The sequence below is a fragment of the Taudactylus pleione genome, unplaced genomic scaffold (assembly GCF_031769625.1).
Source record: "Taudactylus pleione unplaced genomic scaffold, aTauple2 ptg000276l, whole genome shotgun sequence".
NCBI classification, from domain to species: domain Eukaryota; kingdom Metazoa; phylum Chordata; class Amphibia; order Anura; family Myobatrachidae; genus Taudactylus; species Taudactylus pleione.
In genome coordinates, this window is record NW_028284678.1 from 318,516 (window position 1) to 447,703 (window position 129,188).

Below are 129,188 nucleotides of genomic sequence, written 5' to 3' on the forward strand. Positions count from 1 at the left end.
ACGACGGAGGGAGCTCCGTCGTGCGCATGCGCCAGACACGACGAGCGAAGGACTTTCCTTCGCTCGTTGTGTCCGATCAAAGGGGGCGTGCTGTCAATGTTGATTGACAGCACGCCCCCTTTGGTGGGCGTGCCGGGGGCGTGCCTCCCTGACGGGGGCGTTCCAACGGGAACGCCTCCCGTCAGAAGCCGGCCCACTGACATCACTAGTGATGTCAGTGGGAGTGATTTTGGCTCTGATAGAGCCAAAATCACTCCGGAGCTTGCGGTTGAAAACCTCAACCGCAGGCTCCGGCTCGCAATTTCGATGGTCGCGATGGTCACGACCATCGCGGCCATCAAAATGCACGCTCGTATAGCCTGTGGGTGGTGACCCACAGCTATACGAGCGTCCAGGAGGACGCTCCATGAAAATGGAGCCCGGCCCTCATGCAGAGCGTGCGCTCTGCTCAGAGCGTACGGCTCTGAATGAGGGCCCTTGTTCACATAGTCGTGTAACGGATAGCCGGCATGGACCAGCGATGCGCGGGCACGCTGGGTCCTTGCAGATCCCGACTATCTACTTAACATGCCCGTCAACCTGACGGCGCTCGTCAGGTTCGGCATGTTCAAAGATAGCAGTTTGGACTCCTGCACTGAATGACGTTCAGTGAATACCGTTCAGTGCGGGCACCGCACCTCGGCGACCTGAAGGTCTGAACGCTAGATGTTCAGTCTTTTGGGTCGCCTAGTGGATAGGCCTCTTTAGACTGGATAGGTGTGCTCTCTCGATTACAATAACAATACGCATTATATTTTCTACTCACACACATACGTTATACTGATGAATAAAGTAATTGAATTCAGGTTACCATATGGCTGCCAATGAGTATTTTGAGATTGTTAATTATTTGGAAAACACATGGGGCACATATAAGATCCCTACCAAAAGTGCTAAATAATACAACATAGCAATAAAAATTTATAATAATCATATAGAGTAGGATGCAAGATTTGCTTGTTGTAACTTTGCATATTCCATAACATGAGTTATTTATTACCAGTTATTTATATAGCGCACACCTATTCCGCAGCACTTTACAGAGAATATTTGGACATTCACAATCTATATTTTCTTCTTCATGTACACACACATACACACACATATGCACCAGGGTTGATTTATTTTATTGTCAGAAGCCAATTAACCTACCAGTATGTTTTTGGAGTGTGGGAGGAAACCAGAGTACCCGAAGGAAACCTACGCAAGCTCAGTGAGAACATACAAACACCACACAGTTAGGGCCTTGGTGGGTGCCGTAAGGCAGTAAAGCTAACCATTAAACCAATAATTCTGCCATGGATTGCACCACATGTGTAAGTTGTAACAGTTCTTTGAGCTACACGTATCTAACATTTGCAAACTTTTAATTGCAACATATTCAACATTCAAACCCACAATACAATGTTCCATCTATATGTCACATAAAATAATGCACCCTATTATCATAAAAATAAATAATGTAGCTATTATGTTCATAATAAATGAGTGACCCTGGATTAATTGCAATTAATTTACTGCCCTCCAAGATAAATAATTTCCCTTTATTGATGTCACTTCCCCTAAACGTTGCTAACTATCAGAAGCCTCGCTACAAAAGCCCTGCTGTGCAATACTGCTACTGTGCAACTGAGCAGCAGTGGGCGGGGCCAGAATGACAAGACTCACTGCGAAATGTGAATCGCATCATCTATAGATTGTAAGCTTGCGAGCAGGGCCTTCCTACCTATATATCTGTCTGTTATTACCCAGTTTTGTTCTATTAATGTTTACAATTGTAAAGCGCAACGGCATATGCTGCGCTATATAAGAAACTGTTAATAAATAAATAAAATCATCAAGAAGAAGGTGGACAAATGTTTTTTTTCTTTTTCTGTTGTAGTTCGTGGTTGTGTCTGTTAACGTTTGTGCTGTGAGTGGTGAAATGCGCTGATTGACCACCGGTCGGTCTCGCTTTGTGCATGTCCTAACACGCAGATCAGCTACAGACTGGTTCATTTCAGCACCCACCAACACCAAAGTAACTTACATATACATAATACTGGTAAAGAGGAAAACAAATAAAATTGTCATTTACATTCTAGTTATCTAGGTCTATAAAGTAATTTCCTGGTGTGCATGACACATTGTGAATTGTAAGCAATTAGTATGGTCACTGAGGTGTAAATCCCTTCCTGTTGCTAAGGTTTTATCTGTGGGAGGGAGACATGATTTGAGACATTGATAACAGACCCAGGCTCAGACTGAAATTAATGGCACGTTGGTTGGGTCAGCAAAGTAATTGCTGTAACATTTGCTCATAAACCTTAAACACAGCAAATAACTGGATACAAATCTCAGCTTTTGTACCTTTTTTTTTCCACGTCAAATGTTACAGTGTAATATATTTTACTCTTCATGGGAACCTGTGATCATCTGAGCTGCATCTGTTTTCCAATTAGATAGGTCTTATCCAATTATGGGACATTATCATGACAGACAGGAGTGGAGACTTTAGCTGTTCTCTAACAAGGGAGCATTATTTCCCATTACAAAGATCCGGCTGACTCAGGGGTTTGGAGTAACAAAGCTTTGCTATTAGCGCCTAATCCATTGCAGCTCATCGTTTTGTAGGCTAAACCCCCCCCAATAAATAAATAACATTACTATGCGATCTGTCACAAAAATACACGTTAATGTCAAAAAGATAATTAAAAAAAATATGTTTTCTGTTCATTTATTTCAGTTTAAAGAATTATGAGAACTCTTTAGAAAATAACGTCAGCAGTGACCTGTGTCTGAAATACATTTGTTAGAAAGCAGAACTCTTTCCCTGGCTCTGATTGTATCTGAAGGTTGATAATTAATCAAACTAAATCAAGGAAAATAATTCAAATTCAAAATTACAGTATTAAAATACAAGTTTAAACATGAAACCATAAAGGAAGAAAAATTTGAATTCCAATTTAAATAGTCGAAATAGGTGTGTGCGAATAAATCACAATGGACCTCACATCATGTCACCCGCTTTTCAAAACATGAGACCTTCCCAATTAGAGTCCCGTATACAGGGGCGACGAGAGGGTGGGGAACGGGTACTAATTACCTGGGCTTGTTAGAGTGGCCCGGCGCAGCCCCCCCCCCCCCTCTTGTCTCAAAGCAGCTGGGTGCTGGGCTGCAGTGGGAGACAGCTCGCGGCTGCTGAGCAGCAATCATAGCAGTCTCCTATCTATGGCTGTGGGGGATTGCGCCCCCTCCTGGCTTTGCGCCGGGCTGAGGGGCCCACAGCGCCCCCTCTGCATCGCTGTAAAGGTGTTTTTGTTTTTATCTTAAAGGGGCGTGACCACTCCTCCCGCGAGTAGGCCTTGCCCCTTTCACCCAGGACCGCAGCTGTCAGCGTTCCTGCCCGTATACCTGTATTTCTCACCTGAGCAAAAAGTGGGCCTGATTCTGCATTGCACATAATGCAGTCGCAAGTCCGGCAGCTTTCTCAGATCAGAGGCTCCATACGAAGAGTTGATAAGAGAACCCTACGCCCGAAGGAAGCATCCTGAGAGGCAAATGTATCAAAGGTGTAAAACTTAGGAAAGGTGTGGACAGAAGACCAGGTGGCCGCCTTGCATTAGCTGTTCAGCTGAGGCGTCATACCGGGTTGCCCACAAGGGACCCACAGAGCGAATAGCATGAGCAGAGACTGTAGTCGGCACAGGAAGGCCCATCTGCGTGTAAGCCCATAGTCATACGAATCCATCTGGACAGAGACTGTTTGTTAGCTGGCCATCCCTTTTTATGGAATCCATATAAGATTAAGAGGGAGTCTGATTTCCAGATGGAAGCAGTACGGTCCACGTAGATCTTTAGCGCACGGAACACATTCAGAGAGGCCTCACCGGCCGAGAGTCTGGTGAATTAAAGGGCGGAACCACAATTTCCTCATTCAGGTGGAAGCAAGAAACCACATTGGTGACGTAGCCTGGGTGTGTTCAAAGAACAGCTCTGTCCTGATGAAATATCAAAAAGAGGGAGTGACTTGAAAGCCCCCTTAAATCCAATACCCTACAGGCAGATGCTATAGCCAGAAAAAAACAGAGGGCCTGATTCAGAGCAGCTCGCTCTGAATCAGGGCGGCCGCTTTTTCTTTTAAAACCGGCCTCCTGGCCGCTCGCATAGCTGTGGGTGACCACCCACAGCTTTTGCGAGCGGCCAGGTGATGGTCGCGATGTACGCAACCATCGGACTTGCGACGAGACCCTTGTGGTAGGGTCTCGTTCCCGCAAGCCCCAGTGAGCTTCCTGCTCTAATAGAGCAGGAAGCTCAACTACTGACATCACTAGTGATGTCAGTTGGGCCGCCCTCAAACGGCAGGAGTTCCTTCGGGAATGCCTCCGTTTGGTCAGCCACCCCCCTCCCCGCCTACAAAATGGGGCGAGCTGTCGATCAACATCGACAGCCGCCCCGTTTTGTTTTTGCGAGCCCCGGAGTGAGTGATTTCTCGCTCGCTCCGGGGCTTGCTCGTGCGCACTGCCCGGCCATCGACACCCGCTTGCGAGCAGGTCTGAATCAGGCCCAGAGTCTTCACAGTGAGCATTTGACATCCATTGATTCCAGGGGTTCGAATGGAGGTTCCTGAAGTACTTGGAGCACCACTGACAAATCCCATGGAGCCACAGGAGGGACAAAGGGATGTTGAAGGTGTGAACATCCGGTATAGGAGCAATTTTGTACTGAAACCAGATAGACGAAGCAGATGCCTGCACTTTCAGAGATGCTAGACGGAGGCCTAGATCCAATCCAGCTTGAAGAAAGGGAAGAATTCCAGAAACCTTAAAGACCTGAGGGCCTGATTCAGAGCCGCTCGTAAGCGGTCGCTCGTTCGTTCCGAGCGATGTTTGCCCAACTGCGCATGCGTACGGATCTTAATACGCATGCGCGAACCAGTCAGTGCGGGCGAAAATCGTTTGTTCGCTAAATAGCGAATGCCTGCTAATATGAGTGACAGGAGGAGGCGTATGTGGGTGGTAACAGGGGAAGGAGCTTGAAAACGGGGAGTGGAGATTCGAACGCAGGCGTGCTTAAAGGTCAAAACTGGTGATTTATGGGTGTGCATAATTAATACAGCAGCGTCACTGACCACGTCACTGGGTTATTTTATAGTCAGAACTGCTCGCAAGATTGTGGTAGGAAAAACCAACCCCAAGAATAGCGAGCAGTTCATACGCTGGTCGATGTACTCGATTAATCTAATAAATAGCTGACATGACGTAGGATGCGAGCGGCCAGGGGGCGTAGTTATCCAAAAAAACTACCGCAAGTTTTGTTCGCTCGTTCATATAGGCGTGAACAGACCGCAAAGAGCGAACGGTTCATTTGAATAGCCACCCCTTTTTTCTGAACGAACGACCGCAAATAGCATCTGGCTCTGAATCAGGCCCTGAGTGTCTTGGAGCACACCATTGGAAATATGTATGATATATTCTGTGGTAAATCCTGGCCGATTTACGTGCTTTTGGACCACAGAGCTGGAAAAACCCTTAGCCATTAGGAGGGATGTCTCAAGAGCCAAGCCGTTAAAGACAGACGGGCTAGGTCCGGATGGAGACATGGACCCTGAGACAACAGATCTACTCGTAGAGGGAGTTGAAGAGGAGATCGGAGTACCAGTGATGTCTGGGTCAGGCCGGAGCTATTAACATGACTGTGCCTCCCTCCCATCAAGGAAGCAGGGATATTGGACAGTAGAGGTATGCTAAATGGAAGTACCATTTCACCGACAATGCGTCTATTAAGGCCGTTTCGGGGTCCTTTGTTCTGGCTCCATAAATTGGAAGTTTGTTGTTGTGTCTGGAGGCCATGAGATCCACCTCAGGAAGACCCCATTTGTCCACTAGAAGCTGAAAGACTTTTGGATGTAGAGACCATTCTCCTGCATGCACATCATGACGGCTGAGTAAATCCGCCTCCCAATTGAGAATGAACACTGCAGAATGGATGAGAGATTGCATTCGGCCCAGGTGAGAATGCGAGACACTTCTGTCATTGCTGACTGACTTTGAGTGCCTCCTTGGTGATTGAGGTAGGCCACAGTCGTGACGTTGTCGGACAGTACTTGTACTGGCCTGTTTTTCAGAATATTCTGAACCAGAGTGAGAGCTCTGTAGATAGCTTGAAGTTCCAGGATGTTGATTGGCCACACTGCCTTGACTGGAGACCATCGGCCCTGAAGGAGGGCTGGCCGGTTACTGTGTCCCACCCTCGAAGGCTTGCATCTGTGGTGAGGAGAGCCCAGTCCGGTATTCAAAAGGGATGACTGTGGTTCAAATGGAAAGTCTGTAGCCTCCAGGCTAGGGACAGGCAAACCTCTGGGGGGAGGCTCATCGTCTGGGATTTGAGCAGATGGGGTAGCCCGTTCCACCAGGAGAGGGTCAGGTGTTGGAGGGGCCTGGAATGAAACTGGGCAAACTCCACCATGTCAAAGGTGGATACCAGTGATCCCAAGGCCTGCATTGCAGAGTGAATCGACACTCTGCGATTGTGAAGCAGTCTGCGTAGTCTGTGCTGTAGTGCTGAAATCTTGTCCGCTGTTAGGAAGATTCTCTGAACTCGAGAGTCCAGGAGGGCTCCCAAATGTACCATCCTTTGAGAGGGTGTCAGGGAATACTTTTTCCAGTTGATCAGCCAACCGTGCATTTGTAGAAAGGCAGTGGTTACCTGCAGATGGCTGTGAAGAGTCTCTGGGGAGCTTGCCAACAGCAAGAGATCATCCAAGTACGGGAGCTGATCCCTTGATGATGAAGAGAGACCGGCATAACTGCCATGATCTTGGTAAAGACCCGAGGTGCTATTGAGAGGCCAAATGGCAGAGCCTGGAATTGGTAATGTTGCTGCAGTGTAGCAAACCGGATGTTGATGAGAAGGCACTATAGGTACATGTAGGTAAGCGTCCTGAATGTCTAAGGATGCCATAAAATCTCCAGGCTCCATAGCTAGGATAACAGAATGGATGGTTTCCATACGAAATCTAGGCACCCTGATAAAATTGTTCAGAGACTTGAGGTTGAGGATAGGCCCATGAGACCCATTGGGCTTCTGAACTAAGAAAAGGGTAGAATAATTGTCCTTGCCCCATTGTGAGGAGGGAACCCGAATTATTACTCCTGAATTCAGTAAGGATTTAATGGCTTTTTGGAGCAGCTGGGCCTTGGATTGAGTCCGATGGAGGTCCTGTGCAAAAATAAGAGTTATGGTAGACTTATATAGAATGCAATAAACAGCGCTCTTATGAAGATAGAAGAATATACACAAAAACAATCAGATTAAGTGAATTGTAAAAAATAGCAGCATTTAATCTCTAATAAAACACATGTAAAATATTATACTGAATAAAACAATATGACATTATGCTAATTAATAAGCACCTATCTCTGGAGTACAAGTGCAGTATATAGTGTCCCATTCCTATGTGACTCCCTGGGAATTAATAAAGAATATTTTGAAAGTTTAGTGGTATGGTCCTCTGAAGACTATATTACTGACTCACGATAATGAGGGTCCTTGTTAATTGGCAGAACAGCAATCTCGCTCTGATGGTAGGTCCCTTGGAGTGGTAAGGTAAATTTCCTAAGGCTTGTATATTCTCCGTCTGGCCAAAGTCCACTTTAAAAATGAAAAGGTTCACTGCATACTCCAAAATAATCCAAGAGAGTTTGGGTGCTAAACAACTAACGCATTTTGCTGGGTAACCCCCAGCTTTATCAAAGCTTTATTATGGTAAACTTACCTAGATAACTCCTTTTCTTTGAGGTCCATAGGGTCCACAGGGATACCATGGGGGAATATTATGGTTGGAGACCAGGCACCAAACAGTTAAAGCTTCAGTTCCCAGGATGCCTTGGGTCCTCCTCCATATATACCCCGCCCCTAGCCATAGAACTTCAGTTTAGTTAACAAGCCTCAAGGCAGGAGAAGGAAAGAGGAGAAGGAACAGCAATCGTACATCAGAAACAAACATCCTACACAAAATGAGGGAATCTGTGCCCAAAGGAAAAAAATTACAAATGCAGTCAGGGTGGGTGCCTTGTGGACCCTATGGACCTTGAAGAAAAGGAGTTATCTAGGTAAGTCTACCATAACTCTTATTTTCTTCTTCAGGGTCTATAGGGATCCACAGGGAAACCATGGGGATGTCCTAAAGCAGTTCCCCTAGGGTGGGGGACGCTCCTGAGCAGAAAGGAGAACTCATCGCCCAAAGGAAGCAACCTGAGAGGCGAAAGTATCAAAGGCATAGAACCTAAGAAAAGTGTGGACAGAAGACCATGTGGCTGCCTTGCACAATTGTTCAGCAGAGGCACCACGACTACATGCACACGATGGCCCTACAAACCGAGTAGAATGTGCTGTCACCGTGCTTGGGACAGGGAGATCAGCCTGTGTGTACACCTGAGAGATAGTCATGCGTAACCATCTGACAAGAATCTGCTTATTAGCTGGCCATCATTGTTTGTGAAAACCATATAATACAAAAAGACCACTCTCCACATAGATACAGAGAGCACGAACTACATCCAGGGAGGCTTCACCTACAGAAAGATCATGGGCCTGAAAAGCTGGAAGATAATTTCTTCATTCACATGAAAATGGGACACTACCTTAGGAAGGTAATCCTCCCTAGTACGAAAAACAGCTTTATGCTGGCGAAAAATCAAAAATGAGGAGTGACAAGAAAGCGCTGCCAAATCAGAGACTCTGCGTGCAGAAGAGATAGCGAGGAGAAAAGTGTCTTTGCTGTCAAGCATTTCAAATCGACAGAGTCCAAGGGTTCAAATGGGGGAGCTTGTAGCCCCGGTGGAACAAAAGGAGGCTGAACTCGCAGAACTCCCTGAAAATAAATTCTAATATCTGATAATGAGGCAATCTTCCTCTGGAGACCACGGTCTAAACCTGCCTGAAGAAAAGCTAGGATCCTGGAAATCCTGAACATCTTAGGATGGGCACACCACTGACCAGAAGAATGCCAAACCCTGCAATAGATGAGGGAAGAAGCAGGCTTTCGTGCCCTAAGCATTGTCTGAATTGCAGAACTGGAAAAACTTTTTGCTCTTAAGATGGAAGATTTAAGAGCCACACCATTAAAGCCTAGATGAGGTCAGTCTGGATGCCAGCAGGGACCCTGCGTTAGCAGATCCTGCCACAGAGTTAGAGGATAAGGACTGTCTATTGACAGATTCTGTATGTCAGTGAACCAATGATGTCTGGGCCAAGCCGGAGCTACCAGTATTACTGTTCCGCCTTCCTGCTTGAATTTCCTGAGAACTCTTGGGAGCAGAGAGATACGCCAGCTTGAAGTCCCATCTTACTGCCACTATGTTCACAAAGGCTGCTGATTGGTCTCTGGACCTGGACCCATACCTGGGGACCTTGTGGTTGTGACATGACGCCATGAGATCTATTTCTGGCAGACCCCATTTGTTTACCAGAAGCTGAAACACTCTCAAATGGAGAGACCACACTCCAGCGTGTATGTCCTGGCAACTTAGGAAGTCTGCTTCCCAATTGAGTACCTCCAGTATGAATATAGCCGAGATGGCCAGAAGATGACGTTCTGCCCAAATCAGAACCCTTGTCAGCTCTTTAATGGCTTGCGTAACTTCTTGTGCATCCCTGATGATTGAGGTAGGCCACTGTTGTTGGACTGGATCTGGACCGGCTTGCCCTGAAGCAGGTCCTGTACCCTGATAAGTGCTTAGTATACTACTCACAGTTCTAGAATGTTTATTGGCAGATGCCTTTCCTGATTTGTCCATCTTCCCTGAAAGGTGTGATGACCTGTCACTGCTCCCTATCCACGAAGTCTGGCATCTGTGGTGAGTAGTACCCAATCTGGAAACCAGAATGGGCGCTCTTTGTTCAGATGATCCTTTCTCAGCCACCACAGGAGGGAGTGACGAACCTCTGGAGTAAGACGGATCCTCTGGAACTTTATTTGATGATAATCTCTGTTCCACTTGGAAAGAAACAATCTTTGCAGAGGCCTGGAATGGAACTGAGCATACCCCACCATGTCGAATGTGGATACCATTGACCCAGGACCTGCATTGCTAGCAGAATGGATACCCTTTGCTTCCGAAGCAGTTTGCATATTTGCAACGATAGGGCCACAATCTTGTCCTCTGGCAAAAACACCATCTGTGCCTGAAAATCCAGAAGAGCTCCCAGATGTACCATCTGCTGTGTTGGGGAAAGTGATGAATTCTTCCTATTGATGACCCAGCCGTGCTTTTGTAAGCAGGTTATGGTCACTTGAAGATGGTTTAGTAAAACAACCGGAATCTGTGCCATTATCAGAAGGTCGTCCAGATATGGCAAAATTCTGACTCCCTGACACTTGAGATAGGCCATCATGAATGCCATTATTTTGGTAAATACCTGGGGAGCCGTAGATAGGCCAAAGGGTAGAGCCTGAAATTGGTAATGCTGCTGAAGGACAGTAAACCGTAATACTTGCTGGTGGGATGGAGTAATAGGAGCATGCAGATATGCATCATGAATGTCCAGGGAAACCATGTAATCCCCCGGTTCCATTGCCAAAATAATTGATCGGAGAGTTTCCATACGAAACTTGGGTACATGAATAAACCTGTTGAGGGTTTTCAGATTTAGTATAGGACGATAAGCCCCATTCGGTTTCTGAACCAGAAATAGATGGAATAATAACCCCTTATCTGTTGCGACGCAGGAACCAGGACTATTACCTATGCCTGCAGCAGGGAGTGAATGGCTTCCTGAAAAGCCAAGGCCTTGACCACATCTGATGGGAGATCTGTGCAAAAAAACTTCTGAGGAGGATGCATACCCGAGACACCACTTCTTGGACCCAGGCATCTGTTGTTGTTTGATGCCAACAATCCGTAAACTGAATAAGTCGGCCTCCCACCCTGGGATCCCCCAGGAGGAGGCCCGCCCCATCAGGCAGAGGGTTTGTTATCCGGCTTAGAAGCTGGACGTTTTGCCAGCCCAGACCTCTTAGTTTGCCACCTTGATATTTTGCGAAAACCAGAAGTCTTAGAGGAAGGCTGTTCCCTTGCTCGTCCCTGAGAACCGAAAATAAACCTGTCTAGACTTTATAGTTGCCGTAGATGGCAGACTTTGAAGCCGCCAGAGTAGCTATTATTTTATCCAACACTGCTCCAAAAAGTACTTTTCCATAGAAAGGTAAAACCTCTAGTGCCCTCTTTGATCCTGTATCAGTTTTCCAGGATCTTAACCAAAGGGCCCTGCGTGCCACTATTGAAGCTGCTGATGCTTTAGAAGCTAAAATTCTAGGATCTACAGCAGCTTCTTCCAGATAGGAAGCCGCTTCCCGTATATGAGAGATATACATCATCTGTTCTCTGGTAGCATTTGGTAAAGAATTTTCCAATGCTCCCATCCATTCCTCAACCGCTTTGGCTACCCAGGTTCCAGCCATAGCTGGACGAGTAACAGCTCCAGATGATGAAAAAAATCATTGTACGACACGCCTCAATCTTTTTATCCAGGGAATGCTTCAGGAAAGATGCAGACGGAATAGGCAATGTAGCATTTTTATTAAATGCGTTACATGAGCATTCACAGTAGGAGGTACCTCTCGCTTAGCACATACAGAAGCCAGGAAATGATATGATGTTATTCTTTTATTCACATAAAACTGTGCTTATGGATCAGGCATGAGGTAACCCTGACAAACAGTGAGCTGTTCAGATTCAGGGAACTCTGTTTTGACCACTTTCTGATGGTGTTTAAACACTGGAGCCTTCTTACTATGAGCTGGTTCATCATCCTGAATGTCTAGGATTGATTTAACCGCTCTCACCAAAGAAGGAACATCCACTGTGGACATATGGTCGTCCTCCTCCGAGCTAGAGAGGAACCTTGCGCATCATCTTAATCCTCTGATGATGCGTCTGAATCCATATGTTGAGCAGACTGATAAAAAGATAACTTGCGCTTAGGTGCTTTAGTAACTACTGGTCTGCTATCAACATTAGACGTGCCATACTCTGACTAGAATGGCCATAAACAACCTTCCAGGAAGGATGCATAGGAGGTGCAAACATAGCATGCTGTGGACACCCCATCCAAGGAGGCATAGTGGGAACAGCCATATGATGTACAAATTGCTTTATTACCTGGGACAAAGAGGATACCCAAGAAGGCTCTTGTCCAGGGTCAGGCAAACTGGACTGTTGCGGTGGCTCTTTACGACAGACAACACACAAAAAATACCATCCTTTATGTCCTGAGGGGACAAATAAGCTGTAAATGATTTACATGAAACCAGCACAGAGGGCTCCCCCTCCTGTATACCTTTATCTTTTGACATGTTCAAAATAAATGCAATAATCGCAATGTTATGTGACAGCCTTCACAAAATCTTAATGAATGTAAAATACTCAGAAAACGACCTCCACCCCAAAAGGATGGAGAGAAAAAACAGTGATAGTTATAATTGCCAGACAGAAATAAAAGACATTGTCAATACAGCAGCTAGCAAACAGTCACATACAATGCATATGTAATAAAATTACAATCGACTCTAAATCAACTACACAAAGGAATGGTAGGATTATAGAGCACTCTATACCTTAACCAAGGGAGAGGTATACAGGGAGACTGACCCAAACCCTCCTGAGACCAACAGCTACAGGGTGCACTGAGCGTGGATCGTGAGCATCTCATATACACGTGGAGGGTAGGTGGAGCAACCCAGACGTGCAAAACCCTTCGTAGGGACTGCATCTGGGTGGGAGCTGCCAGGGGAGCGCCTGCCTCCCCTAGGCTGCGTTAACCAGCCGGGTATGCTGGCCTCATGGCAGAAGTGTCTGCTACCGATCCCCGGCATCAGATGATAAGGCACCGGTGGTGTAGTTAGGATGCTGACAATCCCGGGCCCTAACAGCAGCAGCTTCTGGTGCGTCTCTGACACCAGAAGCAAGGACTGCCGCGCGTGATTTCCCATAAGCGGGGAATCGCCTTACCTGACATCTTCATACAACTGATTGCAGTCCAGGTTGCAGCATAGCGGTTGGCAAGCTTAGCCGCGACCCACCGAAATCACCAGCCCAGTTACGTGTCTTGTGGCCCGGCAGAGGTAGATGGAGTCGCAGTATATGCGTCTTAATTAAGACGCTTAGTACTACCAACCTGAAAAAATAAAACATAAATTAAAAGCTTAGGACTGCCAGAGCAGTCCCGTTACATAGGTGAGTCTAAACGAACAACTGAAGTCCTATGGCTAGGGGCGGGGTATTTATAGAGGGGGACCCAAGGCATCCTGGGAGCTGAAGCTTTAACGGTTTGGTGCCTGGTCTCCAACCATATTTCCCTGTGGATCCCTATGGACCCTGAAGAAAGAACTGTTGGAGGGGTCGCCTCAGGAAGGAGAGGGCGTATCCGTGGGAGACCACTTCTCTTACCCAGGCATCTGACATAGGGCCTCATTCAGACCCACTCGCAAGCGGCTGTCCGCTCGCAAGTGGGTCGATGGTGTGCACTGCGCATGCGCACGACGGAGGGAGCTCCGTCGTGCGCATGCGCCAGACGCGACGAGCGAAGGACCTTCCTTTCCTAATGTGAGATATGTAGGACAGCTGTTCCCTTGAAGCATCAGGGGGGAAAGTCTCTTCTAGGGCCTCTGCCCAACTTTCAATGGCTTTTGCCACCTAGTCCGTAGCCCTAGCAGTACAAGTAATAGCTCCTATAAGAGAGTATATAGATGTATGACAAGCTTCTATACGTCTATCTGTAGTCTCCTTCAAGGAGGATGCAGTATGACAGGGCAAGGTGGCATTTTTAACCAGACGTGCTACATGAGAATCCACCATTGAGGGAACTTCCCATTTAGTAGCTGGAAGCGAGTAAGAGGAACTGAACCGTTTTGGAATATGAAACCTTTTACCGGGCACATTCCAAGCTTTACTCATGTGAACAGATAGCTGGGCCGAGTGAGGAAACTCTGGTAATACAACCTTTGATGCTTAAAAAGTGCGTGTTTTTTCCAAGGAACGGGCTCACCCTCTTCTATTTGTAGAATAGTATTAAACAGCTCTCACAAAAGCAGGTATATTTAGTTAAGAGGGTGGCTCCTCCTCCTGAGATGGAGTCAGAGTGATAGAGATCTGCGTCTTCTGCCTCCCCAGATGATATCTCAGAATCAGATAACTGTGTGGATTGGGAAGATATCATAGTACGTTTAGTAGGCTTTAGTAGGTAAAGGTTCCTCTTTGCAGTATTTGCTGAAAAAACGTAGAGGTATTAGCCAAACTCTGTACTGAGGTAGACAATACGTCTAACCATGGGGAAGGCAAAGGATTTGCAAGGGGTACTTGCTGTGGTTATCCCATAAAGGAAGCTACCACAGAGCATGCTACTTGGTCCGCAAGTTTTGTCAGCATTTGTGAAAAAGCAGCCCAGGGTGGGTGCTGAGGGAGAGCCACTGAGGCTGATCGACCTGGGGCTGTGTAACAATTAATACAGAGACCACCCTGAATGAGGCCCTCTGTGGCTAAGCCCACAGACCAGGACTTACAAGACACCAGAGTAGGAGGAGCAGCATCGGGTTGCTTGGTATTCTTTTCTCTGCCAGCCATAGCCCCAAGAACAATAGAATACGCAGTATGATACAGTGCAATAAACACCTTGCAGTATGTGTAATATGGCACAGTGTAAAGTGCAACTGCGCTATATATGGCACAGTGTAGTGTGCAACCGCGGTATGTGATAGTCCTCACACTTATATAGCAGATGTGATGTACAACGAACCCCCAAAACCTTAGTATGTCAGGGTATAGTAGGAAAAAAGGGACAGATATAAACTGACAGTATAGAAAGTAAAGATTAGCGCTAGCACAAGTCACATACAGGCGCAGAAAAACACCATTACATGTCTGCAATTGGTACTAAAATCAACTACACAGACCACAGTGTCTTGTAGGATATAGCGCTGTATAACCTGGCCCGTGGGAGAGGTATACAGAGAGACTGGACCCAGCGTTTCCTGGAGATCTGCTTGCCTAAAATTGCTTCTGTGCGTCTCTGAGGGGGCAGAGGGTGGGGGAGGGGCTGCAGAGAGAGCGCCTTATGCCCTGGCTGACATTAACCACCGGGTCCCCTAGCCTTTATACTATAACTCTGCACTAGTACCATTATGCCCCAGTGGTCTAGTGGAGTAGTGAGCAAGCCAGTGTCCACATCAGCGCCTCTGGTCTGTCTCCTGAGACCGGAGGCAAGACTGCACCAAGACGCGGGTCCCTGCGAACGGGGTTCCGCCTTACCTGTCCCCTGGATTCCGGGCTGCAGTCTGGGGTCCGGGAAGCCTGCTTGTTAGTCCCCGTTGGAGCCCCACCGGGAGTACCTAGCACAGGCTTGGTGTCAAGGCGCCGCGAAGGGTGATGGGGCGGCAGCACAGACGTCCGGAGGACAGTCTGATGCTGCTCGCCCGTTTGCTAAAAAATAAAAAGTAAATTAAATCATCAAATTAAAACTTGGGCTGCTTAATGTTATATTGGTGGTCCAGCTCCTGCCGGATACCAACGAAACTGAAGTGCCCTCAGGCTGTGGGCGGGGTATAGGGGGAAGGACCGGAGCATCCTGGGATTGAAAAGCTTTGCTGTTTTGCTGTTGGTGTCCAGTCGTCCATGTCCCACCTACACCCCAATGTCTCTCTGTGGAGCCCTATGGACCCTGAAGAATAAATATGGATTTTTGGGGCATGAGCAGGGCATTTGCAAAGTGATAGCACGTAACCACCCTGACTTGTGGGAGTGTCGCGGTGTGTACCAAATGCTCAGAGCGATTCATGCTTATGGGGTAGGACAGATCTCTTACACCTAGCCTGCGGCTGGTGCAAGACTGTTGCAGGGGCTGGCATAAGGTCAATGGTTGACACCGGTTCCCGCTTGCACACGCTCGAACCCTAGCAAAAGTAGTAAATCAGGCTTCTGCAGCTGCCCAAAGCTACAGCCACTTTGCATGCGACTGAGAATCAGCCCCACTTATGAGGGTTGGGCCTCTGTTGGCTTCAATATTCATATGCTCACATATGGTGGTCTTATCCCAAACTAGTAAAGTTTTGGGCTGAGACCAGAAAAATCTAACAAATACCCTCACTGATATTAGCATTTCTTTCTTCTTCCACTACTGATTGCAGGGGTTCATAATATCCTTATTAATTGTCACACATAGCAAACCTTCAACCCCCTTTCTTACAGCTATGCAAGAGTTTCTTATAGCTACATAATGGAACACAATTGCATTATGAATAAGTCATGTACAATGTTTGATCAGACAAGGTTTTCCTGGTTACAACACTACAATACTGATAACAAGTTTAAATGAACTATTTTTAGAACAGCAAGTCAGCTATCCCATGGTGTCAAGGATGTGTAATATTTATAATTTCATTCTAGAATACTTATCTCTAGTTTTCTTTCTGGTACAAATAATGAGTGTCTGCAGGCAACAGTGAAGCACGGTGGAGGTTCTTTGCAAGTTTGGGGCTGCATTTCAGGAAATGGAGTTGGGGATTTGGTCAGGAATAATGGTGTCCTCAATGCTGAGAAATACAGGCAGGTACTTATCCATCATGCAATACCATCAGGAAGGCATCTAATTGCCTCAAAATTTATTCTGCAGCAGGACAATGACCCCAAACATACAGCCAATGTCATTAAGAACTATCTTCAGCATAAAGAAGAACAAGGAGTCCTGGATATGGCCCCCAGAGAGCCCTGATCTTAACATCATTGAGTCTGTCTGGGATTACCCTAAAACGTTTGCACAGCACTATATATACAGTCAGGTGCATAAATATTGGGACATTGACAGAATTTTCATATTTTGGCCTCTATTCACCACCACAATGCCTTTGAAAAGAAACAAAGAAGATTTAATTTGAGGGTAATTACATCCAAATCAGGTGAACAGTGTAGGAATTACAACGGTTTCTATATGTGCCTCCCACTTTTTAAGGGGCCAAAAGTAATGGGACTATCAACTCAAAAGCTATTTCATGGACAGGTGTGGCCTATTCCCTCGTTATTTCATTATCAATTAAGCAGGTAAAAGGTCTGGAGTTGATTCTAGGTGTGACATTTGCATTTGGAATCAGTTGCTGTTGACACTCAATATGAGATCCAAAGAGCTGTCACTATCAGTGAAGCAAGCCATCATTAGACTGAAAAATCAAAACAAACCCATCACAGAGATATCAAAAACATTAGGTGTGGCCAAATCAACTGTTTGGAACATTCTTAAAAAGAAAGAATTCACCGGAGAGCTCAGCAACACCAAAAGACCCGGAAGACCACGGAAAACAACTGTGGTGGATGACAGAAGAATTATTTCCCTGGTGAAGAAAAACCCCTTCACAACAGTTGGCCAAATCAAGAACACTCTCCAGGAGGTAGGTGTATATGTGTCAAAGTCAACAATCAAGAGAAGACTTCACAAGAGTGAATATAAAGGTTTCACCACAAGATGTAAACCATTGGTGAGCCTCAAAAACAGGAAGACCAGATTACAGTTTGCCAAACAACATCTAAAAAAGCCATTACAGTTCTGGAACAACATCCTATGGACAGATGAGACAAAGTTCAACTTGTACCAGAGTGATGGGAAGAGAAGAGTATGGAGAAGGAAAGGAACTGCTCATGATCCAAAACATACCACCTCATCAGTGAAGCATGGTGGTGGTAGTGTCATGGCGTGGGCATGTACGGCTGCCAATGGAACTGGTTCCCTTGTATTTATTGATGATGTATTTATTGAATGATTCTGAAGTGTTTCGGGCAATGTTATATGCTCATATTCAGTCAAATGCTTCAGAACTCATTGGACATCGCTTCACAGTGCAGATGGACAATGACCCGAAGCATACTGCAAAAGCAACCAAAGAGTTTTTTAAGGATAAAAAGTGGAATGTTGCCAAGTCAATCCCCTGACCTGAATCCGATTGAGCATGCATTTCACTTGATGAAGACAAAACTGAAGGGAAAATGCCCCAAGAACAAGCAGGAACTGAAGACATTTGCAGTAGAGGCCTGGCAGAGCATCACCAGGGATGAAACCCAGCGTCTGGTGATGTCTTTGCGTTCCAGACTTCAGGCTGTTATTGCCTGCAAAGAATTTGCAACAAAGTATTAAAAAGTGAAAGTTAGATTTAGGATTCTTTAGTTTGTCCCATTACTTTTGGCCCCTTAAAAAGTGGGAGGCACATATAGAAACCATTGTAATTCCTACACCGGTCACCTGATTTGGATGTAATTACCCTCAAATTAAATCTGAAAGTCTGCAGTTAAAGCACATCTTGTTTATTTCATTTCAAAGCCATTGTGGTGGTGAATAGAGGCCAAAATATGAAAATTCTGTCAATGTCCCAATATTTATGCACCTGACTGTATATATATATATATATATATGTACTGTTTATATATAGCTACACAATCCAATGATCCTGGCTCTCAGGAACTCCCGTGGGGTACTTCGCTCTGGTGCCTTCCTTTAGGGGGCCTAGGCCTCCAAATAAAACAACCAAAAAAAAGGCGTCACTTTCTTAAATTTTTAGTGATGCAAATACATAATCAACGTTTTGGGGTCCGTAACCCCGTCGTCAGGATACAAAACAATAACAAACAATGTGAAACAACCACTCTTAAATAGGCTTACCTTTCTTGATGAGCTGCCACGACACCTCTGACAAACCTTCCGGCGCAGACCTCCATGCTCCGAAACTTCCAGACGCACTGGAAGTGACGCCTTCCAGATTCGGCTGGTTGCCATGGCAGCGCTAAACATAAACAAAGTAAATGGACGTAGTGACTATCAAACGATTAAAAAGACAATAAACTGCATTAAAACATAAGTGTCATCTCTGTCTCAACTAGTGACAACACTAGTCCCCCCTAGTATGCGGGGTGGTAACAGACCCAAAAATCTATTACAACTAGAGTCCAAATGGATTCACCGTTTAGGGACTTTACACCCTAGGGATTTAAATGACTCGTTGGGTTTGCGTAATTTTTTGTGAAGGCTCCAGGGTTGATCTTTTCTGGGTTAGTGGATCAAATAGAATAACCATGTGGCTTTGGTATTTCTAGTTCTGATGGTTCAAGTATTACATGGAGACATAAATTAAGTGGATTAAGGTCTTGTTATTGAATTTTAGGTATTAATGAGTTTTCTGCATGAGCTCTAGAATATAAATGAGTTTGTAGCTCTTCTCGACAGAATATCTCTGGGAATGTACATGTATTTTTATAAAAAGTGCTCCATAATGTAGTGCTTTAGAATGTAGGTTACACTGATTGATTTCTTGCATAACAGTTTTTGTAAATAATATTTTGATTGACACAAGCTAGTTTTAATAGATTTAGTATGTTTCCATACACAGTTATATACATATGTGGTAGTTTTAGAAGCACGGTATCAATTTTTTTTTACATATAAGGTATGTTTTGTTATATTTTTGAAGTTTGTTTAGATATTTTTTTTTAAACATATATAATATACAGTATGTTTGTTGCAGATTAGTGTAGGAGTAATTTTTCGATATATCCTCACCATATATGGAGCATTGAGAATTTTTCACAGTATATATATAGGGTTTTTAGTATAAGTTTTTTGTAATATAAGGTTGTTTCACAGGGTTTGCAATCGGGAAGCTGACTGCCTAAATACCGGCAGCCGGCTTCCCGACTGTCATATCCCGGCAAGGGTGAAATGCCGGGCGTCTAGATGTAGACGCCCGGCATTTCCCCGACGCTGGGAGACCGGCGCCCGGCATCCCGATCGTAGTGATGCCGGGCGCCGCGAGCGGACAGCCGCGCGGGGGGGGGGGTTAGGTTTAGGGCTCCCAGGGGGGACTTAGGGTTAGGCACCTCCCCGGGAGGGTTAGGCTAGGGGGAGGGAGGGTTAGGCACCCCGGGGGGGGACTTAGGGTTAGGCACCCCCCCGGGGGACTTAGGTTTAGGCAGTGGGGAAGGGGGTGGTTAGGGTTAGGCACTTAGAGGGGGGATTAGGGTTAGGCACTTGGGGGGGAGGTTAGGGTTAGGCACCCCTAAAGAGGGTTAGGTTAGACAATACTTACCTATCCACGATCGGGATTTCCAGCGCTGTTGGACTTCCGCTGCCGGGATCTCTGCTGATGTCGGGCTGCCGCTGCTGGGAATCGAACCGCCGGCCATGCGGAGGGCGGTATTTCATACCAATTCCGTTTCACAGTATGCCCCCCTCAGGGCATATATTAACTTGATATGAAGTGTTGTCACTAGTTGCGACAGAGATGACACTTATGTTTCAATGCAGTTCGTCTTTTTAAGCGTTTGATAGTCACTACGTCCATATACTTTGTTTATGTTTAGCGCTGCCATGGCAACCAGCCGAATCCGGAAGGCGTCACTTCCGGTGCAACCGGAAGTTTCGGAGCACGGAGGTCTGTGCCGGAAGGTTTGGCAGAGGTGTTGTGGCAGCTCATCAAGAAAGGTAAGCCTATTTAAGAGTGGTTGTTTCACATTGTTTGTGATTGTTTTCTATCCTGACGACGGGGTTATGGACTCCGAAACGTTGATTATGTATTTGCATCACCTAAAGTTTAAGAAAGAAAGTCTCTGAGTGACGCCTTTTTTGTGGTTGCTATATATATAGTGGCAATATCAAGCTAGGTGGCGACAGTGGGGTCACTATCCGGGTATCACCTTCGGAGGGGGTGACACTAAAATGCGTCTCCTCACTGACAAGAGCCAGGTGCTGCAGTGTGACATTATCCTGCAGCACTCAACTTCTGTCACAGAAAAGGGGCCAACAGTGCAACTGGTCTCCGGGGCAGCCCAGCATCTCCGGGGATGCTGGGCACACCCCCAGAGTGATGCAATCAGCATTTCCCAATAGGCCATGTCCCCCTATGTTAGACCATGCCCCTTTTCAAGCGTGCGCGGCTTTGATGCATGAGAGGGGTTAAGGAGTGTCATCACCAGACCCCGTGACGCCTTTGGATGGCGATAATGAGCCATGGATTCTGTGTGGGGCTGGAGGGATATGCCCACACAGGGAAGAAGAAGGAGGTGTGACCACACCAAATTGCTGCCCAGTGGATTCAGTCGAAGGTAGGACTGAGGTAGACAAGTGTGCACACAGGCCAGATGGGGTTGTGAAAGCCAGTAAGGTTGCATGTGGAGTCAGCCCAAGGAGCACTGAGGCAGCTAAAGAGCCCAGTATGCCAAGCCAGGCCAGTGGGAGGCCGTGTCCAGATCTACGAGGCAGGAAGGGCCACAAATTTCGGACTGTACTGTGAAATTGTGGCTAAAGAGACAGGACTATAAAGATTGAGACTATATTAGGTTTGCAGACTAGCTGCCCATTATAGAGAGAAGCCAAGCAGTGAGGTAGTGCCCTGAATGGGGGCTAGACTTTTGTTATTTTATTCCTGTATGCTGACAGTAAACATAATTTATTTTAATTTTAACCTGCAAAGCTGCGTGTGTAACCTTATTGTGCACATAGACAATTGCACCATCTACCGAGCTAAATCACCCCAGATATATATATATATATATAAATGGATATCTATCAGGGCCGGATCCAGAGGTCGGAGCACCCTGTGCCGGCTCTCTCTTGTGCACCCCTACATGGGGCGTGGCCTAATTACCATAGGCCATGCCTCCTATGTGACGTTATTTGGAGGTGTGCCCGCATGGCACGCCTCCAAACAACGTCAGGCTGGGGGGTAGACTCACTAGCTGGGCTTCGCCCAGCCCTCTCCCGTCACTGATTGCGCGCAGCATCCATTCAGACTCCGGGGTCCGGCAACGCCGCACAGTTGCGGCGGTGGGGGTCCCCAACCTCCTGATTTGACCACCGACGGGCCACTTTGGCCCACGGGTGGACAGAAGGACAGTACTGTCCCGATGAAATCGGGATGTTGGGGAGGGGTGCACCCTCTATGGGTGGCGCCCCTATTCAACAACACTGTTCACTTCGAACACCCCTAGAGCCGGCCCTGATATCTATATATATCTATATATATCTATATATATATATATATATATATATAGAGTTCAGAGAGCTATAAAGATATAATTAATATGCGCATTAATACATTTTAAAGTGGCAATAGTAGTAGAAGTGTTGTGAGTAGCCAGGAGAGATAGGGGCCCACTCAAAGCTTGGTATGGGTCCCAGTTCTTCCAGCACTTTTGTAAATTGCTTTAAAACAATAAACTTTCACAAATGACCAATGAAACACAGATGGGAGTGTATTTAATGGAAGCAAGTTACTCAACTGAGCACATTTGGAGAATGTCCTGCATCCCCTCAACAGTGTATTGGGGACCATACTGTATATCTGATTGGAAGAGCCATGTACACTAGGCAACTATTGCCATCTATTTCAATTAAACCTACTCTACCTGTCAAATGAACAAGTTTTATTATTATTTTTCTCACCTGAAAATATTAAATATATGAGATCTGCAGACAAGCATCAGGAAAAGTATTTTCCAGATATAACAGATGGATTCAGGAACACATATATGACAGGCATAGTATGTACTGAAACCAATAATCTCACACATTGTAATTGCAGTTTATATCTGAAGCTGACTGTATCCCCATACCATACCTGTTGCTGGATGAAAGTAGAATAATCCAGAGAAGGATAATTACATGGTGGAATTTGTGTTTGCTTGCTTTTAGCTGCTTGAATGTTATACTGAGACATACAGTAATAATAACAAAAAGCCTCAGGCTATTGAAATAATGATATAAACATTGGTGTATCAGTAACCTCTCCTTACAAATCCTTGCTCTGGAGTGTGGTTCTCCAAACACCCACGTCTTGTTAGGTGAAGTGGGCAGCAGCTCAGCCTCATGTGATAATGATTCATTTCCAAGATACAACTCAAAATAAACTCTGTAAAGATAACATGTCAGCCAGTGTGGGGTCAGTAACAGGCTACACACTAACGGCCTGATTCAGAGACGGACGCTATTTGTGGACGGTCGTTCCAAAAAAGGGGCCGCCTATTTAAATTGAGCGCTCGCTCTTTGCGGTTTGTTGATGCCTCTATGTCTGAGCGAGCGAAAAATACTCTCGCTATTTTGTAAAGCCGCCCCTTTGCCGTTCGCATCACACGTCATCTCGGGTATTTATTTGATTAATCGGGTACATCGAAAGGCATCTGAACTGCTCGCAGTGCTTGTGGTAGGTTTTTCTTACCGCTATCACTGCGAGCAGTTCAGGATAAAAGACAACCAAGTGACGTGGTCGATGACGCTCCTTTACTAATTATGCACTCCCATTAAACGCCCTTTTGACCGTTAGGCACGCCTGCGTTCGGATCTCCACTCCCCCGTTTTCAAGCACCTTCCCCTGTTACCACCCACAAACGGTACATTCTGTCAATCAAATTAGCAGCCCCTCGCTGTTTTGCGAGCGCACGGTTTCCGACCGCAATGACTGTTTCTACTTCAGGGTCCATAGGTTATCCACAGGATACCTTGGGGTATAGGTGATGACGTCAGTCTTCAGGCACCACAGAGTTAAAGTTTTCAGCCTCCCAGGATGCATCTGGGTCCCTCTCCTATACCCCGCCCCCGGGCCAAGGCATCCCAGTTTCGTCGGTGCCTGGCCGGAGTCGGAGGCACTGTGCAGAGGGGGGCTATGAAGAGCCCCTGAAGTTTCTATTAAAGGCAGCGCTGGCTGCACATCTGGGAGTACAGCATGGACAGTCAGTACTGACGTCCATGCTGTCTCCCCTACACCCCGCCGGTACCAGAACGCCGGTACCGATCCGGGGATGCTGGTAAACATCTGGGGTCACGGCTAGCGGTGCCCCCAGATGTTTTGGAACATGGCCGGATCCAAGGGGATGCAGGTAAGCAGCGGGGTCCCGCGGTGGGTCCCCGCTGGTCACATGGTCCTGAGTCCCCAGGCAGAGGGCTCCCTGGGGACTGGCTGCTGCGTGGAGCCAGGCGACCAACCTGCGCTTCCACAACCCTCTGGGACAGCGGGCCGCTGCTGAGCGGCATGCGCTGCGGCGTCCCAGGGGTTAAATGCATGCCAGGGGAGCACGCTTTCCCTGTCTCACAGCCGGCGCCTCCCCTGCTGCACACAGCCTCTCTGCTTAGGCTGATTGGCCATAGTGTGTCAGCGCTCCTCCCCCAGGCCGGCCTCCTTCATCCTCTGCTCCTCGGTGGCCATCTTTAAAGCATGGTGAACGCTGCTGGAGGCCAAAAGAGCGGTGGCATTGCGGTCTGGGTCCCCCAGTATACCTCTCCTCCATTTGCCAGAGGTCAGTGTATGCAGCGCTGAGTCCTACCAGCCTGTGGGTCTGAGTAGTTGAAGATCAGCGCTGATAGTGCAGGGATTTGTTTCTTCTGCATTGTATGTGACTCAACTGCTAGCCCTGCTGTCTGTACTTTCACTTTCTACAGTCAGCCATATAACTGTCCCTGATCTTGCTCTGCTCAAAGCCCTTGCGGTGCGTGGAGTGCAGGGCGTTTTTTTACACTATATCAATAGTATAGGTGTGTCACATGCTTTACCATCATGTCTGAGACTGATTTTCCTCTCCAGCTCATGTGTACTAAATGTAATGTACCGAAAGCGGAGGTAGAGGGTAACGCGGAGGGGCTGTGTCGCCAGTGCCTGGCACTGTCACGGCCAATTATGGTCACAGCTCCGGTACAGGAACCTCCCTGGGCTTGTTTCGCTAAGGCGCTTACAACCCTTGTGGGTCAGCTAGCTCCGCCACCTCTGTTTACCCAGACGGGTCTGTCCCAGCAGTCAGTGGTGTCATCACCCATGCAGGGTTTCCCGAGACAACTGATGGTACCCCACAGTCTCCCCAATTCCCCTCACCAGGTTCCTCAGGTGTCTGCGTGGGTTAATACCCTGCATACATCGGTTCAGCATTTGACCGATGTTTTACAAGGGGAGTCTGCGTTGCGGCCTCATAAGCGGCCGGTGGCGTCTCTGTCAGCTCCTTATGAGGATGACGACGTGACGTCTGATTATGGGGAGATTCTGGATCTATCTGACCAAGAACCTCTCCGTACCAAAGAGCCGGGCGCTAAGTCCAAGGTGTATATCCCTGGTCTTATTCAGGCAGTCCGCACGGCTTTAGTTATTGAGGATGAGGATCCTCCGGTGGCCAAATCCAAATATGCCTTTTTTAAGGATATTAAGGGCGAGGCTACGGTGTTCCCTCTTTCTGATCAAAGTGGATCATTTAGAGAAGGCGTGGAAAAATCCAGGAAAATGGTATCAGCCCCAGAGGTGCTTAGCCGTGGCTTATCCGTTTGCGGACAATTATTTTTCTAAGTGGGAATCCCCTCCGCAGGTGGATTCACGTCATACGCCTAGTCAGAAGTCCCACGTTGCCTATGCCTTCGCTGTCATCCTTGAAGGATGTCACAGACCGCAGGGTGGAGATCTGCCTCAAATCAGGGGGAGCATCCAGACCGGCTATGGCCGTGTGTTGGGTAGCCAGAGCTATGGAGTGCTGGGCAGATAGTTTGGAGGCGTCTTTGGACTCTGACTGTTCGGCTGAACAGGCCGAGTTGGTGGGCATTCTCCGAGACTCGGCCACTTGCATCAATGAAGCAGCCTTAGATATTTGTATGCTCACCTCTAGGATTTCCTCTGCAGCTGTGGCTGCTTGTCGCACCTTATGGTTGCGTTCTTGGAAGGCGGGTGCTGATTCCAAAAAAGGGATTAGAAGGTCTGCCTTTCAATGGAGAGGTCCTATTTTGTCCAGATCTGGACAAAATAGTAGCTACGTTGGCAGCAGCAAAATCTGCATGTCTCCCGTCTGCTACGATGCATTCAAGTGCTGGTATGTCGTCCTTTCGGCCTCACAGGGTCCAAGGTAGGCCTAAAGCACAGTCGTTTCCACGACAGGCTGGGACCAAGAAATCGTCCAAGCCCAGGAAACAGGCCTAGAGTACCAGACGTCCGGCCCCTAGGTCAGATGACAAACCTACGGCCTGACAGTCCAGGCCCCCCTTTGGGGGACCCCATAGGGGGGGGCCGCCTGCTTCAGTTTGCCCAGTGCTGGTCGAGAGTTACGACGGACACTTGGGTTCAGAAGGTGGTCTCTCACGGGTATGCCCTCTCCTTTCGGCACAGGCCTCCATTCCGTTTTTTTTACCACAAGCCTTCCGCTAGACTGGAGCAAAGCTTCGGAACTGAGGAAGGTTTTGCACACTATGCTCCAGGCCGGAGTTATAGTGCATGTTCCAATTTCCCAGAGGGGCCAGGGTTTCTATTCCAATCTATTTTTGGTGCAGAAACCCAATGGGTCTTACCATCCAATGCTCAACCTAAAAGGCCCTCAACAAGTCATTGAAGGGGCCTTGGTTTCGGATGGAGACCCTGCGGTCCATTATTCTGGCACTGGACCCTGGGGACTACATGGTGTCATTGGACATCCAGGTTGCTTACCTGCATGTGCCTATTTTTTTTGCGCCATCAGCAGTTCCTCAGATTTGCATTAAGCACGGAAGCTGCCTTTGGCTTGGCGACTGCTCCACGGGTATTCGCCAAGGTCGTGGTGGTCATGGCGGCTCTCCTGCGGACGCAGGGAGTCCGACTGTTGCCTCATCTGGACGACCTCCTATTGATAGCAGGGTCTCCAGAGGTTCTTTTACACCATCTGGATCTGACGATTGCGGTACTGCAACGTCACGGCTGGTTGATAAACTGGCAGAAGTCCACTCTCACCCCGTCTCAGAGGATCCTGCACCTCGGGGCCTTCTTGGACTCCAGGCAGCAGCGGATCTTTGTGACGGAGGAAAAGATCCTGGCTCTGCAGTTGAAGGTACGCAGTTGTCTGCAGTGTCGTCGAGTGTCGATTCACTCGGCAATGAGGTTATTGGGCTCAATGGTGTCGGTATTCGACATGGTAGAGTATGCCCAATTTTACTCCAGACCTCTGCAGCTATTGATCCTGTCCAGGTGGAATGGATTGCATCAGTGTCTCAGGTGCCAGACGATAGTGCTCACTCCGGAGGTTCGCCTGTCTCTAACCTGGTGGTTGCAGACGACCCACCTCAACAAGGGTCGTCCGTTCTGGCTGGCGAACTGGGTCCTGTTAACAACGGATGCCAGTCTCCGGGGCTGGGGAGCTGTCACGGGTCCACACTTGTTTCAGGGCAGGTGGACTCGGGCAGAAGCGGAACTTCCACTAAACATCTTGGAACTCCGTGCGGTGTGCAGAGCTCGCCAGCTGGCGCAGCCGGTTCTCCAGGGTCACCCTGTGCAGGTCCAGTCAGACAACGCCACCACAGTGGCCTATTTAAACACACAAGGAGGAACCCGCAGTCGGGCAGCACTCGCAGAAGTGTCCCGCATTCTGGTCTGGGCGGAGCGCAATCTCCCGGCAATATCAGCAGTGTTCATCCCGGGAGTCCTCAACTGGGAAGCGGATTTTCTCAGCAGGCAGGACGTGCATCCGGGAGAGTGGTCTTTGCACCAGGATGTCTTTCAGATTCTGGTGGGCAAGTGGGGTCTTCCAGAGATAGACCTCATGGCGTCCCGACACAACAACAAGTTGCCGGTGTACGGGTCTCGAACAAGAGACGAAAAGGCGTCTCTGGTGGATGCTCTGTCCGTCCAGTGGACGTTCCAGTTTGCCTACCTTTTCCCTCCGTTTTCCCTTCTTCCGCGGGTAATACGGAAATTCAAACGAGAAGGAGGTGCGCTACTGTTGATAGCTCCCGAGTGGCCCAGACGGCACTGGTTTTCCGACCCCCAGAGTCTGTCAGTAGACGTTCCTCTGAGGTTACCATTTCGACCGGATCTGCTCTCACGGGGTCCTTGTCTTCACCCGGACCTGACTCGGCTGTCTTTGCCGGCGTGGCTGTTCAAACGGTCATGCTAAAGTCCAGAGGGTTTTCTGGCTCTGTGGTGCAAACCATGCTAAGAGCTCGTAAACCTTCCTCGGCAAGAATCTACCATCGTGTGTGGCATACTTTCTTCCGGTGGTGTAGACCTAGAGGGTATTCCCCTAGGGAGTTCCGCCTGTCTAGGGTGTTGGCTTTCCTACAGGCTGGACTGGATCATGGGCTTTGCCTGGCTTCTCAGAAAGTGCAGGTGTCTGCCCTGTCAGTCTGGTTTCATCATAGGATTGCTGCGCTCTCTGATGTGCGCACCTTTATGCAAGGTGTTCTTCGCATTCAGCCACCTTTTGTTCCACCAGTGGCGCCTTAGGATTTGGCTGTGGTCCTCAGAGTTCTCCAGGGACCGCCATTTGAAACACTGGGCTCAGTGGACTTCAAATGGCTTACAGCTAAAACCATATTCCTTCGGGCCATTGCCTCGGCCAAAAGGGTTTCGGATTTAGGGGCTCTCTATTGTAGACCCCCTTTGCTGATTTTTCAGAGGAATAGGGTGGGGCTTCGCACTCGTCCGGGATTCCTTCCCAAAGTGGTATCCAGTGTTCACATCAATGAAGAAATTGTTGTGCCGGCTTTCAATTCACCTGGACTTTCAGTGGGTGACGCCACTTGGGATGTTGTGCGGCCATTGAGAATTTGTTGACCGCACTTATCTTTTAGGAAGTCGGACGCCTTGTTTGTCCTCTATGGCTTCCGTAAAAAGGGTTGGCCTGCTTCAAAGTACACTTTGGCAGGCTGGATTCGTATCTCAATTTCAGAAGCTTATCTTCATGAAGGTCTTCCAGTTCCCTCCTTGGTGAGGGCTCATTCCACTAGGTCTGTGGGTCCTTCGTGGGCAGCTAGACGTGGTGCCTCTGCAGTTCAGATCTGCAAGGCTGCTACGTAGTCTTCTGTCCATACCTTTGTGAGGTATTACGCTTTTGACACCTTTGCCTCTCAGGATGCTTCCTTCGGGCGACGGATTCTCCTCTCAGCACAGGAGCGTCCCCACCCTTAAAGGATACTGCTTTGGGACATCCCCAAGGTATCCTGTGGATACCCTATGGACCCTGAAGTAGAAAATATGAGATATGGTAAGAACTTACCCTTGTTATCTCTATTTCTACGAAGTCCATAGGGTTCCACAGGACTCCCGCCCTGTCGCACCTGTACTGCAGATGGGCTTTATTCTGGTCACCGGTTTTTCCGTCTCTCTATGGTGAGAATGTGATTCTTGTGAGTGTCCAGATTTTTTTCTTCTCTCTCTTTCTTCTCCTCCTCCGGCCTATGGCTTGTGACGTAACTGAGATGCCTTGGCCCGGGGCCGGGGTATAGGGGAGGGACCCAGATGCATCCTGGGAGGCTGAAAACTTTAACTCTGTGGTGCCTGAAGACTGACGTCATCACCTATACCCCAAGGTATCCTGTGGAACCCTATGGACTTCGTAGAAATAGAGATAACAAGGGTAAGTTCTTACCATATCTCATATTTTTGCGCATTACGACCCATATGCATGCGCAGTTGTGCGAACATCGCTCAGAGCAAACGAGCGGCTGCTTACGAGCAGCTCTGAATCAGGCCCTAAGTTCCCTACACTACTGCATAGCTTTTATTACAAAGACCGTACAATACTGGGGGTAAAAACAATATCCTGTATTGTAATGTACTATACTGGGAGATAGTTATAATGGGATGTAGTCATAATGCCGGTGCCAGAATACCAACACCAGTCAGAATCCTGGTGACGGCATCCCGATGGTAAGTAGCGGGGTAAGGGTGAGGGGGTCGGCACTAGGGGGGGAGGGTTAGGTTTAGGAGTAGGGGAAAGTATAAGATACTTACCGACAGGTGTCGGTATCTTAACCCTGTTGGGATGCCGGCATCGGTATTCTGACCGGCGGCATCCCGTACACAACCCGTTACAAATAATAACCTGTATTGTAATGTGTAATACTGTGGGGTAACTATAATAACATGTATTGTAATACTGAGGGGTAAGTATAATAATCTGTACTGTAATGCACAATAATGGGGGGTAACTATAGTAACCTGTATTGCAGTGTACAATGCTGAGGAGTAACTATAGTAACCTGTATTGCAGTGTATAATGCTGTGGGGTAACTATAATAACCTGAATTGTAATGTACAATGCTGAAGGGGTAACTATAATAATAACGGTATGCAGTCGGGAAGCCGAAGGACCTAATCCCGACAGCCGGCTTCCCGATTGCTTAATCCCGGCGAGGGTTAAATGACAGGCGTCTGTATATTGTAGTGTATAATGCATTGCAGTGGGGTAACTATAATAACCTGAATTGTAATATACAGTGCTAGAGGGGTAACTATAATAATAACAACCTGTATTGCAGTGTATAATGCTGAGGGTAACTATAATATCTGTGTTGTAGTGTACAATGCTGAGGGGTAACTATCATAACCTGTATTGCAGTATACAATGCTAGGTGGTAACTATAATAACCAGAATTGTAATGTACAATGATGGAGGGGTAACTATAATAATAACAACAACCTGTATTGTAGTGTACAATGCATTGCAGTGGGGTAACAATAATAACCTGCAATTTAGTGTATTATGCGAAGGATAACTATAATAACCTGTATTGCAGTGTATAATGCTGAGGGGTAACTATAATAACCTGTATTGTAATGTACAATGCTAGGGAGTAACTATAATACCTGTATTGCAGTGTATAATGCTGGGGGGTAATTATAATAACCTGAGTTGTAATGTACAATGCTAGGGAGTAACTATAATAACCTGTATTGTAGTGTACAATGCTAGGGAGTAACTATAATAACCTGTATTGCAGTGTATAATGCTGAGGGGTAACTATAATAACCTGTATTGTAGTGTACAATGCTAGGGAGTAACTATAATAACCTGTATTGTAGTGTACAATGCTAGGGAGTAACTATAATAACCTGTATAGCAGCGTATAATGCTGAGGAGTAATTATAATAACCTGAATTGTAATGTACAATGCTAGGGAGTAACTATAATAACCTGTATTGCAGTGTATAATGCTGAGGGGTAATTATAATAACCTGAATTGTAATGTACAATGATAGGGAGTAACTATAATAACCTGTATTGTAGTGTACAATGCTGAGGGGTAATTATAATAACCTGAATTGTAATGTACAATGCTAGGGAGTAACTATAATAACCTGTATTGCAGTGTACAATGCTGAGGGGTAATTATAATAATCTGAATTGTAATGTACAATGCTAGGGAGTAACTATAATAACCTGTATTGTAGAGTACAATGCTAGGGAGTAACTATAATAACCTGTATTGCAGTGTATAATGCTAGGGAGTAACTATAACATGTATTGCAGTGTATAACGCTGAGGGGTAATTATAATAACCTGAATTGTAATGTACAATGCTTAGGGGTAATTATAATAACCTGTATTGTAATGTACAATGCTAGGGAGTAACTATAATAACCTGTATTGCAGTGTACAATGCTTAGGGGTAATTATAATAACCTGTATTGTAATGTACAATGCTAGGGAGTAACTATAATAACCTGTATTGTAGAGTACAATGCTAGGGAGTAACTATAATAACCTGTATTGCAGTGTATAATGCTGAGGGGTAATTATAATAACCTGAATTGTAATGTACAATGATAGGGAGTAACTATAATAACCTGTATTGTAGTATACAATGCTAGGGAGTAACTATAACATGTATTGCAGTGTATAATGCTGAGGGGTAATTATAATAACCTGAATTGTAATGTACAATGATAGGGAGTAACTATAATAACCTGTATTGTAGTATACAATGCTAGGGAGTAACTATAACATGTATTGCAGTGTATAACGCTGAGGGGTAATTATAATAACCTGTATTGTAGTGTACAATGCATTGCAGTGGGGTAACTATAATAACCTGTGTAGCAGGTATATCCAGGACCCGCATTTGTTCAACTATAACTCCCAGCATGCGGTTGGCAGGGCATGCTGGGACCTATAGTCCCCCTCACAGGAGCAGCCCGTGTCGTGTAGTGTGGAAGTGGGGTACAGGTGCAGCCGATCCTAGTCACCGAGGGGGGGTGAGGCCGGAAGTGACATCACCATTCACCTGCTGCTCGGTGGGCAGAGCTGGGAGGTGGCGGCCGCAGCAGCATCGGAACGGGAGAGATAGAGATAGCGGCGGCAGCAGAGAGGGAGAGCAGCATCTGGACGGGAGATATAGAGATAGCGGCATCTGGACGGGAGATACAGAGATAGCAGCAGCAGGACAGGAGAGAGGGATAGCGCCAGCAGACGCCGGGTAGCTCCGACTCCGCATCACCCAGCACAGTGACAGAAGTAGTAGTAGTTGCTGCCTCCGGGCACCGGGCGGAGGAGATACATCAGCTGTACCCACCTTGCACAGGGCTCCCTGGGATGGCGCTGCGGGTCCTCCTGATCTGCCTCTGCTGGGGTAAGTCACACCCTGATGGGTCCTGTACCCGCTCTCACCCGCATTTGCCCGACAACCGCATGGATGGAACCGGGTGACACCCCATCTGTACCTAACACCCGCACTGTTATAATATACACTAATATAATGTGCTCCGTACACCGTGATCTGCCCGTCTCACTGTTATATTGTGCTGTGACAGTCTCCCCCTGGGGAGTGTGCTGTGTTATCCTTCACCTGGTAAATATATATAATTTAATATGTTGTTTTTATATGTCTTGATGTACTGTTATAGGTCCTTGCCTTTTGGGTCACTCCATGCTGAGCTGTATAACTTTTGCTATAATGTGTAGTGTATGGATACTATATAATGCATGGTGTGGATACTGTGTAGTGTATGGTATGGGTCACCTTACACCTACTAGCTCTGTGTGCTACATCACATTTGTATGTAATGGGCTTTAGTCCCCTAATGTCACTTATACTGCGCATAGTTGGGCTGTGCTTATGTCTGTTATCCTATATATAGCCACTAGTAAGTGATTATCGTTGTTAGAAGGTAACTGTTTTATATACTGGGGTGTACCGATATGACGGCGTCTCTGGGGTGATCTGCGCTCCTATATACAGCGTTGTCCCGTAACCTATATAGATCTTTACATTCCATGATGGTCTTTTTCTTGTCTGTAGCCACCTCATACATTCCCATTTCCTAAGACCACCACTCAGGCTGATTGCAAAGTAGAATATATAACTTTTTAGAGAGACTGGTTAAATTCTGCTGCATGATACAGAGAGAGTTCTCTTGAGGAAGTTGAGTTGTATATTTTTGAATGTAAAGACTATTATACAGTTTGTCGCACACCTCTAGGTATACATTTGGTACCCTGTGTGACAGACAGACCTGAAGCCATCATGGACCTGGTGTCTATAATAGGGGCACCATGTTCCTGGGTCTGTTTTCTTAGCTGAGAGTTACCAGCCCTCCCCTAACCTCCCATGTTCATTCTCTCTATCTACTTCTCATTACTTAGAGATGTTGGCTGGGGGGTTGTAATGGGGGGGAGGGTGGCTGAGACCTGATCCTATTAAACAATAAAAGTTGAGGGTCTTCACATGGGGGGGTGACGGGGGGGCCAGCATGCTTTTATTCTCTCACTGGAGCTGGCAGATTCTCTGGTCATTACAATGTGTCAGCGGTGTAAACCTTTAACTGGATTTAATTGAGAAGTAAAAAATGGTTTCGGTTGTGGATTGCCCCGGGTTTGGGTGGATTAAAGGGAATTTATGTGCGAAAAATGTAGGTGATTCCACATTGTAAGCAAAACGACTCTGTTTATGTTTAATTCAAGAGAAGATTTTACATTACAATGAAGGGTTACTTTGAATATTTAGGTAGAAAAACAGTTCATGTAAGCTGTATACAGGGAAATAAACATTAATATGTTTGTGTATAGATGCACGACCTACGCAGACCTTTATGGAAGGGATAGTCCAAGCTGGCACAGTGAATTATTTATTCAGCTCTAGTTTACCTTATCCTTCCAAGTTCTCATGTTTAATCCTTCCCACTAGTGCTTCTTAAGAATTCTGTAGACCAGAGCTAGGCAATGTGTGGCACTCCAGCTGCTGTGGAACTATACACCTCAGCAAGCCCTGCTACAGCTTTAGCATGCAGTAATAGCAAAACTGTGGCATAACATGCAGGGATGTGCAGTGCCACACATTGCCTGCCCCTGTACTCACTGAAGCATGATCTGTCATTATTGGCAAACATGTTCTGCACAAAGGAATTATTCGTAAGGAGCGTGATCACTTTTAATTCCCAGTCAGCCGTTCAGTGCAACCTCTTTTGAAAATACAATAAAAAAAAAAGCTGAGTAGTTGGGCACTGCCCAAGTTATATTATATTCTGTAAATATTAGTGCAAAAAATGCAAACTCCAGTAGACAAACATTTACAGCTGTAGCAATGACACTGTCACCATGATCTATAAAGCTGGCAATATTCAAATATGAACAGGTAATGTGTGGCTGTCTGGTGTGCACAGTGTCGGCACCTTTGTGCTACTGTTTGTTTGTTTTTTAATTTATTTTAAAAAAAACAAAAAAAAAAACCTTTTTTTTTTTTTTTTTTAAATCCACCCTTGTAGTTTGTGTTTTGTGACTCTAATGTGATCTTGAAATGACAGCACATGGCTGTTTTTTGTTTGCATTGATTGATGTTGTCTTGCTGCCTGTCACTGCATAGTAAAATAGTTTCAGCAGGAACATCTTACATTTGGGTAATTGAGTCTGTTATCTGGTTTGCTTTGAACATTGTGAATTCAGACTTTTTTTGGGGGGGACAGATTTTTTTTTTTTTTTATGTATAGAATTTTCTGTTGCGCAAAGGTAGTAGCCTAAATCCATTTGAGCAAGTTCGAATGCAGGCCGTGATGTTTGTGTGTTGTGGAATGAGTTATGGAGGAGTTCAGCGCACTCCCTCTATGGTGGAGTAGGGAGCGCCCTTTGTACTCAGGGAGCTACACTTTATCTTTCTTTCAGGGGGGAGGGTGAGTATCTGTTGTATCTACAGCAACATAGTTTTATGTGCTGCTCTCTGGATGTCGGTTATCTCTATGATGTCATCTATAAAATGAATGTGCTGCCTGTAAATTGTAAATGACACATATTCCCCCTTGATATTGCTTGCCAAGAATCTAAAGCACTGCTTTTTATCGAGCAAAGTCTGTGCAGAAACTTTTATTATTACCAGTATAGCGCACATATATTCCACAGCGCTTTGCAGAGAATATTTTATCCATTCACATCAGTCCCTGCCCCACATGTATACATCTATATTTTATGTTCCCCAACACATGCACACTAGGGTTAATTTTTATTGGGAGCCAATTAACCTACCAGTGTATTTTTGGAGTGTGGGAGGAAACCGGAGTACTCGGAGGAAACCCACGCAAGCACAGGGAGAATATACAAACTTCACACAGTTAGGGCTGTGGTGGGAATCGAACCCACAACCTTGGTGCTGTGAGGCAGTAATGCTAACCATTACACCAACCATTCTGCCACTGAGTTGGACCACATGTGTAAAGGCACACATCCACTAGACGATTAAATGGAGCGATTGAACGATAACTATATCGTTATCGTTCAACAATCGATCGCATATCGTTTGAAAATCGTTAAGAAAAATGTCTTAAACGACCAGCGATGTGCGCTCCCGCTGGTCGTTTAGACATCTATCATCATACAAATATCAGTGTTCTCCCCAGGCTGTTTTCTGTGGGCACATCGCCTGGCAGAAACAACCTGCCGCCCGGCACTTTCCCCGCTGTCCCCCACTGTGGAACGCTGGCCTCTGAAGTGACCGGAGGCTAAAGAAGCCTCTGATCACTTCAGAGGCCAGCGTTCCCAGTGATGCACTGCACGGGTGACATCATGACGTCACCCGCGAAGTGAGGAGCCTGCCCCGCGCGCCTGCTGGATCTAGTTAGATTCAGTCAGCGCGAGGCAGCGGAGAGCGGGAGAGTGGCCGGCAAGTAAAGGTAAGTGCTGGGGGCACTGCATAAAGGGGCCAGCCTGGGGGCACTGCATAAAGGGGCCAGCCTGGGGGCACTGCATAAAGGGGCCAGCCTGGGGGCACTGCATAAAGGGGCCAGCCTGGGGGCACTATTTAAGCCTGGGGGCACTCCATAAAGGGGCCAGCCTGGGGGCACTATTAAAGGCTGGGGGCACTGCATAAAGGGGCCAGCCTGGGGGCACTACATTGGGGCACTACTTCAGCCAGGGGGCACTACAAACTACAGGGGGAATGCATAAAGGGGAAAACTACAGGGGGCACTGTATAAAGGGCACAAATATGGGAGGCAATCGGGAAGCCGACTGCCTAAATACCGGCGGCCAGCTTCCCGACTGTCTTATCCCGGCAAGGGTGAAATGCCGGGCGTCTATATGTAGACGCCTGCATTTCCCCGACGCCGGGAGACCGGCGCCTGGCATCACGATTGTAGTGATGCCGGGCACCGCGAGCGGACAGCCGTGGGGGGGGAGGGTTAGGTTTAGGGCTCCCGGGGGGAACTTAGGGGGAACTTAGGTTTAGGCAGCGGGGAAGGGGGTGGTTAGGGTTAGGCACTTAGAGGGGGGATTAGGTTTAGGCACTTGGGGGGGAAGTTAGGGTTAGGCACCCCTAAGGAGGGTTAGGGGGGTTAGGTTAGTGGATACTTACCTATCCACGATCAGGATTTCCAGCGCTGTCGGGCTTCCGCTGCGTCGCACTCTGCTCCTGTCGGGCTGCTGCTGACGGGAATCGAACCATGCGACCGGTGGTATTTCATACCAATTCCCACAGATATAGGGGGCACTGCATAATGGGCACTTTTGACTGAGAGCCAGTGGGGGAGCAGCCTGAGACATGTCGGGCTGGATTGGCCTGGGAGATACCCCTTTTCCCGGCGCGCGCATAATTGCGAAGGCCCCCACCCGGCTACTTTTGAATGCCACCCGGCTGGAAATTTTTTGGGGGGAGAACACTGAATATGTTGTACAACCTGGCGATATCATCAGGTTCAACATGTTTGCAGATGATTGATGTGCCTACACTGAATGACTGCTCGTTCAGTGTACTGTAGGCACATCACAGACTGACAAACGACTGCACGATTGCAATGTCGTAATCTTTCAGTCTTTTGCCTGTCGTCTACTGGATGTGTGCCTTAACTTGCATCAGTTCTTTGAGCTACACATATCTACAATTTGCAAACTTAATTGCAACTCTACATATACAACATCCAAACCCAAAATACAATGTTCCACCCATAAATCACATAAAATAATGCACCCTATTATCGTAAAAATAATATAGCTATTACACCGTCTGTGCTGCCCAAATACATATATGTCCTACAAACTCAGCAGATGTAGCCATTATCCAGTTTTACACCCATCTCTGCTGATCAATAGAAATAATCTGTTTCTGCCGCTCTGACTTTACACTGTGGAACTACAACTCTGTGTGTAGCCTACTTAATGCGATTCCCTTAACAATAAGTGTTTAACGAGGCATTATTACCTTTGACTGGTTAGTATCCGTGAGCAGTGGCTATTGGAGCTCTGTAACTGACGCCTTTGTCAAACTAACTTTGAGCCCTAAAATTCAATTACAAGAGAAAGTGATTTCAATAGCTGAAAAAGATTTGCTCATACTACTAGGGTCAGTAATACAGTTCAACCATTTGATGTTTATTGTGGCTCTTTTAGGCATTGTATGCACAACTAAATGCTCAGAAAAAACGCTTGTCATTGGTAAAACCAGTATATGCTAAATTTATTTTATATATATATATATATATATATATATATATATATATATATTTTTTTTTTTTTAAATTTAGGCTGGAAACTCTAAATAGGACTTAGGTCAGGCGAAACATGACTACCACACTGAGATTCTCTGGGGGTAGGCTCTCACCGTACTGGCTCCTCTACTGCGTTACAATTATCACTGCAAAGAAATAAAGTGGCTGTACTCCCACCATTGTTGGGAACAGCTCCAGAAATTCCAGCTGGCTCTTTAACGCCAGAGTGAGTTAAGCTGCTTTTTTTGGTTACTTTATTAATTTATGCAAGCAAAACTATTTTTAAAAGACAAAATGCCAAGTGTTCCACATTTCTAGTATAAATCTTTCGCTTGTGTTCGATTAAAGAGTCATTCAAAATAGATCTGAGTTCTTGTTTTAAAATGTACCTGTCCTCTAGAGCCAGTGGAGACAGGTGTTTTGTCTGCTAACCCCAACGTTAAAGGAAATGCAGCCGGTCAACCTGCTATGAACTGGCGAGACCACAGGGAGCGATTCTATTCAACGCGAAGTGAATAGCGCCGGGAATCAGCTCCCCGGAGCTATTCAATTCATATGCGCTGCTAAGCCCGACTAGGATTTCTTCTAGCATCCCTCAGGGAATGCGAGCAGAAATCCGACAAAAGTCCTGGCGTGATGCTGTTTTCTGCCTTTAGCATCGGGAAGTTAGGTCGGGAAAGCTCGTTCTCGCACCTTAAACAAGGTGTTTAGGAGGGAGAATGAGCCTTCCCCGACCTAACTTCTCGCAGAATTGAATAGCTCCGGGAGCTCATTCCCAGCGCTATTCACTTCACGTTTAATTGAATCGTGCCCATAGATATCCCGTTCCTAGTGAACTGATTAGCTCTGTTATTTACCTCAGGTTGCAAAATGGCTGCATCCACTGCATTTAGTGTTCATGCTACTTTAAAGCCGTGTATGTCATTTCTGTTAGCTGTCTGTACATACATTTAAACTTTGTATTTTGTAATCATTTATTTTGTGGTTTCCCTTTCATAAATTTCGATCTATTAATCTAGGCATTGTCCTTGTTACACATTTTTAATTAGGTTGCAGCGAAGGGAATAATTGAGCCTTTGTTGATCTACTATAGTTGCTGTAACAACAGAAGCGATTAGATCCGTGTCAGGGGAGAATCTTGTTGTGACTTCCTGCTATGAGTCTTCCCGGTTTGTCACCTTGTATAGTGTTCACTCTAGCTCCGGCGGCAGGCAGGGTGCCGGAGCTAGAGAGGGCAACTTTGTGCGAGCGGGCGAAAAGGGGGCGTGGCCATAAAAGGGGGCGTGTCTATAAGACGCGTCCCCTTTTTCATCATACTTGGGGGCGTGCCCGGCACTTACGGACATGCCGGGCAGCCCCCAAGCGCTGCAAACGGAGAATAGATGCCGGGCGCATGCGCCCGGCGTCTATTCTCCGGCGGTGACCGGATCACCGCACATTTCTCCACCCGCGGGACACTGCGTCCCGCGGGTGAAGACTGCACCCGCAGCCTGTGAGGGCAGGGTGCTTTTTGCCCTCCTTCTGGAGGGCAGGGTGCTTTTTGCCCTCCAGAAGGAGGGCAGGGTGCCGCACCCTGCTAAAACAGCCTAGCGGGAACGCTATTGTACCTGGAGATGCAAAACTTTAAAAAGCAAAAAACAAAAATGGTTCTTGAAATGTGTTTTTTTTGTTGTTGAAACAATAGAAATTCTGCAAGAGATGTGCCATTGAGGTTGACCGAGGACAGGCCTGCTGCAATAGTCTCTGTAGTAATCGGCCAATTGTACCGAGAGCAAGCTCATTGTTTTTTCGAAGTGTACGAATGACAGGGAGTTTCGCAGTAGTTTGAATTATTCGACACACGAAACACATGACTGCTGCGGGTAATTACTGTTCCGCTTCTGGGTAAGTGATGGTTTCCTTGGACTTGTGTCACGTTCAGTAAAGATACTATTAGACAAATTGGTGGTGTCCACAATTTTCAGGCTGTTGAGTAATACAAAGTCCTATAAATATTTAACTGTTCAGGTCTTGGCATCTGTCCTGTCCGTCTAGCAGAGACACAGTAATGAATGTAAATCTCCTTTTATGTATGTATATGCACCATGTTTTTTTATAAGGTTTTTTTCTTTTATTTAAATTCCACTCATATATCTCGTAGTGTCGCCCCCTTCCCTATCTCAGAATGAATAGTATTATATTCTTGAGTGTGAATGTTTTGGTCAGTCTGGTTACATGGGGTATAATATGTCAGTTCATAAGGTTAGTTGACACCTGTATTTTATTGGGGAAATGTTCATCATCGGCTGCCTGTTTGGACAGTCAGCAGGCTCCTCTTCCGGATTTCTATTGTGTCCTGTGAAATGTTAGATCATCCAGCAATGCCACATGTTTAACACTGTAGTGTATAGATGTATCTACATACTCCTGCTCTCAAATAGCACCATGAAAACTGCTGCTCCATGTGTCGTCGTTTAATATTTTACTCAATTTGTGTCTATTTCACACTGATAATGTGATAAAAGCACACAGTATGCTTACCCTGTACCCCACTAGTGGTGCTAATGCCGTGTGAAAAAGACGCTAAGCTGAGAAAATAGGCAAGAGACTGGCGACCGATTTGACTGAGCTGCGCCACGCATTGTGCGAATTTACACTCTCACGATTGTGAGAAAAGTGCAAATGCTAAGCCCTTCGTACACTACAAACCTGTTCATGTGTGGCTGCGATGTTAAAAAGATGCTAAAACGAGGTACGAAACTAGCTGTCCGTGGTGCGGTGTATATGTCACGCCAAGAGTCTTGCACCATTTAGCGCAACGCTATAAAGACACATATGTAACTTTAATGAGCAGAATTACATACTGGTTGTTTTAATAATCTGGGTATTTGTATACGCTATTTGTTTATGCCATTGTATGCTGATAAAACTATACACTATCTACTAATGCATACATGCAGAATGTAGTGTGTGTGTATGATAGAAGTGTTGGTGTACTTGATTATTATGAGTCTGAAACAATGTTTTAAATGGGATGCGGTTAATACCCCTACGATCGGGATACGACTGTCGGAATCCTGATCACAGACAACACCAGCGCCGGAATCCCGACAGCCGGCATCCCATTCTTAAGGAGAGCGGGGCAAGGTAAGTATCAGCCGCGGGGGTGAGGGGAGGGGGACAGGTTAGATTTAGCCACCCCAGAGGGACTTGGGGTTAGGCTGTGGAAGGGGGTAGGTTAGGGTTAGGCTGTGGGAGGGGGTAGGTTACAGTTTGGCTCCAGACAGGGGGGGTTAGGTTTAGGCACTTACCGGGAGGGTTAGTATGAGGGTACAAAAAAGAGTGTTAGGGGGTAAATAGGAAAGGGGAACAGTATTTGATGTGCCGCTTTGGTTTGGATTACTGCAGATTTTATATTATGTCTGGATTACAAGGACAGTGTTTAATGAACTCATTACTTAGTTCATTTAATATAATATATTGCTAGGTGTATTGCGTTACAGGGTTAACTACAGCACTGTCTGACCTTTTTGTCTGGGTTGTTAGAACAGACCTGTTTAATTTGAAAATAATTCATTTTATCATGTTGCTTAACTGTTATCTTTCACGTCAGTCTGAAGTCAGTGACTAATGTATGTGTATGCATGTATGTATATATGCGTATTCACATCTATATTTCTGCTGTTTAATGTCAATCTATATTAATAATTTTGAAATGTAGCGAGAGACAGACAGTGTTAAAGCAAACAAACGCTTCCCCTAAATACATGTCTGACTTCATCACTATATAAACTTCCAGATTGATCTCTTCTCATTCCCTTCTCCCACGCTGCTCCCCACCTATGGAACTCCCTGCCTCGCCTGACTCTCCACCAATTCTGCAAACTTTCACTTTCTCCCTTAAGCCAACCCTTTCACTGCTGCTTATTCTTTCCCCTCCTAGGCCACTAGTTATTTGTACCACTGCATCGTTCACCTGTGTTCATTGCTCCTACAGTCTCCACATGTTGAGAGCTATGTCTGCAGGTTGTAAGCTCTCACAAGCAGGGCCCTCAATACCCCCTCTCTGCCTATCTCAATTGCGCCTATTTTATGCTGCAATTTTATTTAAGCCAGTGTTATTGCAGCATGTTCAGTTTGCATGTATAGAAATCTTGTTTTGTGCTACTTGTCATTGCATGTATGCAGATTGTATTTGTGCCACGTCTTGTTGTTCTGCTTAATTTGCACTTGTGTATTCGCATATTAACTGTCCAGTGCCATATGAATAAACAACGATAATGAAAAGGGAACAAGAATTGTATTACACGTTTATTCAATCTCTACACAGTTTCTCTAACCAGATTATTATTATTTATATGGTGCCACAGGGTGACTGCAGCACCTTCAGAGTACAAAAACAGAAACAATATGAAGAAAAAGTGACACACAGTACATAACATTACAGAATATGGACATGGCTTCTAAACATTGCTGCTGTTAGCCATAATACCCAAATGAGCAGTGGGGTGGCCAAACTCAGTGAGCAGGAGATGATGGCATGAATGAGGGAAGGAGAAGCACATGAGAGAAATGTTGAAGCTATGTGTCTAATGTGGTCGGCATATGTACGGTTTTAGTACCCATTGCAGCTGTGGCACATGAACAGTGTCTGGTAACTGCAGCACCAAAGGAGTTAATGTTCAGCGCTAAACACTGGGACTAGAGAAACCTTTTAAAAATATTTCAAATGTTGGTAAATGTTTTAATACATTATAACCGCAGTAGGAGGAGTCAGTAACAGGCAATTATAGTGTCCACGCTAGATGGCGGGGAGGGCAGGGAGCTGAAGCTGCTGGCAGGGACATGCTCCTGAAAAGGGGACGTGGCTGACTGTCACACTTGGGGGTGTGCGAGCACTTATGTAGGTGCTGGACTTCTCCCAAGGTCTCCCCTCACGGTGAATAGATAACGTATGTCCCCATAGTAGTGTTCCCACCAGGATTTGGGGTGGGCAGGGCGCACAGGTGCGAGGGCAGTAGCGCACGGCCAGCCGGTGAAGGGGACGCAGCCCTGCTGACTTCACTGGAGGGGGCGGTGCAGCCCCGCTGACATCAATATTAGAGCCGTGCTCAGCCGGCGACGTCACTAATGGAGGCGTACCTAGCACCTAAAGAGGTGCCAGGCTTCCCCTAAGCTCTCTTTTAATGTGAACAGATGCCGTGCACATGCGCACGGCATCTATTCACGCGGCGGCAGACCGGCAGCTTGACTGGCCAGCTTGACTGCTCTCTCCTGCACTGTTACAGACACTTCAGTGTTACAGAGACTCACGTAGTGTAACCCTTCCCTGGTTCCCACTCACTCATCATCCACTCCCCCAGACAGCTCTCAGCGTCTTCTATAATCTCTCCAGTATTGTAAATGTTACTAGATTCTCCATAATTACAATCTTCAAGGTTTACCAGTCTAGACATCTGCCAAGATCCCCAGATTACTTTATGTACCCTCTCAGTACAGGAGCACTGTATACACACGTAACTAAATCTCACATATTGCAGTGTCAATCTAACACTAAGCTTCACACATTACATTGTCCATTGTTTATAGAAATACACTTTATACTGTACACAGCAGTACATCTGAGGAGTAACACTCTGCCCCCAGCTCCCTTCTCTTTTATGATCTCACAAACTTCTTTGGCACAAAAGCAAAAAATGTCCTTAGTATGATTTGCTGAATAGCCTGGAAAGGATGGAGATTGTACCTGTATACTCCTGGTGGTGAGGTCCAAGTGGAACTGCTGGGTCATAGTGGACACGCCCCCCTGCAGTGCAGCTCCACAATTCAAGGCATCCTGCAGTGGGGCCATAATGCGATTCTCATTGGATCACCTCATTGAGCCTCATTTCACATAAGTGGGCGTGGCCAAGGAGGGTGCCCTTCTCTCCTAAAGCTGGGCATGCACTTTACAATGTTCTGTCAGATATCTGTCCCATCTGGCTGGTTGGAATGAAAACCTGGTACTGTGTGGGAGCAAATGACAATTGTCCATTTGCTCACAAACACTGGAAAATGGCTAAAAATGGTCGTTCAGACAAATTGGTTAAAACACACGAATGTAACCAATTTGAACAATTTTTTTGTCGTTTTTTCAGTGTTTTAAACCATATGATCGACCGTCATTTGCTCCTATACATTACCAGGTTTTCATTTCTACCAGCCAGATTGGACAGATATCTGACCGAAAATTGTATAGTGAATGCCCAGCTTAAGTGTCTCGGAGGTAAATATGACTTGGGCATACTTGTCTACTTTTAAAAAAGCATTTCAGGGAGATTGTGAAAGCAACACCTATGAGCGTGCGTTAAAGTGGACGTGTACTCCTACAACGGCGTGTCACAGGGCTCGATTCTATTCTACGCAATGTGAATAGCGCTGGGAGTGAGCCCCCGGAGCTATTCAATACACTGCGCTGCTAAGCCCGACTAAGGATTTTTTTTCTCGCATCCCTCCGGGAATGCGAACAGAAATCCGACCAAAGACCAGACACTATGCTGTTTTCTGCCCTTAGCGCCTGGAAAACAGCATCGCGCCGGGAAGTTAGGTCGGGGAATGCCCGTTCTCGCGCCTTAAACAGGGTGTTTAGTCGCGAGAACGGGTATTCTCCGACTAAACACTGCGCAGAATTGAATAGCTCCGGGAGCTATCTCCCGGCGCTATTTACATTGCGTAGAATAGAATTGAGCCCGTAGAATTCACTTGCATACAAAAGTAAACGAGCCCCAAAGCAGTTAGATCTATTTGTTCATGAAAACACACTAAAGCTAGGATGTGTACCCAACCGACCTATCGTGCGACGCGACCCGGTGGGGGTCCCAGCATCGGTAAGTGCATACACACTTGCCGATGTCGGGAGCAAGAGTGCGGTAGTAGGGGCAGCATGGCCCTTGCTGACTATGTCGTCCGTCGGGACCATGCAGGTCCAACAGGCAATTTCGCTGACGATGAGCGGGTGTGACATTGAAGGTACACACTAGACGATATGTCAGATCTGGCTGGATTGGACGACATATTGTCTAGTGTGTGTATCCGGCATAATACTTTATATTAGCCATAGGGATCGTTGTGCCTTATTACTAATGCAGGGGAATTATACTAATGATCCCATGTGAATGCATATATCTTTGTTTTTTTTTTATTATAACCGCTTCATAATGGAGGTAAAATTCAATCAGGGAGATTGCTACTAACAGCAAAACTGTAACATGGCATGCTGGGTTGTATAGTTCCACAGAAGCTGGAATGCCACACGTTGCCTACCCCTGATGTATATGATTCTGGCTTCAGTTATGTACAGTTACTGTACATAAACACACCATTACATCCACTCTCTTGTTACATCTCCTGCTACAAACCTGCATATTACATTTATCACAACACTTTGTTGGTGTTTAGGTTTGGATGCAAGGAGAAAATTCCAACTCACTATGGGGGCGATTCAGTTCAGAGGGAGTTGAATAGCGCCAGGAAGATGGCCCCAGAGATATTCAACTCAGTGCTCTGTTAAGTCTGACTAGTCTGTATTAAGTAAGGGAATGCCGGTTCCCGCCACTAAAGCTGGGCGTTTAGTCGCGAGAACCGGCATTCCCCAACTAAAGTGCCGGCTGCAAGGCTGTTAGCGCCGCGCTAAGCTGGAAAACAGCTTCGTGACCGGCTCTTTAGTCGGATTTCTGCTCTGAAATCCTTTGGTCGCCCTAACAGCGAGCTGAAAAGAATAGCTCCCGGGGACTCCCTCATGGCGCTATCAACAGCATGCTTAATTGAATCGGCCCCTATGAAATTTTATTCCCCAACATCTAGGTGCGTGCAAAACTTGAGTAGTCGGCATTACTATAATTGGCCGATGTGTGCAGTTAGTCATCACGGCAATTCCCGGCGAAACTTCCAGGAGAATTGAATTCTCCCCTATATTATAGAGAAGAGCTGCATCTATACTTTAGGGCTAAAGTTATTATAAACTTTCAATTGCATATTCCAATTACACTGTGAGCTGCAGGCTGCATGATATCTTTATTGTAGCTACCCAAAGTAGTTACTCTGTGTCCTTCATACTAGAGGCACAGACAGAGGAGATTAGGATTTGGATTCGGTTGGCCAAACAAGGGTTGCGGAGATGTCTTACGACTAGTCTTGCCCAACTTTATTATGTAACTGACCTGAGATGGCAGTGCGAGCGGCAGTGGAGTGTGACCGTCTTTGGCAAATTCATCTGGCGAAACCTAAACTTTTTAGAAGTCCTTAGGATTTAGCAAACCCCAAATCAAATTCTGGATAAGGCGTTGGTTGTGATTTTGGTGGCTGTTACAAGAACTCGTATAACATGTTATGTTGACTATGCAAACATTTTACTGTGAGTTTTGAAAAACACAGTATATACATGACCTTGTATATAGACATTGTCCTAGCTTCTAACATTGCACTGTACCTGTGTTCTGAGCAGCCTCAGGACTGTAACTAGGGGTGTGTGACTGCTGCAGCTGCCCAGTGTACAAGCCTGAAGGGGAGGATGCCCGGAACGGCACTTGCAGCCTAGAGAGCTGCCCAGCCAGCCGTGCGATCAGCTTCATGTGGCAGGGGGCAACGGGGCCAACCCAGCGCACATCAGCGCCCTGCAAAGGCTTTAGTCGTGTGTAGCATTTATATGGGATGCAGATAATTTCTATGTAGGCATGCATGTATACTTCTTACCTGCATTAGTCATTGCTCCAGGCACTGGGGTTTGATACAGAGGTGAATGTACGTCAACTTGCTTGAACATTCTCTGCGTGTTTTTGTACTGTGCATGCTGCAATACCGTGTGTACACAAACACAGGCAATGCAGAGATGTATGCCTTTCAGTCACATTTCCTCTTGCACTTGAAGGGGCATTAATGGACTGTAACGGGACGTTCTCACCTATGCCATGCTCAGTGCGGGCTACGCAGAGATAGGCGGAAGACTGAATACCTCTGTTTTCAGGCATATCCTTTGGACCAAGCATTGTGCCCTGACTATGACTGGTCTCAAATCAAGTGTACAGATAGGGGCAACCCGCTTGCAAAGATGTATTCAACAATAATATGTGTGGAATGCAGGAGCAATTACGGTCAACTTGCATTGAATTCTGCATCAACCCCGCTGTTAGCCATTGGTACTTTAACAGGTGTGTGAGGCTCTGGGGATCGGGCCACCTGGGATGATAAGCCTTGTATGACCTTTAATAGTCTTCTGTGGCTGTAATGCTGATACTTTGTCAGTAGGTCGTATTTCTATTTATCGTATGTCCCAGCAGGCACGTGCACACACCCTCTGTAGCTGTGAGCATGAATGGGGCAACAGCAAGTCCTGCATCAACCTTCTGCTCGGAATGTGTAAGGGTACAAGGCTGTGGACACTAGCATGCTATGGCATTGTGTAGCCAGGAGGTGGCAGGCGTGGTCACAGCATCTCATTGTGCGGCTTCGATGTAGACACCCAATGGGCTCGATTGCAATTCAACGCGAATTGAATAGCGCCGGGAATGAACTCCCGAAGCTATTGAATTCAGCGTGCTGCTAAGCCCCAGTAAGGATCTCTTCTAGCATGCCTCCTGGGGTGCAAGCAGAAATCCGACAAAAGTACAGGCGCGATGCTGTTTTCTGCTTTTAGCGTGGCGGAAACAGCATCGCGCCGGGAAGTTTAGTCGGAGAATGCCCGTTCTCGCGACTAAACACCCTGTTTAAGGCGGGAGAACGAGCCTTCCCCGACCTAACTTCTCGAAGAATGGAATAGCTCCGGGAGCTCATTCCCGGCGCTATTCACTTCGTGTTTAATTTAATCGTGCCTAGTGTTTTCATCAACAAGTAGATCTTACTAACTGCTTTGAGGATTATTTACATGTAAGTCAGTTTTAGGACACGCCTCTCAGATGTAGCAGTACACGCCCACTGTACCGCCGTGCTCATAGTGTGCTGTCACAGTCTCCCTGAAATGCTTTTTTAAAAGTAGGCAAGTATGGGTTGAACACGCAGAACATGGGAAGATGCAATGAACAACGGGTGAAAGCGACGAATTGGGGGTACACATTATACGATGGTCATGCAGATTGGCATTCCCTGACCTAACAGCGAGCAGAATTGAATAGCTCCGGGAGCTCCTTCCTGGCGCTATTCAATTCGCGTTGAGTTAAATCGAGCCCATTAAGTGTTACACAACTGAAACCCATTCAGTCATTAATTGTAATGCAAGTGGCGCACACCCAATAAACCTATACACTATCTTTAATGCCTCCTGGATCTTATGAGCAGTTCTTTCAATACCTGTGTACTCACTGGAAAATAGGCATCAGTGTTTGCCAGGCACCCAGAATACAGTCGAGTCGTGCTGTGATTGAATGCTGCTTGTTGATTCCTTGAAAAAAAAAAGAAAAAAAGAAAAAAATATATACATATTTTATTATAATAATTTCTCCCCACCACTTAGGTTGATAGCAACATTTTATACCAAGAGCAAAATAGTTTCCATGACAATAAAACTCCCTGGGTTATTTGAGAAAACAGATTTGCAGGTCAGTCCGTCTCTGAACTTTCCATAACAACCTCCAAGGTGCAGTTAATTAGTTATGTAAAGTACTACAAATAATGATTATTTTTATGAAAAACCTTTTTATCTTTTCTTAACTTTATGGGGAGAATTCAATTGTTTTTCGACCAGCTATTCAATTGTTGCTCTGATCGGGTGCGAGTGCCACGTGTGCCCAGATTTCTGCTAGCACTGTCCTTAGGTGGCAAGCTGAAATCTGAGAAAAAGTCGTCCGTTTCGGCAGGGTTGCATATAATTAAATAAAAAATTAATTTTAAAAAATCAAATGGATTTATTTGATTTAAATAGGATTTTTTATTAAAATATTTTTTTTAAATAAACGTTTAAAAATTGAAAACGTTTACTTAGGATTTTTTCTTAAATTTTTTTTTTTTAAGTAAACGGTTTACATTTTTAAACGTTTATTTAAAAATTTTTTAATAAAAAATCCTATTTAAATCAAATCCGTTTTTTTATTTTTTTATTTTTTTTTAAATCCAGTTTTATGCAACCCTGCGTTTGGGTGCCCGCTCTGCTGTTTGGGCACGCTACACAGTACTTTAGGTGCATTTAGGTGCGACAAGTGTGATAACCACGCCACTCGCGCCTGATCGGTTTAACAATTGAATAGCTCTGTTCGGCGCCCAGTACAAACGGGTGCCCAAAAAACAATTGAATTCCTCCCTACATGTTAGGTGTCGATTGGAACAGCACTTCTGTTCCAGACCTCAGGTGTGCAGAGAGCAGGGCTTATGCAATTGCAAACTGTGTACTGATGGCGATTTCTGCGCACTATTAGAATGATTAAACTGTACATATCTGATTCATTTGTTTCTCAGATTAGTGAATTAGAGTTTGGAGCAACCATGGTAATACCATGCTGTTCTGAAGATGTGGGGGAGATCTAATTTGTGCAGAGAGATTTTGATTTGGGAGGGATGCGTCCTAGCTCAAATCTAAATTACAGTGTAAAAATAAATCTGTCCAGCATTTGTGCTATATTGAAAGGCAGCCAATATTTACCAGGCATGCAAAAATATACAGTCCGGTCCATAAATATTGGGACATTGACAGAATTTTCAGATTTTGGCCTCTTTTCACCACCACAATGGTTTTGAAATGAAACAAACAAGATGTGCTTTAACTGCAGACTTTCAGATTTAATTTGAGGGTAATTACATACAAATCGGGTGAACGGTGTAGGAATTACAACAGTTTCAATATGTGCCTCCCATTTTTTAAGGGGTCAAAAGTAATGGGACTATCAACTCAAAAGCTATTTCATGGACAGGTGTGGGCTATTCCCTCGTTATTTCATTATAAATTAAGCAGGTAAAAGGTCTGGAGTTGATTCTAGGTGTGTCATTTGCATTTGGAATCAGTTGCTGTCAACTCTCAATATGAGATCCAAAGAGCTGTCACTATCAGTGAAGCAAGCCATCATTAGGCTGAAAAATCAAAACAAACCCATCAGAGAGATAGCAAAAACATTAGGTGTGGCCAAATCAACTGTTTGGAACATTCTTAAAAAGAAAGAACGCATCAGAGAGCTCAGCAACACCAAAAGACCCGGAAGACCACGGAAAACAACTGTGGTGGGTGACAATAGAATTATTTCCCTGGTGAAGAAAAACCCCTTCACAACAGTTGGCCAAATCAAGAACACTCTTCAGGAGGTAGATGTATATGTGTCAAAGTCAACAATCAAGAGAAGACTTCACAAGAGTGAATATAGAGGGTTCACCACAAGATGCAAACCATTGGTGAGCCTCAAAAACAGGAAGACAAGATTAGTTTGCCAAACAACATCTAAAAAAGCCATTACAGTTCTGGAACAACATCCTATGGACAGATGAGACAAAGATCAACTTGTACCAGAGTGATGGGAAGAGAAGGAAAGCAACTGCTCATGATCCAAAACATACCACCTCATCAGTGAAGCATGGTGGTGGTAGTGTCATGGCGTGGGCATGTATGGCTGCCAATGGAACTGGTTCCCTTGTATTTATTGATTATTTGACTGCTGACAAAAGCAGCAGAATGAATTCTGAAATGTTTCGGGCAATATTATATGCTCATATTCAGTCAAATGCTTCAGAACTCATTGGACGGCGCTTCACAGTGCAGATGGACAATGACCCGAAGCATACTGCAGAAGTAACCAAAGAGTTTTTTAAGGCTAAAAAGTGGAATGTTATGCAATGGCCAAGTCAATCCCCTGATCTGAATCCGATTGAGCATGCATTTCACTTGATGAAGACAAAACTGAAGGGAAAATGCCCCAAGAACAAGCAGGAACTGAAGACATTTGCAGTAGAGGCCTGGCAGAGCATCACCAGGGATGAAACCCAGCGTCTGGTGATGTCTATGCATTCCAGACTTCAGGCTGTAATTGCCTGCAAAGGATTTGCAACAAAGTATTAAAAAGTGAAAGTTAGATTTAGGATTGTTTAGTTTGTCCCATTACTTTTGGCCCCTTAAAAAGTGGGAGGCACATATAGAAACCGTTGTAATTCCTACACTGTTCACCTGATTTGGATGTAATTACCCTCAAATTAAATCTGAAAGTCTGCAGTTAAAGCACATCTTGTTTGTTTCATTTCAAAGCCATTGTGGTGGTGAATAGAGGACAAAATATGAAAATTCTGTCAATGTCCCAATATTTATGGACCTGACTGTATATGTATTTGCACCCCTTTGCATTGCAGCATGGTTTGTCCAGGTACAGAGTCAAACCTTTTTTATGCTTTTCTGAAGGAAATAAAGTGGATAATTATATGTTTGTGTTTTGCTCCTGTATAGGGTATGAATGATTTATTAAACATCTTACACAGGATGGATAAGCCAATAATTAAGTACCGCTATCTGTCTCCCCCTTGCCGGATAACTCTGCGGCAGCCTTTTGAATTTTTTGCATTACAGTTTTCATTGGCTAGAACCAATGTGATCTGGAGACACGTTACTGAGGCGCTCAGCAGACTTTTGCTGCAGTAACAGCTTATCTGTACCCCAATCTCTCCAGTCACTCAGCTGTGGTTCCGTCTTCCTTTTTATCTCCTGGTCATACGTTCTGTATGGATTATACCTTTGCACTCCTACAGAGCTGCAAAGGTTGTTTGTCTGTGTTGTTCAGTTATTGTGAATCCTAACGATGAGAGTTGTGTTGCTACCAGGATAAACTGCATTGTGTCAGTCTTCGGGTGTATTCTAACGTAACATAATAATAAACAGGAAAATGGCTAAACCTGAGACATTGTAAAGCCATTTGAATACTCCTTTGTGCACAATGCTATAGGGTAAATAGAATTTCAAAATGACATTACAAGACAACAAAGGCATTTTTTACAGCGCACTAATGATGTAAGAGGCATATAGTATAATAAAGAGATTGTTGTGTGGATGAGTGGTGAGAGGTGCTTAACGCAGGTTGTCAGATTAAAGGTGCAACGATTTTCTGTCAGACTTTCCCTTGAAAAGTGAACGATTTTTTTGAAGTGTAATGAACGATTTTTACAACGATGAGCGAAAAATGTTCCTTCCCTTAATGAAAATCGTTACGTGGGACAGTCTGAAATGGGCGATGAACGCTAACTACAAATGGGAGCGCACTTGAACGATTATCGTTCATCGTTATAACTCAGAAACTGAACGATTTTTTTTTAACGATAATGACGTCGTTAACGACAAATGAAAAATCGTTACGTGTGTATGCACCTTAAGCTCAGAAAATAACTCTTGTAGGTACACAATACAAATGTGCCCACATGCATCTATCCTCCGTGTACTACAAGTCGCATTAAACAGAACGCGTGCGCTATGTGTGACTCGGTAACGCAGAGCGTCTTCTCGTGCAACTTTTTACCTTTAAAATACATCTTATTCACATATCGATGCAAATAGGACGCACAAGCAGCTTTTGCTGATTACAATGATGCGGTATGCCTATGTTCTGTGTGCGATTGCGGGTGTATCTGCATGTGAACCGCTACGTTAGTGTCAGCAGTCGCACACAGACTATAGACGCATGCTGCATATAATTGTAATTTGCAGAAGCTACTTTTGTGTCCTTTTCGGATCGCTTTGTGATTAAGAGATTTTAAGGGAAGAAGTCACATAAAGACTCTCGGCGCTTCCGAGTTGCGCCACTTGAAGAGCTGTTTAATGCGCAAGGAGGCCAGATGTATGCGGGCAAATCTGTAGGTGTAAAGGTCTTATGGGGAGATGTATAAACCTTCTAAAAAGGACAAGTGGAGGTGGTACTCTAGCAACCAATCGGATTCTATATTTTTTTATTTTATTTTATTGCATGTACTAGCTAAGTGATACCTAGGATCTTATTGGTTACTATGAGCATCACTTATACTTCTTGTCTTAAGGAAGTTTGATGAATCTCCCTCTTAGGGTGATATAAGCGCAGAAATTTCTTTTTACGACAGGTCTTTTTCTATATAATAAGCGAGAAAGTGTCTGTCCAATGCACGGTCAGAGTTTTATATTTGGGATGGTGGTTTAGTTTGACCAGGATTAGGTTTTGTCCTAGGCTTGAACTTCGTAAAGGCCCACACGCTGTCGCACAATCCCATAAAACCGGGACACTCTTAAATTACACAGGTTATGGTGGCTGAGTGGCTGGCGTCATACACACATTGTCACACCCCCATCTCTTCCAAAGTGCTGTTATATCACTTTTCCAACAGCCGCATTCATGAAATACGCAGTTAGGCAGCCATCTGTGTTTGCATGATAAATTTTGACATCAAACAGTGTCCATATTAGCATTTCACTCATCGTCTCGTCTTACAGCAGCCACCCTGGGGCTCTTGGCAGAGTGCCTGGCAGGCTCATCAGCAGTTCATCACTCGATTTATTCAGACTGTAACAGACCCCATGGTCACTCAGCCGGCCGACGGGATCACAGATGATCTGATGCTTCGTTCTTGGACTCAACTCGAATCAGAAATGCATGCAGAAGGCAGGACTCCTCCTGCTGCATTACCATATTACATGTTAGCAGCTGCGATAGCTTCTCCCTCCGCAGCTCAATCCTCCCCATCTGTTCTGCAGTGTTTTCTGAAGCTCAAGTGATTTTGGAAGCTATACCGATTTCTGTTCTGTAATTCAGTCTGCTCCTGATATACCTCATTCCAAACGGTATGAGACTACGCCTGCCGGCACTGTCATTTACCCCTAATTTGCATAGTTATCTAGGTTATAGGCGAGGACAATGTAAAAAAATGAAGGCTGCAGGTGTATTTCAGGGCCCAGTCTTCAACCCGGGCAATGCCTTGTATCCCAGCTAGTTTTTAATACAAATGCTATAAAACTGTATCTAGTCACTGTAATAGTCGTAGCTAAAAGGTCCATTTCAGCTTGGATCTAGTAAGTAACACCCTGCAATGGGGAAGCTGACTCTATCTCAATGGATGCCCTAGGCCTACCTGCACGGAGCAAATCCCCAGCGACATTGCATGACAGCGCTGGGATTTCATGGCACAGTATGCCCCTATTTGCACTAAGCTTAGGGCGAGGAACTGTACTAAATTGTTCTTGGCCTTGACTCTGCATCCAAAGGCTGACGTTGACTGCTAATAATGTTACTGCTAGTATTTTGGAGCCCTCTCCTCAATGACATCTATAAACCCCAGTCTGCAGTATGGCGCTTAGTTAGAGGCAACATTTATAAACTTCACTTTCTATTAAGTGCATAATGATTCATGATGGTTATCCCTGGTGCAGTATTTGTGTTGTGTAACAGCAGTGGTATTGTCTGTGGTGCATAAGTATATCCTGGAGGAGCCAGGTCACCGCTGTGCTTGTTGCTAGGTAACCCGGAGACCAGCTAAACAGTACTCGGGTGTTGCAGCAATCTGCCGTATACTTAACACACACACACACTCACACTCACTCACACTCACTCACACTCACACTCTGCAACAATTGCATAGCTTGTTTTATAGTATTTTCAGGATCATGGTTAATATCACAAGATCCTAGACTGGGCTTTGTTAGTAGAAATCCCTGTTGTCTTAACACAAATGTTCCTATTTGCAGGTCACATTTAAGGAGACGTTTCTAGGTGACCGACTTGAAAAATACACATCATAAAGACAGCACTTAATGTCCCTTCACTCTCGGGATATATTTACATCACAGATGAAGCTATATTCAGGAGAAAACTGAAGTTAAAGTTACTGAATTGATGTAATGTGGACTAATTGTTCCTTCTACCTCTGTCGTTCACAACTAGCTGTAACCCTGTCCTCAGTAATTTCATTTATTTTAATCTTGCTCAGTATTTGGTATGCCAATATATATGTTTACATCTAAAGCTGGGTACACACCATACGATATATTTTGCAATCTTGGTAGTTTTAACCAATGTGCATGCCCATCGTATAATGTGTACCCCCAATTCATCGTTTTCACCCGTTGTTCATTGCATCCTCTCATGTTCTACCTGTTCAATTCATACTTGCCTACTTTTAAGAAAGCATTTCAGGGAGATTGTGACAGCACCACCTATGAGTGCGGCGGTACAGTGGGCGTGTCCTGCTACATCTGAGAGGCGTGTCCTAAAAGTGACTTACATGTAAATAATCCTCAAAGCAGTTAGTAAGATCTACTTGTTGATGAAAACACTAGGCACGATTCAATTAAACACGAAGTGAATAGCGCCGGGAATGAGCTCCCGGAGCTATGCAATTCTGCGAGAAGTTAGGTCGGGGAAGGCTCGTTCTCGCGCCTTAAACAGGGTGTTTAGGCGCGAGAGCGGGCTTTCTCCGACTAAACTTCCCGACGCGATGCTGTTTTCCCGGCGCTAAGGGAAGAAAACAGCATCGCACCTGGACTTTTGTTGGATATCTTCTCGCATCCCCGGAGGGATGCGAGAAGATATCCTAGTCGGGCTTAGCAGCGCACATGAATTGAATAGCTCCGGGAGCTGATTCCTGGCGCTATTCACTTCGCATTGAATAGAATCGTACCCACTGATACTTTTCACAAAATGCCTGTAGCCATAGGGATCATTGTGCCTTATAACCAATGCAGGGAAATTATTCTAACGATCCCATTTGAATGTACATATCTCTGTTTTTTTGGTATATAACAGCTTCATAATGGTGCAATCGGAGAGATTACTAGACTCGTCAGGTAGTCTCCCCGACAATCAGGGAGAGTTGGCAAGTATGATTTAATTACACATACAAATTGCTGTTACATGAAGCATGTAACGATATATTGTGTTGTCGTACTGCAATGTGATATATCGTTCCATCAATGATCAGACGCCTACCCAGCTTTAGTTTAAAAATGTTATTGCAGTCCTGTATAATTTGCATTTATTGAGGGATGAGTCTGTATAATAGGTCCCATGTAACCTTTTCAAGTATACAATCTCTTCTTTGGAGCCCTTTATGGCAAAGCTACAGTTACAGTATGCCTTGTGTGATTTTGAAGACTAGTTGTTCATGTTCAGGAGTTTAACAGGAGGCGAAGAGTAGGTGGAATCTCCTCTTACCAGGCAATACACCTGCAATGCAAACACACACAAAGCAATCTACTTTCATTTGTGCACCTGAAATCTCGTAGATGAGCCTTAATGAAGTGAACTATTCATAACTCCTATAGCCTTCCCTTATCGGCCAAACCTCTGGACAGAAGTCTGTCTGCAGTTTGGAAATGTTACCAGCTGTAGTTTTCTTACTATACCTCTGTACACTAAACCACTTCCGTCAGATCTACACTTCTAGTAACTGTTTACCTGGGTTATATAAATACTTTTCCATTTCCAACAAATATTGCTGAGTTCTAAAAACAATGTCTAACATATGAGGTGTCAGCGTACAAGCAATCCTTTACATGACTGTCTTCCGTTGCTGGTTCAGGCACGTGATCCGCTAGTCCTCCCCATTTTTCAAAAGTCAGAATAGCTTATAGCCAAGGTTCACAAACATGGTCCTCAGAGCACCCCAACAGTTTAAGTTTTAGAGAGATCAATGTTTGAGCACCGGTGGATAAATCAAATTGACTGAGGTACTAATGAAGGGGCTGATTCACTACCGTACGCAACTGTGTATATGCACACAAACTGCCGATTGTTTCGCAGTGTGCATGCGTACCCGGCCGCTGCCATGAGGACTGCGTTAAATTAGCCACTGCGATGCCATACGCAGCCTGTCGTCTCATAGCGTGCGTGGAAGTTAGCAATTTCTGATTTAAGGTCTGAGCTTGTGCAAGTGTGCGTATGGGTCCGATGTCACTTAATGTTACCTAATGTTACCGATTACTTCGCTATGTTGCTAAAGTATGCAGATGTGAGCAAGGGGAAGTGGGCGCCCTTATATTAGGCTGCGATCGCAATGCAATCATTAGCATATCACCGCTGATATTAGAAATGCGTTGCGTGCGTATTAGCAGAATAGCGATCCTTGCTGAATCAGGCTCTAAGTCACTTGTTGTCAAGCATGGTTATCCTTAAATCCTGGACTGTCAGGATGCCTGGAGGACAGAGTTTGAGCACCTCTGGCTTATAGTATGAAGTAATAAATAGTATTGTATAGTAGAATTATGTAGTTGTATTTATGCTCTCAAAAAGTCTCTCCGTCTCAATTGTAAATATTAATAGCATAATACAGATGTCCTCATACACCTTTAATCTGTATTGACCACAAAAATGGTCTGAATTTAACCCAAATTGTTTTCCAACCATCAAATGCTCACTTCATTTTCTTCTGTCACTTGATCATAGGGGGTAAATTTACTAAGATGGGAGTTCTATTAAGAAGTGATGTTGCCCATAGCAACCAATCAGATTCCAGGTATTATCTTCTAGATGGTGCTAGTTAAATGAGAAGTAGAATCTGATTGGTTGCTATGGGCAACATCACTTCTTAAATAAAACTCCCATCTTAGTAAATTTACCCCTAGGTGTCTATTCAATTACGTGCGATGCTGGTCATGCAGTCCACATCCATATGGAAGTTTGGCATCTTAATAAGCAGCCCTATGTGCAGTTTTTGGGGTGACGAAGGCTGCAGTTGCCAGCCTTATGCTGGGTACACGATAGGACAATGTCTGCCCAATTTATATAATTTCCGGCCAAATCGGAACGACATCCACTGTGTCTGAATTATCTGCCCACTCCCGCGGACACAAGCAATATCTTCAGGTCGGCCGTGCTGACGTTATCGCATACGGCCCTTTTGCAGGAATCGTTCTGTCCTTTATTACATTGCTCAATATGTACCCGCAGTATGATACGTCGGCCCGTCGTTAAGTGTGTACCCAGCTTAACAACAGCACATTGTGCACATCGACCCCCTAGACTGTTCTCATCATGCCCTTGCCTAGCCGAATCTACTGTTGGTGCTCTACTTGACATTTGTTAGCGATAATGCAATAGTGTGTTGTAAAACTAAAATCAATCTTGATAGAAATCCTGAAGTCATGTACACAAGAACATTCAAACATTTTAATCTTGGACATTTCCTTGATGATTAAGAAACTGTCCCTGGTATAGAATCCGTCTGATACTGACATAGTTTGGAAATACTGAAATGCAGACTTATTCGGTAAAACTCTGTGATACCCATGCACTGTTCCACAGTCAGAATTCACCTTCCCCGGGTGACTTCAGATGGTCTTCTGCGAATTCAGAGATGCTTTAAGTGTTCGAAAGTAAGTGCTCATCTAATGATCTTCATGATTATAAGCAAAGGTGGGAAACATAACTCTAGATTAGCGCTTCTCAAATCCAGTCCTCAAGAATACACTAAGGGCTTAATCCATTTAGGTACGTTGTTCTCACCCCCATAAGTATGTGTGGCTATATGCCGTACTTACAGTACAGCCAGATTTGTGGATTTTTATTTGCAGTGCCATAGGGCTGTGTACAAAAATCTACAAATCTGGGACGAGAGAGGGCCACAGGGGGGCGAGTTCCGTTGCCTGCGTTTACATGTGGTTGCAACGGTAACTTGTCCCCCCTAGCTTGTGGCCGCAAATTGATCGGATTGAGCCCTGATAGTGCATATTTTCTGTATCTCCTTGCTGGGCATCACGTGTACTCATTACTGGCTGACACATTTTAAAAGATCCACAGGTTCTAATTTTTCACTTGTAATTCTGTAAGGAGACCTGGAAAACATGCACTGAAAGTGTGTCCCCGAGCTCTGTATTTGAGAAGCACTGCTCTAGACATACAGAATTAGGAAAAGCCCAATGTTACGGAAGTGGTTTTCATTAAATCCCCTCAAATCTCTAAAATTTTGGGAATATCTGTAATACATTATTGTGGTTCTCTTGATATCAGTTACAATACACTGGTTTCTGGCATTTAAGCGATTGCTAGCACATTCAATTAATACTTTGTGAGGCACACTACTTCATTATTGTCACGGTGAATAACCGTAACCATCATTATGATGCCCTGTTAGAGGGGATGCAATCGGGAAACCGGCTGTCTTAATCCCGACAGCCGGCTTCCCGACTGCTTTATCCCGGCGAGGGTTAAATGACAGGCGTCTCTATCTAGACGCCTGTCATTTTCCCGACGCCGGGTGACAGGTGCCCGGCATCCCGATCGAAGGGATGCCGGGCGCTGCGAGCGGACAGCCGCGGGGGGGGGGGGGTAGGGGAGGGTTAGGTTTAGGGTACCCGGGGGGGACTTAGGGTTAGGCTAAGGGGAGGGAGTGTTAGGGTTAGGCGCCCCCGGGGGGAGGTTAGGGTTAGGCACTCCTCTGGGGGACTTAGGTTTAGGCAGCGGGAAAGGGGGGGAGTTAGCGTTAGGCACTTATAGGGGGGATTAGGTTTAGGCACTTGGGGAGGAGGTTAGGGTTAGGCACCCCTAAGGGGGGTTAGGTTGGTTTTTACTTACCTACGGACGATCAGGATTTCCAGCGCTGTCGGGCTTCCACTGCTGGGATCTCTGCTTCTGTCGGCCTGCCGCGGATGGGATTCGTACTGCCGTCCAAAGGGATGGCGGTATTTCATACCGATTCCTGTTAGAGCAACCTCCCCCAGTGTAATCACATTTTTGCAATTACTGTGAGAATATATCGGGATAGCAAACAATATCACATCAGTTGTATTATGCCACAGTGACCCAGTCACTGCTAAACCTATTGTTTCCTTTCTAAACTCTGTGGGGGTATTAAATAGTTTTTTGGGCACATGTCCGTAATGAGCGCCTGACAGATTTATTCAATTATTTATCCGATAAGGTGCGAATGCATTGGACACCCAGAAATCTGCTATAAGTTGCCTGTTTGGGCGTGCTACACAGTACTTTAGTACTTTTACGTGGCTAAACCCAGTCATTTGGGAGTGAGAACCTCGGCACTCCGATCGGAGCATCACTTGAATAGCTCAGTTGGGCACCCAAAAAACAATTGAATTCCCCCTATAATGTTATCTGGCCCACTACCTGCTTTCTCTGAGGTGGAGCACTAAATAACCCTAAACAAGCTCTGATAAAACAGTATCCATGTTATCTGGGATAAAGGCCGAATGTGTGTTACACCTGGCCACCTTGAGCTTTCTGTGCAAATGAAAGGGAATACCTGAGCAGACTTCTTATCACTGCAGTTTACAGCTCTTACCTAAGATCTACTTCCAGAAGGCATCTGATGCTTCCCAGATTCAGGGCCCCATTTATTAACGACCCTAAACACCAGCGGCATTTTTCATTTAGTATCACTGTGATAAAAACAAGAATGCCACTGGTATTTATCAATCCTTAACCCTCCAATGAGGTCCCGCAAAGTCCTCCTCATCAGCGAGGTCCTCTTCTCCTGCTGGCAGCCTAATGCTGCCAGCGACGGGCTCCTGTGTAATCAGCATGCGCAATGGTCCGTCTGTGCATGACCCGGGTACCCGGCAGTGCCTGGAAGGCTTTGTTGAGGCCGGAATGGCAGCGCCGGGTCCCCATTGCCGCCAAAGGGAACCTTATCACTCTCGCCATCTAATGATAGTGAGAACGATTCTGTGACAAATAGTGGTAATCTTAGATTACTGCTGTTTGTTAAATACAGAAAGGATGACATAACCCCTTTTAGCGCTAAAGCGGATATGCATCGTTAATAAATGGGGCCCATAGTAAGAGATCTGTCCAGTCTGTTTTCTCTTAACCACCCCCACCCAATTTTCCGAACAACTTATCGGAGTCGCTTAAAATTGGTGCCTGTCTAAGATCTTTCAACGTTGGCCACTCGGTTCTAGAAGCATTATTGTAATTGTAATGTCTCACACCACCTGTCTCTTACCCCAGGTCACATCTTGATGAATGTGTTTATGACATTCTTGGAACTGAGAGGTACATCCCTGAGTGTTCTGGGTAGACAACACGACAACTTTGTGTGGGGAAAAAAATAAGAATAAAAATCCAGACGGGTAGTGTATTATTTTTTTTTTTAGGGGGTTTGTAAATGATCCTTATTACACTGTACAATAATAAGGGGCTGGCTGAGTGGGATCCTGTTTAACATGTGTCCCAGGAGTATTTTTTGATCTACCTGAGACTTTGATATTTGTTGCCAGTGAGTTACAGTTTTATATCTTGGTATATGTATATAGGAGGCAGCAATGTTTGCCTCTGTAAGCAGCAGGTCCTGTGTGTGGGTTCCCACTCCTCATCTCTGCTCCATTGTTCTTGTCACAGACATTAAATTCTGCAGTGCAAAAAGTTATGTGTACTGGGAATTTGAAAGAGTGTCGTTGGGGGAAGTAATGCGGAGCTATGTGGAGTTTGGGCTGGAGTTTTGGTAAACATCGATGGACTACAAGGTGTAAGTGAGAGACAATTTATCAGAGTGTAGTTGGGAAAGTAATGCGGAGCTATGTGGAATTTGGGTAAACATCGATGGGCTGCGTGGTGTTAGTGAGATACAATTTATCAGAGTGTATCTTGACTCTAAAGCAAGCTATACAGACATTTACTTTGCAAACATGGCTCTTATGAGGGAAGTTACCCAGTAAGTGTAATAGAGTGTGTGCGCCGTGAATCTCTCTGATATACCGCATGTTGGGAATCCCTTAGTGAGCACAATTTGAATGCTGGTCCTTTTAGCATTGTGTTACAAGATATTACCTGACCCGGCATCATAGGGAATGCAGTTGACATGCCGGCGGGCGGGATACCGGCAGTCGAAATACCGCCGCGGAATCCCGCCGCCCAGCATAATGCCGACGCAATAGGCCGATGGGCGTCAGGAGGGCGGTAAGTATGCGTGCTTAGCCGGGGATGGGGAGGGGGGTTAGGATTAGGCACCCCTGGTGGGATTTAGGGTTAGGCACACCCCAGGGATGGTTAGCGGCAGGTTAGGGAAAGGGGGGAGGGGGTAAGGGGAAGGGGGGGTGAGACAATATCAGAGGGGGGGTAGAGGTTAGGCACCAAACCCTGCCCCCCCCCCCCCCCGGGAGGATAGGGGTAGGCACCACTGAGGGAGGTTAGGGTTAGTGGGGGGAGTTAGGCTAATTACCACCTCCTGTCGGGATCTTCACCATCAACTATGCAGCTGCCGGCCTTCTCATACCGATTCCCATCATAGAACAGAACTTTCTGATACAGAATGAAAGGCCAAAGGTGTTTGGTGTCCTCATTCTAGTAACAGTCGGTAGAGCTGGGCAGGCAATAGTCAGCAGAAGGGCATTACATATAGCAAAGCGTGTTGCCGCTTGGGTCCTTATACAATGTTCGGGCAATGCTCTCTGCATTTGTGATGGGGCTGGGTTGTGTCAGTTCATTGCTATTCTTAATAACAGTTGTCTATTGATTTCAATTGTCTGTTTAATATGATGCCCACATTGCACAAAGCAGGTCGTCGGGGTCTGACTGCGCATATTTGTGGCGACAAGAGCCTGGGCTACTGACCTGTGTATGCCATCACCGCATGTATTGCCAGCCCGAATGTCATTCAGAGCTTAATCTATTCTGATACAATTAACTTAAATACAGTTGTGCTGAAATTACCGATCTGATGCCGGAGATCTTTGGAGAAGCCAAACGGATGTCTGTGAATATTTTAAATGCCTATAATATGGAAAACAGATCATGGTTTATTCTTTTGTTACATGAGGGGAGTTCTTCAGATACTGTAGGACCGCTCCTTTCTTCTGAGTGTAAGAGTAACCTGGCTCCATTCATTTGAATGGTCTATGTAAACATAATCCCTATTTGTTTAATGCAAATATTCTTGTACTACAACAGCCTGATAAAATATGGATCCCAGTCTTATATCAGTGAGTCGGGGGCATGACCGGGTCAGGGGGAGAGAGTATGCCAGCAGTCCTATCAGGAGGGAATTGCAAATCCCTACGTTTGCTGATATCCTGTTCTTGTATGTGCATTCCCCTCTAATAAGCACAATTATATTGTGTATATCTCTATGTAATAGATATTCTCTAGGTAATATAATTGGTGCTATATAAATAAACAATAATAATAATGTGCCATTCCGTGGAGAATGGTTGGTGTTTCAGGGACAGAATGTGCTATTACAATTTGGTGTTTTTACTTTATTTTTATATAATGCTCAGTCAGTATAAATGAATGTTTCCTGTTTTGGTGACACATTAAAACTGTGCATATAAAAAGTACTGCTAATATATATATCTTCATTATTCTACGCATAATAATAACTTTATTTTATCCTTCACTATTTGTCAACACTTTCAGTACCAGTAACATCACCTCTAAATTTGTGTCCTGATTACAACTGGGGCTTACAGTAAAGTGAATCTGGAAACATAGGGCCTGATTCAGACCCACTCGCGAGCGGTATGCCGTCGCTCCGGGTCTCGCACCAAAGGGGGCGTGCTGTCGATGTTGAGTGACAGCACGCCCCCTTTGGTGGGTGGGTCGGGGGCGTGGCTGGCCAGACGGAGGCGTTCCCATGGGAACGCCTACTGTTTGGGGCCGGCCCCACTGACATCACAAGTAATGTCAGTGGGAGTGCTTTCGGCTCTGTTTGTTTGAGCCGAAAGCACTCTTGGGCTTGCGGCAACGAGACCCTACCACAAGGGTCTCGTCGCAAGCCCGATGGTCTTGACCATCGCGACCATCATCATGGCCGCTCGCTATAGCTGTGGGTGGTCACCCACATCTATGCGAGCGGCCAGGAGGCCGTTCTGCAAAACCAGAGGGCCGGCCCTGATTCAGAGCGTCCGGCTCTGAATCAGGCCCATAGTTCAAATTAGAGCTCTCGCAATGAATAAATAGATTACACTGTACAACAAATTAATACTTTTAATTTGTTTCCTTTCTAAAAAATAGTCATACATTACTAATTTGAGGTCAAGAAAAACTAAAATGATTTCAGAATGTTTTTACTAGCTCTATTTCTACTTCAGGGTCCATAGGGGTCCACAGGGTGACCTTGGGGTATAGCTGGATCCTGGATCCTCGGGCACCACGGAGTTAAAGCTTTTAGCTGCTCCCAGGATGCACTTGGGTCCAACCTCCCCTATACCCCACCCCCGAGCCACAGGCACCTCAGTTTTAGATGGTGCCCGGCCGGAGTCGGGTCACCCTGCGGGGTGGGCTGCAGGAGCAGCCCCCTAAAGCTTTTAATTTTTTTATTGAACTTAGTTAAATTTATTTATTTTTTACTATTAGTTTTTTCTCTAGAGCAGCAGCGCTGGGCTGTCTGTACAGACGCCCACGCTGCCGCTCCTTCTCCCTGCTGGCGCCGCGACGCCAGCACTGAACTGGGGATCGCGGCGGGGGAAGCCAGAGTCTGTACTAGCCGGACTCTGGCTTCCCCCGGGACTGCTGCCGGAAGACGCCGGGGAGATCAGGTAAGCCGCGCACCGCTGATTAGCGGCGGTGCGCGGGTTCCTTGTAAATGCAGTCCCATGCCCCCGGTCTAGGGGACAGACCGGGGGCGCTAGCGGTGGCGGCGGGCCCCCCCTCCAGCGGAGGCATACCCCGCCAGACCACTAGACCACCAGGGTTAATATCGCGGCAAGCGGGATGCCGGCAACCCGGGGGTTAATATGCTAGCCAGGGGAGGAAGCCTTCCCTGTCTAGCGGCTCCTCCCCTCAGCTCAGCGCGCCTTTCAGCTCGGAGTCTGGCGTCGCTGAGCTGCAGATACTCGGCCACTCCTCCTCTGAGGTCTCCAGCGGCCATTTTCTTACTGGCAGCGTGGATACTCTCAGGGAGCACGCGGACCGGTCCCCCTGTGTACCTCTCCCCTGCAGAAGGACAGTGTACACAGCACTATAGCCCTCCCAGACACTGAATCTGGGAGGTTGATTGTAGTGGAAAGGTGCAGTGAGTATATCTTCCTGCATGGTATGTGACTTTTGCTAGTGCTGCCTGTCTGTGTCTTTTTTCTACTTACTGTCAGCCTGTACCTATCCCTTTCCTTCTCCTACAAGCCCTACAGGTGTGCGGGGGAAGGGTGTTTCTACTGACCTCACCTATATAGATCACGTATTTGTGAGGTCCGTCACATACAGTTGTGTGCTACACAGTACCATATTGTGGGCTGTTGTTCAGCACACTGGTGAGTGCGCACGTTTTCTTCCTAAGTCATGTCTGAGGAGGAGATTGAGCACTCCGGGGCTCCAGCATTGTTCTCCTGCAGGCGCTGTTCTGCAGGAGTGGATAGGGAGGATTTGTCACAGGACGGCCTGTGCGGACGGTGCCAGGCGGTCCCTGGTACGTCTAAACCTCCCATTTCGCAGGAGCCACCATGGGCGATGTTTTCCCAGGTGCTGGTGTCCATCGCGGACCGTCTGTCGGTCCCGACTGCCGCCCCTACTAGGGCGTTGCCCCAGCCTGCCATCCCCCATTCCCCGGGTGTCCCACAATTATTGCAGACTCCCCCGGGGTCTCAGCCTGTTGGTCCCTATGCGGGGTTGCCAATGTATATTCAGTCCACCCCTGTGGCACAGCCGGCTGTGGTGCCGTTTCAGGCTCCTGTGACAGCTCCTCCACCCTGGGTAGATGCGCTTTCCCACACTGTCCAAGATTTGGCGGCAGCATCTTCGGCTTTTCAGTCGATGTTGCGCAGTGACGTGCCCTCCAGGGCGTCTAAACGCTCAGTCATGGCACAGGCTGCGCATCTTTCGGATTCTGAGGGGTTCTCGGATGATGGTGAGGTACAGGATGACTCAGCCTCAGATGCCTCAGTCCATGAGGTAGACACTAAGTCTTCCATCAATGTGCGGGCTCTGGTTAAGGCGGTGCGGGCTATTCTTCTGATTGAGGATGAGGCACCCGCTCCCAAGTCAAGGTATCCTAGTTTTAAAAAAGCTAAGGTTACTTCTACAGCGTTCCCCTTGTCTGATCAGTTGACTGATCACATGGCGGTGGCCTGGCAGACGCCCAGTAAGCGTTTCCTGCCACAGAAACGCTTGGCGTCCAATTATCCATTCCCGGAAGCGCATTGTAAGAAATGGGAAACTCCGCCTGCAGTCGATTCCCATGTAACACGCCTCATCAGGAGTGCTACTTTGCCATTGCCGTCTATATCCTCGCTGAAGGATCCTACGGACAGGAAGGTGGAGACTTGTCTAAAGTCTATTTATTCTCTCTCAGGGGCTGTAGCCCGGCCGTCCATGGCCATCTCCTGGGTGGCCAAGGCCATTGAGGGGTGGGCCAACGCCTTGGAGGACACGTTTACGGATGAATCTCCGGACGTCCAGGGGGCGTTGTTAGGACAGATGAGAGATGCCGCCTCCTACATTGGAGAAGCATCTTTGGATGCTAGCCTGTTGACCTCTAGGGTTTCGGCGGCAGCAGTGTCTGCTCGTAGATCCTTGTGGTTGCGGTCTTGGAGAGCAGACGCGGATTCAAAGAAAGGCTTGGAGGCCTTACCTTTTAATGGGGAATTACTATTTGGTCCGGACCTGGACAAAATAGTAGATACCCTGGCAAAATCCAAGTCAGCCTTCCTCCCTTCAGCTACTACACCTGCTAAGGTCCGGAGCTCGGCGTTTCGTTCCTTTCGGGTTCAGGGCAAGGCAAAGGGTCAGTCCTTCCCGAGGCAGTCCGCACCCAAGACCGCCACAAAGCCAAAGAAGCAAGCCTGGAGTGCTAGGCGCCCTTCTTCCAAGCCAGAAGATAAGCCTTCTGCGTGATGGGACGGGCCTCCCTCTGGGGGACCCCAGAGTGGGAGGCCGACTTCTTCAATTCGCCCAGTGCTGGCACAATACCACCACGGATGCCTGGGTGCGAGAAGTGGTCTCCCAGGGGTACGCCCTGTCTTTTCGGCACAGGCCGCCTTGCCAGTTTTTTTGCACAAGTCCTTCTCAGGACAAAACCAAGGCCTTGCAGGTTCAGGAAGCCATAGAGGCCTTGCTGACGGCGGGGGTCATTATACCCGTACCACAGTCTCAACGTGGGATGGGGTATTACTCTACGCTGTTTCTGGTGCAGAAACCCAATGGCTCTCATCGCCCCATCCTCAATTTGAAGTCCCTGAACAGGTTTCTCAGGGTTCCCAAATTCAGGATGGAAACTTTGCGTTCCATCATACTGGCGATGGAACCGGGGGATTATATGGTCTCCCTGGATATCCAGGACGCCTACCTCCATGTGCCTATAGCAACATCGCACCAAAGGTTTCTGCGGTTTGCTATTCTCCACAACCACTACCAATTCAGGGCTCTACCCTTTGGTCTCTCCACGGCACCAAGGGTATTTACCAAGGTGATGGCGGTCATGGCGGCTCACCTTCGGAGCCAGGGGATACGGTTGCTACCGTATCTAGACGACCTCCTCTTGCTGGCAAGCTCCCCGGAGGTACTGATCCAGCATCTCCACCTGACGGTCGCTTGTCTACAGGCGCACGGCTGGTTGATCAACTGGAAGAAATCCTCCCTCATCCCATCACAACGGATGGTTCATTTGGGGGCCCTGCTGGACTCTCGTCAGCAACGGATTTTTCTGACTCCAGAGAAGGTCTCCTCCTTACAGCTGCGGATTCACAGTTGTCTGAGCAGTGGCAGAGTGTCGGTGCACTCAGCGATGAGAGTTTTGGGGTCCATGGTGTCGGCATTCGACATGGTGGAGTTTGCCCAGTTCCATTCCAGGCCCCTGCAGGGGCTGATTCTTTCAGAATGGAACGGATTGCCACACAGGATCCGCTCTCAGATGCTGGTGTTGTCCTCGGAGGTGCGTCTGTCCCTAGCCTGGTGGCTGCAGACAGCGCATCTCCTGGAGGGGCGCCCCTTTTGGATCCCGGAATGGGTTCTGCTCACGACAGATGCCAGTCTCCGGGGTTGGGGGGCGGTGACAGGCTCCTTGTCACTTCAGGGTCGTTGGTCGGCGGAGGAAGCGATTCTTCCCATCAACATCCTGGAACTGCGGGCAGTATACAGAGCCCTGCAGTCGTCCGGCACCGCTCTTCACGGAAGGGCCGTTCAGGTGCAGTCAGACAACGCCACCACGGTGGCGTACATCAATCACCAGGGAGGGACTCGCAGTCGAGCTGCGATGTCGGAGGTGTCCCGCGTCCTGGCTTGGGCGGAGCGCTATCTTCCAGCTCTCTCGGCAGTTTTCATCCCAGGAGTCCTCAATTGGGAGGCAGACTTCCTCAGCCGTTACGATGTGCATCCCGGGGAATGGTCGCTTCATCCAGAGGTATTCCAACTACTCGTGGACAAGTGGGGGCTGCCAGAGCTGGACCTGATGGCGTCCCGTTACAATCACAAGCTGCCTGTGTACGGGTCAAGGACAAGGGACGCAGGCGCAAGTCTGATAGACGCGCTGTCGGTGAAATGGCTGTTTCAACTGGCTTACTTGTTCCCTCCGATATCTCTGCTGCCTCGGGTCCTGCGCAAGTTCAAACAGGACGGAGGCACACTGATCCTGGTGGCCCCAGCGTGGCCCAGAAGGCCGTGGTACTCCGATCTGCGGAGCCTGTCCATCGACGCTCCGTACCTCCTACCTCAACGGCGGGACCTGTTGTCTCAGGGGCCCTGTCTTCACCCGGATCTGGGTCGACTATCTTTGACGGCGTGGCTCTTGAGACAGCCGTCCTGAGGTCTCGGGGCTTTTCTAGCTCCGTTATTACCACCATGCTGAGGGCGCGCAAGCCTACTTCCGCGAGGATCTATCACAGAGTGTGGCACACTTACTTTCAGTGGTGCGAGGCCAGAAACTATGATCCCCAGGTGTTCCGAGTTTCGCGTATTCTGGCTTTCCTTCAGTCCGGTTTGGACTTAGGATTACGTCTTTCTTCACTGAAGGTACACGTGTCTGGTCTGTCGGTGTGGTTCCAGCGCAGGATCGCTGCTATGCCGGACGTACACACCTTTTTCCAGGGTGTTTTGAGAATCCAGCCTCCCTTTGTGCCACCTGTGGCCCCGTGGGATTTGGCGGTGGTTCTTAGGGCCTTACAGGGTCCTCCTTTTGAGCCCTTGGAGTCAGTGGAGCTCAAGTGGCTAACTTTTAAAACTGTTTTCCTCTTGGCAATTGCTTCTGCCAGGAGGGTTTCAGATTTGGGGGCGCTTTCTTGTCGTCCCCCTTTTCTGATTTTTCATCAGGACAGAGCGGTGCTTCGCACTCGTCCTGATTTCCTGCCTAAGGTGGTTTCCAGGTTCCACATTAATCAGGAAATTGTTGTACCAGCCTTTCAGTCACCTGATCTTTCGGCTGGGGAGACTTCCTTAGACGTTGTAAGGGCACTCCAGGTTTATGTGGACCGGACTAGTTCTGTGAGGAAGTCGGATTCTTTGTTTATCCTCTTTGGTTTTCACAAGAGGGGTTGGCCTGCCAACAAACAGACTCTAGCCCGTTGGCTTCGTTCTGTTATTATTGAGGCTTATATGCAGGAGGGTTTAGCTGTTCCAGCCTCTGTTAAGGCTCATTCCACTCGGTCCGTGGGCCCTTCTTGGGCTGCTAGCCGTGGCGCCTCTGCTGTTCAGCTCTGTAAGGCGGCCACCTGGTCTTCCATTCAGACCTTTTTGAGGTTCTATGCGTTTGACACCTTTGCCTCTCAGGATGCATCCTTTGGGCGCCGGGTTCTCCTATCAGCACAGGAGCGTCCCCGCCCTTAGTTGGACTGCTTTGGGACATCCCCAAGGTCACCCTGTGGACCCCTATGGACCCTGAAGTAGAAAACAAGAGATATGGTAAGAACTTACCTTTGTTATCTCTGTTTCTACGAAGTCCATAGGGTCCACAGGGCACCCGCCCTGACGCACCTGGCTTCATAAGGGCTCTGTGACTGGTCACCGGTTTTCCGTCTCCCATTTCTGTGAGTATGGTTCTTGTGTGTTCCAGTCTTCCTTCTCTCTGTTTCGTCTCCTCCTCCGGCCTGGGCTGCTTACCAACTGAGGTGCCTGTGGCTCGGGGGCGGGGTATAGGGGAGGTTGGACCCAAGTGCATCCTGGGAGCAGCTAAAAGCTTTAACTCCGTGGTGCCCGAGGATCCAGGATCCAGCTATACCCCAAGGTCACCCTGTGGACCCTATGGACTTCGTAGAAACAGAGATAACAAAGGTAAGTTCTTACCATATCTCTTGTTTTTTTGAGCTACACTACTTGCACTATACTGTATGTACATTAGTAATATAGTCATAGTGTAAAGCTATTTTAAAATCTGATATTTTCTTGATAGAAAATAAATAACAGTTGTTTTAATTCAATCAATCACAAATAAGAACACAAAACTAAACAAACATACAGCATACGATACAAACATACAGCATAGGAAACAAACATACAGCATACGAAACAAACATACAGCATAGGAAAGTACTATCTAATATAGTGGCCTATTCATGGGGGTGCTTTCTCTTTGCTTGTCGCTTGTACTCCTTCTGGGGCATCTCTTGTCACTGTCCAGCAGTAGTGATCACCTACCCTGATATCTTTGTTCCATTGCTGAAATGTCTTGGTGGAATCGCTCACTATGCTTGTCACTCAGTGCACCACAGTTATCTTGTGTGGGGAATCGCATATATTTGAATAGAGGAGGGGACAAATAACTGATTAATTTAATTGGGTCATTAGGCACCGCCCCCTCTGCGCGGAACGCAGATTGCCGGTAAGATTCTCTCCATTCTGCCCACTTCACTAGGAATACCCCTACATCGTCATAAATGGGCTATATCTCGGAACTCAGAGCTAACTGAGAGTTTTAAATGTCATATTCATTCTTTGCATGCTGAAATCAATTAGAAGTAACTATTTTCACATCGGAGACATTTTCATTGTTGTGCAGTGTTATATGGGAGGAATAATGGGTGCCCAACGGAGCAATTCAATTGTCTTGCTGATCGGGCCTAACTGTAATGTCATTCCCAAATGCACCTCGGATCGAGCCTATAAAGGTGCCATACTTTAGGGATCACGTTCAGACCATATGACTTTGGCCATATTTGTGGGGAAAACATCATATATGTACACGTGTTTGGTTTGCATGTAAACCAGAGGTTCCCAAACAAGGTCCTCAAGGCTCCCCAACAGTTCAGGTTTTAGAGGGATCCATGGTTAAGCACAGGTGGTTAATTCAAATTGATTGAGGTACTAATTAAGCCACCTGTGCTCAACCATGGATATCGCTAAAACCTGAACTGTTGGGGAGCCTTGAGGACCATGTTTGGGAACCTCTGCTGTAAACTATCTGTGTTTTATATTGCTTATACTCAATTTTATTTATCTTTCCAGCTTCTTCTAAGGCTCTGGAATTCCTTCCCTCTGATATTAAGTTTGAAGGAATTCAAGGTGGAAAAATTACCCTGGATTGCAAGTTTAAAATCGGACCGGAGGACACAGGAACGTTGGATATTGAATGGTTTTTAGTGGCAGCTGATGCCCAGAAAGCAGATCAGATGGTATGTACAACGTTCTGTGAAATGTGTGGTCTTATCCTGCATCTGATGGTTATGTCACCCAGGTATCCACTGCAAAGACGATGGATCCATGCACGGTCTCTGACCATACAGAGGCACGTTACCACTATTACACCTAGTTCTCATTTCTGTACAGCCATTGTTTATAATACAAATGTGATGCTAATAATGCACCCCTACAATTAGATTATAAGGACATTACATGTTACCATGAACTTCTGTGACCACAATAAGCCCATGACTGGAGGCAGCGTGATTCTAGAGAGGTCTCAAATGTCTATAGAGCTGTAGGTGTGTTATTCCTTATCAGCTGTAGGGTTATCTCTGTTCTCTATCTCTTCCTCTTCTCTGTGACGTGTAACACTTCTAAATGACATGAGCGTACATAGCAGAGCTGTAGGGTTATCTCTGTTACCTATCTCTTTCTCTTCTCTGTGACGTGTAACACTTCTAAATGAAATGAGCGTACATAGCAGAGCTGTAGGGTTATCTGTTACCTATCTCTTTCTCTTCTCTGTGACGTGTAACACTTCTAAATGAATTGAGCGTACATAGCAGAGCTGTAGGGTTATCTTTGTTCTCTATCTCTTTCTCTTCTCTGTGACGTGTAACGTTCGGTATTCAGCATCACTGCACTTTAGTCAGGCCGCATCATTGGGATGGATAAACTTTTTCCTGCATGCACTTTGGAACCTTGCAGATCATTTGTACCCCAAGAATTGCCACTTGGTGAAGCATTGTAACAAGTCTTTATTTTTAATATCTATTAAACTTTTTATCTAAGCTTTGTGAATTTTTAAATTGGAAAACAAATGTCTGAAAGCTAAATTGTGCTCACTTACCCTGCCTGTAAACGACTAAGCTAATATCATCTCCTTCCTTATGCGGTTATTAGCATTTGTTCTTTTTCTGGGGATACCACTTCTCCTGTTCTGTATCCTACCAGTAACAATGACATGAGCTGCTGTTACTGCCCGGTACAACTTATCTTGTTCTGTATGCAGTTATCAGCTATTACTGCTCAGTACCACTTCTTTTGTTCTGTATCCTGTTATTAGTAACTATGGCATGTGCAGCTAATTTGTGCTCCATACCACTTTTCGTGTTCTGTATAGTAATTAGTAACTGACATATACAGCTGTTACTGCCCAGTACCACTTCTCTTTTTCTGTATGCAGTCACCAGTAACTACGACGTGTCGCTATTACTGCTCAGTACCACTTCTCTTTTTCTGTATGCAGTCACCAGTAACTACGACGTGTCGCTATTACTGCTCAGTACCTCTTCTCTTGTTCCGTTTCCGGTCATCAGTAACTGATGTGCAGCTATTACTGCTCAGTAACACTTCTTGTTCCGTTTCCGGTCATCAGTAATTGCCATGTGCAGCTATTACTGCTCAGTACAATTTCTCTTTTGCAGTGATCAGTACCTGACGTGCAGCTGTTATCACTTCTTTGTTCTGTATACAAATTTCAGCAACTATGACATGTGCAGATATTACTGCTCAGTGCCACTTCTCTTGTTCTGTAGGCACTTATCAGTGTATGTGCGGCTGTTACTGCTTAGTTCCACTTTTGTTCTGTATGCTGTTATCAGTAGCTAATGCTGCTCAGTACCACTTCTTTTGTTCTGTATACAGTTGTGTCCATATACATCTAGCCTCCTTGCGCGTATGCACATGCAGCTTACACTGATTAAAATATGCGGCATGCCTATAATCTGTGTGTGACTGCGGCTGTATCTGCATGCGAAATGCTACAACACAGTGACAGCCGCTGACACTGTAACGTAGCATTACGCCCACAGTCACACACACAATATAGGCATGCCGCATATCATTTTATTCCACAGAAGCTGCCTGTGTGTCTTATTCACAGTCACTTTGCAAAGAGGACACATTTGAAGGGAAATAGTTGCACGAAAAGTCGCTAGGTGCTACAGAGTCGCACGGCGCTCATGCGTTGTATAACGTGACTTTTAGCGCACGGAGGATAGATGTATGTATCATCTGTAGTTTTAAGTGACTGACATGTTCTGCTGTTACTACTTTTTTGCAGTTATCAGTAACTGACGTGCAGCTGTTAACAATTCTCTTGTTCTGTATACAATTAATGCAACTGTGATATGCAGCTATTTCTGCTCAGTGCCACTTCTCTTGTTCTACAGTGCATCCGGAAAGTATTCACAGCGCTTCACTTTTTCCACATTTTGTTATGTTACAGCCTTACTTCAAAATGGAATAAATTCATTTTTGTCCTCAAAATTCTACACACAATACCCCATAATGACAACGTGTAAAAAGTTTTTTTTTTTTTTTGCAAATTATAATTAAAAAAAAACAAAAAAACCTAAGAAATTACATGTACATAAGTATTCACAGCCTTTGCCATGAAGCTCAAAATTGAGCTCAGGTGCATCCTGTTTCCACTGATCTTCCTTGAGATGTTGCTACAGTTTAATTGGAGTCCACCTGTGGTAAATTCAGTTGTTTGACATGATTTTGAAAGGCATAGACCTGTCTATATAAGGTCCCACACTTGACAGTGCATGTCAGAGCACAAACCAAACATGAAGTCCAAGGAATTGTCTGTAGACCTCTGAGAAAGGATTGTCTCGAGGCACAAATCTGGGGAAGGGTACAGAAAAATATCTGCTGCTTTGAAGGTCCCAATGAGCACAGTGGCTTCCATCATCCGTAAATGGAAGAAGTTCGGAACCATCAGGACTCTTCCTAGAGTTGGCTGGCCATCTAAACTGAGCGAACGGGGGAGGAGGGCCTTAATCAGGGAGGTAACCAAGAACCTGATAGTCACTCTGTCAGAGCTACAGCATTCCTCTGTGGAGAGAGGAGAACCTTCCAGAAGGACAACCGTCTCTGCAGCAATCTACCAATCAGGCCGGTATGGTAGAGTGGCCAGACGGAAGCCACTCTTTTAGTAAAAAGCACATGGCACCCCGCCTGGAGTTTACCAAAATGCACCTGAAGGAGACTCAGACCATGAGAAACAAAATTCTCTGGTCTGATGAGTCAAAGATTGAACTCTTTGGCGTGAATGCCAGGAGTTATTTTTGGAGGAAACCAGGCACCGCTCATCACCAGGCCAATACCATCCCTACAGTGAAGCATGGTGGTGGCAGCATCATGCTGTGGGGATGTTTGTCAGCGGCAGGAACTGGGAGACTAGTCAGGATAGAGGGAAAGATGAATGCAGCAATGTACAGAGACATGCTGGATGAAAACCTGCTCCAGAGCGCTCTTGACCTCAGACTGGGGCGACGGTTCATCTTTCAGCAGGACAACGACCCTAAGCACACAGCCAACATATCAAAGGAGTGGCTTCAGGACACTGTGAATGTCCTTGAGTGGCCCAGCCAGAGCCCAGACTTGAATACAATTGAACATCTCTGGAGAGATCTGAAAATGGCTGTGCACCGACGCTTCCCATCCTACCTGATGGAGCTTGAGAGGTGCTGCAAAGAGGAATGGGCGAAACTGCCCAAAGATAGGTGTGCCAAGCTTGTGGCATCATATTCAAAAAGACTTGAGGCTGTAATTGCTGCCAAAGGTGCATCCAACAAAGTATTGAGCAAAGGCTGTGAATACTTATGTACATGTGATTTCATAGGTTGTTTTTTTTTTTATATCTCCAAAAAAAAACATTACATGTTGTCATTATGGGGTATTGTGTGTAGAATTTTGAGGACAAAAATTAATTTATTCCATTTTGGAATAAGGCTGTAACATAACAAAATGTGGAAAAAGTGAAGCGCTGGGAATACTTTCCAGATGCACTGTATATACAGTTAGCAGTGTCTGACATGTGCAGCTATTACTGCTCAGTACCACTTCTCTTGTGCTTTCTATAATTTTGGGCTGATCCTATTGTGTAACATCTTTATAAAAATCCCCTTTCAATATTTATATTGTTCCCTCTTTATTTTCTACCAATTACATTTTCCACCAGTATTGTGGGAATCTACTGTCCCACACACTATCTTTCCCTCCACTTCATAATTGCAGCTATCTTTCACAAATGTATTTTTAATCATTTTACCTTGCCTTGTGCACCTGGCCTTCATTTCTCCCAGTCTGTTGTCCTCACTTCACTTTCCTTTTTTATCTGCTTATTTTTATTTTTTTTAACAATTCAATTTCCTAATATGGGAAAGTCACGTGATCCAGCAAATATTAGGTTACTGCAACTTTTTCATTTATTTTTAACTTGAGCAATTTCTAGAACAGCAGGCTCTATATACCATATCTAGAGGATGTATACATGTATCTGACCTTGTGTTGTCTGCACATCATTTTATCACTCATCATCTATTCTAACAGCAATGTTACATACAGGTGTGTCCTCATACCTGTCTAGCGTCTATACGCCATAAGTGCCCGGCTTGACTAGCGCACTGTATGTTTCTTAAAATTTTGTGAATAATATGCATTGCAGAATCAGCAACTTAGCCGCACGTAATGTACTAGAGACAATGGGCTGTGACTTTAACCCAGGGATGGGGAACCTCAGGCCCTCGGAATCATTTTGTCGGGCCCTCTGAGCTTTTTTCTGCTACCCTCATCTGGCTACCATGGTGCCTAGAATGGCACCCTGCAGCCAGAATCTATGCAGCAGTGCCGCCTGGACGCTTCAGACGGTCACACCGCTGCCCTTACATCTCCCCGGAGCATCCTCAGGACGCTCTGGGCATTGCTGTAACCACCAGCGGTTGCGTACCTGCCCCGTGTGACATCACACGGAGGGGGCGTGGCCTGTACCGAGCTCGCAGATAACGTATATATCAAAATGGCCCTCGGCAGAACATAGGTTCCCCACCCCTGCTTTAAGCGCACAGGAATTTGTTGCACACCTGTACAAAGTGCAGATTAAGCCGAATGGAACTTGGGATGAGGAAGGCTGCGACTTTTTGTACAGATTCAGACTCTGTCGCACATCACAGTGGTCTGTGTACACTAGCAAAATGGTTTTATCACTTCCAGTAGTCTTATTTGTGTATATAGGATACACGTTTGGCACCAAGATGGGCTATCCGTGTATGAAGACAAATCTGTACCCCAATCGGCCATTACATTTACAACCACTGACAGCTGAAGTGAATTACATTGATTATCTTGCTCCAATGGCACCTGTCAGACGATGGGATATATTAGGCAGCAAATGAACACTCAGTTTTATGAAGTTGATGTGTTGGAAGCAGGAAAAATGGGCAAGCGTAAGGATCTGAGCAACTTTGACAAGGGCCAAACTGTGATGGCTATATGACTGGGTCAGAACATCTACAAAACTGTGGTAGGTCTTGTGGAGTGTTCCCGGTATGCGGTGGTTAGTACATACAGAACAGACGACAGGGTCATGGGCATTAATACTTGTGGGGAGTGAAGGCTACCCTGTCTAGTCCGATCTCACAGAACAGTTACTGAAGTGTAGCACAAATTGCTGAAAAAGTTAATGCTGGCTATGATGGCCTGGTCTGATGAATCATGTTTTCTTTTACATCATGTGAGCTTAATGTTCCCGCCAGGATTTGGGGCGGGCAGGGAGCACGGGAGCGGGGGCAGTAGCGCGTGTGCCTGAAAAGGGGGTGCGGCTGGACAGTGAAGGGTTCACGGCCCCACCGACGTCACTGTTGGGGGCGTGGCGACCCCGCCAATGTCAATATTGTGGGTGTGCCCAGCCGACGGCGTCAGTAATGGGGGCGTGCCCAGCAACTGCGAAGGTGCTGGGCTTCCCCCAAGCTCTCCCTTAATGTGAATAGATGCTGTGCGCACGGCATCTATTCACGCGGCAGCGGCCAGGCTGTTTTAGAAGGGCGCCGCTAACAGGACAGGGCACATTTTGCCCTTTAAAAATCGGGCAGGGTGCACCGCCCTGCTAGAACAGCCTAGCCTTGAACACTATGGACGGCCTGATGTGTGTGCATTGTTTACCTGGGAAAGAGATGACACCAGAATGAAGAAGGCAAGCCAGCGGAAGTAGTGTGACGCTCTGCGCAATGCTCTGCTGGGAAACCTTGGGTCCTGGCATTCATGTGTATGTTACTTTGACACGTATCGCCTACCTCAGGGGTTGCCAAACTCCACCATTACAGTCCATGTTTTAAGGATATCCATGCTTGAGTACAGATGGTTAAATCAAATTGATTTAGGTACTAATTAAGTCACCAGGTGCTCAAGCATGGATATCCTTAAAACATGGACTGTAATAGTGGTGTTTGGGAACCACTGACCTACCTAAACAGTGTTGCAGATCCAGTACAACCTTTCATGGCAACTGTATTCCCTGATGGCAGTGACCTTTTAAAGCAGTATAATCCACCCTACCACACTGTAGGAATGATTTGGGGAATATGGCAGAGTTCAAAGTGTTGACTTGGCCTCCAAAATTCCCAGATCTCAGTCATATTGAGCATCTGGGGGTAAACAAGTCCGAGCCATGGAGGCCAAACCTGGCAACTTATCAGGAAGTATCTGCTGCAAACATCTTGTTGCCAGATACCACAGGGCACCTTCAGAGGTCTTGTGGAGTCCATGCCTGGATGGTCAGAGCTGTTTTGGTGGCCTGAGGAGGCCCTACCCATATTAGGCAGATGGTTTCAATGTTATGGCTGATTGGTGTATATGTAAACTGACCAACTTAAATACCCTTAAAGGCAATTACTAGAAGGTAGCTTTAATGGCTGCTGCCATTTTCTTCCTAACATGGCTTTTTGTTCTTGTTTTATCCAGATCATTAATTTCAATGGAGACATAGTCTATCAGGACATTGGGCCCCTGAAAGACCGGGTGCATTTTGTGGCTCCTGATCCCAGAGAAGGTGACGCCTCTATAGAAATCATTAACTTGCTGGAGTCGGACACGCGCACATATCAATGCAAGGTGAAGAAGCTTCCTGGATTCCAAATCAAGAAATTGCCGCTTGCCGTCTTTAGTAAGTGTTACGTGTCGTCACGTTGCGACTATAATGGAGAAATGATCATGTTTTCCACAGTCAACCTTTCAGCCCTATAGGATTGCTAAACAGGATACCAGTGGTTCCCCATTGAGGTGCTACTTAGGTTAAGGCACATTTTTAAAATTCTAAGCTTGGCCATTTTTAATTCAATAGTCTGCCTAATCTAATAAAAACATTTTTTAACCAAAACTCCTTCTTGTAGCAGCACTTCCCCCGCTTTTGCTTCAGTTTCACCAGGGGATGAAACAGTCACGTAAGTCCTATGATATTCCATACGGCTGGCACATACAGCTTCCCACTGGCCGCTCAGCTAGCCTGACAGCAGGAATGACTTTGTGGTGGGACCGAAGCTTGCACAAGTGTTGCCAGCTGTTTACAACAACCATCAATACATTTTCAAGTACTTTAGACTTGCTTGTACCATTAAGTACAGGGGGGCATGAAAAGTATCTGTGTTTTATATTAGAAAAACATGTTAGATTGGTGGGAATACTTTTTCTTTATTATTGTATTTCTCGACTTGCCTTCCTCCTGCCAAACCTTCACTTAAACTCCACAACTCCACTCTCCTGGTTAACCTCCTCCTTCTCTGGGGTCAATCCAATTAGGGTCGAATTGCCAGGTGCTGTTTTCTTTTCAAATTCGCTTAGCGAAATCTTTTGCTATCCAATTAGCAACTCGCACTGAACCAGTCAGAGTGAATTCGCATTTTTCCATTCGCAACCTCCCCGAGGGTGGGAGATGGAAAGGAAAAGCTTTATTTTAAGGTTAAAATGTCGGGTCACCGTGCTGAACCTCTTGGACCCACCCCCTAATAATTAGGCAATTGGAAGTTTCCAATTAGTTCAATAATTATTAGATAATATTTTTTTTGGAGTAAAAAGAAAATTGCCTCAAATTTCCCCAAATTCACAAATTTACAGTATTTTTTTAATTGAAAAATATTTTTTTTAAATCATTTTTATACAAATTTTCAAAGTACCCCAAAAATCAATTTTTTTTATTCCTTCTTTTTTTGCATTTTTCGTTTAATTCGTTTGAGGTTAAACCAAAATTTTCCTTTTTTTTTTTTTTTTTTTTATAATTTTTTTTTTGCATTTTAAACAAAAGCACAAATCAGACATTTGACACCATTTAAAAACGTTCAGTACTTTCCTAATGCCCACAAACAGCCCTCTATACGGTCCTGCTAACGAAGTCATACATTTTGGGGGGTCCAGGATCCTCTCCTAATTTTTTCATGCACTGCTCTCACATCTCATTTGACAGTCATTTTGCAAACCTCTGGCTGCGAGTACCGTGAAGAGGTATTAATTGGATTGGAGAATTCTTGGGTGCGTGCATTCATGCAAACTCGCTACTCGCAATTTACACCTAATTGGATTGACCCCTCTGTCTCTAAACTCGCCTCCCCTCCACTTCCCCTTCCCATTCATGGGTCTGTCCTTGGCGCATTGCTTTTCTCTCTCTACACTTGTTCCCTGGGAGCTGAGCAGTTGACCTCTCTCCCCCTAATATCTCCACTTCTGACTTCTTCTGTGTCTGCACCTGCCTGTCTGTTGTCTCCTCCTGGATGTCGCAATGCCTTCCCAAAACTCTTCCAAAGTCAAAGTAATCACCTTGCCCTCAGCTGTATGGTACTCTCTCTCTCCTAACCCCCCCCCCCATCCCACATCCAGTCCCTCTCCCAAATCTGCCATTTTCACCTACGCAATATCTCCAGTTTCAGGACCTTTCTCACCCTTGAAGATGCCTACATTATTGTAATCTACACCTCCCTGCCCTTCACCGCTCTACTATCTAGTCTAAACTTTGCTGCCCGCTTCATTGTCCTCTCGTCACTCTATCTCTGTTGCCCCCTCTGCCAGTCACTGCACTGTCTCCCTGTCCCTCTCGGAATCCAATTCAAACTCCTTCCCCCTCATGCCTAGTCAGGACTAGCCTCCCAGCCTTCAAACATCCCCTTAAACTAGTTTCTTCAATGAAACTTACCAGTCGTCCCTCTAATCTCCAGCCTCTACGCTCCCCAACTTTGCTCTCCTCACCTTCTTTGTGTCCATCCATAGCTTTTCTAGATCGTAAGCTCTCACGAGCAGGGCCCTCTCCCTTATGCAATCTGAACACCGCAGTTATGTAATCATGTATGTAAAGTTTTGTTCTTGTCTGTACGATTTTGTACTTCTGCGCTTTGTTGTATGTTTGTACCCTTACATACGGCTCCGCAGAATGGCACCCCATAAATAGAAGGTAATAATGTTCATGTGTATTTTTACAGTTAAGCCGGCAAAGACAAGGTGCTTCATTGAAGGAAAGCAGGAGATTGGGAAAGACCTTTCCATGAAATGTAGTTCCACAGAAGGATCGGTGCCTCTTACATACAGCTGGCAGAAAATCAGTGGGCTTGAAAAGCTTCCAGCAACCGCAACATCTGGTACAAACTGCTAACTTGTTCTACAGAGTCTTACTCCGCGTTCTGTGATATTAACGCACAGCATTCATCAATCTCCCCATGTGTCAATCTGTACTGACGTTATTAAACTTTGCTTCACTTAGATCCGACTGGAAGCGTGCTGTCTGTAAAAAATGCTTCTCAGGAGTATAGCGGCACATACAGATGCACCTCCCGAAACAGAGTGGGCACCGATGAGTGCTTCGTCATCCTCAGCGTCATCCCTAGTAAGTATTTTATTATGTCATAACTGTGTAGTGTTTGTGTTTTTTGATACTGGAATTGTAAGTAGTAGACTGGAGATGTTTTAGCAATAGAACAATTTGCTGGTCATGCACGCTTAATAAAAGAAACACGTAGTTCTAAAATGCGTTTATTGCCTACAGTGAAGGCAAGCGAGTGATTTATGACCTATTTACATTGTAAAGTAGATTTTGAGTTTTGAGGGTTTGGTGACTGTAAAGTAAAGGCTGTAAAAATGACCTATGGCCCGGAAAGTGCTTGTACTGTAGCAGGGGATCCTTCGAAGTCGCAAAGTTTACCGGTGGCGAAGACGAGCAAAATAACCATAATGCTGCACCCGGAGCGTTCCTTATCCCTTTTATACATCTTTGTCTTTCTAGCTCCAAATACAGCTGGAATTATTGCTGGTGCCGTCGTTGGAACGTTGCTGTTCATTATACTTCTGGGACTGCTGATCTTTTGCTGCTGCAGAAAGCAGAAGGAGAAGAAGTATGAAAAGGAAATACAGCATGAAATTAGGTGAGCGCTTTATGATGTGTTAGTGTGCGTTGTTTTTTCTTTTGTGCCGATGTATATGCATTGCTTGCAAGCAGCATCGTCTTCTGCTGGCCAAGCACCTAGGAGATGGCATGTAAGTATTCTAAGGACTGGTAGAGATGTGCGCGAACCCCGTGTTTTGGTTTTGCCAAAACCATCTCAAGTGTTTTGGTTCTTTCCGGTTTTGGATTTGGATAAACACAGCTAAACTCATGTAACTTGGAACTTATAGTATTATTAACATGAATAACCGTCACTTCCAGTCAATTATGACCAACCCACGGCACCTGTAATCTTAAATGCAATCCAGTTAATACGCAAGATCCGTTTTTTTTAAATCCCAGTTCTGAATTGCGAGAAGACCCAGTTCGATTAGGAATCCCAAAGTTCGGGTGTGTTCTGCTTCTCAAAAACCAAACCGCCCATCTCTACCCACTGGTATTTTTTTTTAATGGCCTTACACCAAGTTTTAATGCATGTAAAGTCATGTTAATAGGTCTGACACTAGAAGTAATTACCGTATATACTCGAGTATAAGTCGACCCGAATATAAGCCGAGGTACCTACTTTTACCCAAAAAAACTGGGAAAACTTACTGACTCGAGTATAAGCCTAGTGTGGGAAATGGCAGCAGCTGGTAGTGCCTCCAGTAGTAATTCCCCCTGGTTGTGCCCCCAGCAGTAATCCCTCCTGGTAGTGCCCCCAGTGGTAATCCCCCCTTTCAGTGCCTTCAGTAGTAATCCCCCCCTGGTAGTACCCCCAGTAGTAATCCCCCCTTTTAGTGCCCCCTGTAGTAATCCCCCACTGGTAGTGCCCCCTGTAGTAATCCTCCCCTGGTAGTTCCCCCAGTGATAATCCCCCCTTTTAGTGCCCCCTGTAGTAATCCCCCCTTTTAGTGCCCCCTGTAGTAATCCCCCCCTGGTAGTGCCCCCTGTAGTAATCCCCCCCTTGTAGTTCCCCCAGTGGTAATCCCCCCCCTTGTAGTTCCCCATGTAGTAATCCCCCCTTTTAGTGCCCCCTGTAGTAATCGCCCCCTGATAATGCCCCCTGGTAGTGCCCCCTGTAGTCATCGCCCCCTGGTAGGGCCCCCTGTAGTTCCCCCCCCCCCTAGTAGAGAGAGACGTAAAAAGAATAAAAAAAAAATAAACACTTACCTTAAACTCCCGCTCCTGGTCCCGCCGCTGTCCGCTCCTCCGGCCGCTTTGCATGGGAGAGACGTCGTCATGACGACGTGTCTCCCATCACCCACTGCGGGAGCCGGAAGATGGCTCCCACAGTGGGAGCAGCAGCCGCTGAGAGTCTGACAGACTCTCAGCGGCTGCTGATTACACCAAACACGCAGCTGCCGGCTCCGGCGTCTGTGTGTTTGGCAGTGTGTAGCGCTGACCGAACTCCGTCCGGTCAGGGCTACACTTGACTCGAGTATAAGCCGAGTGGGTACTTTTTCAGCACATTTTTTGTGCTGAAAAACTCGACTTATACTCGAGTATATACGGTACTAGTGGTAAACGGTTTTTACTTTTGCATTTTTGTGCCGTGCACAAGTTCTTTTTTTCCCTTGTTTTTTGTAGGAGTGGGGGGGATGTCACATAAAGAGCTCAAAATGTTTGCATTTGCTATACATTACAAGTAGCATTGTTTTAACATTTAAGAAAAAGGGCTAAAGCAGTCAGCAGGTTTCTCCTGTAGATGTATCTTTTTAAAAACAGCTTTATAATGTTTTATCAAAAGGCAACTGAGAAAAGCTGTTTGCAAATCACCTTATTGATCAGAGGTATAATGATAGGTTAAATGCCTACAAAGTATTATTACTCAAGAAAGAAATGTGATTAAATAAAAAAAAGTGAGGAGGGCTGGTTAGAATGTGTAAACGCTGGCAGTAATAATAATGTTATTTGTAGAGCACTTTTTTCCCAATAGGACTCTGGACCTCATTCAGAGTCGGTCGTTGCGGCTGCATGGTCGTACGCCACCGATGTTCGCTAAACTGCGCATGCATAAAGTTCGCAATGCGCGTGCGCAAACTAGCTGCTACGATCTGAAATTTCTCTCTCCTTGAACACAGCCAGTTCGGTAGGTTGAGTGACAGAATGAGGCGTTTGTGGGTTGTAACAGGGGAAGGTGCTTGAAAACGGGGGAGATCCGAACGCAGGCGTGCCTAATTATGCGAACGGCGTTTTATGGGAGTGCATAATTAACAAAGTAGTGTCATGGCACACGTGACATGGGTGGTTTGTACACTGACCTGATCGTAGTGCTTAAGAGAGGGTATGGTCAACCTTAAGCTCTACGACCAGTTCCGATGGTCTCGATTAATCCTTATATGCCCGGAGATGGCGTGTAATGCGTACGAGAAGGGGGCGTTTTTTTTTTTTTTTGTCTTACGGCCGCATCCTCCCCTTGGTCGGCCAGCTAACGATCCGATCTCAGGGACGCAACTTGCGAGTGCATCATTTGCATATCCGTCCCCTTTTCCCTTACGACCGTGCGCCGCTACGACCGACTCTGAATGAGGCCCTCTGTGCTTAGTAATCGGAATACATCCACTACAGCTCACGCAATTATTAATCATGCGTAGGTAAATGGCAGCTAAACCTAAAAGGCAAAGTGATGCAGTGTAAAGTTATTTTGCATGAAATACTTGTGCTTACAAACACTCCTTTCTTCTACAGTTTGTTTTTTGTTTTTTTAGTATAAACATTTGTAACTTAAGTTTAATCAGATTTAAGCTCAGAGATGTTCACTGGAGCTCTCGTCAATACATGAAGCATAATGTGCAAGATAAAATGTCCCAAAGGGTCTCTTTGCAAATATAACTTGCTGTCCAATCCCATGCAGACACTTCTCGCAGTCTCTTTATCTTTAGGATGCCCGGTATCCTGGGCACTCACCCCCTCATCATCTGGCTGATGTCAGTAGTTATAATAGAGTAGTGAGAAAAGCTATTCACATCCTATAGTTCAAACCTGATGACACCAGGACAGTGATTCCCCCATAGGTGCTGGGCTTAGACAGAGGAGCACATAAGAGCAGCCACCAAGGACACAGTGTCTGCAGGAAAAGTAATCGCTAGATACTCTCTGCTAGGGAGAGTAATGCTTGAGGTAAGGAGATATACTTCTACACTAAAGTTGACGTTTCCTCTACATGTCTATTTGTGATATAATGCCTCACACTTGTAACTGATTCATAGAGTGTATATATAGACTGAGCTGTAATGCATGTTTCCTCAGCCCAGGAGGTTATCTTCATTGTGATGATGACAGGTGCTACTTAACGTTACATTTGTGGTACATCACATGCTCAGAGGAGAAGTACGCCAACTCACATGCTCAGTGAAAAGGTACACTGGCTCTCGGGCTCAGGGAAGAAGCACGCTGACTCTTAGGCTCAGGAAAGAAGCACGCTCACTCTCGGGCTCAGGGAAGAGGCACGCTGACTCTCGGGCTCAGGGAAGAGGCACGCTGACTCTCGGGCTCAGGGAAGAGGCACGCTGACTCTCGGGCTCAGGGAAGAAGCACGCTGACTCTCGGGCTCAGGGAAGAAGCACGCTGACTCTCGGGCTCAGGGAAGAAGCACGCTGACTCTCGCGCTCAGGGAAGAGGCACACTGACTCTTAGGCTCAGGGAAGAAGCGCGCTGACTTTCGGGCTCAGGAAAGAGGCACGCTGACTCTCGGGCTCAGGGAAGAGGCACACTGACTCTCGGGCTCAGGGAAGAAGCACGCTGACTCTCGGGCTCAGGAAGAAGCACACTGACTCTCGGGCTCAGGGAAGAAGCACGCTGACTCTCGGGCTCAGGGAAGAGGCACACTGACTCTTAGGCTCAGGGAAGAAGCACGCTGACTTTCGGGCTCAGGAAAGAGGCACACTGACTCTTAGGCTCAGGGAAGAAGCACGCTGACTCTCGGGCTCAGGGAAGAGGCACACTGACTCTCGGGCTCAGGGAAGAGGCACGCTGACTCTCGGGCTCAGGGAAGAAGCACGCTGACTCTCGGGCTCAGGGAAGAGGCACGCTGACTCTCGGGCTCAGGGAAGAGGCACACTGGCTCTTAGGTGCTCAGGGAAGAAGCACACTGACTCTCGGGCTCAGGGAAGAAGCACACTGACTCTTAGGCTCAGGGAAGAAGCACACTGACTCTTAGGCTCAGGAAAGAAGCACGCTCACTCTCGGGCTCAGGGAAGAGGCACGCTGACTCTCGGGCTCAGGGAAGAGGCACGCTGACTCTCGGGCTCAGGGAAGAGGCACGCTGACTCTCGGGCTCAGGGAAGAAGCACGCTGACTCTCGGGCTCAGGGAAGAAGCACGCTGACTCTCGGGCTCAGGGAAGAAGCACGCTGACTCTCGCGCTCAGGGAAGAGGCACACTGACTCTCGGGCTCAGGGAAGAGGCACACTGGCTCTTAGGTGCTCAGGGAAGAAGCACACTGACTCTCGGGCTCAGGGAAGAAGCACACTGACTCTCGGGCTCAGGGAAGAAGAACACTGACTGTCAGGCTCAGGAAAGAAGAACACTGACTTGGGCTCAGGGAAGAAGCACGCTGACTCTCGGGCTCAGGGAAGAAGCACGCTGACTCTCGGGCTCAGAGAAGAAGCACGCTGACTCTCAGGCTCAGGAAAGAGGCACGCTGACTCTCGGGCTCAGGGAAGAAGCACGCTGACTCTCGGGCTCAGGGAAGAGGCACACTGACTCTTAGGCTCAGGGAAGAAGCACGCTGACTTTCGGGCTCAGGAAAGAGGCACACTGACTCTTAGGCTCAGGGAAGAAGCACGCTGACTCTCGGGCTCAGGGAAGAGGCACACTGACTCTCGGGCTCAGGGAAGAGGCACGCTGACTCTCGGGCTCAGGGAAGAAGCACGCTGACTCTCGGGCTCAGGGAAGAGGCACGCTGACTCTCGGGCTCAGGGAAGAGGCACACTGGCTCTTAGGTGCTCAGGGAAGAAGCACACTGACTCTCGGGCTCAGGGAAGAAGCACACTGACTCTCGGGCTCAGGGAAGAAGCACACTGACTGTCAGGCTCAGGGAAGAAGAACACTGACTGTCAGGCTCAGGAAAGAAGAACACTGACTTGGGCTCAGGGAAGAAGCACGCTGACTCTCGGGCTCAGGGAAGAAGCACGCTGACTCTCTGGCTCAGAGAAGAAGCACGCTGACTCTCGGGCTCAGGAAAGAGGCACGCTGACTCTCGGGCTCAGGGAAGAAGCACGCTGACTTTCGGGCTCAGGGAAGAAGCACGCTGACTCTCGGGCTCAGGAAAGAGGCACGCTGACTCTCGGGCTCAGGGAAGAAGCACGCTGACTTTCGGGCTCAGGGAAGAAGCACTCTGACTCTCGGGCTCAGGGAAGAAGCACACTGACTCTCGGGCTCAGAGAAGAAGCACACTGACTCTCAGGCTCAGGGAAGAAGCACGCTGACTCTCGGGCTCAGGGAAGAGGCACACTGACTCTCGGGCTCAGGGAAGAGGCACGCTGACTCTCGGGCTCAGGGAAGAAGCACGCTGACTCTCGGGCTCAGGGAAGAGGCACGCTGACTCTCGGGCTCAGGGAAGAGGCACACTGGCTCTTAGGTGCTCAGGGAAGAAGCACACTGACTCTCGGGCTCAGGGAAGAAGCACACTGACTCTCGGGCTCAGGGAAGAAGCACACTGACTGTCAGGCTCAGGGAAGAAGAACACTGACTGTCAGGCTCAGGAAAGAAGAACACTGACTTGGGCTCAGGGAAGAAGCACGCTGACTCTCGGGCTCAGGGAAGAAGCACGCTGACTCTCTGGCTCAGAGAAGAAGCACGCTGACTCTCGGGCTCAGGAAAGAGGCACGCTGACTCTCGGGCTCAGGGAAGAAGCACGCTGACTTTCGGGCTCAGGGAAGAAGCACGCTGACTCTCGGGCTCAGGAAAGAGGCACGCTGACTCTCGGGCTCAGGGAAGAAGCACGCTGACTTTCGGGCTCAGGGAAGAAGCACTCTGACTCTCGGGCTCAGGGAAGAAGCACACTGACTCTCGGGCTCAGAGAAGAAGCACACTGACTCTTGGGCTCAGAGAAGAAGCACACTGACTCTTGGGCTCAGAGAAGAAGCACACTGACTCTTGGGCTCAGGGAAGAAGCACGCTGACTCTTAGGCTCAGGGAAGAAGCACGCTGAGTCTCCAGGAGAAAATCTTGTACACTAACTCTTTCTTCTTTTATACAGAGAAGACGTCGCTCCTCCCACAAGCCGCAATTCCACTGCTCGCAGCTACATAGGAAGTAACCACTCTTCTCTAGGATCTTTGTCTCCATCAAATATGGATGGCTATTCAAAGGCTCGATACAACCATGTACCAAGTGCAGAGCTGGAGCGCCCCCCAAGCAGTGCACCAACCTTCACATCACCCAAGGTAGCTGGTCCAAATCTTAGTAGAATGGGAGCCATACCTGTGATGATTCCAGCACAAAACAAGGATGGTTCAATAGTTTAAACTCTCCCTCACATGTAAGCGGCTCCCCCTGATGGGAGCCTTTCAAACTTTGTTTTTTGGTTTTGTCTCCTTCCCCCCACACATTCCAATAGGACACAGCACATGCTGAGCTGTTCTGGAGAGACAGGTCAGCTTCCTTCCTTCCTCTACTGCAGACACAGAGAAGGTTCTGTTCCGGTTACACCATGTTTTCTCATATCTCCAATGAAAGTACCATCTATTTTGTTTTTAGTTAGGAAAGCCATGAAAGCGATTGCTTATTGGGGTAAGGAGTACACAGCTTGAGCAGAAGAGTCAGCATGTCCCACATTTCACATTCATTAAGGAAGGTACCAGTCAAGTATTAGGTTTTCATGTATAGCTGTATAAATGTTGTCCGTCACTGAATCGTAGTGTACAAAAGGTGATCTCGTTTCTAGGAAAGCTTCTGTCCATAGCATGGCATGTACTGGAGTATATTTAAGTGGGGAATGATGGCTGTTGCTTATGCCATTGTATTATTTTTATTTATTTTTTGTTTCCATGCTAGTAATTTGTAACTGAATAGTAATCTAGTTTTGTGTTGAATTCTAACGGATCACATTGCTTAGAGCTGTGGTTCTCAAACTCAGTCCTCAGGACCCCACACAGGTCACGTTTTGCAGGTCACCCAGCAGGAGCACAGGTGCAGTCATTACTCACTGACACAGTTTAAAGATCCACAGGGAGAGCTAATTAATTAACTGGTGATTCTGTGAGGAGACCTGGAAAACATGCACTGTTTGGGGTCCTGAAGACCGAGTTTGAGAACCTATGGTTTAGAGCGTCGGCCAATCCAGCATGACTTGGAACAGTGTAGATCACACTGGTCATTGTGGCTCCTTCTGGTCCTGCTGCGCACACATCAGATCTGTCAGCGGATTGGCCACACATGGTTCTCCCGCTGTCACTGATCTGGTGTCTCGGGGATCTATAGGTGCCGGACTAAGCAACAAGATTGCACCATGCCTCTTTCCACTTTTATTTACGCTTTACCCCCTTCCACTTGGGTCATCAGCGGACTTCACACGCTCAGATAATGAGGGTCACTGGTCACATTTATTTGACACTGTGGTTGATCCATTCTGCCCCTACTGTGTTTGGGTTCTGACGTATCAGGATGGACCATTTAGTGTGGAGAAAAATAAGCCCCATGTCCAACGTAAGTGCGATTTATTATTATTTTTTTTTAAATAAGACAACTGTGGGTTGTATGACTTTGTCATGCTGGCCTAAAGTGAGTATTGTCCTATTGCTGCCAAGGATCATCTAGGAAGTGCCAGTGAACATTAAGTCAGGTAGTGTTCATTCTAGCACTCTGAACCTGTCACAGCCCATGCAGTTCCTCTTTCCTGCCTTGGGGTGTCACGCTCTGCTCTGGTGCTTCTAGCACAGGCTGGCCTGTATATCAGAAGTGTATTGCACCAGCTCAGTGTGCTTAAAAGCACCAGAGCAGAGAGCAACACCCCAGGCAGGAAAGAGGAACTGCACGGGTTGTGACAGGGGCAGGGTGCTAGAACTAACACTAATCAGGTGTTAGTTTCATGAATCAATCACCATATTGTGCCGCTGTATACAGCAGTACAGACCCCGTTACACGTCTGCTCCAGATCTGCGTGCGCAATCTTCCTAACCCGGTGCCTTTATTTACAAGCGAGAACCTTATGCAGGAATGTAACTTTGTGAACACGCATGTGCCTCCCATTCGTCTTTCTAACGGTGCTTTAAAGGTGAAGGCACAGTCTTCAAAATATGGTCTCTTTCTAAATACATTTCTATGATTAAATGTCTGCTAAAGCCATCCTCCTAAACAGGAACAGAATAATGCCACGTAAGGATGTTTTTAAAAGAAAATTTGAATTTGGCGTCAAACCTTAATTATTATATTAAGTACCTGAGTATGAGGATGGGCTCGCTGTATTTCCCTTCTCTTTTTGACACAGTTGATCATGAAATTGGACCGATCTCCTACCCACATTGGACTTCACCAATATGGGTTAGGAGACAGCAGCCTCTCCGCTATGTCCACGCAACATAAATAAGGCGTGCATATTCGTTCAGTCCACGTAACGGCTGCAAGTAATGTCTCTAGGCAACAGGTCTATAAATGAATTTGAGATTTTTATACATATGATAGATTGTGTCAATCTTTTTTAATTTTTCTAAAAATCTAATTGGTGTAATCTTGTTTTTTTTTCCCCCCCTGACAATTCTGTGTTTTGTTTTGTTTTTTGTTTAAATCTTAACGTATGTATCTGTTACAAATTGTTTCTGCAATTGTGCACTGTTTGGATAGTTATCAAAGTGTTGAGATAAGCCAAGCCTTGGTCAATTTTTTTAAATATCTGATTGCTGAATTTCCAAAGCAAACCTGTAAATATGAATTTATTTATCCATGACGGATTTGCTTTAATGTAGTGAGCAAATAAAAACAGTACATATCGAACAGCGGCTGTAATAAAGTTTCTATTTTATATTAAACGTTACCGGAAAGGTACTTCGTATTTGCAGCACCCATTTACCTACAATAGCAAGCAGCCTTTTTTACAATATATTGTATCTTTCAGATCTGGCAGAGCACAATTGTATAGCTTTTCATTTTTATACATAGCTTTCCTAATGAATTTGAGTTGATTTTTGTACACAAAGGGCTTTCAGACCTGTGCTTTTTTTTTTTTTCTTAGTTTTGTGAAATTACTGTACTTTTTAAAATAAAAATAAGTGATGAAATCCAGACTTGTCTCTCTCAGCATTTTGTCTGAAATTCCTTATTTCTGACTTTTCTCTGGTTTTAAAAACACTAACCAATTCTTCATGGTTTCTGAGCCTTTCTCCGAATAATTACAGTGCAAGACAAAGACGATATAGATGGCCTTGCGCATTTCATAGGTTTTTAGCCAGCAATGCAATGGGCACCCTATGAAATTTGATGGGCGAGAGTTTGCAAGCATTTGAGAATGTCTTGCATAAGCTTGTCCTAATATGTTTTCTGATCTCCAGCTGAGGACTTATTTGGGGGGTGAATGGTTTTTCAAATTGCATTCTAAATAGAAAGCGCTGGCAAAATAACTGAAGCCAAAAATCAGTTGCTGTTTAGCTCACTCTCTGTTTAAGACCAGTTATGTTTTAAACATGATACAAGAAACTTTTCGGAATAGGTTATAAGTTCTTTTAAAGGTGCAGCAACTTACGAAAAAAAATAAAACAAATGTTATATTTTAGTGAACGCGTTCAACTGATATTCGGAAGAATTATTTAAACTTGGATATTTAGCTCTTTTAACTGGTTAAGCCTAATACTCTACTCAAAAATATGACCTTTTGTAAGTTTAATGAGCTCCTTTTATCATAACAAAATATCATTGTTGGCTATTGTTACCATACCTGGCAACATTTTATTAGAGTTATTAAAATATAAACACGCCACAGCTCCCTTCCCTGACTCAGTACCCCAGCAGTCCTTGGAAGATGGCCACAGACCTAGTCATTGGTACACGATAAACATGGTTACCCAAGACATCACTAGGAGGGCTACTGCAAAGCATCAGTCACCGTAGATTCCCATGATTGGAGTATAGTTTTCTGGGAATTGTTGATATACAAGTCATGTTGGGCATTTGGAAAGCAGCTTTAATGCTGTTGAATGGATGCCACAAACTTTGTCTTCTTCTTTGTGGGGACCAACTCATCGGCCAGACCTAACTGAAGGACCACTGGATGCATTAAAATGGGGACATCAAGCAAACTAGCCTCCAGAACTGTCGCATTTCACACAACCGCACATGATAGGGTAAAACGAGCCTGTATAGTATCTTCTGGCCAGCGACTGGGCTCTGTGTCATTTTCTTGGAAGCAGTATAAGGGGATTTAAAAGTAACCAACGAAAGATCCATTTTATAGCTAGTTCTGGCTTGGAGCCTAATGGTCGCCTTCAGCATTACTGCTGGCTTCACACCCTCATTCACATGGATGTTAAATTGTAATCGGAACAATGACCAGCATTATCTTGTAGTGTACTCTTTGCAGGCACAGAAACAGACAAATCTCAGGTGCACAACTCCAAATTATTAATAATATATATAAATGCAATAAAATTTTGCAATCAATAGAGGTTTTTAGCATAATCATGGCCAAGGTTATGGGCCTACCCACCATATCCAGGTAACCTCTTTCGGGTAGGTCCCTAACATACTAGGGTTCAAATCCAGAGCGCAGGACCCCCCAAAACTGGCCCAGCCAAGCTGCCCCAGGGCACCACCATAGTAAGAAAAGTGCAGTGTAAAGAGAGAGTTAGGAGCAGCTGCATATAAACAATGAAAATAAAAAAGTGAAGTACATATATATTAAACACACAGTGAAGGGTTAAAATGTATTATAAAGGAAAATGTGTTATACTGCAGTACCCTGAAACAGATCAACCAATGCAATCCAGGGAGACCCACGCCCCAAAAATGAACCAAAGTTGCACTACAGTATATAACTTGTTTTCCTACAAGTTATATACTGTAGTGCAACTTTGGTTCATTTTTGGGGCAAAATGAACAACAACATTAGTCTAAAAATACACATCATCATCATCAATGGCGTTGTCCAACTAATCACACCAATAATAAGACGTACAATAAGCAGTGAGAACACAAGAACCTGATGGTTAGTATCTACACTACAGTGTCTTCTCGTGTCCATTCATGAGTCCTCCGTAAGGAGGTGTATGGAAGGGTCCAGAGGAGGGAACCTACTGCTCTAAGCATTCTGAGAATGTGAAGAACGTGTCTGCCAAATGCAATAGGAAGGCAAATAGATTGCTATCTTCTTGCTGTACTTACTATGCAGTATAGAAATTCACATGTATGACCTACCTAGCCAGTCACTGTCACCTATACCCCCTATCTTGCTGACACTCCTTTTCATCGTTGGTGCAGACGCCCAAGCAGTGAATTTTACAGCAAAGAAAAAGAATCCACAAACACTTATCATTATATCCTAGCTAAGATGGGGAGAAGTTGAGAGGTCAAGTGGAAAGACTTTATGGGAATCATTTTATCGCATTAAATGTGTGATCTGTAAATCTTTTTAAACTGTTAATTGAGCGAGTAATGACCTATTGTAAGGTACATCCTCGGGCGTTTTGTGATGTAATTGGATCAAGTACAGCGCATCGTTATTGATCAGATATTATTGGATCATTGTCAGTGTCCCGTAATTGTCTCACATCACTTTGGCACTTGCAGACGATGTATGTCAAAGTTGACTTTAATTTGACCCAACCGTCAGAAAACCCAACCGTGTTTTGACCCAACCGTGTAGTTCTCAGTCGGTATTAAGCAGAAAATTACAGTATGTGAGCCAGTGTTAAAAAGCTATACTTTTGTTAATTATAGTTATGATTCGGTTTATGTTTAGGAAGTAATTACAGTGTCCTGAAGATACTTTGCTAAAAAAAATATATATATATATTTGGAGCCAAGCATTCATTTAAATGGTTCCCTTGCAGACTTGGCAGAGGCGTAACTCGCTGAAGTCTACTGTACTCTTATTCCTGGCTATCGGATTTCTAAATAAATTGCAAAAATACATTTCAGTAATTTAAGAGGACTGTTGTCCAGTAATGTTACATTTGAGATCATTATGTTAGGCAATGAAGGAAACAATCTCTATCTCTTCACTGCAATAACATAAATAAATAAAATAAAAAGAAACAGGGAAGTTAAATGATGCTCTGGTAGCAGACATCTGAAATAAACATTCCCTAGTCTGGTTTCCACATTTGCGGGTAGACTAACCGCATGGGAATCCCCCAAAACTTGCAACCAATGCCAGCCTGTTAAGCAGAGTGACACCCAAGGCAGAAAAGAGGAACCGCATGGGCTGTGAGTTTACCTGTTAGTGTACCCAGCCTGCCATAGCCTGGTACTGGTTGCAGAGTTTCCAGAGGGACCTGTCCCAATTCCCCCCCCCTCTCCCTGCAACCCATCCCCCCCACAACTGGCCCAGGCTAGAAGCGCTGCTTTATAGATTGCTGTATTTTTTTTTCTTATACTGTTCTTGCCCCGTCAACCCTCTGCTTTATCTCTCTAAACGCAAGGAGTTGTAAGTGGTTTAGGGGGAGTTATATCATGCAGTGTGTAAAGAGTGGACAAGCGAAGACGTTGCCCACAGCAACAATTGGCTTTTAAGTGTCATTTTATAGTCGGTACTTGATAAATGCTACCTGAAAACTCGGTTGCTATGGGCAACTTCTCCATTCTTTACACTACTTGATACGTCTTCCAAGGGTGTGGATCAAAAGGTCTACAGTAAAAAGGTAGACAACGTTTAGGTAGACACCACAAGTTACACAGGCAATAGGTCTACAGGGACACAATGTCGACACACAATGTCGACATGTAAGAAAGTCGACGGGTACAAATGGTCTACAGTCATAATGTCGACACAAATATGGTCAACATGTTGTTTTTTTTTCTAGCCCTAATCTTCACTGTATGGTTCCTATCCCTAACCCTCCCTCCTGGTGCCTAACCCTAACTGTCGGGATAGGTGCCTGACCCTAAACCTCCGGTAAGTGCCTAACCTCAAAAAAAAGTAGACCATTTGTGTGTCGATCTTTTGACCATGTCAAGCAATTGTACCTGACGTCCTTCTTGCATGTCGAACTTTAGTGTGTCGACTTATTGACCTTGTGTCACTGTCGACATATTGCCTGTCTAACTTGTGGTGTCTACCTAAACATTGTCTACCTTTTATATTGTAGATCTAGAGACCGGATACCATCTTCAAAGGGAGGGGAGGGGGGTCTTAAAGTGTACTTGTCATTTATTTCAGAGTGATGGCAGTCATTTTATAGGCTGAATAAATCTACTGAGGGAGCAAACTCTGCTCACTAAGTCCTATTTACACTACTAGTGGTAACTCATCTTTCCAGTGATTGGGTAGGCTGCATTCTCATTACTATTGGTTTAGCTGACAATTTCTGCCTCCACGCTTTGTGGACGATGGGCACATCTGAATGCTATGTTCTTGTGTTCTTCATGAAAAGCTGTAGACCAGGGGTCAGGGAACTTTTTACTTTTTACCCCAAAATATATTTAGATACGCCGACATTACCCCCTTGATTTGAAAGCAAGTAAATCATAGTAGTGCCCCCATATAATGCCCCTGTAGTAGTGCCACTTGTACAACCCCCCCCAAAACCCCCTTGATTTGAAAGCAAGTAAATCATAGTAGTGCCCCCATATAATGCCCCTGTAGTAGTGCCCCATATAATGCCCCTGTAGTAGTGCCTCCATATAATGCCCCTGTAGTAGTGCCCCCATATAATGCCCCTGTAGTAGTGCCCCCATATAATGCCCCTGTAGTAGTGCCACTTGTACAACCCCCCCCAAAACCCCCTTGATTTGAAAGCAAGTAAATCATAGTAGTGCCCCCATATAATGCCCCTGTAGTAGTGCCCCATATAATGCCCCTGTAGTAGTGCCTCCATATAATGCCCCTGTAGTAGTGCCCCCATATAATGCCCCTGTAGTAGTGCCTCCATATAATGCCCCTGTAGTAGTGCCACTTGTACAACCCCCCCAAAACCCCCTTGATTTGAAAGCAAGTAAATCATAGTAGTGCCCCCATATAATGCCCCTGTAGTGCCGCTTGTGCAAACCTCCCCTAAAACCCCCTTGATTTGAAAGCAAGTAAATCATAGTAGAGCCCCCATATAATGCCCCTGTAGTGCCGCTTGTACAAACACCCCCCCCCCCCCAAAAAAATAACACCTTAATCCCCGCTCCTGCATCCGCCGCCGTCCTGTCTGCCCGGCTGCTCCTCTGAACTATGGGAGAGATGTCATGACGTCTCTCCCATAGTGCGCATGGAGAGAGGCGGAAGCTGGAATTCAGAAGAGAACTCCAGCCTCTGGCTAACGCGGCGCTGCAGGGAAGGAGCCGGGAGCCCGCTGGTAATAACATCTCAGCGGGCGTCCGGCTTAGAGCCTCCCTGCGGCACAGCTGGGCATGCATATGAATCATTATTATAGAATGATTCATATGCATGCCCGGCTGTCCGTCCATTAAACCCAGGAATTTCATTTTTACACCATGTGGGGTAATTTACCCCTGTTCCCTGACCACTGCTGTAGACAGTTTGAGAGCCGCCAGCAGCCATTGCAGGTCTGAAATATGTAAACCTCCCCTGTAATTTGTGTATCACTGGTATTTAGTTGGAGACGGACATTCCTCTTTACTTTTACATTATTTTACTAATAAGGAAATGGTTGAGAGGTTATCATGATAGATTACAGTTGTATCAGCTCTCTGTTTGTTTAATAGGCTAAGAACAACAGACCTCAAATGACATCTGCAGAGTAGTTTGTATTATTGCATCAGAGCTGCCTTATTTATAATGACATTGTGGCCGGGTGACCTCGCTCTGCCAGCCAATGACAGTTTTTTGACACTGATTGATTAGACGCAGGAGTGGGCAATAAACGTCCCTCCAGCTGTTGTTGAACTACATATCCCAGCAATGCAACACTTTTCCATGGCCAAATAGTAAAACTACGGTATGGCATGCTGGAATGTGTAGTTCTACAACAGCTGGGGGCCGCTTATTGCCCAGCCGTAGATTAGAGGGTGATTACTCGTCCCAGAGTTATCTGAGTGGGCTTACTTCACCACTCCTAAGGATTCTCTCTCACCGTCAGTAACCTCCTCCTCCCACTGCGTAGTGGGCGGGTTACTCGATGCTACCACCAGGCTCCTACACTGGCACCTGGAGCAGCTTGTGCCACACAGGGTCCTACCACCAGCACCTAGAGCCCCCTACTTCTGGGCACGCTGCTGCAACATCACCTGGGTAGTGTTGGCTAATTCTCACTATGGACCAGCCTGCAATGAGTACCTGGCAGAGGTTTTCAGATTGGAGACACTGGGCTCAATCCAGAACATCTGGAGAATGGGTAGTGTTTTGTGCTATTCTGGTGGTCACAGGATGCAAGCAGATGTAGGCGTCTTGAAGCAAATAGATGCTTATTGCTCCACAACATACAAGGTGTTACAGAAGTATACTCCTCTTAAGGACATGCCTGTAGACCATCTCTTTATAGCAAGGGGACATAATACAGCAGGTTGTAACCTTTCCCCTAGATCTCTAGGATTAGTACACAAATCAGACAACGGTCTCTCAAAATGTAAGTACATTTCACAGGAATAGGTAAATTGCATTCCTCCTTTCATAGATCTATCACCCAAACCAGTTTAGCTTAAACACCATTTGATTTAGCAAATAACTGTCTCATCACTTTCTTAGAAAAATACAGGGATTCTTGAAAATAGCAAACTGCTCCTCCCCAAATACCTGTTGCACATCTTACACAGAGAGACACAGGAGACCCCTAGAGGTATATTTACTAAAGTGCAGGTTTTTAGAAATGAAGATGTTGCCCATAGCAACCAATCATATTCTACATAACATTTAACTTGTCCTCAAAATTCTACACACAATACCCCATAATTACAACGTGCAAAAATTTTTTTGGAGATTTTTGCAAATTCAATTAAAAAAAATGAAAAACTACATGTACATAAGTATTCACAGCCTTTGCCATGAAGCTCAAAATTGAACTCCGGTGCATCCTGTTTCCACTGATCATCCTTGAGATGTTCCTACAGCTTAATTGGAGTCTACCTGTGGTAAATTCAGTTGTTTGGACATGATTTTGAAAGGCATACACCTGTCTATATAAGGTCCCACACTTGACAGTGCATGTCAGAGCACAAACCAAGCATGAAGATCAAGGCACAAATCTGGGGAAGGGTACAGAAAAATATCTGCTGCTTTGAAGTTCCTAATGGGCACAGTGTCCTCCATCATCCGTAAATGGAAGAAATTCAGAACCACCAGGACACTTCCTAGAGTTGGCCGGCTAAACTGAGCGATCGTAGGAAAAGGGCCCTAGTCAGGGAGGTGACCAAGAACCCGATGGTCACTCTGTCAGAGCTACAGTATTCCTCTGTGGAGAGAGGAGAACCTTTGAAGGACAACCATCTCTGCAGCAATCTACCAATCAGGCCGGTATGGTAGAGTGGCCAGACGGAAGCCACTCCTTAGTATAAAGCACATGGCAGCCCGCCTGGAGTTTACCAAAATGCACCTGAAGGACTCTCAGACCATGAGAACAAAATATTGAATTCTTTGGCGTCAATGCCAGGCGTTATGTTTGGAGGAAACCAGGCACCGCTCATCACCAGGCCAATACCATCCCTACAGTGAAGCATGGTGGTGGCAGCATCATGCTGTGGGGATGTTTGTCAGCGGCAGGAACTGGGAGACTAGTCAGGATAGAGGGAAAGATGAATGCAGCAATGTACAGAGACATGCTGGATGAAAACCTGCTCCAGAGCGCTCTTGACCTCAGACTGGGGCGACGGTTCATCTTTCAGCAGGACAACGACCCTAAGCACACAGCCAACATATCAAAGGAGTGGCTTCAGGACACTGTGAATGTCCTTGAGTGGCCCAGCCAGAGCCCAGACTTGAATACAATTGAACATCCATGGAAAGTTCTGAAAATGGCTGTGCATCGACGCTTCCCACCCAACCTGATGGAGCTTGAGAGGTGCTGCAAAGAGGAATGGCCGAAACTGCCCAAAGATAGGTGTGCCAAGCTTGTGGCATCATATTCAAAAAGACTTGAGGCTGTAATTGCTGCCAAAGGTGCACCAACAAAGTATTGAGCAAAGGCTGTGAATACTTATGTACATGTGATTTCTTAGTTTGTGGGTTTTTTTTTTTATTAAATTAGCAAAAATCTCAAAAAAACTTTTTACATGTCATTATGGGGTATTGTGTGTAGAATTTATTCCATTTTGGAATAAGGCTGTAACATAACAAAATATGGAAAAAAGTGAAGCGCTGTGAATACTTTCCGGGTGCACTGTATTCATTAACACACCTGTGCTCAAGTATGGCTATCATTAAAACCTGGACTGTTAGTGTGCCTTGAGGACCGTGGTTAGGAACCCCTGCTATAAGTACATACCCCATACATTTCAACAATTCTACAACTGTGCACAGAGCGTTAAAAGATTAAATTTACAGTACGTAATGCACAAGGGATTCCCCCCTCAGCCATCTTGACCACATGTGCTGGATCTCCGGCCACATTTTAAAATCTTGCAAATTTTTTATGATCTGATTTGTAAGAATTTTTATCAAGGCTGGGAAAAAGAAGTACTGATAACATATATTATTAAAACCTATGTATGACTAGACATCTTTTAAACTTTCCATCATTTCCTCAGTTTGATGCATGTGACCCAAAACAAGCCTGGGCACTGCCACTGCTGGGAGTCACGTCTCTGGGAGGGACCTTAGGCTGACATTATATTTTCACTTTACCAGGATCAAAATTTGCTTTTCTAAAATAGTGTAAAATATTTGCTGCCACCTAGTGGAATTACTGAGGTCATACTGCTGTCTTCATGTTTCACAAAGGATACAGGTTTTGGAGCAGGTTCTAAATGGAATTGTATGGCCTAGAATTTTCACCGATCCTTGGAGAAAGCTACAGCAACAACAATAACCTAAGCATTCAGTGCAGAAATTCTTTTATATATGTTTATAATGGAGCATTTTCTTGATCTGTGAAGAAACATGCCCGTTAAAACATTTCAGGAGCCTGATCCTAATATAATCCTAATATAAATGCTGTCCTTTCCCAGTACTCCATGAATATCTAATAATTCCTGACAATAACAGCACATGTTACAGGCATCACAACACTATTGCAGCACTGTTGGATCTCACCTTGTTTGTGCAACCTAGCTAGTGATAATGTAATCAGTATTTGTGCTGATATTAAAAAAAAAAAACGAGAGAGAACATTTGTTCAAAGATTAGAACATAAAGCTCTGTGTTCTGTGCGTAAACCTGAAGCAACAGGCAAATTATTATTTTAGTAGTCACTCTTGTAAATTGTTAATTCATTAAGTCAGAGGTTCCCAAACTCCGCCATTACAGTTCACATTTTAAGGACATCAATGCTTGATCACAGGTGACTGTATTAGTACCTCAGTCAATTTGATTTAACCATCTGGACTCCTGCATGGATACCCTTAAAACCTAGGGGGTATATTTACTAAAGTGAGAGTTTTTAAAAGTGGAGATGTTGCCCATAGCAACCAATCATATTCTAGCTATTATCTTCTGGAAGGTGCTAGTTAAAATGTTAAGTAGAATCTGATTGGTTGCTATGGGCAACATCTCCACTTTTAAAAACTCTCACTTTAGTAAATATACCCCCTAGACTGTAATGGCGAAGTTTGGGAACCTCTCCATTAAGTAATGCTGAAAGCAACATACAGTGGGGGAAATGTATCAAACCTAGAGGAGAGAAGTCGCCCATAGCAACCAGATTCTAGCTAGCATTTAGAAATGACATTCTATAAAATGATAGGCAGAAGCTGACTGGTTGCTATGGGCAACTTCCCTATGCTTTAGAAGAAGCAGCCTTTTACTGTAAGGTGTAACACTCTTGGTCATAGCGGAGTCGTCCTCCTCCTTACTGTTCAGACTCTAGCATTGTCCATACTATAATGCACCTGATTCTGAGTCGAAACATAGCGCCGGCTGTAGACTTTTCTCGAGATTATCAGCAGACGGCACATGCACCACAACTAGGCGGTACAAGCTCCGCACCATGCATGCGTAACTTTATACAAGAGCACCTGGTTCGTTCCGTGCGTGGCCGGTTCTTTCCATCCGTGAAATAGGCGTAACTGGGCGGCTACGTGGCGAAGACATGGGAAAGGTCTTGTGGGAGGGTCGTGGGCATGTAGCCAGGCTTCTGCGCTAGCTTTAGGCATGTGTACGAAACAGAAATGTATACGGTGCGGCCGTACGCATAGCATAAGGCAGTTATTCCAGCTGCCGCAGAACGTGCGGGCACTTTGCATCCGGCTCACAATCAGACCCAATGTGTATTTATGTGCGGGCATACACCACCTACACAACAACACGACCTCCCTAGCTGAAGGATTTAATACATAGATGTGAATTATTTTGCATGCAACTAATGTCGATTTTCTTTCCTTCATTCAAGTATCACGGCCTAACAGTGGTATAATCTGGACTACAAACCCAATACGCAGCGAGGGGGAAAGAGATGTGAAATTCCCTTTATTGATGCACTGTTGTATGAATTTAAGTTTTACCCCCAAAACAAAATCTACGGTGTTTACATGGCCTATGCGGTTTCTGCCTTTCCTGAGGATTCCATGAAGACTGGGAAAACCTTACATTGTGAATGCTAATGAAGGAAGAAAGACTTATTTTCTAGCTCAAAAACTCAGAATATAGTTCTCCAGTTCCGATGTGCAGCTACTGAATCAACCTATCAGGCAATAGCAACAAATAATATAACAAGTGACTGTTTTAATAAGCATCTTGTCAGCCAGTAGCGCCCTCTGTCCATCAATCAACTCTAAAAGCCTTTGGTGACTATTATTTTGGATTTGCCAAGTGTTGATTACTTTCCTTTGTAATCAATATTGTATCTACACATTCATAACTACTGGACCATTGGAAATCCCTTGATCCTGTTACTAATTTGTTTTCTAACTATCATTTTCCTTATGGCATTTACACATTTATTTTATTTTCTATTATGTGTGGGATAAAAGAAGGACTACAATATTTTTTTATTCTTCTTCAAGCTGATTGTTTTGTTTTGCTTCTAGCAAGAAGTTGTTTTTTTTTTTCTTTTTTTTTTAAATACGAGTTATAATAGTTCTTTTGTGTTATCTGACAGAGCTGATAATGTTATGCAGAATGTGGAGACTACTTTGTAACGTGCCTTTATTTGGGAAAAGAAACGTATAAGCTCTCAGACTTTTACTAGTGTCCTAAACTACGAACAAAGCAGAGCCAATGGCAGAGCTACCTAATGAGGGAGGAAGAGATGCATTGTATTCATTGGTCCTCAGCATTTACAGAGAGAAGAGTTGGGGAAAATGATCCACATTGACATAAATGGAAGGCTCCCCGGACTCGGGGCTCATTGACACGATATTCCCATCCGCTTTCTATCGGTGCAGGCTGCATGTAAAGCTCTGCTCGCCATATCTGCCTGTCACACGCCTGAAAGTCCAATGTTTGGAGTTTGCTTTAGCTATATTAAGAACAATTACAGATAATAAAATGTGTGTATATATTCTGCAATGCATCAATATTACTATACTGAAATATCAAATATTTACAATTCCTTTTAAGATTTATGTTTTGCAAATGTTCCATTGTTTGTACAGGAAAGAATGCAAAATGCTTAATTCAGACTATGTAGTTAGTTCAATTAGGGGGCTGCCCGCGATGTACATTTGCAACTGCCCCGGAACACCAGCAATGGCACCACACATTGGCCCCAGTTCAGCCATAAATCTCGCATTTTAGTTTTCTGCCCCATAGCGGCTGCATATTAAAATGTGATTTAGGGGCTATTGTACATGCAGCTAATGTGCACAATACATCGTGCCTAATTGAATGACCCCCTATATGTACACTCACTATGCACCCCCATGTCACCTTCCTATGTACATGCCCCACTTCCAGACAATAACTATGCCACATGTATTATGGTCTGACGCAAGTTGAGTGTGTTTCATTGTAAACTACTTTTAAATGCTGTGATCATTGAACGTGCATCCAGTGGTAAACACAGGATTTTGAAAGGGGGGGGTTTCCAAATAATTGTTTACAGAGCCGGTGCCAAAAAAAAGTCTATCCAGAATAAGCCTGCAACATACAGTATACTGTATTGTATACTTCAAGTGTTTAATATAAATTACAATAAATATATATAACAAGGCATCTGGGCATAAAACTTGCACATTGTGATTTTTAGCAACTACGCATGTGCGAGAACCTCAGAAAGCCAGTACGGCAAATGTGTTACCCTGAGTGTACACACAGTGATGCTGCTGCGATCGTATCAGATGGTATAGAAAATGGAGCGGCAGAGTGATGGGCGTTCCTGGGCGGTGACCTGAAGCGAACGCAAAAAGAGTGTCTCATGGGCATGTTATGGGAGTGTCTCGTGGGCATGTTATGGGAGTGTCTCATGGGCATGTTATGGGAGTTTCTCATGGGCATGTTATGGGAGTGTCTCATGGGCATGTTATGGGAGTGTCTCATGGGCATGGTATGGGAGTGTCTCATGGGCATGTTATGGGAGTTTCTCATGGGCATGGTATGGGGTTGTCTCATGGGCATGTTATGGGAGTGTCTCATGGGCATGGTATGGGAGTGTCTCATGGGCATGTTATGGGAGTGTCTCATGGGCATGTTATGGGGGTCTCTCATGGGCATGTTATGGGGGTGTCTCATGGGCATGTTATGGGAGTGTCTCATGGGCATGTTATGGGGGTGTCTCATGGGCATGGTATGGGAGTGTCTCATGGGCATGGTATGGGAGTGTCTCATGGGCATGTTATGGGAGTGTCTCATGGGCATGTTATGGAGTGTTGTGGGGTCATCAGTGAGAGTTGCTGTGTTGTCAGATTCAGAGCCACAGCTACAGAGGTCACATTTAGATGGAGAACTGTGCCTAACTAGTCAAATTCGGAACACAGCAGTGCAGTGGCGTAGCTATACATTTTACTCGCCACCTGCCCAAAAAAGTTTTTGACGCCCTCCCCCCTATGGCATTTTGCTAATACTAATGCAGGGCCGTTTCTAGGAAATGTGGCTCCCAGTGTGAACAGTTAAAAATGCGCCACCATCCCCCATAGACAGTTTACATTATAATTTTTCCTCCTTATAGTAATGCCCATTACACATTATGCCTCACACTGTAATGCCCATTACACATTATGCTACACACTGTTATGCCCAGTACACATTATGCCACATACGGTTATGCCCCTAACACCATTTGATGCCCCATAGTAAAGCTTCATATTACTTTACAATTACCTGGTCGTTGCCAGGGGTCTCACGCTCGTTACCAGGGGTTTCATGCTCGTTGTCAGGGGTTATATGGCAGAAGATGCAGCTTTCTGCATCTTTTCCCGGCTATGCGTTCTGTGTTCCCTGACAGACATTAGAGGTCAAGTAGCACCTCTAGCGTCTGTCTCCTCCTAGGCTGCGGCCATTTTTGAAGGGACATTTTCAGCAGATTCCATGCGGATGGCTAGTCCGCATGGAATCTGCAGCCCAGGGCCCCTTACCTATCTGAGGAAGCGGCGGCTCGGCGATTGAGCAGCCCGGGGGCCACAAGGCACCCTGCCCCACGGCCAAGCTCACCACTGGGTCAGGGGGGTTTCCAGGTACTCGGAAACCCCCACTTCGTGCGCGCCTGACATCAGTTATCCAAATTCCAAACCATATCCTCAGTAATACACTGCCAATATATAGGTTTAGTATCCCTTATCCATAATGCTTGGGACCAGATGTGTTTCGTATTTTCGGATATTTGCATATACTTTGGGGGGAAATTTATCAAACCTTGGAGAGAGATAAAGTACCAACCAATCAGCTTCTGTCATTTTTCAAACACAGCCTGTAAAATGATTTAGAAGCTGATTGATTGGTACTTTCTTTCTCTCCAAGGTTTGATACATATCCCCCATAATGAGATCTCTTGGGGATGAGACCCAAATCTAAACACGAAATTCTTTTATGTTTCATATACACCCTATATACATTGCCTAAAGGTAATTTTATACAATATTTTTGTGCATGACAGAAAGTTTGTGTTCACTGAACCATCAGAAAGTAAAGGTTGTCCCTATCACAGCCACAGATTCTGATTTTGGATTTCGGATGTTCGAATTAGGGATACTAAAATGAAATATTATCCTCCATATAAAATAATATTTACACAAACCTCCACCCACATCCCAATAACTGAATTGTTCATTATAAACATTGCAATGGGTTGACTCCTTTCATTATAAAGTTACTCTGAGCAATAACGGAGACAGTTTTTTGTTTTTAAGTAGCTCACAATTTTACAAGTGAATTCCTCATTATTGAATATTTTTATGTCAAACTGTGCCGGCATTGGCCATTCAGAGAGTTAGGGATCTAAGCCTTCATCCATATTTCATGGCATCAGATGTAATGGATAAGCCGATGACTGCACTACAGAGCGAATTAATGAAACCGTTAAATCAACTCAGACCTTGTTGAACGCAAAGTGCATGAATACAATATTCTGTCAAATTGCCATTGAAAGAAAGTTTTCTGGCTCTTAGAACCAAATCATGCCAACATTGTGATATTTGCTGCTGACAAATGGCTTAGCGATTGAGGTATAGAAAAGGCCCCTAAATTTGCATATTTATTCCCAATTGTAAAGCGCAACGGAATATAAGGGCGCTATATAAATAATGTTAGTAATATATCATGTAATTCTTAAAAACTAGCCTTACAAGGTTATGATGACATGAATGTTATTTTATTTTTATTTTAAAAAGAAAAAAGTTTGGATATATATTTACTATTTAAGCAGTTTTGGGAAACTCATAACTGTACGGTGTAAAACTACAACTCCCAGCAATATTTTATTACCGTTTTACTGGGACTGTTTTGTGTATTCTAGAACAAGAAAACTAGGCTTTATACTGTGAATGTGTGAAATACAAATAAAGAGACTTTATATAATTGTTTTCACGCTTTTTTTTTTTTTCTTATTTAAATAATATAACTGAATTAATTTCCCATAATTTGTGCAGTCCCAAAACCGAAAAAGTGCAAATGCCAAGAATAAAAGCTGGAAAAAATAAAAACTCCCCTTGTGCATAACACAGTATGATAGTTTTGTGTGTGTGTGTGTGGGGGGGGGATACGAATAACAATTGTTTGCAGCCAGTATAAATGCAATTGACGCTGCAAATTGAAAACATTTATCCTAATGAAAACTTTTTGTTTTTTTTTGTTTGTTTTTTTTAAATCAGGTTTCATATTTTCCCATTGATACTAAAAACTGTAGCTAGGCATCATACTTACCAATTTGGGAGATTTCTACAAGGGATAGAGGCAGGGACGTATCTATAATAGGTGCAGGGTGTGCGTGGAACACGGCCCCCTACTCTCTAGAAACGCCCCTGGATAGAGGACTAGAAGTAGGTCCTCCATGACCCTGGAGGAGGGGGATCCAGAACTTCAGAAATACTGGAACGCCTCTAACCCTTCCCCTAAAACACCCTTTCAATGCTGTGGGCGGCAGGGGATCAGCAAGTCCTGATGCCCCAGATTGTGGGACTGTCCCCTCAAATCATGGCGGTCTTGCCTATACAGTGTGGTTGGGTAACTTATTGGGAATGTGGCTTCCCCCAGGCCCTTCTCCCTTTGGGCATCCATTGTCACAAGTGCATACAGCACGTTACAGAAAAAGAAACCATGTACTGGCATTGCATGTGGGAAAACTATGCGCTCAGTATATAAATCCTTTTGTGGAAGTGGGTATACGTGCATTATTGACATCTCTCTGTTACTGTTAATGAGTAGTATACCTGCAGTTACCAATCCCTCTTGGAACAGGTTTCTTATACAAATAAATGGTTTATGACCTAAGCCATGTCAAAGAACTTCACCCGAAACATAAACATGTATTCTGAATGGAGTTCAAGAGGTAAGTGAATACATGTCTAGCATAATGTGGGTGTACCTGTCACATGCCTACTGTCCTCTGATTGGTCGGCAGGTCTGTTTGTGTCATTTAGCCTGTTAGGTGAGAAGGTTAGATGCACCCATTAAATACATGAGACTCAGGTGAACAGTCCATCAAGGGACATAACTCTGTTCGTTTATTTTTTACAAGTTTGTTTTTTATTGTTCTGGGTTGAGTTATCTTTTGCATTTATTAATATCACAAACAATTTTAGTACTTCAGTGGTTTTAGGTCTTCTAACTCACATAACCTACTGGCTGCCATACTGCCTGACTCTGATTTGGGAATAAAGCAAGAAGGAGCAAGTAACTGTGTACCTGGACAAACCATGTTGCAATGCAAGAGGCGCAAATACATACATTTGTTTTTGCATGTGTGGGGCAAACGCTTTCTGCTTTTGCATGTAGCCCATAAATGCTGCACAGCTTTATTGTTATACTGCAATTTAGATTAGTTAGGACACGCCCCTCACAAATCTAAATCTCTCTGCACATTTTATATCTGCCCCACCTGCAGTGCAGCATGGTTTCACCAAGGCGCACAGTTACCTGTTCTCTCTAATACCCCTTTCACAAATAAACCCCGGCTCGGACCTGGGACACTGAGCCCAGGTTGAAACTGTGGTTTTCTGTACACCCTTCACACATGGGTGATGACCTGGGTTATTCCCGGGTCGTCACTCTTCACACTGGACCCGGCTCTTCTATCAGGTAGTGGATGCTTGGAGATGATATATCCAAGCACCACTGAGCGGCCAATCAGAGCCTTTATTATATTATTATACTTTATTTGGCGCCACAAGTGTTCCGCAGCGCCTTACATAGTACATAGAACTAATAAGTGAACAAGAAAAGAGTAACTTACAGTACATTACAGTGCAGGACAAGGACACGACTTATATACATTGCTGCAATAGAGATTAAACCACTCACAATAAGCAGCCGGGAGTTGGCGGTCCCGTGTTAGGTGCCCTAATGGGGAGTAGAGAGTAGAAGAAAATGTAAAGAGAAGCACATGAGGGAAGAGGTCCCTGCTCGTGAGAGCTGACATTCTAAAGGGGAGGGGCAGACAGACAGGCGTGACACAGAAGGGGAAGATAGGGAGGTAAGAGCATGAGGTGTGACCTGCGAATAGCCCTGCTAGCGAGCAGGGTCATGGACCTGGGTCGGCCCCTTGTGCAGATAGTCTACACCCGGGTCTGTGTGCGTGCACTGGCCAAAACCCGAGTATTTAGGTTATGTGTGAAAGGGGTATTGCCCTATCCACAATTCTGAATCAGGCCCGAGGTACAGCAATGAAATGCTTCTGGATTTTCTGGTGAATAATATGGTGTAGATCAGTGGTTCTCAATCATTCTTCATCGGGGTACCCTCTAGCAGCCCTTTTGCGTTATTTGTAGACCCACACATTTGCAAAGTAATACATTTGTAATGAGAATAATTGCTATCAGAGAAACTGCTTAGGCTCCTATATATCTATATTAAGGCAGTGGTTCCCAAACTTTTTTGAATCACGGCGCCCTAGAGTATCAGCATTGTTTTCACAGCGCCCCTAAGCCAAACGTTTATTGAGAAATTCAGAAAAAAATGAGTAAAGTGAAGTAAATTGTGCTGACCTGTCATCCTGCGGCTCAGGTATGTGGTTGTGGACAGGTTTGTCCACATATTTACATTACATTGAACAAAGAATTTGATTTGGTGCTGGACCACCATCCTGAGGCGCCCCAGGGTGCCACGGCACACAGTTTGGGAACCACTGTATTAAGACAATAAGTGTGCTGAAAACAAGATTTAGAAGAACAGAGAATGAATTTGTCGAAACCGGATAATTGGGTAAGACAGAATCTGTTTGCAATCTAGAAAACCTGAAAGACGCCATCTTGTGAATGGCAGCAAGACTCCATTTTAGAAAAAGAAAGCTTACACAGCGCCATCTTGCCAAAAATACATAATACCAACACACAGCGCCATATTGCTAAAAAGTCGCAATTTAGCTATTCAGCACGCAAAGTTGCTAAAAAGTAACACTAACAGCGTTTTAATAATCTTCCCCAACACATACCGACAGTTTTCAGCACACATAAAAATGACTTCCCAACATGATAAAATCTCACAGCACTATTTTGTAAAAAAAATAGATAGTCAGCCTTCCCTCAAACGCATGCAGACAGTGTTTAACACATAAACACTAACTTATTAGCATTTGGAATCCTATACAAAGCCCATCCTGGAGAAAATCCCTATACCATAACACGACACAATATACCGTGGTGCTATGAGCATTTTTACATAAGACTATATGAGCTGTGGCAATTGTAATGTAGCCTAGCTATGGAGCTACACAATTGAGCCCATCCCAACAACCAAAACAAGCAGAATAAAGAATGAGGCTCCGACAGCACTGCTGGGAGCCTCCACCCTGTATGAGAACTAAATTCACTGTATAAACACATTTTGCAATTGCAGTTTAAAAACATCAGAAAAATACATGTGTGCTTATATATATATATATATATATATATATATGTATGTATGCATGTGTGTGCATGTGGCCCATCATGCATGGACTTATGTGTATAATATCACACAGACTTATATTTGAAAAGTAACAAAATTCCCTGCAACTCATACACACAATGTTAAACAGAACACAGTCAGCTTTTTAGTGATCCTTCCCAAAATCATACTGGCATGGCCACACACACACATAGATGCCCTTCCAGCTTAGTGCTGCTCGCTGAGTGCCCCACCGACCCTCAGACGCACAACGCAATTCAGTGCTGTTTCTCCCTGCATACATACATTTAAAAGCAATGGTCCCGTAACGCAAAAAGGATAATTATTACTTGGTTTAAACGCAATGTCAGTATATAAAGAAATGAATGTTTTCTGTAACTATGGCTTAGTAAATGACAATTGGACTGTGTTTGGTGCCGTACTGATCTACTCTGTTTCAACAGCGTTCCGGTGGCATCGGTGAGAAGATCAGAACATGTGGCTATGAAATATGAATGTTAGAGAGAATAACTTCTTGAAATGTTGTATGCCATAGTTTAGACTAGATTTATTATGCAGCGGGAAAGTGGACACAATCAGGTTGTTGGAGGCTGGGTTGTGTCTTTGCACTGACCTATGAATTGTACCATAACGGAAGAAGCAAGAAGAAGAACCAATGAGAACCTGCCAACGTATTCTATTGTATTGCTTATCCCAGTACGGGTATATATGTGAGTGCTCTGAAACAAGGTGCCAGTCTGCAGTGTTCCTGTTATGCTGTTCGATGGAGGTCTCATTATTGATGCCGGTAACTGGTCCCAGAGCGCACGTGTATGTATTGACTGTACCTTATGACCTAATGTTTGTACAATTTATTTTGCGCTCATTGTTAGATCATAGCGTGGTAACATCTGTACTTTTACCTGAATAATAATCTTTAGCGCGTTGGACCGCTATTCAACTGTCTTAGAGTTTTATTAATGGTATAATTAAACACAGCGCTAATTAGCGACATCTTGTGGTTTTAGAAGGTATAGGCAGGTTTGGTCTTAGAGGTTCTAGGCAGGTGAATCTTAGAGGTTTATAGGCAGGAATGTACTAAAGGTTTATTTACGATTCAACAGTTGGGGGCTTGTAGGTTTATCACGTTATCTGATACACAGTAACACTCTGTCAGTTCTCTCTCAGCAACTTTTGAGAGACGCATTAGTCTTTCATTACCACAGTGTTGCTGAGAGCGTACTGCCAGTTATTGTGTAGAGGAAGCGCTGATCAGAATCCAGGGACAAGAGAGGAAAAAAAGTTTTTTTTTCCTCTGTTGATAGAACCTTACGTTTAGAGGGGTGCCGCAGTATTGAGTACGCGGCTGAGACGCATTTTTGCGTACGCAGTTAAGTCATTATACGGTTGTGTGGTAGTCGCATTATTGTGTATGCGACTGGTCGCACAACAACGTATACGTACTTCCGGTTGTGCTGCCACGTGTTTGAACAAAGCCATTGAGGTTTACATTTTTTTTTATTGCCAATATCTGGGTTAAACGTGTATTTTTCTGCGCAGGAAAAAAACTGTGTAACAGTGAATATTTGTTGAACAAAGTTAAGGGTATCGTATGATCCTTAAAGGCTAGGTGCAAGGGTTAGTCTAGCCGCTCGGTAAGCAGCTTTACCGTTCTATACACAGTAGCAGGTGTACATGTTGTCTTTGTTGTATAGAGGTGCGTGAGAGTAGCCGACATATAAACTCTCATAGGTTTGGAAGTCGCCTTACTAAATCTTATCCGGGTGTGGAAGTTGCCTGTTTCAAATCTTATCCAGGTGTGGAAGTTGCCTTGCTAAATCTTATCCAGGTGTGTGGGCGCTGCCGACTTAAATCGTCCACAGGTAAGTGAATGTGTCTTGATTTGTCTTTCACCAGCTTAAATCTTTATTGAAAAGCGTAGGAGTTGTCTCAGAATGGGAGCCACGCAAACAGTAGAGATGTTAGGCAATGATGTGCTGCTAATGGAGGCGCCGATCGGATCGGCCAGTCGTATCATGCATACCAAGTACGGTACTTATGCAATAAGGTATTGTGATTTATGGTTTAATATGATGAGGAAGAGTGTTAGACCGTTTCCCAGAATTGGTAGTTTTGATAAAAAAGTGTTAGACAATGTCCGGGATCACATCAGTTTGATGCGCTCCCGAGAGAAAAAGGTTAAAAATTTTGAATGTTTAAAACTGTGGCAGCACAAGGGAGAAATGTGGCTGAAGGAGATACCCGCGACGCAAACAGGCGTCGTGGGCACAGTCTCGGGCAATGCGCCAGTGATGCTAAATAGCGCCGCGGACGCATCGCTTGATAGTGTGCATGCACTGCAAGGTAGCGTCGCAGTAGGTAGTACAGATGGTTCACGCGCACCACCGCCGCCCTATGCGGATGGGGGTGTAGGTGCAGTCAATGTAAAAAAAAACCATAAAAATGTAATAAGCAACTTGTACCCTCTCTTAAGCAATTATAAAGAAAATGTTTATGATATGGATGATGAGCCTATTGTAATGTCTGCCATTTCCCATGCTGTGCAAATGATAGATGCTGCATCACCACAATCACGGGAGGTGCCGCCATCTCCATCGGTAACAGCAAGGGAAGTGTTAACACACTCTGCACCCGTAGAGGAAGTTGTTAATACCATACGTAGCAGCAGCAGATTAAACCCCCAGCCAGGTAACCAGGTCGAAGGTAGCATAGCTACCGGTCTGCATCCCATTCGGACAATAACTGTTCCAAATGGAAATACAGACGCAAACGGTATAGTGCCCATGAGGGAAGTAGTAATGCATTGTCCTTGGACAAGAGCAGAACTAAATTCCACCATAAATGATTTCCCCAATCCCAAAAAGGAATTAGCCAAATGTCAAAGATTTTTGAGGAATTTGGGTAGTTCACATGAACCCACTAATAAAGATTGGCGTGTGGTGTTAAGGGCCTGTCTGCCACGCAATACCGACGTGACAAAATTTATCACGGATTGTGTATTGGATGGTGACGTCCCCTTAACAGATTAAGTAAACCAAGGTAACATTTCCCGCATTGTAACTCAATTAGGTATATATTTTCCAGTAGTAGTTAACTGGAACAAAATTTTCACCATTAAACAAAAAGAGAGTGAGACTGCAGAAGATTACTGCGATCGGGCTCTGCAGGCTATCACCCAGTACACTTTTAAAAACTCGGGTTCAGACCTCACAGCCTGGCTGGCGGGGACTTACAATAGATACCGTCATAGAAACCACCATTGAACATGATAAGAACATCTCCAAAAAGAGAGAAGCCCAGAGAGAGAAACTAATGGCTGTCAGTATACAAGCTCTGGAGGGAATGACGGTAACATCACAGCCAACAGACACACTTGCACACACACTCACTTCTGAACAAGTATGTGCTCTCACTAACCCCACTCAACAACAAACACAACTCTATCCCACTAACCCGATGCAACCACAGGTCCCAGGCTATCCACCAACTTCTTATCCCCCACAATACCCTTACCCTCCCTATCCTTACCCATATCCACCACCTTTACCCTCTGCGCAAACCTCACAACACCACGTCTTCACCCGAAACACGAACCTGTTTTAACTGTAAACAAACAGGACACTTAAGTAGAAACTGTACAGTAAAAGGAGTAGGGATCCCACATCAGGGAAGACCCAGATATCCCCATAAGGGATATGCACAGAGGCCAGCAAATGTTCAGCAGGCACCAGCTCCAATTGTAGCCGTAAATGCTTTATTGGAGAAGGGGTCAGGTCATACCTGTAGTCTACAGATGGTCAGGTTAACGGGAAGTACTAGGGAAGAACCGGTCATGATGGTTGATGTAGCTGGTACTGAATATCCTTTTCTTGTAGACACAGGGGCGACCAGGTCGGTGCTAAAATCTCCCGTTAATTCGCAGGTGACCAACGAGACAGTACCAACAATAGGTGTAACAGGTAAAGTGGAACATTATCCTTTAACAAAGTCCACAGAGGTTACTATTGGGCCGTTGCATACCAGGCATTCTTTTCTCCTGGCTGCTGCGGCTCCTACTAACTTACTGGGCAGAGACTTGTTATGTAAGATGGGATGTGTTACATATTGCACCCCTGATGGTGTATTTTTAGATATCCCAGAGAGAATGGAATACGAGGTGCGGGATATGTTAGACACTCCTCAAAGGATAATGTATCACTCTACAGTTTTAAATGAAACTCCATCGCAGGTAGATGAAATGTTGTCCCTAATTCCAGATTCCCTTTGGACTAAAGATGGACAGGACACTGGATTAATGGGAAATGTAAGCTCTGTAATGGTAAATTTAAAAAGCGGAAGGCAAGTCCCAAAAATTCCCCAATACCCACTAAAACAGGAGGTAGAGTTAGGGGTGTATCCCATAATTGAGCGGTTATTGCATCAGGGAATTTTAGTCCATACAGCAAGTGTAGCCAACAGTCCCATTTTTCCAGTGAAGAAGGCTGGTGGGAGGGGTTATAGGCTGGTACAAGACCTTAGAGGGGTTAATAAGGTGGTAGAGAGCCAATTTCCCGTAGTGCCGAATCCAGCTGTCATCCTTATGCAAATTCCACCAAATGCAACCCATTTCACTGTCATTGATCTTTGTTCTTTCTTCTCTGTACCTCTTCATCCTGACTGTCAGTACCTATTTGCATTCACATACAGGGGTGTACAATACACATGGACACGATTACCCCAGGGTTTCATAGACAGCCCCAGTATCTTTTCCCAGGCATTACACGATTGTTTACAGTCTTTTCAACCTGCCAATGGATCTGTTCTAATTCAATATGTAGACGATTTATTGCTATGTTCTGACTCGTTTATGTCATGTTTGAATGATACTAAACTTTTGTTGCTTCATCTCTCGCAAACAGGACACAAGGTTGCTAAGGACAAACTACAGCCGTGCCAATCCAGAGTTAAATACTTGGGACACTGCCTAACCCAGGGGCTGCGACATCTCACTACAGATAGAATCCAGGCTATGCAAAACATGGCACTGCCACGTAACCAACAGCAAATTCATACCTTCTTGGGAATGTGTGGATATTGTAGAATGTGGATCCCAGGTTTTTCTATTTTGGCCTTACCTTTACAGGAATTAGTCTCTTCCTCAAAGCCTGATCGTGTCATACACACAGAGGAATCAGAACAGGCTTTCCTTAATCTTAAGGATAGTCTGACAAGAGCTCCTGCATTGGGAATACCTGATTATGAAAAACCTTTTGATTTGTATTGTACGGAAGCTGATGGTTGTGCTGCAGGTGTCCTTACACAAAAACATGGGGATGCCAGTAGGCCCGTAGCATATTACAGTGCACAATTGGACACTCTGGCGAGATCACTCCCAACCTGTTTCAGAAGTGTAGCAGCAACGGCTCTATTGGTCAGCAAAAGTGAGGATGTGGTATTGGGCCATGATATGATTGTCTATACCCCACATGCTGTGTCTGCCCTGTTGAACTCTGCCCAAACCAGACACGTATCCTCAGCTAGATTCACCAAATGGGAACTAGCTCTAATAGCACCCTCAAACATCACTATAAAGCGGTGTAATACATTAAATCCAGCAACGTACTTACCGTATGTGCATAAGAATGCACAAAGGGTGGAGGATGAGTCTCTGGTAGAAAGTGAGTTTTGCAAAGGTATTGATACGCATGATTGTATGGATTATCTTAACCAGACCTTTACCGCTAGACCTGACATACGTGACATACCTTTAGAGAATGCAGATGTGACACTTTACACGGATGGGAGTTGCCATAGACAAACGGACACAGGTGAGTTATGTACAGGTTATGCTGTTGTAGATGACACAGACATCATAGAAGCTGAACCTCTTGGTCCTCCTCACTCAGCCCAAGTGGCGGAGTTAGTAGCACTGAGAAGAGCGTGTGAATTGGCAGCAGGCAAATCTGCCAACATGTACACTGACTCTAGGTATGCGTTCGGGGTGGTTCACGATTTCGGAGCTCTATGGCGTCTGAGAAATTTTATGACAGCAGCAAGCACACGTGTCGCACATTCCAGACACATAAAAGGATTATTAAAAGCAATTCAGTTGCCCAAAATGGTAGCAGTAATAAAGTGTAAAGCCCACACGTGAGGAAGATCCGGTATCATTGGGCAACAACAGGGCGGATGAAGCTGCCAAGTGGGCAGCAGGTTTAAAAACAAATGTACCCATAGAACAAGTAATGGTTTTCCATACAGTTGACATGCAGAAATTAATTGAGATGCAAAATTTGTGTTCTACCCAAGAGAAAGCAACCTGGAAGTCAAAGGGATGTGGGCAAGAGCCCTCTGGACTCTGGAGGGACGGACAAGGTAAGCCGGTGGCACCTAAGGTGTATTACCCAAGCCTGGCAGAGGCAGCGCACGGACTGACTCACTTGGGAAAACAAGGTATGTGTAAGTTAGTGAAGGCATATTGGTGCGCACCGGGTTTTTCTTCACAAGCAGAAAAGAGAGCAATGTCCTGTCTGAGGAAGAACATAGGGAAAATGATCCATGATCCCTACTGAACCATCCCACATTCCCCCTACTGACGGTCCTTTCCAGGTAATACAAATTGATTTCATCCAATTACCACCCTGCAGGAATCTCAAGTATGTGTTAGTTTGTACCGATGTTTGTAGTGAAGGCATATTGGTGCGCACCGGGTTTTTCTTCACAAACAGAAAAGAGAGCAATGTCCTGTCTGACCTGTTTGAGGAAGAACATAGGGAAAATGATCCCTACTGAACCATCCCACATTCCCCCTACTGACGGTCCTTTCCAGGTAATACAAATTGATTTCATCCAATTACCACCCTGCAGGAATCTCAAGTATGTGTTAGTTTGTACCGATGTATTTTCTAAGTGGGTAGAGGCATACCCAGCGGCCACTAATACTGCTGTATTCACTGCTAAAAAGATTGTACAGGAATTTGTATGCAGGTATGGTATCCCTAGAATGATTGAAAGTGATAGGGGTATCCATTTCACCGGGGACGTCTTGCAGATAATATGTAAATTAATGGGTATTGATAGCAAACTCCACACCCCATATCGACCCCAAGCCAGTGCCAAGGTGGAGAGAGTGAACGGCACTATAAAAAACAAATGAAGTAAGTTAAAGGCTGAGACTGGACTAGCATGGCCAGAAGCACTACTTTTGGTCCTACATAGCATAAAGACCACTCCTAGGTCTCCACTTAATATATCACCATTTGAAATAATGTTTGGTAGACAACCTCATTTAATTATAAGCCCACAGGAAGACCTGAAGAGTAACAGCGAGGTCACTGTTAAGTATCTTATAACAATGAGCGAACAGTTGCAGCAACAACAGCAGAAATTGAAATTGTTGTCACCCGATATGCCAGAGATAAACTGTCATGATGTAAAACCTGGAGAATATGTTATGATCCAAAAATTTTTACACTCAGGTTGCCTAATAGATCGATGGGAGGGGCCGTACCAGGTGCTGTTGACGAGTGCCACATCCTTGAAGGTGGCCGAGAGAGATACCTGGGTCCATGCCACTCACTGCAGAAAGGTTAATCAACCGGTGGAGAAGCAGGGCAGAGTTGAAGCAGATAATGAGGATCTGGCAATTGCGAACCTGTTCTGGGAAAATTAAAAGGTGACAGTGAGAAACCTGAGCTAAAAGAAAATTGTAGATCAGTGTCACAGCAAAAGAACCGTTCTGCTGTGTTCATGTGTGTACTCTTCTTTCAGAATTTCCATCATGATTGGTTTATCTGGAGATTCCTGGTTCTTGTGACGGAGGATAGATGGAGGAGGCGGGAGCTGATGCTGGTGTAATGCAGTGAAATCAAGAGGAGGAGTGCTATACCAAACCAGGGGAGTGCCAGTCCAATTTCAGTACAGTAAATTGTTGTGAAAATATGAATAACAATACTAAGGAAGAACTGTATTACAATCCTAAGTTATGATGTAGTGTATAACAATGTAGCCTGAGTTTGAGTGGTCGTGCATGGATATAACGTTTATGTTGTTTTAAGTCATCTTAGGTAATGCAGTCCCAACCCCTTTCAAGGCTCCCCTTATAGGATAGGTGCATCCCCACATCTTTCCCATGATCCCTTAAGGATCCGCGGTGTGCGTATGAGGGCAGTTTTATGTCCCTCCCGGAGACGCATTATCTGAATGGTTCAAATGACCACACTGTGTCATACCATAATAACATTGAACGGTATATTCTCATGCATGGCTAAACAGATTCAGAATAGGTTGTGATAGCGCTTGATTGGCTATCAAAGGGTGGACTGTCGAAACCGGATAATTGGGTAAGACAGAATCTGTTTGCAATCTATAAAACCTGAAAGACGCCATTTTAGAAAAAGAAAGCTTACACAGCGCCATCTTGCCAAAAATACATAATACCAACACACAGCGCCATATTGCTAAAAAGTCGCAATTTAGCTATTCAGCACGCAAAGTTGCTAAAAAGTAACACGAAGAGCGTTTTAATAATCTTCCCCAACACATACCAACAGTTTTCAGCACACATAAAAATGACTTCCCAACATGATAAAATCTCACAGCACTATTTTGTAAAAAAAATAGATAGTCAGCCTTCCCTCAAACGCATGAAGACAGTGTTTAACACATAAACACTAACTTATTAGCATTTGGAATCCTATACAAAGCCCATCCTGGAGAAAATCCCTATACCATAACACGACACAATATACCGTGGTGCTATGAGCATTTTTACATAAGAATATATGAGCTGTGGCAATTGTAATGTAGCCTAGCTATGGAGCTACACAATTGAGTCCATCCCCACAACCAAAACAAGCAGAATAAAGAATGAGGCTCCGATTGCACTGCTGGGAGCCTCCACCCTGTATGAGAACTAAATTCACTGTATAAACACATTTTGCAATTGCAGTTTAAAAACAACAGAAAAATACATGTGTGCTTGTGTGTGTGTATATATATATATATATGTGTATGTATATATATATATATATACATATGTATGTATGTGTGTGCATGTGGCCCATCATGCATGGACTTATGTGTATAATATCACACAGACTTATATTTGAAAAGTAACAAAATTCCCTGCAACTCATACACACAATGTTAAACAGAACACAGTCATCTTTTTAGTGATCCTTCCCAAAATTATACTGGCATGGCCACACACACATAGATGAACTTCCAGCTTAGTGCTGCTCGCTGAGTGCCCCACCAACCCTCAGACGCACAACGCAATTCAGTGCTGTTTCTTCCCGCATACATACATTTAAAAGCAATGGTCCCGTAACGCAAAAAGGATAATTATTACTTGGTTTAAACGCAATGTCAGTATATAAAGAAATGAATGTTTTCTGTAACTATGGCTTAGTAAATGACAATTGGACTGTGTTTGGTGCCGTACTGATCTACTCTGTTTCAACAGCGTTCCGGTGGCATCGGTGAGAAGATCAGAACATGCGGCTATGAAATATGAATGTTAGAGAGAATAACTTCTTGAAATGTTGTATGCCATAGTTTAGACTAGATTTATTATGCAGCGGGAAAGTGGACACAATCAGGTTGTTGGAGGCTGGGTTGTGTCTTTGCACTGACCTATGAATTGTACCATAACGGAAGAAGCAAGAAGAAGAACCAATGAGAACCTGCCAACGTATTCTATTGTATTGCTTATCCCAGTACGGGTATATATGTGAGTGCTCTGAAACAAGATGCCAGTCTGCAGTGTTCCTGTTATGCTGTTCGATGGAGGTCTCATTATTGATGCCGGTAACTGGTCCCAGAGCGCACGCGTATGTAGTGACTGTACCTTATGACCTAATGTTTGTACAATTTATTTTGCGCTCATTGTTAGATGGTAACATCTGTACTTTTACCTGAATAATAATCTTTAGCGCGTTGGACCGCTGTTCAACTGTCTTAGAGTTTTATTAATGGTATAATTAAACACAGCGCTAATTAGCGACATCTTGTGGTTTTAGAAGGTATAGGCAGGTTTTGTCTTAGAGGTTCTAGGCAGGTGAATCTTAGAGGTTTATAGGCAGGAATGTATTAAAGGTTTATTTACGATTCAACAAATTGCAGACGCTGTATAATTCTCACATATTACAATTTATAAAACAAATAAAATAAGTTGACAATAAAACTGTAGTCCTCAAATGCTTTTGCTTACAGAGAGAGACCATGATGCATGGGGCTAGAGAGGACACTGCTTTCCCTGTGTGTCTAATTATCACCAGGATGTCCCATGCTGCCATTACAGGAAAACTTTCAAGTACCCCTAAATGTCACAGCAAGTACTCCTGGGAGCACTAGTACACCAGCTTGACAACCACTACTGTAGATCAACCCAACATAAAGGTCACAATGTGCAGCTCATCAGGGTGATCCTATTCTATGTACAGTATATAACCCTTTCTGTATAAAATATTTTACTTGTTTTCTTCCTTCCATTTCAAAGTGTCTCTTGTTCTAGGTATCGGCTTACGTTTTACACTAGTACCTTTATGACTTTGGCGTACCTCCCACCATTTATCCAGGCACAACTGGGACAGAATAAGCCAAGCCCCACAATATTGACTGGCAGTGCCCCAATTATGCCCACTTTCTGGCATAGCCCCACCCACCCTTTTAATGTCTGGACATCAGAGGTCACTAGCAGGAATTATTTGGATGTTTCTATCATATACCAGCTGTGCCTTCTCTTTATGTAAGTTATCACGTACCAGCTGTGCCTTCTCTGTATGTAAGTTGTCACGTACCAGCTGTGCCTTCTCTGTATGTAAGTTGTCACGTACCAGCTGTGCCTTCTCTTTATGTAAGTTGTCACGTACCAGCTGTGCCTTCTCTGTATGTAAGTTGTCACGTACCAGCTGTGCCTTCTCTGTATGTAAGTTGTCACGTACCAGCTGTGCCTTCTCTGTATGTAAGTTGTCACGTACCAGCTGTGCCTTCTCTGTATGTAAGTTGTCACGTACCAGCTGTGCCTTCTCTGTATGTAAGTTGTCACGTACCAGCTGTGCCTTCTCTGTATGTAAGTTGTCACGTACCAGCTGTGCCTTCTCTGTATGTAAGTTGTCACGTACCAGCTGTGCCTTCTCTGTATGTAAGTTGTCACGTACCAGCTGTGCCTTCTCTTTATGTAAGTTGTCACGTACCAGCTGTGCCTTCTCTTTATGTAAGTTGTCACGTACCAGCTGTGCCTTCTCTTTATGTAAGTTGTCACGTACCAGCTGTGCCTTCTCTGTATGTAAGTTGTCATGTACCAGCTGTGCCTTCTTTATGTAAGTTATCACGTACCAGCTGTGCCTTCTCTTTATGTAAGTTGCCAAGTCTCTACTGATGGCTATTGCTGTGTGGTCTATGCACCATTTCAGTATCTCTTCTCCAATATAGTTTACATTTAATGAATGTATTTCCTGCACACATTACTCTAGGTGCGGTCCTACTGCTGATTGTTAATGTGACAATATAAACTCCCGTTTTAGCTACATATAATTCTTATACAACCAAATCTTGATTTGTATTCCCTTTGTATTATCATCAGACTCCCAAGGTCTATTTTCTCTGTTACTGACATCACATCTCCATTCAGTCTCCTCTCAGCTCTCAGAATTTTGTCCCACATTATTTTGATGTATTAGATATTCTGCATCTTAGTTCATCTCTCTTGTCCTTGTAATGGAATAGCGTGGCCACACCAAGGCGTGCCTAGCACTGTGCTGCTGCTGCTCCCCTCCCTCACCCTACTACAACCCTCATCAGTACATAGCAGAGGGGAATGGGACACGGCCCCCCTCAGATAATACAGTCACTATGATCAGGATGACAGGACAGAGGCCGCAAATCGAAACGGTTGAGATGTATGAACTGTTAAAAGTATTTGTATAATTTGCAAATAAAAGCAAAGTTATGTCACTAATGAATACATTACATCCCATCCACTTTTCCCAGGCAGCAGGCTCAGAGACACAATTTACTATGAATAATTTGTTGCAGCCCCTCTCCCACAGCATAATACAGTGATTTGCAACATTGCATCACAGGTAGGGACACAAATAGGCGATTTGTCGCGCCATAGTCCTGACCTTTTTAACCTTAACCTAACCTTCCTTGGACCTCCGGAGTGCAGTAGGGATGGACATCGGAAACCCGGCATCGAATTTTTGCCAGGCTTCCAACATCAAATCATGCAATTGCATCACAATTTTTTGGTATAAACATCGATGGTGTTACTGTGCACATACGCAGAAGCATTCAGAGCTTTGCATATGCGCACATTAGCTGAGCTACAGCCACCACTTCTGGGTTTCCACAGCTACACAAAAGCAGCTAGGCATCGGAATTCTGCAGCCGATGGCTGGCAACCATTGAATAACAAGAGATATGGTAAGAACTTACCTTTGTTATCTCTGTTTCTACGAAGTCCATAGAGTCCACAGGGTTGACCTTGGGGTTATAGCTGGAACAGGATCCATGGGCACCACACAGTTAAGCTTTTAGCTCCCAGGATGCACTTGGGTCCTCCTCTATACCCGGCCCCCGAGCCACAGGCACCTCAGTTGGTAAGCAGCCTAGGCCGGAGGAGAATATGGAACAGAGAGAAGGAAGACTGGAACACACAAGAAACCATACTCACAGCAATAGGAGACGGAAAACCGGTGACCAGCCACACAGCCCATTTGAAGCCAGGTGCGTCAGGGCGGGCGCCCTGTGGACCCTATGGACTTCGTAGAAACAGAGATAACAAAGGTAAGTTCTTACCATATCTCTTGTTTTCTACTTCAGGGTCCATAGGGGGTCCACAGGGTTGACCTTGGGGATGTCCCAAAGCAGTTCAACTAAGGGCGCTCCTGTGCTGAAAGGAGCACCCGGCGCCCAAAGGAAGCATCCTGAGAGGCGAAGGTGTCAAACGCATAGAACCTCAAAAACGTTTGAATAGAAGACCAAGTGGCCGCCTTACACAGCTGAACAGCAGAAGCGCCACGTCTAGCAGCCCAAGAGGGACCCACAGAACGAGTGGAATGAGCCTTAACAGAGGCTGGCACAGGTAAACCCTCTTGTGCATAAGCCTCACAAATAACGGAACGAAGCCAACGGGCTAACGTTTGTTTGTTGGCAGGCCAACCCCTCTTGTGAAAACCAAAGAGGATAAACAAGGAATCAGACTTCCTAACCGAAGCCGTCCGGTCTACATAAATTCTAAGCGCCCGGACCACATCTAAGGAAGTCTCACCAGCTGAAAGATCAGGGGACTGAAAAGCTGGCACAACAAGTTCCTGATTAATGTGGAACTTCGAGACCACTTTGGGCAAAAACTCAGGACGAGTGCGGAGCACCACTCTGTCCTGGTGAAAAATCAGGAAAGGAGGGCGACAGGAAAGCGCCCCCAATTCAGACACCCTCCTGGCCGAAGCAATGGCCAGGAGAAAAACCGTCTTAAATGTCAGCCACTTGAGCTCCACCGCCTCAAGAGGCTCAAACGGAGGACCCTGCAGGACCCGTAGCACCACCGCCAAGTCCCAAGGAGCCACAGGAGGCACAAAGGGAGGCTGGATCCTGAGAACACCCTGGAAAAAGGTGTGAACGTCTGGTAGTATTGCAATCCGCCGTTGAAACCACACGGACAAGGCGGACACATGAACCTTCAGAGATGCAAGGTGTAAGCCGAGATCCAATCCTGACTGAAGAAATTCCAAGATCCTAGAAACTCGGAACACCTGAGGATCATAATGTCTGGACTCACACCACTGAAAGTAAGTGTGCCACACTCTGTGATAAATCCGTGCTAAAGCAGGCTTGCGTGCCCTGAGCATGGTACCAATAACCGAACTGGAGAAGCCCCGAGACCTCAAGACGGCTGTCTCAAGAGCCACGCCGTCAAAGACAGCCGACCCAGATTCGGGTAAAGGCAGGGCCCCTGAGACAACAGGTCCCGACGCTGAGGAAGAAGGTACGGAGCGTCGATGGAGAGGCTCCTGAGATCGGAGTACCAAGGACGTCTGGGCCACGCCGGAGCTACCAGCACGAGCATGCCGCCGTCCTGCTTGAATTTCCGCAGAACCCGAGGAAGCAGGGATAGCGGAGGAAACAGATACGCCAGGTGAAACGTCCATTTCACCGACAGAGCGTCCACCAGACTTGCGCCTGCGTCTCTTGTCCTTGACCCGTAAACGGGCAACTTGTGATTGTGACGAGAGGCCATCAAGTCCAGCTCCGGCAGTCCCCACCTGTCCACGAGTAGCTGAAACACCTCTGGGTGAAGCGACCATTCCCCGGGATGCACGTCGTGACGGCTGAGGAAGTCCGCCTCCCAATTGAGGACTCCGGGGATGAAGACCGCCGAGATCGCCGGAATGTGACCCTCCGCCCAAGTCAGGATACGAGACACCTCCGACATCGCTGCCTGACTGCGAGTTCCGCCTTGGTGGTTGATATACGCCACCGTGGTGGCGTTGTCGGACTGCACCTGTACCACCCTTCCGTGAAGAGCGGGGCCGGACGACTGCAGGGCCCTGTATACTGCCCGCAGTTCCAGGATGTTGATGGGGAGAAGTGCTTCTTCCGCTGACCAACGACCCTGAAGCGACAAAGAGCCGGTCACTGCCCCCCAACCCCGGAGACTGGCATCCGTCGTGAGCAGGACCCAGTCCGGGATCCAAAATGGGCGCCCCTCGACCAGATGAGCTGTCTGAAGCCACCAAGCCAAAGATTGCCGAACGTCCGGAGACAACACCAGCACCTGAGAGCGGATCCGGTGAGGTAACCCGTTCCATTCTGATAGAATCAGCCCCTGCAGGGGCCGGGAATGGAACTGGGCAAATTCCACCATGTCGAATGTCGACACCATGGACCCCAGAACTCTCATAGCCGAATGGACCGACAGGCGGCAACGGCTCAGGCAACTGTGTATCCGCAGCTGTAGGGAGGCGACCTTCTCCGGAGTCAGGAAGATCCTTTGCTGACGCGAATCCAGCAGGGCTCCCAAATGAACCATCCGCTGTGATGGAATCAGGGAGGACTTTTTCCAATTTATCAACCACCCGTGTGCTTGCAGGCAAGCGATCGTCAGGTGGAGATGTTGAAGCAGTACCTCCGGGGAGCTCGCCAGCAACAGGAGGTCGTCCAGATACGGCAGCAGCCGTACATTCTGGTTCCGAAGATGTGCGGCCATGACCGCCATAATCTTCGTGAACACCCTCGGTACCGTGGAGAGACCAAAGGGTAGCGCCCGGAACTGATAGTGGTGTTGAAGGATAGCGAACCTCAGATACCGCTGGTGTGAAGATGCTATCGGAACATGGAGGTAGGCGTCCTGGATGTCCAGGGACACCATGTAATCCCCCGGTTCCATCGCCAGAATGATGGAACGTAACGTTTCCATCCTGAACTTGGGAACTCTGAGGAATTTGTTCAGAGACTTCAAGTTGAGGATAGGGCGATGAGAACCATTGGGTTTCTGCACCAGAAACAGAGACGAATAATACCCCGTCCCTCGTTGTGATAGAGGAACGGGAACAATGACCCCCGCTTTCAGCAAGGACTCTATAGCCTCCTGAACCTGTAACGCCTTGGTCTTGTCCTGAGAAGGACTTGTGCAGAAAAACTGGTGGGGTGGTCTGTGCCGAAAAGACAGGGCGTACCCCTGGGAGACCACTTCTCGAACCCAGGCATCCGTGGTGGTATTGTGCCAGCACTGGGCAAATAGAAGAAGTCGGCCTCCCACTCTGAGGTCCCCCAGAGGGAGGCCCGTCCCATCAGGCCGCAGGTTTATCTTCCTGCTTGGAAGAAGGGCGCCGAGCACTCCAGGCTTGCTTCTTGGGTTTAGAAGCAGTCTTACTCGCAGACTGTCTCGGGAAGGACTGACCTTTCGCCTTACCCTGAACCCGAAAGGAACGAAAAGCCGAACTCCGAACCTTAGCAGGCAGTGCCGCCGAAGGGAGGAAGGCCGACTTGGATTTAGCCAGGGTGTCCACTATTTTGTCCAAGTCCGGACCAAATAGTAATTCCCCATTGAAAGGTAAGGCCTCCAGACCCTTCTTTGAATCAGAGTCCGCTCTCCAGGACCGCAACCACAAGGATCGGCGGCCAGACACCGCTGCAGCCGATACCCGCGAGGTCAGCAGACTAGCATCTAAAGAAGCTTCACCAATGTAAGAAGCAGCGTCCCTCATTTGTCCCAACAACGCCCGCTGGACATCCGGAGCGTCGTCTGGGAAGGTATCTTCCAATGCATTGGCCCACCCCTCAATGGCCTTGGCCACCCAGGAGATGGCCATGGACGGTCGGGCCACCGCCCCGGAGAGGGAGTAAATAGACTTTAAGCAAGTCTCAACTTTCCTGTCCGTGGGATCCTTCAGCGAGGATATCGACGGTAATGGTAAGGTGGCGCCCCGAGTTAAACGGGTGACATGGGAATCCACCGCCGGTGGAGTTTCCCATTTTTTACAATGTGCCTCAGGGAAGGGGTAATTAGAAGCCAACCGCTTCTGAGGAAGGAATCTCTTACTAGGCGCCTGCCAAGCTACCGCCATATGATCCGTCAACTGATCCGACAGGGGAAACACCGCAGAAGCCACCTTAGTTTTTTTGAAACTAGGAAACTTCGACTTAGGAACCGGTGCCTCATCCTCTATAAGAAGAATAGCTCGCACCGCCCTAACTAGTGCTCGCACATTAATGGACGACTTGGTATCCATTTCCTGGACCGAGGCGTCCGAGTCAGTGTCATCAGGGACCTCCCCATCATCTGAGGAACCCTCTGAGTCCGATACCTGAGCAGCCCGTGTCATGAGTGGGCGTTTTGAAATCCTAGAAGGCATGTCAGTCTGCAACATTGACTGAAAAGCCGAGGAAGCGGCCGCCAAATTTTGCACGGAGTTGGAGAGCACATCCACCCATGGTGGAGGAGTCGCCATAGGGGCCTGAAAAGGTACCACAGGCTGCTGCGGCACAGGGGAAGCCTGTATATACATAGGCAACCCCGCATAGGGACCTACTGATTGAGACCCAGGAGGACTCCGCAATAACTGTGGAACACCCGGGGAATGGGGGATGGTCGGCTGGGGCACCGCCCTAGTAGGGAGAGCAGTCGGGACCGACAGACGGTCCGCAATAGACACCAGCACTTGAGAAAGCATCGCCCACGGTGGTTCCTGCGCCAGAGAAGGTCTGGATGGGCCAGGAGCCACCTGGCATCGACTACACAGGCCATCCTGTGACAAATCCTCCCTATCTACTCCTGCAGAACAGCGTCCGCAGGAGGCCAACACCGGAGCCACTGAGCGCTCAACCTCCTCGTCTGACATGACAGAATATATTATATATCTGGCACCAGGGTAGAAGTAAAACGCACTCACCGGTGTGCTGAACAACAGCCCACAATATGGCACTGAGTAGCACACAACTGTATGTGACGGACCTCACAAATACGTGATCTATATAAGTGAGGTCCGTAGAAACGCCCCTCCCCCACACACCTGTAGGGCTTGTAGGAGAAGTAAAGGGATAGGTATAAGCTGACAGTAAGTAGAAAATAAGCACAGACAGGCAGCACTAGCAAAAGTCACATACCATGCAGGAAGATCTACTCACTGCACCTTTACACTACAATCAACCTGCCCAGATTCAGTGTCTGGGAGGGCTATAGTGCTGTGTACGCTGTCCTTAATCAGGGGAGAGGTACACAGGGGGACCGGTCCGCGTGCTCCCTGAGATCTGCGCTGCCACTGGGAAAATGGCCGCTGGAGACCTCAGAGGAGGAGTGACCGTGTAACTGCAGATCAGCGACGCCAGACTGCGTGCTGAAAGGCGCGCTGAGCTGAGGGGAGGAGCCGCTGACAGGGAAGGCTTCCTCCCCTGGCTGGCCATAACCCCAGGGATGCTGGCTTCCCGCTTGCCCCTTTATCCCTGGTGGTCTAGTGGTCCCACGGGTTATGGGGGGGGGGCCCGCCGCCACTGCCAGCAGCCTTCGGTCTGTCCCCAGGACCGGAGGCTAAAGGACTGCATTTAAGGCATTCCGCGCGCCGCCGCTAGCCAGCGACGCGCGGCTTACCTGAATCCCCGGCGACTCCGGCAGCAGTCGTGGGAGGTAGACAGAGTCCGGCTAGTACGGACTCTGCCCTCCCGCCGCGATCCCCAGATCAGTACTGGCGTCGCAGCGCCAGTCGGGGATCAGAGCGGCAGCGTAGGCGTCTGTACAGACAGCCCTTCGCTGCCGTCTGTAGTAAAAAGAGATTAAAATAAATAAAATCTAACTTAAAATAAAAAGCTTCTGGGAGCTGCTCCTGCAGCCCCCCTGCGCGGTGACCGACTCCGGCCAGGCACCAGCTTACACTGAGGTGCCTGTGGCTCGGGGACGGGGTATAGAGGACCCAAGTGCATCCTGGGAGCTAAAAGCTTAACTGTGTGGTGCCCATGGATCCTGTTCCAGCTATAACCCCAAGGTCAACCCTGTGGACCCCCTATGGACCCTGAAGTAGAAATCCCAAATTTGATGGGGCAAGTACTTCTAATCGAATCAGTTACATCCAGCAGCAACGCCTTACCTGTCTGGCCAGGGAGTCTGCATGCCATAAGCTGCAGTCTATGCATCCTTCTCTCTGCCATCCCAGTGATTGACAGCTGATGTCACCAGGAGGCTGCCTCCAGACTTAAGTCAGGTGCTGCTAGCAAACAAGCTGGCTTCTAGGGACTGCATCAGCTGCAGCCCCTAGAAGCCAGCTAGAGCTACCATAATAACAAGGGAGTGACTTCCCATAGGAATCCCTCTCTCTGCTATTGCAGTCCCAGGGGGAGAAAACACCTTCCCCTGGGACTGCCTGTCTAGCTGTGATCAGCAGGTAGTGCTTCCAATGAGACGCTACTACCACTGCAATGCAGTTCTTGCAGGTGGTGGATTTTACTAGGGGGGCTGCAGTCCCTAGGTAAAATCCAATACTGGTTACATCGATGGTTGCTAACCATCAGCTTGCAATGTCCATCCCTAGAGTGCGGTGGGCAAGTATGCAGTAGGGGAGAGGTTCCAGCTCAGCCTATGTACAGCACCATTCAGTTTGGTTTACCTTGCGAAAGACCCGGGGAAGGTCGGAACGCATGGGTACCGATATATCTCTTTGACGGTGACTGAACGGTGCTGTACATCGGTGGAGCTGGAAGGCTGTTTCCATCTGTAAGGGAGCTCCTGAACTGATTATACACATGCTCTGAAAGAACTGGCCGTTGTCAGTCCTTGCATTAGGCTGGTAATTACCCTGGCATCTGATTATATTGGGATATCTAATAGTGAATTATTATTATTGTTTATTTATATGGCGCCACAAGTGTTCTGCAGCCCCTTACAAAGTACATAAACAAATATTGATTTACAGTGACTTACAGTACAATACATTACAGGACATGGATAATATACATTGCTACATTCACGACCATAACACCCAGATAAGCAACAATGCCAAGCAATCAAGTGTCAGGTGCCCTGGTAGAGAGTAAGAAGTAGATGAAGGTAGAGTAAGGAAATGCACAAGAGGGTAGAGGGCCCTGCTCATAGGAGCTTACATTCTAAGGGGGAGGGACAGACAAACGGGTAAAACAGATGGGGTAGGCAGGGAGGAAGGAGTATGTAGCAGCAAGTTAAGATGAGAGCTGGAAGGCTTTGATGAAATAGTGGGTCTTGAGAGCCCGTTTGAAGGATTGAAGAGAGGTGGAGAGTCTGATGGGAAGCGGGAGAGAGTTCCAAAGGTAGGGAGCAGCGCAGGCAAAATCTTGGAGGCGGGAGTGGGAGGAAGTAATCAATTGGCATGAGAGGCGGCGTGCATTTGTTGAACGAAGAGGGCGGACAGGAGAGTGAAGGGAGATGAGATCAGAGATGTAAATTGGAGAGGAATGGCTGAGGGCTTTCTAAGTGAGTGTGAGAACCTTAAATTGGGTTCTAAAGGGGAAGGGGAGCCAGTGGAGTGCTTGTAGGAGAGGGGAGGCAGATGCAGAGCGTTTTGAGAGGAAGATGAGCCGAGCAGCAGCATTGAGGACAGACTGGAGAGGGGAGAGAAGGGATTTGGGGAGACCAGATAGGAGGTTACAGTAGTCCAATCTGGAGATGACCAATGAGTGTATGAGGGTTTTAGTGGCATCCTGGGTGAGAAAGGGTCTAATCTTGGAAATATTTTTAAGATGAAAACGACAGGACTGTGAGAGATTCTGGATATGTGGTTTGAAGGAGAGGGAGGAGTCCAGGATAACTCCAAGACAG

The 129,188-nt window shown here is 45.8% G+C and overlaps 1 protein-coding gene across 2 annotated transcripts; it reads left to right on the forward strand.

The window, feature by feature from the left end:
- Window positions 1–32,053: 32,053 nt before the first annotated feature.
- CXADR (CXADR cell adhesion molecule) lies at window positions 32,054–105,378 on the forward strand. 2 transcript variants are annotated; one of them, XM_088481627.1, is made up of 8 exons: window positions 32,054–32,385; window positions 70,900–71,066; window positions 77,827–78,028; window positions 80,328–80,483; window positions 80,606–80,728; window positions 81,125–81,263; window positions 87,467–87,653; window positions 100,839–105,378. In XM_088481627.1, exons 1-8 carry the CDS (start codon window positions 32,349–32,351, stop codon window positions 100,860–100,862), a joined length of 1,035 nt encoding a protein of 344 aa, XP_088337753.1. In that variant the 5' UTR covers window positions 32,054–32,348; the 3' UTR covers window positions 100,863–105,378. The 2 variants fall into 2 exon arrangements, with proteins under 2 accessions (XP_088337753.1, XP_088337752.1); XM_088481626.1 differs by lacking the exon at window positions 100,839–105,378 and having other exon boundaries at window positions 87,467–89,180.
- The last annotated feature ends 23,810 nt before the right edge of the window (window positions 105,379–129,188 follow it).

Coding starts and splice junctions, on each gene's coding strand:
- CXADR (XM_088481626.1), top strand. CDS start 32,349: ATGGCGCTGCGGGTCCTCCTGATCTGCCTCTGCTGGG. Junction 78,029..80,327: donor ATTGCCGCTTGCCGTCTTTA/GTAAGTGTTACG, acceptor GTATTTTTACAG/TTAAGCCGGCAAAGACAAGG. Junction 80,729..81,124: donor CATCCTCAGCGTCATCCCTA/GTAAGTATTTTA, acceptor TTGTCTTTCTAG/CTCCAAATACAGCTGGAATT.